Here is a 144,179-nt window from a genome sequence, read left to right on the forward strand (position 1 = left end):
TTTTTGTAAGCACTATTGGGGTTAAACAAGGATGTCCATTGTCACCAACTCTCTTTGGTCTATGCATCGATCAATTGGAACAAATGGTACTTGACTTTATGCAAGAAGAAGGCATTGAAGAGGTCACTATTTGCAATGCGGTAATCATACTTTTGTTGTATGCGGATGATGTAGTGCTTCTAGCACACACTTTAGAAGATGCACAAAAACTTATGGTTGTCCTTGAGAACTTTTGCTTGCATAGTGGGCTGATTGTAAATGAATCCAAAACAAAGGTTATGCTTGTGAAAACCAACCATAAGGAGAAGCCATGCATTGTGTACAACAACGAGACACTTGAAGTTGTTGAGAGCTTTAAGTACCTTGGCCTTGAGGTTCCATCCAATCACAAGTGGCATGAATGTGCTATGCGTCGTTTGGAAGCGGGAAAGAGAGCATATTATGCATTTGAGAACATGTGTAATGCGGGAAACATCAAGTGTTGGGTTCTCAAGAAGTATCTTTTTGATGCATTGGTGACACCGGTTCTTCTTTATGGAGTTGAAGTGTGGGGCGGGAGCATCTCAAAGTCTACTTGGAAAGAGTTTGAGAATGTCCAAAAGCGTTTTCTTACAAACTTTCTCCAAGTTAAGACACAAACACCATATATGCTCCTACTTCTTGAGTCGGGATCTCTTCCAATTGAGGTTATGCGCATGGAAAGGGTTGTGGAGTACATGATAAAGATGCGTCAAAACCCCTCACATCGACTTCTTACAATTGCATGGGAAGCAAGCAAAAAAGTTCAAAAGACGCATAAAAGCAAGATCTTGAGCACGGGATGGATGCAAGACATAAAGAAGTGGTTTGGGAGATGGGATGCATTACACTTGCTACATGATGCTTCAATTGACTCTCAAGTGAATGAAGCTTTTCTACAATGCCAATGTATTACGGCTTGGGAGAAATCCGGTGGGTCACGCTTCATACATTACACCACCTATATTGCCCCCAACTACAAAACCATGTTCTTCGCTGAGAGAGGAAACCGTACTCACACTTACATGCTTGAGCCTATTCCCTTGTCCGCGATACGCACTATCGCAGCAATTCGGCTTAGCTCCCATTTCCTTCGATGCGAGATAGGGCGTTGGGGCAATGGAGAAGAGTCAAATCGATTGTGCACATTATGCTCACTGCAAGTTCGAGAGTCTGAGTACCACACACTACTAGAGTGCTCAGCTTTTGATCACATCCGAACTTGCTTCTCTCACATTTTCAGCCATAACTTAGACCGACACACTTTCCTCTCCCAGCCAAAGTGTGGGCTCTCCATTGCGACTCTCATCACTACAATTTTGGAGCATCGAGAGTCACTCATCAGCCATACACATACTACATCACATGTAACTTTGGTCCCATAGGTCATATTTGACCTCCGAGGACGATAATAAAATCTATCTATCTCTCTCTCTCTCTCTCTCTCTCTCTCTCTCTCTCTCTCTCTCTCTCTAAAGAGCGTGTGAACTATTAGTTGATAGCAAACCAAGTCACTTATCTAGTGAAACATTGCAATAAAAATAAATGATCCTTCTTAAAAAAAACTTTAGTGTGCATAATAAAGACTCAAAGTTGGTCATTTTAATTCATAGGGAAGATATGATAAGGTATGTGATACGTTGCATGTTTTTCAAACATAATGTTTGGAATTTAATCAATGCATATAAGCCTTGAGAGTGGTTGTAGTTTGAGTTGATTGTTAAGTACATAATTCAAAAGAACAAAATCCTTTCCATCTAGTGAGCAATAAAAGGCATAAGAAATAACCATTTGTTGTATTCCATACATGTGGATGTCATTTATCTAGTGAAACATTGCAATAAAAATAAATTATCCTTTTTTTTTAAAACTTTAGTGTGCATAATAAAGACTCAAAGTTGGTGATTTTGCAAAAGTCATAAGGAAGATATGATAAGGTATGTGCCAGGTTGCGTGTTTTTCAAACATAATGTTTGGATTTTAATCAATGCATACAAGCCTTGAGAGTGGTTGTAGTTTGAGTTGATTGTTAAGTATATAATTCAAAAGAACAAAATCCTTTACATCGTGGGAGCAATAAAAGGCATAAGAAATAACCATTTGTTGTATTCCATACTTGTGTGCGTACATGCTAAAAGGAAGATATGTTCTCCTATGGGGGCCATGTATAAGTAAAACATCTTCACACAAGAGTCAATATTAGGATTTAAGGGCATAATAATTGTGAGTTTTGCAAACAAATATTGAAGGACATTACAAGGTGACAGATGTGTTTTATTCTTCCCTTTCTTTTGCTTGCTTTATGTCCCTCGCTCGCTTTTTGTTGCTCGTTAAATGATATCACCCATTCATGAGGAGCCAAGCATTTGGTAGAGTGTAGTGGGAAGGATTGACACCATCACCATCACGGGAAGGGGGGCTTGTGTGTTGGGTTTACCTGGGGAATTGCACCATGCGAAGGGAACCACATCCATCTCTCGACTCCAATGGTCGATGCACACATGTATACACGCTCTTGGTAGTAAGTATTCACAATCATTGAGTCGTCTTAGAGAACGCACCAAGTAGGTTGCACCACCTCCTCTCCCTATCTCTCTACCACCACAGCATGCCACTTTGTAAATGTTGCAGAAATAATTCACCCTCAGACCCCCGAGGGTTTTCATCATTTGCAAATTTCTCTCTCTCTCTCTCTCTCTCTCTCTCTCTCTCTCTCTCTCTCTCTCTCTCTCTCTCTCTCTCTCTCTCTCTCTCTGTGTGTGTGTGTGTGTGTGTGTGTGTGTGTGTGTGTGTGTGTGTGTGTGTGTGTGTAAGTTTTCGGTGTTCATATCATCATGGTTTGCGTCCTAGCCGCTCAAAGCTAGGTGGTGCCCCCTGTTCACTTTCCGTGGCAGGCTCGAGGCGCGCCATTTGGCCCACGTTGTTTTAGAGGCCATCGGGCTTCGGGGTCCGCTTTGCGTCCTTTAGTATATGCTACTTTCCAAGATTGGATGAACAGGGTATTTGGCCCCTACTTGGGCCTCTTTATCAGGGTCTTGAAGGATGATATAGGCTGTTATAGTTTAAGAGTGGAGCACCTATCAAAGATACAGTTATGCTTTCAAAGGCTTGATGAAGGAGGTCAACTGAACCCCAAGAAATGCAAGCTAGCACAGCCTCAAGTGCAGTTGTTGGGTCATGTGGTGTTGCAAAATGGTATAGAGGCTGATCCCAAGAAGGTGAAGGCGTTGGTGTTCATGGATCCACCATCAGATGCTCAAGGTTTGGCTTTCTTTGTTCATAAGCTAGAATATCTATCAGGATTTTTTTGGATGTTGTCTCAATATGTGCATCCTCCTCAAAAGAGGGCTCAGCAGGTGCACGGTTATGAGTGGGATGAGGGAGATCGGGAAGCTTTTCATAGGGTCAAGGAAATTTTGTGTCATTTTTGCCAGTGGTGTGTCCTCCCAATCAAGAGGACGACATCTATGTGTCTATGACAATGGGCATGATTGCTATTTGGAACAGTTTTACTGCAAAAGGTAGGGAAAAACTACAAGCCTATATACTTTGAGAGCAGGGCGATTAGCCCCGTAGAGACTACCTACACCGAAGCAGAGTGAAAGTTTAATGTACATTTAATCGTGCACAAATTTTTTTTATGATCAACATTGTCCCTTGACTTTCTGCCTTGAGCTCAATTTGGTTTGATGTTAAAGGTTTTGTGGCCATTTTTAATAACGCCAAGTATTTGATGACATTGGCTTGTGCTCTAGTGTCTACTAGTGCTCGTCCAATGGAGCCATCAAGAAGTTGATGGATAATTCGTACATCCATACCACCAAGACATGTAGGTTTCTTCTAAATTGATGCTATTGGAGGAGGATTGAGGCCTTTGCATTGCTTCCAATTTTCCTTATGGTTGGCTTGTTCTTTCCAATTTAATATTTTGATTATGGCTTCCTCTTTAGCCTGTGCTTGAGTAGCATGGGCTCGATTCTTCCGCTCTACTGTCGCATGAGTGGTTTGTAGCTCTTCTTGTGTCAATGGGAGAAGATACTTTTTTTAACCTGCACCCACTTATCCAATTAGCCATCTCCTCACCTATTAATGTTGCAAGTTTGATGGTGCCACTTTGCCATATGTCATGGATTACGAAAGGCCCCATCCCTCGTTTTTGAGTTTTTTGGAGTTTTGCTTGAGGGTATACACCAATACGTAGTCCCCTTTCTGGAACTCCTTGCTAATTATGTCTTGGTCATGGAAAGCCTTCATTTGTTGTTTTTGGGCATATATCCCTACGACCGCCTTTAATCTAGTTTCATCTAGTTGTTCCAAGATGTCTAGCCTTTTAGATAGTTCGTGTCCCATCCAACCTAGTTGTCTTGCGACTCGAAGTGTGGGAATCAAAAATTCCATGGGTAGAATAGCATTAATTCCAAACACAAGGTTAAATACAGAGGTTCCAATGGAAGTTTTAAATGCTACCATGTAAGCCCATAACGTTGAGTGTAGCTTTAGGTTTCAATTAGTCCTCAATTCACTCACTATTTTGGTTAGCACCGTGCATAAGATTTTATTGGTACTCTCTGCTTGCCCGTTAGCTTGGGGGTGGTTGGGGGCTGATTTTTGATGAACCACCATGAATTTGTCGAGTAAGCTTTCAATGATGGTGTTCACAAAGTGGGCTCCTTGATCGCTCACAATCTCAATGGGTAGGCCATATCTGGTAAAGATGTTTTTGAATAGGAATTGTGTCGTAGTCTGTGCATCATTTTTTTGTGTTTCCTTCGCTTCCATCCACTTGGTCAAATAATTGGTTTCTACTATAATATATTGAGCATGTGTGCGGTATGCAGGAGATATGATGGGGTCTACAAAATCTATACCCCACTTGGCAAAGGCTTGAACACCTATCGTTAGGCGTAATGGCATTTCATCTCTCCGCAGAGGTGCTTTAGTGTGTTGGCATCACATTGTTTTACATATGTCTCCGCGTCTGTGAACAGGGTTGGCTACCATATTCTGGCAAGAAGTATAAGCTTTGCATTTTTGTCATGAGAAAATGTCTACCTAGTTGGCTTGAGTGTGCTTGTTCTAGGATGGAGAAATATTCTCTTTTAGCAGCACACAATCTCAATTGATTGTCTTTCCCCCAGGGTACAGTTGGTTTGGAATCAGCACATAGTGGTTTGCTTCCTCCTCTATAGTTCTCATTCGTGCCTTACGCAATACCTCCGGTAAGGTCTTGGCATTTAAGTACTTGATAATGTAAGTACTCCATTTGGGTGCTCTAATTACTCTAAAGAGTGTGGCATGTTCCACTGGCGGTTTTTTTTTATAGGCTTCACATGATTTATGTAATCATGGATACTTTTTTTCATGTTTAGCGAGTAGACCCCAAGTCTCATTAGTCTTTTGTATGTTTGTGTTTTCCCTTTATGAAACCTCGTGTGTTGTATATGAGCAAGTCTTAGATAGGATTTGTTTTTGGCCGGCTGTACATATAGTCTCAAGATCTCGTCATTACCTTTCTTGTATGGCCATCTAGCTAAAAGCTAGAGATTTTTGGTTTGATGAATGATTGACGGTTGTCTTTCTACTTGTAATGATCCTATGGTGAGTAGAGGAATGATCTCCTCCCTCCACCTTGGAATCATTTCAACATTGAACATATAAGAATCTAAAAGGTCATCATCAATACCTTCGAGTGCTTCTCCATGGAACAATCTTAAAAGAGGATCAATTCTCTTGTGTGATGTTCCTTTCTTGACAACCATGGTGAAATCAAACTCAAGAAATATTATAAACCAGCAAACAATCCTTCGAGTGTTGCAAGGTTTGTTTACCAGATACAACAGTGATCTACGAAGAAAAGAAACGTGTTTGTGAGAAGGTAATGTCTAATTTTTTTGACAGCATATATCATTCCTAGGACCTCTCTCTTTGTAGTGGTATAATTTTCCTATGTGTTGTTTAGATGCCTACTAGAGTAACAAATGGGAAAATCCATTTTTTTTTGTCTCCAAGTTGAGCTAATATGCACCCTATGGCATAGGTATAATGCATCTACATGAACATGGAAGATCTTGTTCCAATCAGGGGCTTGCAAAATTTGAGCAAAAATTAATCCCTTCTTTAATTTGTGAAAAGCCTTCTCACATTCTTCCGTCCACTCAAATTTGGCAATGAGAGCATACAGAGACCTAGCTATTACAGCATACATGTATATGAAGCGCCTATAATACCCACAGTGACCCATAATTGGCAGTATTTCCTTTACTTTGGTTGGTCTTGGAAGTGCATCAATCACCTGTATCTTATCTTGATCAGTGGAGATCCCATTTTTGGACACAATGTTTCCCAAGATTTTACCTTGTCTAACATATTTTTCAGGATTTAAGCAAATACGATAAGATCTGCACTTTTCAAAGACTTTTTCCAAGTGTATTATGTGCTCACTCATCAACTTAGAATGCACTCATAAATCATCCATGTATATCTCCAAAAAATTCATGAGATACTTCTTGAATGCATGACTCATGAGTCTCTAAAAAGTGGCAGGTGCATTGGTCAAACCAAAAGGTATCACCCTGTATACAAATATGCCCCACTTTGTTGCAAAAGCTATCTTATGTTGATCTTCTAGTTTTATGGTTGATTCCTACCATTTACATTTGATGAAACATTAGGATCTTTTAGGGACTCTTTGATAAAAAATCATGTACGCAGAAACAGAGCTCTTCATTGATTTATCAAAAGCAGGAGGATTTACAAGTGGCATAGTACGACCAAACTCACTAGCATCTACATACATGTTCTTTTCCCTGTAGGTAAATTAGATTCTCCTTTCAAGGAACTTCATGTTGGTAGCCATGCGGTTGAACCATGGTGCCCCTAGGATAGCATCCTCATGTTGGAGAGGAGAGATGAAAAAGTCTTCTTTGTCAACATAGCTTTAGACATGAAGCCTCAACTTCCCAATCAAGGGAGTAACAGAGGCTTGTTGTTCCTTGAAAGTTGTATTGGCAATTACAGTATCTCCTATCTTGAAAGCTTGAATGCCCAACTTGGTGGCCAACTCCATTGATATGAAGTTGAGTAGAGTCAGGTTCAAACAAGATGAAGGCATCATGCTCCCTTACCTTTCCCCAACCATAGGAGAGAGATGATCCTTTGCAATGAGCATCCTCTTTTGGAGCTTCAATGGTGGAAGCCCTAGGAGTCTCATTGCGAGCATTTTTCTTGGGGCAAGAACGATAGCCATGTCCTTGCTCCCCACACTTAAAACAATTGTGGTCCTTGCAATAAGCTTCAAGCTCTTCATGAGAGAGTTTTTTTTACCTTTGTAAACTCCCTTCTCCTTGGACCTTTTGTTGTTGTAGTTGTTGGTGTAGGAAGTGCCTTGGGAAGAATTTTGGGCATTGGTTTTCCCCTTTGCATCATTTTTGTCTTTGTTTTCCATGAGCTTGACATTTCGTCTAGCCCCTTGTTGGAAAATTGATGCACGAAGCAACCATAGTGTGTTGGATTACTTTGGTGATAGAATCAGGCCATTGAGAGTTGACATACTCGGCCATCTCTTCTGGTAATCCCACACATTTTTGTTGCTTTTGCTTGGTGAATTCTATCTTTTGGAAGACATTAGCCTTGAGATGTAAATCCCAAAACTTGTCATATTTGTGGATAGACTCATGGGAGAGAAGCTTCGACCTCCACCATTTGGCAATCACTTTTTCCTTTGCATTGCTTGCAAGGAATTGCTTCATGATGGAAACTCGTAGAGTTTTCCATGTCTTTGGGGCTTCACCATTCCCACAAAGGCTAGCCCACCATTGACAAGCCAATTTATGGAAGTGCATAGCTGCATGGCGTAGCTTAGAGGACTCTGTTAAGCCCTCGTCTCCAAAGGTCGCATCAAGTTGCTGGACGAAGGTCAATACTTTGTTGGGGGCACCAAAGGTGCCATCATAGGTAAGAAAATAGATACTCTTTCCTCCCTCTTTGAACTTCTTGAGCTTTTGTGACTTTCACCATGCAAGGTAAGATTTGTGATATCCTCCCCTCTTGTATTCTCTAGGAGAATAGCCATAGCTTTCGTGGGAAGAGGAGGAAGGTGAAGAAGAAGGAGAAGAGGGTGACCTCTTTCTTTCCCTTTTCTTCCTTTGTTTCCTCTCTTCTCTTTTGTAGTGACGAGGAAAAGGACTGTGGGTTAACCGTTTCCTCTTGGGAGGAGTTGGCAACCGTCTAGACCATTGTCTTTGTGGAGCCACATCTTCAAAGGAACTTAGGGATTCATTACTTTCTTGTTCTTTGGATTCCTCCTCTTGTATGGGAGAGTCTCTTCTTTTGGGGGTCTCATCAAGAGGCCTCCTAAGCTCTCTCTCCTCTTGGAGAGGAAAGGAAATCCCATAAGCACGAAGTTGTTGAGGATTGGAAAGCAGGGTTGCTCATAGCTTGCTGCAACCTAGTAACAAGATAATTGACAAACATGGGGACATCATCATTAGTACCTTCCTGTGAAAAATCAAAGTTATCAATGTTCATTCTTCTCTCTTGGTTATTGTCAACCATGCTAATTATACTTATGTATGGAATCACTTTGTTCTTTGGTACCCTCAAAAACCTTATTCTCTACTCTTCTTTACCTCTGAAAATCATTTCTCAAGCAGCCACACCCATGGTTTAGAAATTGTTGATTGCAAACACTAGTGGAGAGGGTCTAACATTGCTCACTTAATTATGGTTTCTGTTGAGCTTGCTCGTAGCTCAATAATGGTAAAGCCAAAGGCAAGCCCCGAGAGGATCCATTATTAAGACTATAGTTTCCAAGAGTGTACCTCAAACTAAGTCCTTCTCAACCAAGATAATAGATCCTTGTCCCACTTACCCTATTGCAATAAACAGGCCCAATCTTTCATGGACAACTTAAGGACCTCTCTTCTTAAGCAAGAAAGGAGAAACCAATGGCTCTGATACCAATGTAATGGAAATGGCCTATGAACTTTGAGAATAGCAAAATTAGCAGAATTAAAGAGAGCATTTTTCTGAGACTACTTTGAGAACATAGAGGGTGAACTTAATTGATGGTAGCAACATAATCATAGTACTTAATTAACTTGGCATGAACAATACTTTTGCAAGAGAGAGAGTTTAGAGAACTTGACAACAATAGAGGACCCGATTTATGTGGAGCCGGTCCCCCCTTGAATAGGCTTTTGTATTATAGGTTCTCCCTTCAAGAGAGACTTGGTGCAATAACATATTTGTGTTCCTTGTGACCTAGGTGATGCAATGAAGATGGAAATCTTCATGCATCATGAGCATAACATAGACTTGTAGAAAGCATTAACTATCCCCAGCCTCGGTCCCAAGGCCTCAAACACCTTCAAAGTGGAGAGACCTAGTGGGGAATAAGGGTAGGGAAGAGGCAGAAGAAACATTCATAGGAGAAAGAAATAGTTCCTCAGTTATCATCACTCTTCTTGCTAGCATACATAATATCATAGTAATGAAGATGGAGAAGATGGCAAGCTTAAGCATTGAAGCATGGCTCTTGGTTGGCTTTGCATTCCATAGCCAAGAGTCTTGGTGTAGGCTCTCAACTTCTCTACTAGCTTGGAGAAGGAGATGAAGCTCTTGCACTTTGAACTTCACACAATGAGAGAGAGAGAGAGAGAGAGAGTGTGGGGCGGGGGGGGGGGGGGGAGGATTCGGGGGGGGAGAGTATACCCGCCAAGCAACCCCCCTGCTTTGGTCGACCCCCTCTTCTAGCATTATCTTGCATATGATTGGACCTCTCAAGCTTGGCCAACCACAATCTTAGTGCAAAAAAGGGCATTCTTATGACAAGTGTCCCCCTTTCCCCTTTGAGAGAGAGAACTTGATAAATGAAAAAACAAGTAATTAAATCAACTAAATTATCATTGGACCCCTTGGGAGGCTAACCAATAGGCTTTAGGCACACTATGAGGGAAACATGAGGAGGAGGTTGACAAGTGTCCCTGCTACTTTCTTTGTACCAAGGATGCCTTGTGTGAGGGTGTAGGTGTTCTCTCTCTAGCCCCTACAATGAGGGCTCGCCCCCTCATGAGTAGGGATTATGCATTGACTTTTTAAACCCTTACCCCTTCAAGCACCTTAGTCATGGAGCACCGTAGTCATTAAGCATCTCAAGCACCTTAGTTAGCAAGCACAACAAGCACCTTAATCAACAAGCACCTCAAGCACCTTAGTCAACAAGCACCTCTAGCTTGGGTTGGGTTCCCACCTCAAGCACAACCCTAGCTTACCTAAGGTCAAAGGACTTTTAACACTAACCATTGGAGGTCTTTAATGAAGCTTACCCTAAAATCTTTAAGCTCCATTGGCTAGCCTTGCTCTTTGACAAACCATTTCTCATTTGGACCCCTTTACCATTGGCCTCGTGTTCATGTCTATATTCTAACCCTTGTTCTCGTTTATTCTCCCACATTAAATGATCAATTTAATATGAGAAAATCATTTGGCTTGGTTAGATATTATATTTTATGACAAATTGCATTGCCAAAGTTGGTAGATCAATTCTCGACCCAGAAGGTTTGGAGCCAGGTTAATAAAGCTTTGCCCTCTAAGGTCATCCCAAATCCCTCAAACTGTGTATGGAAGTTGATTATGCACTTAGCTTTCAAAACCTGTTAAATCTCGTTAAATGGTTATATGGATCCTCTAATCTGCTGTATTCTTTGACCCATTTTTGAAAGTCTACTGGTCTGACTCTACGGTTATACTCAGCACCTGCTCTCTCCCTTCTAGCTAGTGTTTCTCCCATTAGACATTCAAACCAGCTTTTTGATAGATGTGACTCATGTGGACCTCTCCTTGTCCTGGTGTCACCCATTCTTTCCCTTCTATATTTGTTTTTACATTTATACCCTTGGTCCCCTCATTGAGGTGGCTGTCCCTGGCTAAGCTCCCTTTCTGATTGAACATGCTATCATAGGCTCTATCATTTGGGACTACATTATGTTCAATTTCATGTATTGTTCTAGTAATCACTTCTTGGATAGAGTGCCACTGGATAGGACATGCTATATAGGACATGCTTAAATACATGAACGATATGATGACCAACATGCAAAGGATACTTAGTCTGATCAATCTCCTTCAGAGTCATCATAACAAAATTATTGTTATAACAATCCCTAAAGAGATGGATCGGTAATTTTGCTAAGCCCTTTTCTTTGATCTTGAAATATACACTATCTTCAAGGGTTTTGATTGTCTTGGTTTGACATGGGTTATCCAGATTAGGTATGTGACATTGTTGGCTTCCCAACAATAGACTCCAAGCCTAGCGTTATCCGAGGGTATGTGTTTCAAAGGTTTGGTCTCTATCAAGTCATATCCTAATAATTTGAGTACAGGAGGTCCTTCTTTCATAGCCTTATTAGGAATTAAGATATCAACCTCCAATCCCAATTTGTCCACTAAATTAGGATCCTATATCTTGAGGTATTGCACTCTGTTTTAGTTCATATAGAATTTGTCATGTTTGTTGGCTCTAACCTCTTCTTTAAACTTGACAGAATGGTCATCAATCTTTAATACAAACTCCTTGTTAGGATTCAGATAAATACGGGCTTCATACTTGTTGGTTTTGAAGAAGGTCAACGTATGCTTGAACTTGAGAGAGGTTCCACCTCCTGATTGAGTTGAAAAGGAAGACATCTGAGAGCTTGAGTTAGAATAAGTGTCGAACACTTCTTCTGCAATGGTTTTGAATGATCTTCCTTGTTATACACTCTCTTCTGCGGATGCTCTACTCCTATTTTCCCCAAAGGTACCCAAGTTTCCTAAAACTCTACTAGATCTTAAGTTCATATATGGGCTCACTCAACTTAATTGAACAGATGCTTCAAACCTGGAAAGTTCTCTTTGGCTTTAGACACATTGCTTTACTCCTTGTCTTGCCTTTTTTGCAAATTTGTAATTCCCTGCACATCAGCACTTCAAACCATACGTGATTCCATAATTTTCAATCTAAAGTCACAAAACATCTTAAAAACCCTTTTCCCAAGCACTGGATACATCCAGTCTACCCCAGCTATGAAAATTGGCTTTGGCTATCTTAGGTGCACCTAAGATGGTTGCAGCTTTCTGTGAGGGTAATTTTATTGTGGGGGGGTAGTCCCACTAAGTGGACCTATCCCCTCACTAAGTCCTTTGAAGAGCTCAGTGATGTCAAATTGTTCTCGAAGAAAGTGATTACTCTGTAAAAATTTGGTGATGTGCCTTGTGACCACGTGGTTAGAAAATTCATTCTTTTCAAACATGCCAATCCAACACAGAAAATTCTGATATGCTAATGAGAGGTGAGAAGCATTATACACACTTGGGAGTGCTTATGATATGCAAACTTTGGCAGCCATTGTTTGGGTCTATTAGCTTAGGCATGTATAAATGAGATACTATTTATTGGTAGTCCATCTTTCTTCCAAAAAGTAAACAAAGTAAAGTTGTTGATATATGGTCTCTACATTTGAATTCTTGTGTTTAAATATTTGGAAAAAGGTGTATCAGATGTCTGCTTCATGTTGATGATGTCCAAAGGGTATATTGTAAAGGGATCCTCAAGGGACAAGGGTTCCTTATGGTTCAAACATTGGATTACAAACCTGTTTTTAATGAATTATAGTAGATCATCCATACACCTCCAAGAGTAAAGAAAGGTAGCCATCATTTCACATTCACCTAATTTAGCAAGATTCTTTATGAATTCTAGTTCAAACCAAGCTAAGTACAAGTTATACCAACCAGATGGGTGAGCAAGATAACCCATCGGTACACCTTTCCATTGTTTGTATATGCTTGACCCAAGCTGGGTGCAACAGTGATCTAATACAAACTAATTCAATTTCCTAAAATAGTCAAAAGACCAACGGGCATCCTTGTATTTCTTTGTAAGAATAAATTTTTTTAGACTGCTTGAAACCTATGTATATTGAAGACAAAATGGCTTTCGATATATCATCCATCACTAAAAGCAAACCATTGATTGCTTCATGAGGAATGGCTTCATAACATGCTTTGATGTCAAATGAATACAAAGAAAATATTTGAGCATGCAAATTTATAAGGGATTCAAACTAATTATTGATTAACCAATAACAGTTTGTATGTGTATGAGTAAAAGATTTATACTTAAGATGTAAGTTTTCAATAATTTCATTGAAGCATTGGTTATAGCAGTCAACATAGATGAAATTCTAGCTGTGATTTGTGAGAACAAGCAATTGTGTGCATTTGTAATCCAATAATACTCGTGTTTGTGGAGTTTATAGTTCCCCATTATTAGTAAGGTAACAAATAAAATTTTGGTGTCTGAAGGTCCATAATCTTGCAAAATACATTAACTTTTTCTACTAAGTCCGGTTTTGATAAAGAAGCCAAGACAAATTCATAAAAAAGAAGTCTAGCTTTTGCTTTTATTCTAGCTGATTTCTTAGAAATAAAGATCAGATTTTGTGCATATTTGTCAACACCACAAATATATATGAACTACATAATATAATATAGTTCGTTCATCAAAACCTGGTTCTTAAACCATGGTGTTTGATTATTTATATAGTTAGAAAAGGTCTCGCAAAAAAGATGTAGGATAGAGTGCTTCATAAATTCTTGTTGTTCAAGAGTACTAGACAAATGCATGATGGAGCATATTGTATCCCATGCAAGGCATACTTCTTTAATTATAAGACTACAATTGATCGGTACATGAGGTATATGATTTTAAGGGCAAATCTTCCAACCAAAACTAATTTTAAAATATGACACAGACTTTGGAATACAAAAAAGCATGAGAATCTTACTAAAAATGAGGCCAAATGGATAAAATCCATGAATTTATTGCAAAAAGGCAAGTGTACAAATCTATCATGCATTTTACATTTCTTCAACAATGATTGAAAACCATTATTGTTTAAGCACGTTATATGTACCTCTTTTTCTTAGACATTATATTATGGTGTTTTGGGAGTGTTTCACAAATCTTCAGAGCCTCAAAATTTCCATATCTTTTAGTAGATGAAGAGGATAAGCTGCCACAAGTATTGGTGATTATTTTCATTGGTTCTTTTCCTTTTGTAGGTTGTTTGAGGATGCTCTCAATGGTTTGGGCAATGGAGCTCGAGTGAATCTTTGGAAGAAGAGGAATTATAAGAGAGTAAAGAACTAACAATTTAGCAGCTTCAATTAGACGCTCATGAAAAGCATAATAGACAATGACTACATGGCAAAGCTCCAATGGAAAAGAAGCAACCCAAGCAATAAAGGCATAGATATGTGCCAATCCTAAAGAGAATTGGAAGAACTTAGGAAGATTTTTAAAAACATACCAGAGAACCTAGTCAAACCATATGATCAAATCAAGCAAGACGAGTTGGCACCCAAATTTTGGCATTGGCACTTGACAAAAGGCCGGCTAGTATCTCTTCAAAAATCTATTGTGGTCCATGGGTTTTTCAGTTAATTCCAATTCTTTGATCCTAGCAATGAGCTTAGATTTGGAGCACTTGTTGGAGTCCACATCAAAGAGCTTAACTTGAAGGAGATCAAAAGGTAAATCAGAAGAGAGGAGGTGCTTGGCTTGAAGAGCTAGAGTCTTACATGGCTCCACAATTTCAGGGGTAAATCTACACAAGAGAGCTAGAACTGAAATAGTAAACAGGACACTATGGTTAATTAGTTCAGAATCCCAAAGTTTATTATCAAGATGAATAGCGCCAAGTCCAACTTGTCTAGGGGGAGAAGAGGGATAGCATCAAAAAACACCTTAGAGATAATTTTTTTCTTCTCAAGATCAAGCAAGGGGTTAACAACCTTTTCATTATGCTTGATTGCAAGGGGAATAGCAGGAAGATTGTTAACGAGATAAGGAGTGCTTTTCAAAGTCTAGAGACTTCTTATGAAATTCAAGGCCTTTAGAACAAGACAGTATGTATTTGGTTCCCAAAGGTGGAATCGAAAGGCCTTTGATGTCATCATAGCCTTTGGTAAAGGATGAGATACATTCAACCTAATATGAAGGAACAAAAAGGTAAGTACATGTTGATCTTTTTGCACAATTCACTATACAAGGACAGTTTGACCAAGGACTATTTAAAACATAATGTGTGTGTTTGCTTTATTTTTCCATCAATACACACGCATTATAGTGAATTGTACCAAAGTTACTCAACTAGTAGAATTTAGCAAAAGATGACTCAAATGTAAAGACATAACATGAAAAATTGATCGAACTTCATAAATTAATGAATTGATTGATAAAATATAACTGGTATTTTAGGAGTTGTAGGTGAATCTCTTGGTAGGTGAAGGAGAGGTTGGTACTTTCCATCATCCAAACATCAAAGCTTACTAGAATAGGCTACAATGATTTGGATAGATAAGTACCAAGGGACCCCAGTTATCATTGTCACACCCTCCCAAAAAAAATCCTACTATCCTGTTTTATGATAAATTATAATGATGGGTTTCTCAAAAGCTTTAGTTTTTCTAGGTAGGAATTCTCTAGTCCTACAAGATTCTACTGGTGTTAATTTGTGTTCCAATGTGGCCATTTGTAGCTTGTTTTTAATTGTTTATCTTTGGATCAATTATCACACTAATCTGTATAGTCATCCTTACTTTGTTTGATTCCTGTATCATACAACTATGTATTTCATGAGAGTTGGCAATCATTATAATTTACAAAAAATTGGCCAGAGTTTTGTTTGTTTTTTCAAGAAAGTTTTAAAAGACCAATATGTAAAACTTATCGAGACCCTCAAATTATTTTAAGTATGATGATCTATCCTTTCTTTTCCTACCCAATAGTACCCTATTTTTGGTGATTAAAAATGAAATGCTATCATTAGTAGTTCTTAGCCATTATAATAGAGTAAGAGTTATCACTAGAACAAACCACTTTGTACAAATCCAAAGACTACATTTGAGACTAAAATGCTATCATTATGTTCTTAGCCATTGTAACAGACTAAGAGTTATCACCAAAACAAACCACTCTGTACAGAGCCAAAGACTACATATGAGACTAAAATAGAGCAAAAATTAATGTGTGCAGCTACTAAGAAAACTTATAAATGTGTGTGTGTGTGTGTGTGTGTTTATTTGTACAAGTCCTAGTCCGTGAACAGTATAGCCACTAAGTGCACAAGCACACTCACTTAAAAAAGTAAGCATTCAGGTGGTTCCACAACATCAACAAAGCATTAGATATCAAATATTCTAACACGTCCACATATTGTTTAGCTACTCCTCTATTAACAACCTTATTATACCGGTGAAGTTCAAGAAGAGGATAGAGTCTTTAGTCAATATAATCTATTAGTCCACCAGAAGTGATCCCCAAAAATACTCAATGTATCAAAAGGTAATCTTTCAATGTACAAGATTAGGAAACATGATCAGTTACGATCATATAGAAGATTTAGGAAGTTAGCCAATAAGCACTAGCCTCTATAGTTCCCAAAAAGCTCAGTAGCTTTAAATGTATATCCATTATAGGACTTCATAAATTGATCGTGTGTGAAGCTAAAAACCCATAGAATGCATCGCATGAACGTCATGTAATCACTGACACCAAACCAGTGTAAGGACAGACAAGAAATCATTAGGTCAATCAATGTTGTTAAGCCCGTCATGTGTATAAGGTGAGAGCTAGACAGATTATGTCAATGTGTGTGTCTGTGTGGGTGAGTGTGCTTTAATATCCAAACCAATCTCACGAATATGCCAAGTGATAATGTGTGTGTCTATGTGGGTGACTGTGCTTTAATATCCAAACTAGTCTCATATTGCAAGTGATAATGTGTGTGTGTGCATGCACGCACGTATGCATGCATGCGCGTGTGTGTGTGTGTGTGTGTGTGTGTGTGTGTGTGTGTGTGTGTGTGTGTGTGTGTGTGTGTGTGTGTGTGTGTGTGTGTGTGTGTGTGTGTGTGTGTGAGAGAGAGAGAGAGAGAGAGAGTTTGTAACCCATTTAGCCATAAAAATAATTTAAGCCTCCTCCTTGCTAAAAGTGGGCTTTTCACCTCCAAACTACGAGGCACACATGGCTGATAGGTTTTCTCTCTCCACATTAGCAAATGTATGGGGCATGTTTAAATGTGACACTCACTACCAAGTTGTGCAAAGTGGGTACACCTAATCTTGCACCCACCACATGTTGTTCCATGGTTGTATACTTGTGTCAATACTTGTTAGGTGCACCGTTCTATTTTTATGGGTTAATTTTATTTGCGAGTTAATCAATTCGTGTTTTTTTGCTACAGGTGATGCTTTTTCGAGTTTATAGTAGCATGGATTCCACTCATATGTATGCTCTCTAAGGTGGCGTTGTGGTATGTTAAATAAGTACCGAGGGAAGGAGAGAGAAGAAGGATTAGACGGAGAGAGAAAAACATACTTGTGAAATAGAGATAGGATCGGGGTGTGAGAGTACCGACAACGAGAGAGAGAGAGAGAGAGAGAGAGAGAGAGAGAGAGAGAGAGAGAGAGGAGAGAGAGAGAGAGAGAGAGAGAGAGAGAGAGCCTGAGAGTGGGAGATGAGGGGGAGAGAGGAAAGATAGGTTCAAAATGAAAAAAGTCCGGCTAAAGTTTGGGCAAGAAGGTTCTCAAGCCGGTTCAAATTATTTCATTTAGTAACTTGGTATAGAATTGTTTATGTGTTGGTTTAATGTATATATTTTATAAATATCCTACATTTTAATTGAGATGAAAGTGGAGTTTTGTTGTGAAGAAGGAGGTTGTGTGCACATTTTCTACTCACATGTGTGTGTGTGTGTGTGTGTGTGTGTGTGTGTGAGAGAGAGAGAGAGAGAGAGAGAGGGAGATGAGGGGGAGAGAGGAAAGATAGGTTCAAAATGAAAAAAGTCCGGCTCAAGTTTGGGCAAGAAGGTTCTCAAGCCGGTTCAAATTATTTCATTTAGTATCTTGGTATAGAATTGTTTATGTGTTGGTTTAATTTATATATTTTATAAATATCCCACATTTTAATTGAGATGAAAGTGGAGTTTTGTTGTGAAGAAGGAGGTTGTGTGCACGTTTTCTACTCACATGTGTGTGTGTGTGTGTGTGTGTGTGTATGTGAGAGAGAGAGAGAGAGAGAGAGTTTGCCTGTTCATATGCGTGTGAAAAGGTTCCAAAGCCGGGTCCACAAATAATGTTTTCCGAGCCCTTAGAGAGGCAGTTAGTGGTGGTTACTCATTGCACTATTATATGTCTATAGTATTCATAGAAGAATAATAATCATAGTGTTTCCCGAGCCCTTAGAGAGGCAGTTAGTGTTGTCTACTCATTGCACTTTTAGATGCTTATAAATCTTATAGGGGAATAATAATCGTAGTGACAAATCATGCATATTTTATTGCACACCCCACTTTAAAAGTAGTGGTGGAGTAGTAGACGATTATAATATTCATATTGACAAATCATGCATATATTATTGCACGCTCCAATTTAGCAGTTAGCATATGCTGCGTGGGATCCCTCATGTCACTAACACATGCCACTCTTCCATCACTATCAATGCTTTTTGAGAGCATGGTGCTTTAGCCTATATAAATGTTACAAGGCAAGCACCATATGCTGCACAAGTGAATCGGAGGTGCTAATCAAGAGAGATTTTTTCATTTTCCCTGTACTTATACAATGCCTATAGGATATGCAACTACTGGTAATGAGGTAGTTGCAAAAATCCATGAAGAGCTTCACAAACTCCCCCCCAACGCACCCCTTGAAGAAAAGAAGACGTTTACACAGAGAGAGCGTGACACAAACAAGGCGATCCGGATGTTCAACCACCTTAATCGCGCTCGCAACACCGGAGACCAGGAACTCAATGATGGCTTTGAGACAATGCGAGAAGCTATGGGCAAGTGGGAGACATGGGGGTACATAGATAGCTCTCAAAGGGCCGCTTTACAGGCGGAGATTGACCATTTGCTTGTCTGCAAACGCACAATCAACCTGGTCGACATCTCTGGCTCTAATGTGGTTGAAGATTGAGGCAAGATTTAAATAATTATGCACTAAATAATATAGTTAAATAAATATGCACTAGCACATGATAAATTGTACTAGTGTGATGCAAGTTGTACTGTGTGTGTGTGTGTGTGTGTGTGTGTGCAGGTTTGATTCCCTACCTAATCATATAAACAACTTATTTTAATTATATGATGCTTATTTTAACTATATGATGGTGTTCCACTCTTCAGTGCCTTGGCGAGAATAATTCATATGTCTCTGCCTGACTTATTATTATTGAAGTAGCTGTGATACTTTTAATCGGTCTGGTCTACTAACACATCTTCAAGATCTGTCATAATTTAGGGTATTGTTGATATCTTGTAGCTAAACTGAACCGTCAAATGTAACTACAAGCTGTTTGAAAGCCAAATGTAAAGAAAATCTATGTGAGTTTTTTATATAATGCAAGAAAAAGATGAGCATGTCTTTAGTATTTACCCTACTTTTAGTAGAATATACTTTCCTGTCCATGTAGGTGTTGTTGCAAACAAAGATGAATGCCTAATAAGCCAATTTGAAACTAGGAATCTAAAAAATATTGATGGTTGTACTTGTTTGGGCGAAGACCTCAAAGTAATGATACACGCATAGACTCTTGCATATAAAATAGTAATTAAGAACACTTTATTGAGTTGAAGAACTGCAAATACGTACATAAACACACACATATAAATAACTATATATATTGTATAAACAAGTACTTAAAAACACTTTACCGAGTTGAAGATCTCCTTACGTACATAAACGCACACATATAAATAAATAAATAAAAAGATATTATATATATATAATATAAATATTATATATAAAACTATATATATTCTTAGACCGACAGCGTAAAGAAATACTGACAAGCAAATGAAATTTTGACAGCATAACAACGTGAAAAATAAAAATAAAACCATTCCATACTTGCTTCTGTGAAAGCTTGCCTAACTTTTGTTAAGCTTTCCTATTCTATACTTACTTCCGTGAAGCTTGCCTAACTTTTGTGTATACATGAAACCATGATTATGTTTATAAACATGAACAAAAAGCATGATTATATTCACAAGCAATCAAAATTTCGACAGCATAACGGTGCGAAAATACAAACAAAAAAATTTCCCATTCCATACTTGCTTCCGTGAAGCTTGACTAACTTTTCTGTATACGTGAAATCATGATTATGTTTTCAAACATGAACAAAAAGCATGATTATATTGATAAGCAATCAAAATTTCGGCAGCATAACGGTATGAAAATTCAAACTAAAAAAATTCCCATTCCATACTTGCTTCCGTGCAGCAGCGAATGCTCATGGGAAGAAGAAATTACATAAGCAAAAAAGCATATGTTGGTATATTACTTTGGTAAATCCAAAGCTCTCAACAAACTTCTATCTAGTATAATAAATATGAAATCATGGCTGAATTGATAAGGACGATCAACACCAACAACATGTCTTCAGTAATACCAAAAAAGTGGCACCCAAACACCATGGTCACACGTCGTTCCATAAAAATCACAAACTAGAAAAAATGATAGATAATAGCAATGTTGATGTCAATCAAGGGCAATGTGATCCGGGCTCATATTGTTGCCAATCAATCTCCTCATCGCTATCTGCATCAACTGCTGAAATAGCACGTACACATGGAGCCTTGAAGCGTGAAAGATGTTGATGGAAGACCTAGGGATCACTATCTATGCAGAGATAGTGTCTAAACAACTCAACGCAAACATTGCCCAAGCCACCACATCCAAAAAACATATCAACAATGTAGGTGTGCTCCGCAGTAAATGTCCGCACAAGCCAGCTAAAAAAAGCAAAAAATATGCGTATTTTTACTTTATGTAACATAGTCCAATAACGCATAGTAGGAAGCATATATTCTTACCGAAAGAAGTCAAGACTACGCTCGACGGCACCTCTAAGAGCATGTCCTCCAATGTACTCTCCGTCGGCGCGCTCCACCAGTATTCCAGACTTTGCATCGAAAGAGTTGTTGTCCACGCTCTCTCCATCTCGTCGATCGTAGATAGGACGTTGACCCTTACGATAAAACAATCCTAGCAATAGTGTTTCCACCTACAAATTACAATTAGAATGTGATCTAATTGAAGAAAACTACAAGCATGCTTTTCAATCAACAAATAAATTTACTTACTCTCTCAATCTCAATGGTCTTTCGCACATAACCATCGGGGATCAAAATAAGGATGGTGTACATCATTTTGAATCCATCTCGATGGCATGGCTAGACACAATGCCAAAGTGATCAGTGGAGCTTAGGGTGATGTACCACCCATTGTCTGCCACATACTTTTAGGCTATTACGGCCACTTTCTTACTTAATTTTCGAGAGAATTGATTCCATGGAGGGACCTTCATAATACGCATTGTTAATTTAATTAAAGTTCCAAAACTATCATAGACTGTCCATTGTGGTTTTGAAGGATGCATACCTCGTTCTCTGAAAAAATTTCAACTTTAAAGTTTGTTGGAAAATCCGCAAACAAAAGAGAGGCCACTTCATTGCTCTTTTCCCCATCAACATGGGCTGAATGAAGAAAATCCAAGATCCTGCATACGATCAAATAAATGTATTTCAAACATTCACAACACACACCACACATAGTTAGTCTTTCTTTTCACATGTGTTTACCATTTCTCATCATCGAGAGAAATTTTGTAAACATCTAGCATGTTCCCAATAACGTTCACATCACAATCTATGGAAGGCACTGCATAATCAAAAAATAAAATATTTCATCAACAATTGTTGAGTAGAAAGAAAGTGACAGCTAGATATCTATACAAGCAAGTTTACCTGTGGAGCCTTGAGCACCTTTTTGGTTCTTTTTAGGAGACTTCTTGGGCTTCTTGGATCTAACAAAATCCAATCGTTTCTTTATAGAGGAGATTGTACTATTGTTTACTCTTTTCGAAGAGGTGGCTTTCTTGGAAGCTGAGCCAATCTCCTCAATACCATTTTCATTTCTTTCAAGAACGTGCTCTAAAGCAAACAAAAATATATTTCTCACAAACATAATCTAAATAGTATGAGCACTTTAACAATTTTGTAGTTTTTATAAATGCCAAAAATAACCTTTATATAAGTTCCCTTCATCACGTGGGTAGGTGCCTTGAGTGTAATCTAGCCACCAAGGGCAATACTCAATTTCCCAAGCAATCAAACCATAATCTCTCATCCATAGTGGATACATACACTCCTCACAAGAGAGGTCCCTCCAACTTTCAACAGCAATTGGCAACTTCTCCAACAAAGTTTGATCGTAAAGCTGAATTAGCCATCTACATAAAATGCAGTTAACTTTATTTGAGCTCCTTTCCTAAGTGACTTATTTATTATACAAACTCTAAGTAAAAAATAGAATAACAACCATAAAGATATCAATTGTATTACCTGAATAATACTCTCCTTGAAGATTCCATAAGCTCTGGAATTTTTTCATCCGACTCTTTTGTGTTGAGCTTACTCCAAAGCTCCACAAAAGCTTTATCAATGTGGTCCCTCAATTGGTGATGAAACCATGCTTCAAAGCCCTCCGGCATTTCTTCAATCATTTTTCCTTTGATCCTCAAGCATTGCTTCAAGATACTTCCCCAATACCACTCTTTACGCAAGTACATTCTAAATTTCATTGCACTAATATAACGCTCAGAAGTAACATCATCTACACGGCAATGCATCAAAGAGTGCAATATTTTCTTTTTCCTATAGAGAAAACAATAAACAAACCATAAATGCATTGATTCATTTGATGATTTCATGTGTATTTTTTATCCAAAAATTATTACCTCTCTGGTGATATTTTAGAAGTTGCCAAAGAGTGGACTTTGTCTCTCGTAAGGCCCACTTGATCCTTTTCTCTTATCCAATTGAAGTTAAATAATAAAGAGAAGAACCCTTGGCCATTGGCGGGGTTGGAAATGGCCAACATCTATGTTACATTAGCACGAGATCAAATCAAATCAATTTTTCAATCAAATATATCAAATTCAAATGACATGTCAACTTACAATTTTGTAGAAATTCAAACATAAACGGGGAGAAGAGAAAGTGTTTACCTTATAAGCTCTTTCTTTGAATATTTTTTCTACTCTTCCTCGAGCAACCATTTCCTTTTCTGACAGTGAAATCGGGGGATCATTGATCTCTTGCATCTCTTTGATAAGAGACAAGTCAAAGTCTTCCTTTTGTAGAGCAAATGAAAAAAAAAAAAGTAAGATTTTACAAAATAATGTCAAGCTTTAGAAATTACATAAAAAGTGTACTTTAAGGCAAAAAAATATACCTTCCATATGAGCATTGCTAATAAAAGAGCAGGAGCGTTGTACCAACTCCCTTTAGATTCCTTCTTCTCACAAACAAGCTCTACCTCTATCCATCGAATCCAATCTTGGGGAAAGTCTTTCATTAAAGAATCTTTGCTTGCCACAGCCAGTTTTTGGAACAAGAAGATCTCCTGCCCAAAATTTGTGCTCACAGTGGTTCTACCAATTCTAAACCACAATATCTTAAATTAAATGGCAGTAGAATGACATCGATAAATTAATAGCAATAACGTTCAAAACAACAAATGTGCTTACTCATTTTGAGAGCGCAAAGCTAGCATAAGCTCCCCCTCTGCACTTCTATCAACAAAGACAAATTGACATTTCATAGAACAATGTCTTCACTTTATCATTGAAAATTCTACAACAACAAAAAAGAAAATTAGAAAGCATAGAGTAATACAAGTCAACTTTACATTAAACAAAAAAGAAATCACTTACGTGTTTTTATTAAGCGCATCCAAGTTTTCAAACGGTGATTACCATCCCAAACGATAATTTTTTTCCCCTTAAGTCTTCCCACTCAAGGGGAAGGGAATTATCAAAATCATCGCTTATTTCTCGCCAAATAGGCCCCCATTCATCTTTGTCTAAGTTGGAAACATAATGTTGATCATGGCCTATTGATCATGGCCTGGCTTCTTAAATGACACAAGAAATGGCGCTCTGAGCACACTGTATCCAGACATCTCAAACCTTTTCACCAAGCCCTCAGTGCCTGGACCCACCGCTCTAATGGCTTCATTTTCCATCAATCTGCAAAGAGGAATTCGAGGAGGTTCCCCACCTCTCTTTACAATAAAACCCTCTACAATCTCCTCCAATATTCGACCATGAACATCCTTTCCAAATACTGTTGGATGATCGGGAGGTTTAGCAACAATTGTTGTTGCTTCAGACACGCTGTGAGCCACCAATTCACCTTGTGTAGCATGAATATCTATAAACACCTCTTCTTCATGCACATCACTCAATATATCCTCTTCTTCATGCACATCACCCAAAATATCCTCCTTTCAATGGACATTGGAAGAAGCAATGGAAGATCGTGCATTGGCCCTATGCCCTGTAGTGCCAGACCTTAATGTGTATCCTACTCCTACAAGCAAAAGACAATAAGAACACAAATAGTTTAGTGAGTATGATGAGACAAAAGAAAAGAAAACAAATATCTTAATGTATTTGAACTTACTTTGAGAGATACCTGTCCTGCCACGTTTAGATGGCGTACAAGCCATAATCTATTAACCACAAACAACAAAAATCTTCTTAGCAATGACAATACAAATATAAAATTCTAAATTTCGGCAGCATAACGGCGTAAAATGCAAATTAAAAAAAAAAACCATTCTCAACTTGCTCATGGCAAGGAAAACTACAAATCCACTTTGACATTTGTATACCTCTTCTCTTCAACGACCTGTTTTTACATCATTGTAATTGTTACTGTAAGTGTGTATGCAAGTGTGTTAAAGTGTGTGAATGCAAGTGTTTATATGTGTGTGTGTGTGGATGTATGCATGATTGTGTGTGTGAATGTAAGTGTAATATGTGTATGTCTTTATGCATGATTGTGTGTGTGTTTGTGCTATGTATGCAAGTGTGTTGATGTTGTGAATGCAAGTGTTTATATATGTATATGTATGCAAGTGTGTTGATGTTGTGAATGCACGTGTTTATATATGTGGGTGTATGTATGTATGTATGTATGTGTGTGTATGCAAGTGGATGTGTGCATGATTATGTGTGTGTGAATGTAAGTGTAATATGTGTGTGTATGCAAGTGTGTTGATGTTGTGAATAAAAGTGTTTATATATGTGTATGTGTGTATATGCTTGACAATACAAATATAAAATTCTAAATTTCGGCAGCATAACGGCGTAAAATGCAAATTAAAAAAAAAAACCATTCTCAACTTGCTCATGGCAAGAAAAAATACAAATCCACTCTGACATTTGTATACCTCTTCTCTACAACGACCTGTTCTTACATCATTGTAATTGTTACTCTAAGTGTGTTTGATATGTGTGTATGCAAGTGTGTTGATGTGTGTGAATGCAAGTGTTTATATGTGTGTGTGTGTATGTGTGTGTGTGGATGTATGCATGATTGTGTGTGTGTGTGTGTGAATGTAAGTGTAATATGTGTGTGTCTGTATGCATGATTGTGTGTGTGTTTGTGCTATGTATGCAAGCGTGTTGATGTTGTGAATGCAAGTGTTTATATGTGTATGTATGCAAGTGTGTTGATGTTGTGAATGCAAGTGTTTATATATGTGGGTGTATGTATGTATGTATGTGTGTGTATGCAAGTGTAATGTGTGTGTGTATACATGACTGTGTGTGTGTTTGTGCTATGTGTGCAAGTGTTTTGATGTGTGTGTATGCAAGTGTGTATCACTGTGTGTGTGTGATTGTGTGTGTGTGTGTGTGTGCTTACTTGCGCACGCTCACCCGATCCACCAGAGGAGGTCCAATGGAAGCTCCATTGGAGCTCCTCCATGCCTTGAAAGGCATGGTGAGAAAGCAGCGCGCGCGCTGCCCTCTCACCATGCCTTTCAAGGCATGGAGGAGCTCCCCCATGCCTTGAAAGGCATGGTGAGAGGGCAGCGCGCACACTGCCTTCTCACCATGCCTTTCAAGGCATGGGGGAGCTCCAATAGGAGCTCCATTGGACCTCCATTGGACCTCCTCCGGTGGATCGGGCGAGCGTGCGCAGGTAAGCACACACACACGTGAGTAGAAAATCTACACACACACACACACACACACACACACACACACACACACACACACACACACACAGAGAGTACCTTGTCTTCTCTTCCTCCTTCTTCTTCACAGCAAAACTCCACTTTCTCTTCACTCCACTTTCATCTCCTTCTTCACAGAAAAACTTCACTTTCACTTCACTCCACTTCAATCTGAATTAAAACTCCATTTAAACTTCACTCCACTTTCATCTCAACTACTATTTTTTCCACACACACCATATATTACAAAAATGATATTGTGGTATAAACACTCACACACACACATTCATTTATATATATATATATATATATGTATATACACACACAAAGATATACACAAAATGGATTCATATATATAGTTTTACTAAAAAAATACTATGTTTTTTACACACACACACACACAACCATATATTTAAAAAAATGATTGTATGTGTTTGTGTGTATAAAAAACGTAGCATTCTTAATGTTAAGTTATGCACACACACACACACACACACACACACACACACACAAAATGAAAAATTTATTTGCACAGTTAAATATCTTATGTGCACATACACTCAACTTAAATATCTTAACTTTAAAAAATGCACATACACTCAACTTAAAAATATCTTAACTTAAACTATGTGCACATACACTCAATTTTAAAAAATGCTACGTTAAATATCTTAACTTAAACTATGTGCACATACACTCAACTTAAATATCTTAACTTAAAAAAATGATATGTTGTTTACACACACCCACAAAATCATTTATACACACGCACAGTAATGTATATAACTTAACTAAAATAATTATATATACACACTACCAAAAACACACACATATATATAAAATGGCAAGATGGAATCATATATATAACTTAACTAAAAAAATTGCTACGTTTTTTATACAAAGTCAGTCATATAGAATGTTATGTTTTTTATACACACACTCACACAATCATATATATATATATATATATACACACACACACACAAAAGATGGAGACACTATTAGACTGCATTAAATGCAGTCCTTGAACCACCATTTAGAAATTAAATGGCCCCTCAAATTTGATGACATATTCCACTGCACATACATTCACAACCGTCATATATTAAATGCACTTCTTCAATTATGATTTTCATTATTCTTTGAGCCGTCACAAGATCTTATGCAACTGTCTTTTCGTCTATCTACTAATCTTTCACTTTCATTAACCTTCACATCTTTCATTAACTTTCACCAGTTTCATTAACCTTCACTTTATCTTTAACTTTCATTAACCTTCACCACCTTCACTTAATCCACCACAGTTTTCTCGCATCTCCACCCTGTAATCTGTTGCTTGAGAGAATATGTCTAACATGAAAGTAACAATAACTTGGAAGGTTGGTGGTCAGATAGTCAACCACGTCATTCAGTTGAAGGGAAACTCATTGTTGCTTAGTGCTTACTATTTGCAGAGTTTACTGCCTCCATCTTTCCATTTTCAGTCACTATCTGCTCTTATTGAAAGTGATTGTGGCCTAACAAAAGTCTTGCTGCAACCACAGTGGGATATAGAAGGTCATCAGCATTTCTTAATAGATGGTTCTTTCTCGAGCTTGTTTGAGATGCTTCATTCAGACACATTTATACAGGTATCTGACAATGAGAAAGGAAATGACAAAGAGATATCTGAAGATATTTTAAGCATTGTGCATCTTGAAAGTAGTGGTGACGATATAGGACAGCTCAAAACTCAGTCAATCGTCATTTGGATTCAACAAAATCCAGGGGCAAAAAAGTTAAATGATCTATTAACATTATGTGGAGCTCCTTTGCAAGTTGCTGAACTTCCACAACATTATGATGGAAATTTGTGTTTTGAGTTACCTGCGACTCAGGATAAAACAAAACGAATGACAGGGATGGAACAACGCTTTGATGGTCACTTGTGGACTCGCCCATATGTGACAACCATGGCAATAGCATGCACAATTCGTCTAAGCCACTGTTTGGGATTCATGCAGTGCAATTATTCAACGTGTCCTCATTATATTAAGGAACAAGAATTCAATAGTAGAGATTTTCATGGATATTTGAACAGACAGGTGAAAAAGGACTACCTTGCAATGGAAGAGAATACAACAATAACTTGTCATTATTGTCAGAAGGTTGTTACTTGTGTTGCTGCTTGTCCCTGCAAAATCTATTATGTTTTGCCTAGAGATGGTACAATGTCGCGACTGGCAATACATGTTGGTAAACATTGTCATAATGTTAAGGCAGGAACCTCTAGGGCTGCTATTTCAAGAGTGCGGAAACTGGTAGGTGCAGTACTAAAAATAGAAAAGGGTGGCCCAAGAAAAATTCAAATGTTGGTGGATCAACAACTTGTTCTTCACTCCTTGATTGGTGAGGAAGTTGAAGCTACATCCGATGTACAATTCAATGATTTTTTGGAAGAAATGATGCCACTGGTTCAAACCAAAGGGTAAGAAAACTCAATTTGGTTCCTTGAATTTGTTAATTTTTTAACTATTATAAATTTAGCCTTCTTGTGATGCATCGTGTAGGTTTTCTTCAATTGTTTCAAAGGAGAGGAAGAGTCAAGGTGCTGTTATTGGGGATGGATATGATAATATTTTATTGCTTCAAAAAAAGTGCATGTTTCCTTTTTTTCATGGGAGTAGATTTCCTGGACAGGGTGAAGAGGATGACAAGTGCTTCCTATTTAAAATGTCCACTAAAGGACCAGGTTCTGGGATTGATCTAGTAAATCGGATGAAAAGAACTGAAATTGGTGACTTGAGAAATGCGTGGGTACATTTTGATTTTACCCATAGAATAGATGGATGGGCAACAATGTCATGCTCGGTTTATGATCCAAGGTAATCTTTAAGTATTTAAATATCTCGTATTCTTTTATCATTAAATAAAAGAAGATGTGTGAAAATGTTTATGTTGAATATCTTGCAGCATACGATCACTACAAATAATTGCTATATGTGAAACTAAAGAGGAGGATGCAAAGACTCAAGTTATTTTTTGGGAGAGCCTTAATTCAACAATGGAAAAGTACGGACATGGTGCAGCTGACTTTGCAGGTTTTATGTCTGATGAAGCTGGTGCAAATTGGAATGCTATTCGAACAGTCTTCAATGGCGGGCCAGATAATATCATGGAGGGACGTGAACGATCATGCCTATTTCATTGGGAGCAGAGTCTCCACAAATATGCTAAAAAGTGGATACCTCAACATCTAACAAATCAACACATTGATATGTGTGAGGAATGGAGAGCTTGTAAGACCATTGTGCTTGCATCTCAAAAGGCACTTTCAATTCAAAAGTGGTGGAGACAACATCTATCTACAGAGAGCATCACAAGAGTGAGCAGATGGTTTAAATGGTGGGAGCAAAGAATTTCACACTGGGGAGGAATTGGAACAAATGTAAGTACCTTTATGACAATCTATATTTTTAGAAAAATTTCTTTTCATACATGAAATTTATAAATTTTAATTCATGTTTTTTTGCATTTCATAGGGTGGTCTAAGTCCGTGGGAGCGGGCACAAATTCCCAATGTTAATTTATCAGAAAGTGTACATGCCATTTGGTTAGCAGGTAAAGGTGGAAAGAGAAAAATATCCTTGTATGATGCATGTGTAACAGATGTTATAAACTCATATATTCAATGTGCAAAGCGTTTGGGATATACTACTGGGCGTTATATAGGAACGGGTCCCACAATGGAGACCTTGCTTTCTCGAGTTGAATCTCAGCAAACTCCAACTCCAACCAACGTGGCCCATCTATTACACGAGGTTGTTGCAGGGACTCCCATGTATGCGCAGCCAATTTTGCATGGAGACAAAGAAACAGTACAACGCAAAAAGAGGGGCAGAACACGAACAAGTAGCTCCCATCAGCCGGAATATGTCATGGAATCTAAGCAACGAAACCATCGCGGTCGACCAAAAAAAATCAAATTTGATACCCAAGGACCAGGTATTTCTAACATTCCACAACAAATTAGTGACAGTGATGATGATATTGGATCTCAAAAAGAAACAACCACACCTTTGTCATCTCAAAGAAACAATGTGTTTGAGAGTGATGTTCCACGCACTCAGTGGGCCCTCAGAAGAATGCCCATTCAAAGTCAGAGAAAATGTTTTGGAACAGTAGGGAGAAAAAATTGTGACAATATCTTGCATAGTCGCTCAATTGGTCTTGTTGCTCCATGTATATGGTCCGAAAGAATGTTCAAGGGTAAAACAATTGAGCAATGGTTATGGTTTTGTAATCATGATATTTTGCATACCCAATCAATCAAAAGACAAGTCAAAGATTTACCTCCTGCTCCAAATGTTTGGCCAGTAGCAAGAGGGACAGATATCTCCACAAAGGAACTTGCCGCGCTGCATCAGAGTGGATTTCAGACAGAGAATTCAATGGTAAATCCACAACCTCTTGCTGGCGACTGCAAAGAAGGTGGTGGCAGCTCGAGAAAGAAAAAGTGGAGGCATGGAATCTCTAAAGAGGCCATGAAGAAATTGGAAGCATGTAATAGTATGACAATTATATTTTTGGATGAAGTGAAAAGGTCTCAAGAGCATGTAATTTTCCGAGTTCTCACTGAAAATAGTTATGAGATTCATATAAAACAGAGTCCAACATGCACGTGTCCGGATTTTCAGAAGCGAGAGAATACCAACAATTCCTTTTTGGCATGCAAACATATGTACTATGTGTACACAAAAGTGCTCGGACTTGAACCTAAGGAGCACATGATTATTCATCAGCCAACCCTCTCACCAATGGACATTGCTTTTATTCTTGGACAACCAAGGAGGATTTCTCCCTCCATTTAATTACAACTGGTTTGGTATGCTTCTTTCACTCAACTAGAATATTGATCTATGATATGAAAGTGTTTTTCTGTATTTATTTTGATTTATTATACTTGTGATTATTTATCTTGAAAAAACATTGTTTATGCAGCAAAGGATTTCAAATTTCAAGCAAAAGATATGAAGCATCTTGCAAGCTATTTGGGAGCAAATTACTTTCCTTTTAGAGTGACCATTACATTTATGGTGACTATCCTTTTTTGTACTCTAATTTTGATCTTATCCTGTGGTAGTTTTGCGAATGTACTTACATCCTCAAACTTACGTTGTTTCAAAAAGCAATTGCTTGGGAAAAATAGTATTGTCTCTATATGGCATTATTTTTTACTTCATCACATTTATATATGCTGTGGATTATATTTAACTCTGAAATTAGTGTTGTCTCTATTTTGCATGATTTTTTACTTTATCGCATGTTTATATGCTGTGGATTATTTGACTCTGATCACATGCGTTGCGAGCATATTTGACTCTAATGGCATGAGATGTGAAATGGTGATTTTATTTGTTTACATTTTTTCCGTCGTTATGCCCTCTCTCTCTCTCTCTCTCTCTCTCTCTCTCTCTCTCTCTCTCTCTCTCTTTCTTTGCGTAGTGATATACAACTCTATGATTTTACTTTCTCTCTCTAGAAGAGAAGTCACTCTCTCTCTCTCTCTCTCTCTCTCTCTCTCAAGGATTTATGATCTCTTCTTCCAATGGTAACTCGCATAAATACTATCTCTCTAGAATTTATACTTTCTCTCTCCGTCAACCACACATATATGGAGTCTTATGACGATTGAAAATTACATTAAATAGATACTTTATGCTATGACACATATTTGGTTAAAAAAACTCTAAAGATTGCTAAAATTGTCAAAAAAACTTGAAATGGAAAACTCGCAAATGTTAAATCCCCTATTTTTATGTGTGATTGTTTCTACTACGATGGAATTTTGAAACAAAATAATGTTCATGGTTATAGACCATTCCAATGGTAGCCATATGTTGATGTTCTTGAATCTTAGAATAGCAAGATCCTTGCATTGTGTGTGTGGGCTTTTGGTGGGGGGGGGGGGGGGGGGGGGGGGGGGGGGGGGGGGGGGGGGGTGTTGTCTTCTATCCCTTAAAGAACTTCAAAACATGCGATTATAGGTAGTCAAAAGGAAAAATGATGTCCAAAATTGTGATTATCCTATCAAAACTTCCAAAAAAGTGATTTTAGACAACCCTAACTCCATCTCCTTTGGAACCCTTGTTCTAAAGCCTTAGCTTAGCTAGAGAAATATTTCTCCCCGAAATTTGTTGGGTTGCTCGTGCTCTCAATTTAGTTTTTGTGCCGTGCACTTAGACCCTATTGAATGTTGTTACAACCAACCTTAGTTTTCCCCATACACTTAACCTAATGGGTTAAGAGGATGTCTAAGAAGCCTATGGGTGCAAAACTAGTTTGACAGCCTCAAGAGAGCCAAGATCTTTATAGTGATTTGCAATAATATTGGTGACCTCAATAGCATTTAAGTTAAGCAAAGTAAATTCTCCTCCAAATAGACGTAAGTGAGTAGCTTTCCAAGCGAGTTTTTTGCAAATAAGAGTAGGGAAATTGGAGGATTTATCAAGACCAACAACAAACCAATTTTGTGCAAGTTTTTGAAATTCTAAACTAATGTCGTGTGTGATCCAAGTGCTATCAATAGACAGTCATTTGTGTGGTAAAAGAGTTACTTTTTGAAGAAAACAATGTTGAACTAATTTGGTTAAGTCCAATAAGATTGTCTTCTCCAGTCGAAGAGTACTGACTAGGTCAATTAAGCAGCTAAGTAAAGCTAATAGGGCCAAGTAGGGGTTTTTTTTTAGATTTGAAATGTGATTCATAGCCAAGATGTTTTGGACTGTGGGGCCATTAACTACATTGAGATCACAAGTGCAAACATGCCTGCCTAAATCACCAAAATCTTTACCAAAAGTGTTGAACTTTTCACAAGCACAATAAGGGATAGTATTGCAATGTAGAAAGTCATTGTTGTAGACTAAACTTTTAACAGGCTGATGATATGTCTAGCCAATTAAGACTTTATCCAACATTTGATGGTTACCAAAAAGTAGATTAAAACACTCACAGAAGATAGACTTGGGTGAAAACCAATCCAAAAGCTCATTTTGGAACAAGCAATGTATATAGATAAGATCTGTTGTAGAAGTCTTTTTTGAGGGATTCTTCCTTCCAAAAGGGCCAAAAAGCACCTGCAAGGTACAAAGGATTACAAGTCAAGGAGGTGACAAATGGGTGTATTTCTTCCTCTTCCTCTAGTAAAGCTATGAGACTTTCCTCTATTAAAGCTAGAAGAAGTACTTAACACCATATTAGAGAGTTTGAGACTATAGAGCCAATTTGGAAATCATCAAAGTCTTGAAAATTTGGCCATATGGACAAATCTCAAACTATTTTTTAAGGCCGAAGACTTCCACAAGGTAGAACTTGAAAAGCTCTTCCAAGTCATGCTCTCAAAAATTTGGCTAAGATTTGTCTATGTGGTCAAATTTTAAGCTTGTTTCAAAAGGGCGAATTGGAAAATTCTCAATTTCACTAACATGATGTTAAAAGAAATTTGAGCAACAACTGGTGGCTTGGCTTGCCCACCCAACCAAGAGCAAATAAGAGATAAATGAAAGTCCACAAGCTTCTCATGGACGAGTTGCTCTAAGTGATTGAAAATATATCAAATTACATGGTCAAACCACATAATACTAGAATCACAGGAGGCTTTAGGGTCCAAAAATTTGCAAGCACATTTAAGGTTAGGCCAAAACATTCCAAATAGACTTTGTATATAGAAGTATGGATTGCTCTTGGTGACTCCATATTGCATTTCGTACAAATATCTAGACCTGCATTAGTTAGAGTGATCAACAAAGTTGAGGCAAAGGGAGCCTTGATGAGTTCTCCTTTTTACAAGAACTATCCTCCTTTTAGAACTTTGAGTATGCAGTCCTCCATAGTGGAAGCTGGGAGGTTGGCTAGATATACCCATGTTTCACTAAGGATTGGTGTTAAAAAGGCTTTGTTGGGGAGGACACAAAGCTGATGATCAACTCCAAATGGTTCAATTGCTATTTTGTCTAACAGGTAGAAAAGAGAAGACTCTGGAAACTTTGGGCACCATCTCTAATAAGTTAGAGTCATTGAGGGAGCAAAGGTTATTCTGAAATTCTTTGACGGCCTTCAAAGTAGCACTGTCTCTACAGAAGATACCACCAATTTGTGGGATAGCAAGAGTAGTAGAGGTACTAATAAAAGTTGGATTGAGGCCACATAATTTTTTTAAGAAAGTTGGATAGCTAGGCCCGAGACGAACAAAACTGAGCTAATTCCTGGTTGTATTGTAAAGTATGTACAGGCAATTGGGTAATGTACTGGGAGATCATAGCAACACCATCCTTACTATTCTTGTCTAAAGTGGCGAAGATTTTGACCCAATCATTAAAAGAGAGCATGTATAAAATAGAAGACTTTTTGTAAGAAGCCAAGGCCAATTTATAAATAAGTTGTGATGCTTCCAAGCTACGTATACATCTCAAGACAAGGGAAGTTGCCACAGAAAGAGATTCATAAGCTAACTCTAGACCTTGGAAGAGTGATAAGGCCTGTAACAAACATTTTGAAGAGTTAGAAAGAGAATATTTAGGGTAAGAAATTACAATGCTTTTGGCTTTTCGGGCGAGAAAGGGCCTAGTGCTAGGGGCATGGGTTTTTTTGGGGGAATGGTCCTTTAGGTAAAGTCTAATTTGTTCTAAAATTCTTGCATGTTTCTATGGGTCTTGGATGATTCTCGTGCAAGCCAGTCATTTTATATTGAGTGTGATCCTGAAAAATTATATAAAATCAAGGTTAATAATGGTGGATAAACCTCCAACCCTAAAACAAGCAAAGTCAAAAGACTATGATTGTCGTGAGCAGGAATCCTGAATTACAGCCTAAGATGGACCACCTAACATCATCCAACCTAAACAAGAATTATAGACAATGGGTCCGACTTAGCACTATAATCCAAACTAATCTCTAAAGCCAGCGTCCTGGTTCTCATAGAAAACTAAGAGAGCCTTGTGTAGGACGTGTGTGTTGATGTTTTTTTTAAAATATACACAAAAGAACATAGAAGTTCAAAGAACAATTGGCTTTAGAAGAGTGACCAGGGGTAGCACAAAAGCAACTCAATCTTAGAATTATTTTTGTACATAGCTATAAGAATGAGGCCTCATTCTAGTGTTTATATACATAGGGTGATCACAGTATTGATTGTTCCATAAAGTGGCAAGAGTCTGGTACATCAGGGACGTGGCAACAGCTAAGCCAAAAAAATTTCCAAGAAATGATAGAGTCCTCACAAAAATCATGCAAACAAGACAACACATATGTAAACCTTGAATACATTTTACAGGTGTCAATGGACTATATCAGTCGTTATCCATGTCCAGCTTACAACCTTTTTAACTTAAACCATCATCCATAGTAATCATGAAATCCTCTTTAACCAAGTATAAGGTTTATTTTGGTTCTTTTTAAGTTCATTTTAAACTTGTAATCGTAAAGGTCATCACTCCTTTAAGATACAAGTGAATTTTAGTAGGTTTCATAGATAAAGTTATTATATACCCCAACTTTAAAACCTTAAATAGCTATTTTTATACATAAAATTTTGATCAAAAGGCCACCACCCCTTGTGATCCAAGTGTGTTAACTCCGAGTTTAGTCCCAACTCATTGTGTACCTACATATCAATCCATACTTTTGAAAACCATGGTCTTTAGATAATTCAATCATTACCATTGTCTTCCACAACCAAATTCTATCGGTCTTAAGAAATCATTAAGCATAAACAAGTGAACGAGGTATCATTCCCTCCCAATTCCCTTTTTCCGAAAAAAAAACAAAACCACAACCAATGCAGTAGCCTTTCCTTTGATGTAAAAAAGAAGAATAAAAAACTAAGGTGTTTATGCATTCTCTGTTATGAGAAGTCCTAAAATCGTATGTTCGGTATACGAAAATACACAAAGTATAGATCTGACAGCATGACAACCAATTCAAATATTGTGCTAAATACACCAAGCACGAGTTTGTAAAGGAGTCACCCCAGTAGGTGCAACGCTCTTCGAATGTCATCAGGGAAGCAAAACCAAACAACTAATGTGGTTTCAAATGGAGAGTTCAGTCAGCATGCGGACAAGCGAAACCAAAGTTTATCCTCAGAAGCTCATTAGACGAATATGTACAGCATGTGTTTTGAGCTTGGTGCCCAACTAAATAGCAGGTGTCCAAGTTAAGTATAGGATAGCAAGAATATAAATTTAGAAGAAAAACAATCCATTTTATAAAGTATGCGCAGACCATGGCAAAACATATTAAACTACGATAATGAAGCAATCCACCGCCCTATGTATCACCAACAGTATGCCAAGAAAGGTGCCAACTTTTTCTTGTATTGGGTTTATTATGCAGAGCAACATACTAAAAAAATGTTTTTAATATAACTTATGTGCCCAAATTTAGTGAGTAAACTCAACAAAGTACAGTATTCCATATGCAGACATTAAGTAAACTCAATAGAGTGCAATATTTCATCAACAAGCTCAAGTATATGCTACCGACCTATGAGGGTTGCTCAGTAAGCTCCATGACAACACATTAAGTGGCAACACACTCACTCTCTCTTTCACATACACACACAAAACATAACCAAGGCTGAGTGAGGGGCAAAAATCACCCTCGCCTCTTTATATAGCAGTACTACAAGGTTGAGGCATCATGATATGCTCCAGGCAATGACTCCCCCCACGATCAGTATGATCCGCCACTGCGCCTTTCCAGATAGGAAGCAAATGCGGTTGCCTCAATATGTATAGAGGAGGCTAAGGGCGTGATAGGGTAGGAATTTGCACAGGCGAATCGAGACGCCAGAGTGTTGGTAATGCAGCTAAGAGGGAGAGAGGGCTGCAAGAGGGTGAATGGTCCTCGTAAGGACGAGACAAATTTACGGGGCATTAAAATGCCACGTTCAGCTAACAGGTCTTAGGTTTCTTACCATGCTCCCTTTTAAGGGTAAACTCCCACGGAGATTAAAGCGGATGAAAATTATATAAGAGGCAACCAAGTATAAAGTCCCAAGCTAGAGTGAGCTAGCCACTTTTGGGGGGGGGGGGGGGGGTGTTTTAACCCTTTATTTATAAAAGTGGTAAGGGGGAGAATATAAAAATGGTGCAATGTTCTAACTGTATATGGCTTAAATTAAATATGTGGGTGAGTAAGTATTAGCATGCTCGTGGTGCAGGGGAACCTTAAGCTTATAAGAGGTAGGTTTTTTTTATTTTTATTTTCGGCGCCCCGAAGAGGGGGGGGGGGGGGATGGCAAGGTTTAACTAATCAAAGCTAGTAGCAAGAACTTCAAAACATGCGACTATGGGTAATCGAAAGGCAAAATGATGTCCAGAATCGTGACAAAACTTCCAAAAAAGTGATTTTACACAACCCTAACTCCATCGCGTTTGGGACCCTTGTTGTAAAGCCTTAGCTTAGCTAGAGAACTATTTATCCCTGAAATATTTCCCTATATAAACATATGAAGGCCAGAGGCCTGATTTTAGGGTTACGTACGCAGGGGTAGGCAATGTGGTGCGAGAGGGTGCGATGATTGGAACAATTCCTCGTTCCAGAAGGCAATAGCTCTAAGCGTTGCCATGGTGAGGACAATCTTTACATACACCCATAGAATATGAGCACTCTCCCGAGTCCCCCCCGCCCCAAACACACACACACAGAGAGAGAGAGAGAGAGAGAGAGAGAGAGAGAGAGAGAGAGAGGGGGGGGACCCGTGCTTTGCTCAGCATATGCTCCTGTGTATGGTTCGCGTGCGATGATCTTTTCGAAAGGCAAAATATTTGCTCTAGTGTTGATACTACATCATGTTCTGAGCACTAATAGTTTTGATTGAGAGAGAGAGAGAGAGAGAGAGAGAGAGGGGAGCTGTCTTTATTTGTGATTTCTGCGTCGGAAGAAAGCTTTTGAAGCTCCTGCGATCCAGTGTAGGCAAAATAGACTAAGCTAACCATAGTCCATTGTCTTGTAGCTTCCCATTCATCAATGTGATGGATTGAGAGAGCCGTGAGATCTTTGCCCTAGGACTCAATACGTCAAGGAAGAAATATCACTTGATGACATAGAGCTGAAGATTGAGAGATGAAGATTGATATCAAGGAACCATGAAGGGATTGTATGTTTGAGGGATATTTTTAAGAAAAAGAGGTGGTCGAAGCCATAGTTAACTCCATTAGGCAACAATACTATTTTTGAAATGTGTGGTTGCTCATGCTCTCAGTTTAGCTTTTGTGTTGTGCACTTAGAAGGTGAAGGTGTTGTTTGGAATCAAAAAAGAGCTAACATGGCTCTAGGTTTAAAAATAACATGTGCTCAAAAAATTTATAGAATGTTTTTTGTTTTCTTTGAAGTTGTTTTAGAGCAACCTAGGGTTTTGGGGTAAAAATTCATTAAAAAATGAAGGGTAAATTGAAAATGCCCTTGAAAGGTTGTACGAGACAAATCTATTTGTAGGAGTGTTTTTGGTCTTTTTTGCCTCTTCGAGTGAGGCAAGTAGACATCCATTTTTTAGGTTATTGAGCATTTCAAATGCATTGGAGGTGTCAAGTTTCAAGTTTACTATCTGCGTTTCAATTGTTGGTTACAATTCTTTTCCATGCTATTGTGGTGTGGGGTATACCACCTCTCATGGGAGCACATGCAAGGCTAGGCATGCCCATGTCTCCCAGTGTGTCCCAGCGATCGGGTATGCCTCCTCCTACAAGTCATCCTATGTATGGTGCTCCTCTGTCTTGGAATACCATCCCCAGCACCTCAACAACAGTAGCCTTGAGGCTTTCGACCATGCCACCTCCACATGCAGTGCTTCTCTACTGCTCAAGCCACAATTGACGAATTATCGAGAGAGAGAGAGAGAGAGGGAGAGAGAGAGGTCCTCTAGCTCGCAGCTGCATGGCAAGCGATGTATCAACAGACAAGTCGTCTTGTCATAAATATGCATGCAAGTAATGATGATCAAGCTTCTTGAGTGAGCCTTTCAAAGATCGCCATAGCCATCACGTAAAAGTTGAAGCGCCTCACAAAGCTACATGTCAACAGGAATCTTTGCAAATTTAGAGAGAGAGAGAGAGAGAGAGAGAGAGAGCAACCATTATGTCGAGTAAAGAGTACGTGACTCTCACCTCCATGCTTGTATGAAATATTGAGCGTCCAAAACAATGGATTGTTGCGTCTCAGCTGAGGTAGTCGGATTGTTGACTTACGGCTATGAACTGAGGTTTAACATGAGCTCTTGATGGTGGACTTGTGTGTTGTTGTTTTGTTGGGGAGGCTAGCTCAAGAGCCTCCGACATGGTCGACCAGAGAAATGTCTACATGCTTACCTTGCTAGCTCAAGAGCTTTCGCCATGCATGTATGCACCGTGTTCACACGTCCAAAGCTCTCTAGAACTTGGAATGAGCTAGTTGTGTCTCTGTCGGCAGCTGTTGAGGTTGCCACTTTGACGGCTGAGAGAGAGAGAGAGAGAGAGAGAGAGAGAGAGAGAGAGAGAGAGAAGAAGAAGAGAGTTTTAATGTCGTAGGAAACTATCCCATGAGATCTTAAAGATAGAGAGAGAGAGAGAGATAGAGTGTAGTTTGGAATCGCAAGATAATAATATAGACCAAAAAAAAAATCACAATATTGTTAGTGTAAGAGTTTTAACGTCGAAGGACACTATCCCAACAGACCTTATAGATCTAGTCGATGAGGAGTTAAACAAGAAAGAAAGAAAGAGAGAGAGAGAGAGAGAGAGAGAGAGAGAGAGAGAGAGAGTGCATCTGCAATTGCAAGATGCTACTATAGACAAAAATAAATAATTAGTGATATTGTTAGTCTAAGAGAGTTAACATCATAGGAAACTATCCCAAGAGACCTTCAAGTCCTAGTCGACGAGGAGTTGAACGAGAGAGAGAGAGAGAGAGAGAGAGAGAGAGAGAGAGAGAGACAAAGTGAAGTCTGCGAAAAATCGCAAGATGCTAATATAGACAAAAAAATAAAATTCACGATGATATTGTTAGTCTAAGAGACTTTTAACGTCGTAAGAAACTATCCCAAGAGACCTTAAATATCTAGCCGTTGAGAAGTTGTTGAAAGAGAGAGAGAGAGAGAGAGAGTGCAGTCTGCAATCGCAAGATGCCAATATAGACAAAAAGGAAAAATCACAATGATACTGTTAGTGTAGGGTTTTTCGATTATACTGTTGAGCAGTAGTCAATTACTTTTTTGAAGTATGATTCACGAAAATATTGTTAGTCGAAGGCTTTTCGATTTTCTAGCTACCTCCAAGAGAGAGAGAGAGAGAGAGAGAGGAAGTCTGCGTGCATCTTGCGTAATTCATGATCATATTGTTAATCTAAGGCTTTTCAATTATATTATTGCCAATTACTTTTTTGAAGTAATTCGTAATGATATTGTTAGTGGTCATGCTAGTCCTTTCTTAAAAAATATTGCGTGTGCTTGTTCCTTGAATCAAATGTAAGAAAGCAAAGCTAACAAACTATCGTCATTTAAAAAAAAATATATTTTACTAAAAAAACTAGCTCCTCTAACACTAGAGGAAAAGCATAAGCCCCCCTTCAACACTGGAGGGGATAAAAGTGGCGGGGGAAGGGCACATTCCTTACGGTATTATAAAAAATGTGGAGAATTGTGCCAACTTCACACCATACTTATGTATGGTTTGTTTTTCCACAACACACCAGCATTGTGTGTACGATGTTTGCACAAAAAACACTAGCATTTTGCACGTGCATATTGCTGAATTGTAAGGTTTATTGCAACAAATAATTTCATGTTGTCAATTAACGTAAAACTTCCGCATTGCCTTTTCAATTGAGAAATCATATTTCCTTTAGTGATGAAGGTTGCTCATCTATTATGTAGTACTATGATGTTGATGAAAATCTAGGGATCAATTGATTTCTAGTATATTGTTTACTATCATCAACTTATCGTTCCAAGTTTAGAGGTCGTTTTTTTGTGTACATATCAATTTAGGATATTAAGAAGAAAAGTGAACTTTTTTTTGGTGTATATCAATTTAGCGTCTTAAGAAGATAACCGAATTTTATTTCTGTTGTTGAGTAGATGTGAAGGGACTGTATGACTCTCCAAAAGCCTGATCACTTTGACATCAATCGTCCTCTCGATTGCAAATGTCGTACTCTCCCATTCACACACTATAAGCATCATCTCATTTCTGCACGCACCCGTCTTAAACTGTAAAATTGATTTTACTTCTATTGTGGCGTACATATAGAGACCTATATGACACTTCAAAAGCCTGATCCCATCGACATCAATTGTCTTATTGATTGCAAATGTCATTATCTCTCATTTGTGTAAGTCCACGTGCATGTTGATGTATTGTACGGTTTACTGCAACAAATAATTCCATGATGTCAACTAATGCAAAACTTCTGCATTGCCTTTTTTTTATTGAGAAAAAACCATATTTCCTTAACACTCTACCATTGGTTGGTGATTTAGTGATCAAGGTTGCTCATCTATTATGCAATACTATGATGTTGTTGAAAATCTTAGGATCAATTGATTATTAGTATATTTTTTAGTGTTATCAATTTATCGTTCCAAGTTCAGAGATCGTTTTTCTGTACATATCAATTTAGGGTATTAAGAAGAAAATTGAATTTTACTTCTGTTGTTGGGTAGATGTGAAGGACTGTATGACTCTCCAAAAGCCTGATCACTTCGACATTAATCGTCCTCTTGGTTGCAAATGTCGTGCTCTTCCATTCACACACTATAGTCACCATCTCATTTGTGCACCCTCCCGTCTTAAACTATAAAATTAAGCTTAGTTCTGCTGTGGCGTAAATATAGGGACCTATATGACACTCGAAAAGCCTGATCACTTCGACATCAACTGTCTTATCGATTGCAAATGTCGTCATCCCTCATTTGTGTACATCTCCGTCTTTAACTGTAAAATTTACCACACACCAAAAGCATGATTACTTCGACACCAATCGTCCTCTCGATTGCAAATGTCGTTGTCTCCCATCCAAACACATTGTGGTGATTGCGTCCTTTTTACACACCCCCCATTTTAAACTGTAAAGTTGCAATTAGTTATAGAATTCCATTGTTTAACTTGGCGACTACAAAGATCCGATCCCGTTCTACAACATTGGCTATCATTTTGACCCCCCCCATGTCGTTGCGCCTAACCGAGCCACTTTTTGTTAGTTCCCATTGTAGGAGCACAATTCCCATTAGTTGTTACCCTTAGCACGCCATCCAATGTGAAACAATTGCACTTCCTATTAGTTTGTATGTGGAGGGCCCGTCCTAGGTTACGAGCATCGATCTTGCCCAAACATATTGCACTGCTTTATCAACTATTTGATGTCATTTATAAAATTCATTTATACACACTAATTTATTCAATATAATACTTGTCATTGATGCAAGAAATTTAGCTCCCCTTTTGAGCTGTGAAGTGATAAATTCTCTCGCCAATACATCATAATGTCATTTGAGTGGTTGTAGGTAAAATGCTTCCCGATCAAACAGTGCAATTGAAAAAGAGATTACGCACACAATTAGTGCATGTAGTGGATGCCCTCACATTAAACGAGATAACAACCTTGCGAGATGAGCGGCGCTTGCAGGCCTTGCTCTCTGAAGTGGTCCACTCAACAGCCTTGAAGTTTAAGGGTGCAGATATTAGTGACGTGCAGCATCTTCTCTTTAGTATTGTTGGAGACATGCCAAAATGCGCTATTGACCTACGAGCTGACTTACCAGAGGACATACAAATGGAGAAATTACAACATTGGTATAACTGCTAGAAGATTGAAAAGGAAAAATCCACTCGCGCAAGGAATATTGACACACAAAACACCTTCATTAAGAAATTGCGGAAGGAGACCCTTCAAGATACTAGAGGATCAATGTCTAGTCTGCACATTCAGAAAACTGTACTGAACTCATTTTGCTCTGTCACCTTGGGCATTCCATTTGAGGCTATAAAACGAGGAAGGAAACTAGGATCTGGGTCATATGGAGACACTTATGAATGCAAGATCGAAGGGATTTCTTTCCTTCCGTCCAACAATGTGTATTGCTATAAGGAATTCAAAGGTCAAGCAAAACAACAATTCAAATCATTCGCAATCGAGAGCAGTGTTGACCTCAATCACCGAGGTATTGTGCGTGCTCTTGCACATAAAATTCAATCACCATGGATACTTATATTTCCTTATTTCAATGGATCTTCCCTTGGCGATTTGATGGAGTGTGTGCCTACACCTCTTGGAAGCATCAGTGAAATTGTACTTGAGATGGGTGATCAAAAACACAAAAAATCAACTGAACTGGAGTTGCAGCAATGCAGGCTTATCATCAATCATGCTTCATCTTTGATTCATGCACTAATAAAAGCTTTGGCATTTGCACATGAGAATGGAATTATTCACAATGACCTTCACTCTTGGAACATTATGCTAGACTTCACTAGAGAGGGAATACCAAGAGTAGGCATTATAGATTGGGGTCTTGCCCTTCGACCACCACATGAGGGAAGACCAACAAATATTCGTAAGCCAAAAGAGCATGCCAAAAGGCCTTGGCGAGCAGCTGAACTATTGAATACCAGATCTACATGCCCTTGGAGCAAATCAACCGATGTATATGCACTTGCATGGGTCATCAATCAGCTCGGTATTTTCTGCAACGAATTTTCTGTGTATTACAAACTTGACTTGATGCAAACAAGTACTACTATAGAGGTTGAATCCATACAAAATATAATCAACAATGCCTACCTTCTGGAGAATCTGTCTGAAAGAAAGACGCTCGCTGATTTAGATAAAGATCTAGAACATTTGCATATGCACCCCGAACAATGCTTGCGTCCCATCTCTGAAATGTGTATTTCTTTTTTCCATTGATCCTAGAAAATTTATCGCAACTACCAAGCTCTTTTTTTTTATTAAGCTAAAAGTTCCATTATGGTTTGCAATAGTTCTTTGAACATTAATTTGTTGCCTACTTCCATTATATTCATCCCTTCTACTTTTTTTTTGTCGTCCAATTTCATTGTATTAGTCCCTTCTAATTTGAATCGGACTAATTTGTAACTACTGTGTTCACAATTGCATTTAAGTGCAGGTCTTCTCAATGGCAATCGCTACTACGTTACGTGCTACCCGCAAAAGACGCCGAGAATACGCCACTTTTCAAACTATTAATAGACGAAAAGTCCTACTCTGTCCTATTGCTTCCTCATGGTTTAATGTGCAACATATTTATGAGGCCTGGCAAGAGGAATGCAACATCACAACTTACAACATTTCCATTTGCGGAAGGTGTGGCGTTTGCAATCTATCAAAAAAAGATACCCAGAACGATCGTCTTGATAACACACGCACGAAGCTAGAAAATGCAACCTTATTGCAAACAACTACAATACATAATCTCAAAGTGAATTGGACTTGCTGTTCTGCTTGCCTGAAAAGTTCAAGAGCAAGCAACGTTGTCATCTTGCAACCCGACTATATACAAGCCATCCTAAACACAAATCAACTAATTGTGCAACTCCTTAGCGTCATCGATGTTACAATCAGCGTCACAAAAACAGCAACTGCGGTTGCAAAAGGCTTGCTTGATAGAAGATCGCTACTCAACAATCCACTAATCTGTCGGTCGACAAAGCAAAACATGTCTCGGCCAACTTCGTTACTTGCAAACACGCCACTAGCAGCAGTGCTAGCATACAACATAAACAGTAATCCAATTCTCAAGAAGTACCGGTGCATCGCTGAGCAGCCAAACAAAAGAACATCTATTTGTATTCTATCAACATCATCTATACAGAATATCGTAAGGGACCACTCAAAGAACAATCCATTTGAACTTATGCAACAAGCAGAAGCACAATGTGAAATTAGCATATTGCAAAATTTGTTCAACACAACAAAGAGAACTGCATTTACTGCTAAAGACAAACACGAGTTTGGTTCCATGCAAATACGTGATACTGCTTATCTAAGCGAGCGGACAATCAGCTTTCAATACAATGGACTTCCGTCTCATGAATCTGAAGTGCAGGATATTACATTGGAATCAAGGATATTACCTTTCCTCTTTCCCACAGGAAAAGGAAACTACCAAGGAGAATTCGACTTTAGTGAATACATTAGAATGAGAATCGGAACTTCCTTCTCTGTATACACATTGTACAAGCCATATTTGCTCATGATGTACCAATTGAAACAAGCTATCATGATTGCAAACTCCACAAATAGTACATTTTTACAAAGGGATATTGATAACTACAAATGAGCACACACCGCGGCATCTACACATGATGCAGTAAAGCATATTATTTGATACAATCTCCCAGCCACAATGCCAGGTACTCCACCATGGCATCGATGAAACTTGAGAGACCTCATAACAATGGTGGACATATGGGGACTACCACATCTGTTCTTGACACTCACTGCTGATGAGGTTTCCCAAACAAGATGGCAAGAAGTCATCACAATTGAAAAACTTGCTCAAGGCTACAACCAAGACTTCAAGTGGAACGATTGCCCTGTAGAGTGTGCAACACTGTTTCACCTTCGCTTGCACACTTTCCTAAATAAGCACGCATACTTGGCCATGTAGAGCATCACATGGTGCGCTACGAAGTGCAAAATCGAGGCTCACTGCATGCACATGTCATACTGTGGATCTCTAACAAAGATTTGTGCCGAGTTACAAATGAGATTGCTGCATACATACCAGCAGAATCACAAGACACCTTCACCATCGAGCTGCGAACCCTCGTTACCACAAAAATAGATACACAGATGCAGAGACTCTTGCAGAGTCATGGGATCAGCTAGAGTGTGCAAATACGGATTCCCGTTTGAACCACAATACAACACGACTTCAACTATGGATGCTTATACTGCTAGATGGCTTTACTACCTCCCTGGGTATGACCATCGAAATGTTGTCCCGTACCATCCCACAATCTTGCTCCTATGGAAGGCACACATGAATATTCAAAGAGTCACAAATTCATCTATATCGCATTGCCTTCTCAAATATGCAATGAAACCAGAACCCCTTGGAAAACTGAACCTCTCCACAGACGATGCAGTTGGACTTCACGGCTTGGACAAAGTAAAGCTTCAACTAATTGCAACCTCTGTATTATCAAAGCCAATATCTGCGACAGAGGCAGAAATCAACTGTTTGAATGTTCCAATCATCACAAGGAGTGAACGGGTTGAATACATCGACTCCTCTCCACCATCACTACGGCAAAGGTTGCTATCTCGTAGCCAGACTATAGTCATGCATCCAATTGATTTATATTGTGCAAGGCCCCTTCATTTTGAAAAGATGACATTCTATGACTACCACAGAAGATACAAAATTCTAAAGCCACACGAACATACTCCTATACTGAGTTTCCGTGATGCGTACAACAACAGCATCATAGAGAAACAACGCCTCGTCAGATTTACAGAGTACAATCCTGTCCATCAAACAGAGGGATTCTTCTTCAATGTCTTGTTGCAAAAACTTCCCTTTAGGAACGAGATGGAACTTCTATCACCAACCAACACGCTCTCTTCTTACTTCCTGGAGTGCAAAATCCGTTGGATCATTCTTCATGATGAAGACTTGGAGATGTACATAAATGAGCACACCCAACGCAATATGCTCGTCTCTGAAAATACAGGACACACTTTAAACCTCATAAAACAAAAGTTCATCCTCAATCGTGAAGATCCACTCACTTGTACAGTGAATGACACAGTTGAACCAGGAGTATCTCAAAGTCGTGCTACAATGCTGAAGCTACTGCAAGAGTTCGCTGAGACCAACAATGCAGCTCTGACCTCTCAACAACAAGAAATCTTCGATCGTATATCAGGCCTGAGTAATGGCCTCCATGTCATCACAGGCATTCCAGGATGTGGAAAAACATTCCTCATAAAATTCTTCACCTCAAGCTTCATAAAAAATAATAAGACCGTTATCCTGACTGCATCAACTGGAGCAGCGGCCACTCGCCTTAGCAGCCTTGCAACTATAGTCCACTATCAATTCAGGATTCCTTATTCTAAGCAACATTTCCCACAAGCAATTCATCCCACAGATGAAAGATTTGTCACTATACATGGTGCCAACGTCATTATCATAGACGAGATATCAACGCTAACGAATACAATCTTCAATATGGTCTTTCTCTAGATAGTTAACATCACCAACGGAACACTTCTTGACCCATTCAGTCAGAAGCTCATATTAATTTTTGAGGATTTGGCGCAACTCTCTCTAGTCTGCCATCACCAGGAGCCATTATGCCATGTTTGCAGTATACAAAACTCAGCTTACATCGCTGCAGCCACTACCCACAACATGACCTTCTCAGTTCGCCATGCTGCAGACCCCACTTACGTCCAATTCTTGGATACGATCCATGTCAAGCAACCAACAGAACAACAAATAGCAGAAACACTGTCACAGTGTGTAATTAATGAAACTGAACTCCTACGAGTAATCGATGACGCTACTACACTAATATGTACTCATAGGGAAGACGTATATAAGTACAACAACTTGATTCTACAAAAGTCTTTCTCGGCATCTGATATTGTTGCCATTCCACTAAAGACCAATGCTCTTGATGAACCATTGCTGCAGGAATGGCTCCAAGACAAGGCATTCCATGAGATGGACAATACTGCAATTGGGGCTAGATGTATGATTACAGAAAACATTAACTTGGCTATGGGTGCCGCGAATGGATCCGCTTATCGTATACTTTCCTATTCATACGACTGTACCGGTCAAATTGCTGCTATAGAAGTAATGCTACTTTCCACTGATACCACCATGACAATACGAAGGACTAAACATGCTACAAGAGCAATCAATTGCAAATGGTTCCACAAAAGCACATTCCCTTTGTCACTCGCGTACGCAATCACTGGACACAAATCTCAAGGAGCTACGATATCAAAGAAAGCCATCCTCATTATAAAACAAGCTTTCGCCCCAGGATTGGCATACGTTGTGTTCTCTCGTGTGACAGAAAGACGCCATCTCAAAATATTGAACATCCCAACCCCAAGGATGTTCTGGCCAGCCAGTAGAACACTCCCCCAATGGTTAGACATTTCCTCGCTTTTTTTCACAAACAAGTCCTCTAGCTCTTTCGGTCTTTCATCTCGTAAGGTGCATGGACTACACAATCAATTATTTGACGACACTTTTCTTGACTGCAGATTTTCTTCATAGCAAGTAACAACCTCCAGCATCTCCTCATGGACACCGAGCAGGTAACCATTCCTCAAATTAATCTATTTTGTAGCTACATTTTATGCCATTCAATATGTACAAAACTCAACCATCATATTTCTCTTTCTCTATCATTCAGATATTCGATAAATTCATCAATATCGCAGCTACCTCAAAACCAAAAAACAATTATTTTGCATACCCATCTTCAAATCAAATGTGCCTAGCAAATATGGCTAGCGAGGCTCCGAGTGCATTCATCGAAGGGTTCCGCATGACTCAACTCCTCCACTCATACATCAATAAATGCAGCAATCGAAACAAAGAATATAGAAATAACGAGCTAAAGGTGGCAACAGGTACTTCGAGCTCTTCATATTCTTGTCTTGCACACACTAAAAGTTAACAAATTTGGTTGCTTCTACAACATCTATCCTTCTTTTTCTACAGGGTTACAAAAAGAGATACTGCTATCGTTGGGCATTGACTTCGATGAGTCAAACAAACTACTGCTAGACACAGATGCCCAAGAAATACTGAACACAAAGACTGCTGGTATCACCACCTATGCAATCGAGATGCTACACTACGGGTATAAAATTGCCCTCGACAAATTGGTCGTTCTCGACAAGAATACAGCAAGCCAGGCACTTTCCAACATGGTCAAAGAGTTTGGGAACGAATTCAAAGGGAACGAGAGAGCAATATTAACTGATGAGAAATTCACATGGCATTTTAATAGAGACCTTTTTCATGCCCGGTTTCGATCAGACAACTGATCCATTTCAAAAGCTTGAACCACTACATGGTAACCATATGCACCCCTTATAGAATATAATTATCTGATTACATACTAATTCAGCACATCACTTCAATACAGGACATCGACAACGAAACTAACAAGGAGATCCCCAACAACATAACAACTTCACAAGAGGAAGCAGCACGTTCCGACGCTGCTCCAACTCCCAAAAGACAATGACAGATGAAGAGAACTACATAGTTTACTCTATTAGGTGCAAAATCAATTACCGTGTTTACATAGGCATGACATCCGATTTTGAAGCTAGGAAAAGAGCACACATGACAAATCCACCAAAATGGATGAAACATGATGTGTCGTCCTTTCCCCCATTTTGTCAAAACTTTGAGTTTCATGTACTGCACAATACACACGATAGGAGCACTGCTATTGCACTGGAAGCACAAGAGATAATTACTCAAGATGCAACGTCCACCAAAGGATACAATAATTTGAAGGGACATCCTCCAAACTGCAAGAAATACTATTATTTAAAACACCATAGAAAAATATAGCGTGCAATAAACTTAATCTTTGTTCTAAGGTAGCAACTCCCATTCAGTTTTCTCTTCTGTATTCAATCACTTCTCAAGAGTCTTTTCCTCTAATATCTGTGATAATTTTTATGTTATGCTTCTCTATTATCTGTGAGACTTTCTTTATGTTGTGTTCTGTTTAGGTTATGTTCTGCAATTTTTTTCTTGATATCATATTATGTTTAGCTTATGTTCTTGCTTTCCTCTACATGAACATCATTCACCTTTCAAATTTTAGGATTCAACCGCTACATGTACTGCAGCTCAATGACTGATCAACATACTAGTCCGTCCACATTACCTAAATGTCTTGCAATAACATCAAGAGAAACAGACAATCCATTCCAACAACCCCATGTCTAATACTTCTACAAAAAATTATCAGCTAATAAGAGACAAATCATGTAGCAACAACTTATATATTTTACAAAAAAATTATAAATGTACAAATGCTGCACCTTGTCTTCAACATATTAAAATACACAAAACAACAACTGCATTAGGTTATAACGCTTGTTCTGGACATCCACCAAGGTTGAGAATATATTATTTTTTGAAAAAAAAACAAGAAAATATAGTTGCGAACTTATGCCATCTTTATTTAATTGCTTTGTTCAGTGTCTTTGTCATATAACGTTAATCATTGGCTACAACAATGTTCTTTTTTTTCCATTCAGACTATGACAGACTTGACTACTTATCAGCTTCTTTGATTTAAATGCTTTTTCTTTTCAGTTTACAATGGGTAGGCCGATTCCAGCTGATCTGATTGAGCGGCAGCCAGAATTTGAGACTGCAATGTATAAGTTGCAATACTGTCTTTACCCACATTTGCAAGAGCGGGTGCTCAGACACTACATGCATAAATGGACTAAGTTCATTCCATGGCCAATTCAACCACCTACCCCATGGCATCCACATTACATCACTTGGAACACACTCGGTCGAGAAATCACCGTCGACATCGCCATGCTGGCTAGTTGCTCCACAAAACACCATTGTATGTTGTTTGTGCAGATTGCAGACGTGCTCGACCTACTCGAGACTATAGAATTGAATTACTCTAACGTGGTCCCCAACCACCTTCAGTCAGCTAAACAATTCGTTTCGCGCTATTTTCGTCACACGCGCAACTTTGAAGATCATCTTACCGATATAGCCCTTACTTCTTGCATCAAAATCTCCCACTAATATGTGTTGTTACCTAGTCCTCCTCCTCTTCTCCACAGAAGTTCTCTCCGTTTCATTATGAAGAAGTCATTGCATGCTACATTCAAAGTCTTACCAACTCTCGTTTGCTTAGTTCCGTTCTTGATTCATCAACTTTTTACCATACTATATCCATCAAATCGTTCCAATGACTTACACTCACTTAGCACAACAAGATTTGAGCAAAACAAATAATAAGCTCTCCCTGTCTCTCTCTTTTTAAAAAAACAAAGGCATCTCTCTCTCTCTCTCTCTCTCAAAACAAAACAGTACATAAATTCCTGTATATATGAGTGACTTCTGCTAACTAACACTCACAAGATTTGTCGACATTAAAATAAGCGCACTCACACACTCCCTCCCTCTCTCTCTCTCAGCTTTCACTTCTATGTTCTTTTTACTAATGTATACTCTTCTTCAATGCTTCGATGCGAGCAAAATAGTATTTACAATGGTGCCCTTGCTCTCCATTCATTTCCATAAACATCTAGGTACCAAATCCATAAACATCCAAGCACCAACGGAAGCTCTCTCTAATCGCAATAGTATTCCTTGCTATTGCTTCTCAATAACTCATTCAAACACTCTCCAACTTCATGCCTTCTCCTCCAAAGCTTGGAAATCAAGGCATACTAGTTTTGATTTTTTTGTATTTCAATGATGATGAAAGCAATATTAAATGAGCAATGTCTACCTCATGAAAAAGAAATTTGCATTGAATGAAAATTTGACTTTTTTAAGATTGCAAGATTATTAAATAAATGAGTTATACCTTTTTCATATTTTGTTAATATCAAACTATTTTTTTATGTAACCTTGGTTTTTTTTCATTGGAGGAGTTCTTTTTTTTCTCTCTTCTAAAGGGTCCTTCAAATAACTTTCAAAATTTGAATGTTTTTAGGAAAGAAGAAGCTATGTGACACAAGAAAAAGTACAAGTTAATTCCAAATCTCACTCAAAACCTGCACTTAATTTGATCTTAAGCTTAAGGTAAGATTAATTGCTGAGGGTTTCGAGCAGTGGAAAGGTATATATTTTGATTAAATATTCTCACTTATAGTTAATATGACTACTTTGTGTATGGTGCTTGGATTAGTAGCTATTGAGGACTTGGAGTTATCTGAAGTTTTGTTAAGCTAAGCAAAGAAGAGTTTGTATGTAAACTCAAAAGAACATTTAGGCAAGGATCAAGGAAATGATATTGAAAATTCATTAAATTCATATAGTCTCATAGATATAATAGGAGTCAAGAGGATCACTATTTGTACATGAAGAAGCTCAACAATGCTTCACTCATTCTTCTTGTGTTATATGTCAATGACATGCTAATCATTGGGAGAAACTCTACGAAATTGTCAATTTGGAGCAAATATTAAGTCAAACTTTTGCTATGAAGGATTTACAAGAATCTGATCACTTTCTTTGTATGGGTGTCAAGTGTAGCATATCCAAGGGAATTCTTGAATTATTTCAGGAATGATATATTTGTAGATCTTGAAACATTCCAATATGTAAGGAGGGAAAGCATTGAATATTCCAATGCTAGCATATGTGAAACTTAGCAAGGATAATTCTCCTAAATTGGAAACTAAGAAGATCGAGATGGTTAAGATTTTGTATTCCTTAACTCTACATAGTCTCATGTAAGTGATTGTGTCTATGAGGCCAAACAATGTATTTGCAGTGATTGATGAGTCATTACATGGATGATCCTAGCAAGAAACATTAGGATGTAGTGGAGAATATCCTCAAGTACTTGAAAGGTACGCTTCAAAAATAGTGATGCATCTGTCATTGGATACATAGATACATCCGTCATTGCATACGTAAATGCAAGGAATGTAGAAATTAGGAGGTCTATATATGGCTATGTTTTCATAGGGATAATGTCTTCAAGATTGCACATCCTCTTACATTACATCGGATGAGTATGTTGCAGTGTCTGAGGCCAGCAAGAAAGCTTTATGGTCAGCACATTTAGTGGGAGATCTAAACAAGGGTCAATAGATTCTAGTGTTTCATATGATAGTCAGAGTACCATTGTTTTGGCAAAGAATCCCATGTTTCATTCCAAAATGAAACATATTGAGGTGAGGTATCACTTCATACGGGATGTGTTGGCAGATAAGTGGATAGAGCTTTTCAAAGTCCATATAGGTGACAACCCTACAGATTCTCTTACAAAGATCTTAGCTTCAAAGTGATTTACACATTGTATAGAGTCGATGGATGTGGGGTGAAGCCATTAGAATGCTTCACTATACATGTCTTGGGCCAATAGGGTAGCCAGACAACCATTAACCATTTACTAACTCTCTTCTTCCTTATCCTAATAGAATATGGAGTGTGGTATACTACTACAAGCTCCACCCAATGTTATTGTCTGCTCCTCCCTAGAACACTCCCATGTACACACTTTAGTATTGTTTTCCTCAACCTGATAGTAGTCTCCGACCTTGTTAACTAGAATAGATTTTACTATTTTCCTTGGACACTGTTTCTGTTTTATTTCATTGACATGCTCTTGTGTTGGACCCTCTTAATCTCATTTCTTTCAAAGTTGTGCAAATCACTCCATAGGTTGGGTTTAACTTTGAGCAGTTCTCGAAGTTGAAGACATTTTATCTATGTGGACATGAATGCAAGTTATTTGTGTCCAAAGTCTACATTAGGAAGAGAATGGGGTCTAAGAGGGCCTCTTTATTTGGTAGTTTAAGGAAGTCAAAATTTTAGTATTAAGAAAGTAATCAAAGGACAACTTTTGAATTCAAAACAAGCAAAATTATTTGAATCAAAGATCTCCTTAAAATAGAATTTAAAATCTAGTGGGTAAAACCATATCATGTAGCATATCTATGGAAAGAGCTCGACGCGTAGATTGCAGATCTATCATCTCCCCTCAAATCAGAGATCATATGTGGGAGTTATGGAAGGCCAAAAATCATAAAATTGTCCACTTTCTTTTTGGGGAGAAAGTGCATCCTTTGACCACTCTTACACATCTCTTACTCTCCCACCATTCTTGCACACATGGCGTACACCTATTTGTCAAAATGTGAATCACCTCCATAAGCTCATGGCAAATAAAGAGGCCCTCCTAAACTCCATCCTCTTCCTAATGCTTGGTCCACACCACTTTGGTTGTCTTGCAAACTAAGAATTCTTCTTCATGCTCATCTATGTATGATGGCAAGGTTTTAAATGCATTTAATTTGAATTACCAATTTCTTTTGAACCCCAATCCCGATATATTGATTGCATTTTCACTTCCACAAGTGGATGTTTTAATCATAAATCTTCAAATGGTGAAGACTCCAAATTTTGACTACCATTGTTTGGATTTCAAATTGCCTCCTATAGATGGTTAGACTAGTCTTCTACCGCAAGTGGAATTTTGTCTCGTCCATCCTTGGTATCAGGTACAATAAGAGTTGGTTCTCTTACAAGTTCATGTTGTTTTCCTTCCACATCTCCCATTTTTTTACTAGTTTTTTATTCTTTTTGTTTTCTTTTTAGTATTGATGGTCCTTTCTTCTACATTTTTAGAATTTCTTTGTAACTTGGACCAACCTTTAATAAGCTTCAAGTTCGGTTGATTTTTGCTTAGAACTTTGGTAGTGTTTCCATTTGTTTTTCATGGTCTGCTCAACTTGCAACCCTACTTTATAAGCTTCTAGTGCAACATTTAATGGCTCAATACTTTGTCAACTAAAGTTGAACCCCCTACTTGGTCAGTGGATTCCTCTCTTATTTTAAATAGTGGATTTGGTCCTTTTCTCAAACAAGTTTTTTTGTTTCTTGGCTATTGCATGTTGTTTCTTTTTCCTCCATGATGTTTTTTTTCCTATTCATCCTATTTTGAGATGATTGTTTTTCTTCATCTAATTTTTAGCCACTTTCTTTCCCAAAAATTTGGTTTGAGCTCTTGCCACAACTTTCAAGCGTATTATTGTCTCCCTGACGAGCTTGGTGGGACCACCATGTTGGTAGTAGCTTTACCCTTATTGTTAAAGTTATTAGGACATTCACTTGGAAAGTGTTTACCTTTTTGCAAAATCATAGCAATAGACCATTGATAGCACAAAAGTTTTTGTTGATATGAGGACACGTGTTCTTCTAGTGGTCATCAATTTCACAATTGTGAAAGTTGCATGTCCCATGCCTTGGTTTTAATTGAGCCTAGTGCCTTATCATTGGCCATCTTGCCCCTTGATTTTCAATGAAGTACACTGGAATAACTTCTGGCTGTGTATAATAGATTGGTTCCATTATTGGGGCTAGTTTTTGCACATACCATCCCTCTTCCATAGACAATGATGAACTACCCTCTTCATAGATTAAGATTGGCACTAAGGCTTTCTCATCAACGGGCTCTTCAGGCTACATAATCTTGCTAGAGATATCTTGGCAAAAATAACATTGTTTCATGGTAATGGGGGTTGTTGATGTAACACAAGTTGAGGTCTTCCTATCTCGATGACAAGTTTCTACGATTATGCCATTGGCATCAACCTATACATAGGTTACCCTTGTGGTCTCATTGGAACATACTACACGTTTTCCTCTTATTTAGGCTTGTAAAAGCACTCGTGGAACTCATTGTTAGTCTAGTTTTGTTCCACAGCACACTACTTTTGCTTGGGTTGGCACATTGGCTCACTAGCTAGTGTCCCTTGTCCTAGTACTCTCAATGGTAATTGTCTTTATAGACCAACGACCATTTGATCCAATTTCTTCATCAATTCCTCATATCCACATGTAGAAGATTGACGTGTAATTCCAAGCCCTATTTGTGTAAGTAAAGCATCTACATACCAATCACTTTAAATGTCATTGTTATCCTCTTCCTCACCTTAGATTTCACAATTATCCATCTTCCTCAATTCCTCATATCTAGGTGTAGGAGATTGAGGTGTAATTTGCAAGTCCTACTTGTGTAAGTAAAGCAGCTACAATCCTATCACTTTGAACATCACTATTATCCTCTTTCTCACCGTAGATTTTGTAATAATCCCCTAGATCGATTACATCTAATATGCAATGCTCTAAAGTTGTATGTTTCATGCAATACAAAGTAGCATCCAATGTTTAATTCCAAGCCCAAGAAACCATCCTTTCCTCATCATGATTTTCCTATTAATGATACCTAACAACATATTGCCTCATGCGGCTAGCATAGTCTCTAATCATCTCTCCTTGTTTCTACTTGAAGTTATAGATTCATCCGACATTATCATGCTTGATTCCTGTTTTGGAAAAGGAACCTACAAATCTTTTCGCAAGTGTTTATAGAACTGTTATGTTTTCATCTTTTAGAGTTTGAAACCATGTTCATGGTTTCCCTTCAAGGATCATTTCAAAGCCCTCATATTGAGAATAGAATCGCCCACTTTTTTGCTAGCACTGCCTATTTAAAGCTTGCTAGATGATACTTCCAGTATGTTTCTTGACCCATTTTTGAAAATTTGCATGCCTAACCTTTCTTGAGTCAAGTCTTGCTCACCCAGAAGCTACCTTACCTATCAATAGGTCCAGATCATGGAATAAAGCATCAATGTGTTGTGACACTCTTGGCTCCTTGGCCTCACTATCACCATTTTTTTCTACTTTAAAGGTGGATACACCCCCATCCATCCAATCTTATTAGGGTGAAACAATAGCATCATTCACGATCTACTGTTGTGGATGTAGATCCATGTTGTGCTTTGGTGCTCAGCAAAGAAGACGTGAAACTGAGGGATTTGCCTTCCTTTTGTTAGGCAACCATAGCCCAATCGAAAGATCTTGATATTTTGTTTTATCAATTTCATGATCCCTCATTAAATTGAACCTATTGTTATATTTATCTCTAAATGAGTATTTTGGAAGTAATATCCCAGCATCCAATTTTAAGACACAGATGATTTTATTATCCTCAAAAGGTTGAGGTTTAGCATTCCAAGCCATTAAGAATTTGGTGGAATTGCCATTGTCCTATTTATATTCCCAAGTTTCCATCATCTGTGTTTTGCGCTTTGGCCGTGCCTAAATTTTGATAGTAGATATCCAGCTAAATCAATGGAAGGTGGACCTTCCTTGATTTCTTCTATTGGTTAAGTCTCAGGTGTTGTAGGAATTATCAATTTTCCCAATCATTGACATTCTCATGATATTTTATCCTTAAAAATCTGATACCCTTGGGGTACATAGAATAATCTCCTTTTTTTTTAGTGAGCAAGTGATTCTCCAATTGGATTTCATGGTCATCGATTTCGACCACTTACTCGATCTATATAGATTTGAGCCCCATGTTTTTTGTTCATATAAAACTCAAGGCCAGTCAAATACCTAACCGTAGTCTCAAGTCCGGAGTTGTTTGATTGGGATTCCATATCGGAGTTGGTGTTAGAGCATAACTCTATGCTTCCTTCAAGGATCGTTGACAATTTATCTCCTTGGTTTACACTCTCTTTAATTGATGCCCGGACTCTCAAAATCTTTGACTGATCCTAAGTGTCTTAGTACCCGGCCTCATCTAAAGTTCATAAGGTTGCAATTAACCACTGAATTTTAAGGCTAGCTTAGTTTGTTTTTATTACAAAGTGCTCGTCAATCTATTTCCAGTTAATGGTCAAAAGTGCCCGTCATCCAAACTTGTCATTTTTATTCTCCTCTGCTATATGAGCCTAATAGTACCTCTTGTGTGAACATGCAATTTTGGTTAATTTGTTTTTTTTTCAGTTTTTCTCGGTTGGTATCAATTTCAATGTCTAAATTGATCAAAAATAATGTGCACCATGTATGCAATGTGTACAAGCATATGGCATAATATTTTTCTAGTTTTGGCCCTGTAGTCCTATATTGCAATAGCTGTCTACAACATTATTTTTCCAAGAAGTTGATTTCTGATGGTTTATGGGCTTCTGAGCAACAGTTTTGCAACTATAATTAACCCCAATTTTTCAAACAATTAAACACCACATTTCAAAACCAATCCTTCAACTAATTCTCTCAAATGCGCTTTGGGTGATTCTAAAAAATATTAGGGGTGGTTCACACCTCTATAGATGCTTACTTACCCTACTCCGAATTCAAAATTTCGAAGGGTGCAGAGATATCAAAAACATCAATTAGATTCTATTTATGCACTATTAACTCATTGAATGTCCCTTCTTCAACCAAGAGTCCAATAGGGTTTACGAGTCGACGCCCAAGTTGGGTATGGCAATTTCTCTCGAAAACCCGCCGGGGTGATCAAGGTTTTGGCGAGTGAGGGCAACCAAGTCTCGCAGTATCTGGATCCCTACGAGGCTCTTGGGCGCTGTCACGTCCCTAACGGGGTCCGCCAAGGATCCCTCGGATTAACTAACGAGGGTGCAAGTCCTAAAATATTGGGCGGGCTATCCATCCCCAAGGCGGTGTCTAAGGTCTCTAATTGGGATTGAAATCAGTGACAAAAGCTTCACCTTGCGAGAGTAGGCCGGGCATCGTGCCCGGCTCCCCAGCTCGCTAAAGTAAAAAAAAAATTCTACTCGAAGATAACAGAGCTGATTGGCAATGGATTCAAAAAATCTTGGTGAGGGCGACATCTCCATCGAATGGAGAAAGTCAATTCCATGAGGACCTTACAAATCAGGCCGATACAATTCCTGAAATTTGCCACGCACATAATGCACAAAATGAGCACATAATGGCACATATAACACACACAATACAACCTATTTACAAATATTGAAAAGTTCCACGTTCTCATCATTAAAATTTCTACTTGAATAGCATGTCCTTCAGCTCCAAATATACTTGGCCTTATGACCCCTTCAACAAGTCCTCAGCATTTGTAAGCATATTTGATACTTGAACTTCAGTAAACCACATGAAACAATGCCTCAAATTTTAGGCAGATTAGACCTGAGTCTCCCACTATAAGCAAACTTTTTAGAATATTTCCAAAGCAGCCCCTACATTATAGAACCCAAATTCCCTGTTATCTGAATTCTCTTTCACTTTCCCTAGTTTGGAAAACCCTAGTCTCTCTCTCCCTCTCTCAGGGTGGGCACATGCACCCCTGAGCCGAGGTTTTCAGTCCAAAAAGGGTATATCCCTACCCAAATAAAAAGCAGATTTTGGCAGGTAGCTGAGCGAGCGGTGAGTGACACACAAGATGCCTGATGAACAGGTAATTGTCTGAAACATCAAACAAAACAATCAACCCCATGAATTCCGTTATGCTGACGTACAAAGCACAAAAGGGGAAGACATCACCATTTTTAAAACAAGCCTCCAAAATCTGAACCAACAAATGTATTTATTCAAATTGAGACTTCCAACATGAAATTCTGCAAAGTTCACTACAGAGACAGAGGCTCAGTCAAAGGCCAAAAAAAACTGTTGAAGGTGTAAAGTGAGCTGAGAAAATTATTTCCAACTTTCCATGATCATAAAATGATGTGTACTTCCAACCTCATTCTTTCTTTCCAGTTCCATTGGACAGATTCCAGAGGCCACGTCCCTGCATGGAAAAGAATACAGCATCATCAACTTTGAAAGAAGAACCGGTGTACTTGAAGTGATGAATCGCATCAAAGACGGGAAATTCCCTCTCTTTAATGTGCATATAGCATTAAAAACATCAAGTAAACTTTGAAGAAGAGAAGCTTTGAGTACAAAAAGCTATCAAAAAAGTTTTGTAGCACTATTTATCTTAGATTACTATATTTTACCATCATGGCAGCCGCTGTAGTTCCAATTGCTAGTGGCACGATGAAGCTGACAATCTTATCAAAAGGGCCTTTCATATGAGTGTAATTGCCAATCTTACTCTGATAGTACAATTGTCTCTCGTACACATTTTTTGGTATTTTTATGGTGTATTTTCCACTGACTCCATCTGCCATATCTGCTAAACAGAAAAAGCAACCAAAAAAAAAAAGCAATGGTGATATTTAAATATCTCTGCAATTATTAATTTGCAAATATTACATGGCAAAAGGCTCAGTCCAAGGCACCTTATAAATTAGAAACCAGCACTCTAAAATGCCAAATTCATATTTGCCGCATAGCAAGCATGCTTATCCTTGATTTTATAAAACATTAAAAATAGTCATTATCTGACTCTTGCCAGTAAAGGAGCCTAATTGCCCCCAAATTCAAGATTCGTTAATACATGCAAGGTCCAATGTAGCAAGAAACAATTCGTGCATTTTGAGCACATGAACAAAATCGGCAAATAACTGAACTTGACTAGAGAGAGAGGACTCCGAAGGAGAGACGGGTCACGACACGGAAGGGTGGAGTTCCGTCCCCAAATGCACTGGCCCCAAAGAATGGTGCCCTTTTCGGAATTTCTTTATTATTGCTTTGCCAAGGTGCAACTCCCCGAGGTTCCAACTCTCCCCGAGACTCTACATCCGGATGCTCTCTAGAGAGTGGTCCTTTGGGCATTTATAAACATATAAGGAATGATGCCCAAAAGCAACAGTTCTAGAAGCTTCCAATCCAAAAGCATCTACTCCCTAAAGCCTTGCGTAAAAATTCCAAATTTCAGCAATGTCGCGGGAATCCGTACAGCTGGCCACGTGTCATGTCACCGGGTTTTACAAAAATCTGGGGCAGCCTTCAAGCTTTTGACTTTAGGGTTTAGGCCCCTCGGCCATGCTCCATAAGTTCTTCAAGCTGCAAGGGGTTAGGTTTTTAAAACCCTAGCCCCTTTCTTAGTCCCTCACCGAATCCATCCCGCACACTTGACATGACACAAGCCAAACTCACAACTAGACAAAGCGGACGTCAGGCTTACCTCCCAACCATAGAGCCAATACAGGCTCACCCCCGAGCCTGGGAGCAGCAATTCCGTACGCTTTGCCACGTCAGCACCTCCCTGAAAAGCGGATTTCCGTACCACTTTGCCACGTCAGCTAGCCAGTCAGCAGGTTTTGTGCCGGAATTTGCGGAGATCCGTACTGTGGCCACGTCAGCCTGCCACATGTCATCCTGGGGGTCTACTGCTATGCCACGTCACCCATTTGTGACATTCGAGGGTGCTAAGAAGGTTTCTCAATTTCTAAGCATCAAAGACAAAAAATTTAATTTTTTTTCAAGCAGATTTTTGACAAAGTCTAGCAAGCATGGAAGGCCATCTAGCAGTTCAGATGAGGAGAGCTTGTCCTCTTTTGACAGTGACCACATCAACAAGAAAACCAAGGAGTTCAAGGAAGGGAGTTCAAGGAAGGAGGATGATTTGGGTGCTCTTACGTTTGAGAAGGCACGCCTTGGGAAACGGAAGGGAAAGGAGCGGCTTTTCCAAAGCTAAAAATGTGGTACTATGGCCCTTTTCCAGATTCAAGAGAAGATAAGCGATGTATCCTTCAAATTGAAGTTGCCAGAAACTTAGAAGATTCACAATGCTTTTCATGGGAGTCTCTTGAGACCTTTCAAGGGTGAGGTGTCAGTCGACAAGGAGCCTGCGGAGCAACTTGAAGTGGAAGAGAGCGGTGGAAGAGAGCGAGGAGATACTCGTTCCAGAACAGATACTAGCTCAGAAGGAAAGGAAAGTGAAAGGTAAAGTGAACGGCGGTTCTTAGTCGATAACTATCTAGGATTGGATGTGAAGTGGATGAAGGAGGAGGACCTAGCAGATACTCCTCAGATTTGGAACTTTACCTTGAGATTTTTTCCGATCTAGCTTCGACTATTTCGAGAGATCCCGTGGATCAACACGGTTGAATCTAGTGCAGACGCGACTGCACAAGAGGGGAGTCACTCCGCTCCTTTGTCACACGTTACCCAGATAAAATAAAGTCACTGATTTTCCTTTGGATTTCAAAGATATTGATGGGGGCTGACAGTATTCTGCTAGATGACTTTATGAAAGAAGTACTTCGACATGGGAATTCCCGAACGAATCTGATTTTTGTGCTCTCTCGTGTGATTTTGTTTGAGGGCAGGACTGAAAGACGAAATGACTGCAACATTTCGGTCTTGAGAATCTATAGGCATGATCGCAATTAGAATTAGCTACTCCGACATCGGTGAGGCTCGGGATGGATCTAGATGCGATTGCTAAATACGTTGCCAAGAATCATGGTCTTAGATCTGGAATCAATTTTTATGTGATTGATATGATGTGAATGTGCACTGACTGAGTCGTCGTGCAAGTGCTAGATTTGTGTTTGTCTAGTGCGTCGGTACTTAAGAGTCAGTGTCTACTGAGCTAGTTTATGGCCTCTGTCTGTTTTGTAGGTGTAATCAAGGGCGATTACAACTCTTTCATGAGGGGGGGTATGTCACAAAATGATGACGTGACAGTAAGGCCCGGGACAGAGGAAAGGCTAACACGACGGCAGCTGTACGGACAAGCCCGGGATTTGTGCTGACAGGCTGACGTGGCAAATACTAAGGATTTCCGCGTCGTGTGTTGACAGTTGATGATGTGGCAAATTGTACGGAATTCCATAATTTGTGCTGGCTGCTTTTTATGACAGATTTTGGAACCAGATGCTTTTGGGACAATTTGCTTTTGACCTTATTACTTTTGGGGCTCTGCTTTTGGGGCATCCCTTGTAAGAATAAATAGATCTAGGCATCTGAACAAAGAGCCTGAGAGCAGAGGTCTCTCAGGAGTTGTACTTGGCAATGAGTAATGATAAAGAAATATCGAAAGGGGTGTCAAACTTTACTACGTCGAGCCGTGTCGACTCTCTCCCCCTCTCTCTCTATTAAAGTTCAGTAATTTTGAAGTTTCTGTTCGTGTGTTGCTATTGATTTCTCCCTTGGAGTGTCCAAGCCTGTTACATCACAGCCCTCAAGTGGCATAATATGAAATTCTTTCGCATCCACATAACTTTGAATGTGCAGACGAAGTTTCCCCAAAATGGGAGTAGCAGGCTCTGAATGACCTGGGCATGCCAAACCTGCTTCACCTATCATACCCATCTCCTCTGCACGAATGCCCAATTTTGATACCAATTCTAGTGATATGAACTTTGCACGGACTCCTGGATCAAAGAAAACCAACACTGTTTGGTCAACTTTGCCCCAAGCTCTGCACAACTCCGTGGCATCTATGTTTGGCTGGTCACCAACCAAATCTGGGACAAGTGCTGCATTGGGCTTTTGCATCTACCCTTTATGCTCTGACTAGTCATCCTTATCTTCTGCGGGCATTCATTCGCAAAATGTTACAAATGTAGCATTTCTTGGCCTCTCTTAGGGCTTTCCTTTCTTCAAAAGATTTGCCAAAAAAATGCCTTTTCTGTCCTTGTCCTCGCCCAGAAGAAGATTTAGATTGCTTCTTGGACGTGTCAGCTTCATCAGTGGAGGGTTTCTTTGTGAGAGGCACGAAAGTATATACAATAGTCTGAACTCACGAATTATAAGAGGGAATAAAGCACTTGTAAAACTATAAAAGCAAGGGACACAAGAAAAGAAAAGAAAAAAAAAAAAAACAAACAAACAAACTAAATCACTTAGTCTTTGCCACAGCAATGCCCTTGGTTGAACACTGTTTGCCCTGGGACCCTCTCTTGTTGGCTATTGAATCCATCGGAATCTCCCTTCAACAGATTGCTCGCCACTCTTGCATTCTCAATCAACTACGCCATATTCATGATAGTAGTCTTTGTGGAGTAGTCCCTGATTTTCTTGGGCAATCCGCAACAGTACTGTCACGTGCACATCTAACCCTATGTGTACGTGGACAAGCTACTTCATGACAAGGGTTCAGTTCAGTTCAGTCAGTCTAGAATAGGAAGTGTATTGGCACTTTTGTGAGTCTGTTCGCAGACCATGCATGTCTAGGCACTTAGAATAGATGCATATCCTCTGGTTGCACACAGCATGACCATTAGATTTCCATCAGAACCCATCAGGAGCATTTTTACAGTACATAGACCTATTTTTCCTATTTTTGACATTTTTCACTTATTATTTTTAAGTGACTTTTGTTGGAAACTAGGTAGGGCAATTTTGCTAAGCAGGAATATATAGAAACCTAGCGCTAGTGCTTTTGGGCAGAAGAGGCAGTAGGAACCCGGTGTTCATCAAGCAACTTCTCAACAAGACCTCCCAAGACCGAAGACCTAGCGTTTTTTCAGATGCAGAGCTAGCGTTTTTCAGTAAGACAGAAGCTCGAGCGTTTTTGCACAGCAAAACAGCCCCGACGACAACACGACACAACAGATCAGCCCTAGCGTTAGCAGAGTCCACAGCAAACAGCAGATTTCCCTAGCGTTAGCAGATTTCTTCGCAAGATCGGTTTTCAGCCCTAGCGTTTTTGCATCAGCCTGGTAGTCCAGCGTTTTGCAGATCTACCACGACGGAACCAACACAAGAACCAACGTTTTCAATTTTCAGCACTTAGATACAACACTTTCCGCAACAGATCCTCGCCGCACGGTCAGATCCCGGCCATCGACATCGTCATCGACATAGAGTCAGAATTCAGAAGATAAAGATTTGCAGATTTCAGCCATTAGCATTTTCAGATTTCAGCCCGTCTCGCCGTCGTCCTCATCGTCGGCAAGTCCAAGCATTGTAGAGATTTGTGCAATCAATAGTAGACCGTTCTCACCATAGAGAGTGGGGCCTTCGGAGAAGGGTTTTGACAACTTTCTGGTGTCGTATTCTTCTCTCTCTATCTCTCAGTCTCAGCACCTTCATTCACAGTGTTCAACACTTTGTTTGTGTCCATTGCACTCTCTCACTAAAGGAACGGAAGGCTCTCCCTTCTGTAAGTAAAAGGAACCCTTGAGCACAGTTCGGAGCACTCATCTTGAGCAAAGTTCAACGTTCACATCCGCTACACCTTACAAGTACTTCTCAATCTGTTCTGACAATGGCACAAACCTATAAGAAGTTACTCGCAACAGTGCGGCCCAGGACTGTTTATTGTACTCCTCAAGATTCGCATATTGTTTAGCATTCAACTCGTGTCATTCTACCATCACATCCACTTCAAAAGTGTTTGCCAGCCATGCAGGTACAAAAAGTTGATTGAACTGCTTGACCTTGACTCAACAATGCGGTCCACCATTGAAGTGCATTCCCTTTCAAGAAAGTGGCAACCTTGCATATCTTCAAAGACTCTGTGAAGTTTCCTCCAGCATAAACTGCATCAAATTGTTGTATGAAGGTCAAAGCCTTCAATTGATCCTCAGTTCCTTCGAAAGTTTCAAACTTCACTTCCTAACCATCTTCCTTGTAATCCTTAGGCTGACTCAAAGGAGTCTCGCATTACCTGTTTTGTCACGTGACACATCCAACCCTATGTGTCCGTGGACAAGCTACACCATAACAGGGTTTCCGTCAAGTCCAGTCAGTCTAGATTAGAAGTGATCTGGCACTTTTGTGAGTCTTTTCGTAGACCATGCATGCCCAATCACTTAGCATAGCATAGATGCATATCCTCTGGTTGCACACAACATGATCATCAGTATTTCCATCATAATCCATTAGAATCAGTTAGGGGATTTTTGCAGTGCATTTAGCCTATTTTCCCTATTTTTGACATTTTTCACTTATTAATTTAAGTGACTTTCCAACAAAAATAGGTACGGCAATTTGGGTAAGAAAATATATAAGCAAACCAAAGCTAGCACTCTTTGGCAGATGAGCAAGGAGCACAACACGCGCCAGGCAGCAGATACTCCCCTCTCTCAGCAAGACATCCCCAAGCTCCCCTTGGCGATCCCATCATCCTCTACAGCCTAGCGTTTTTGCTTATCGCCAGCATACCCTACACTCTTGGCGTTTTCAGCATACCTTCATCGCCAACATCCCCCTAGCCCTAGCGTTTTCACTACCGCCAGCAAGGCTGTAAGCACTTGTGTTTTCAACCCTCATTGAAGCAAATAGATCAGCGTTTTCAGCAGCCCCGAATCAGCCCCAAATTTTCAACCATAGCGTTTTTGTGGACAACAGTTAGAAGGTCGTAGATTTCAGCCCTTAAGTCGTCGTCATCGTTCCCGTCATCGTCGCCGACATAGTCCCAAGTTGCATCAGTTTCCATGCATCATCATTGTACCACTTTGTGCAATCAATGGTAGACCACTCTCGCCGAGAGTGGGGCCTTCGGAGGAGGGTTTTACAACGTCTCTGGTGTCATATCTCTCTTCTCTCTTTCTCTTAGTCTCATACACTTGCACGCACAATATCCACTCACTTTGTTCGTGATCACAGCACTCTCCATAAAGAACAGAAGGCTCTCCCTTTCATAAGAACTAAAAGGAACCTTGAGCAAATATGGACCACTCATCTTGAGAAAATACAACATTCATTCCGCTGCACGTTACATTGGTATCAGAGCTTTGGTAGTGTTTTGTATCACTCAAGGGAAGAACTACAAGAATCACAAGAAATTTTTTTTCACTTGTTGCAGTCGCACGAACCCAAGTTCGCTTGGGTGTGTCGATTCCTAATCGTGTTTTTAAAGAGTGACAGGAATCCCAGGAAAGAAGGGCTTGTCCAGCCTCCCCTTGTGTCACTTTTCACTCATTGCAAGCGGACCGTGCACTTAGCGGCCGGCCAATCGACGTGAGGTGGGAAAAAGCAACCTTGGTGTGAGCGCAAGGCCGCGAAGGGGTGCGCCCGCGGAAAGGAGTAGAACTCGGGTGAAGAGAAGATCCTTCTCAAACACGGTTTGCAAGCGAAAGAAAACCTCAAGAAACTCAAGACCCTCAAGAACCCAAGTTCCTCGTGGACTTAATGTAAGGATTAAACACATGCCTTCACTCCATCTCTTAGCCATGTGGGAACTAGTCCTAGAACACTCTAGAACATCTCATGAGAGCCTACATAAGAAGGCACCCTCCACAAGCTCTAGACATCACTTGTAGTTTACAAGCTTTGCTTATGCACTAGTTATTTTGTTCATTTCAATGGTGTAAGTTCTCCTCTTGCATAGGCATTTTATTTCTCTCTTATCTCTCCTCATTTTGTGTCTACAACATGAATGCTACATGTGTGTATCCACCCTAAAAACCCAACAACTGGTATCAGAGCATTAAAGACCCTCATGGACTCACTAGCACACACTAGCATTCAATTTTAAGTGGTTTTCTCACACTCTCTCTCTAAAACGTTTTTGGAAGAGCTAAAAGAGGAGAAAGTCGAGCCTCACAAGTGGGCATGCAAGTGGACAAGTGGCCTTGAAATGTGGAAAGTGCTCTTCACTTTATTCTTGCTCATTCAACCACCTACTTTCTCTCTCCTCTAGGAGCTTCTCCTTCTTCCCACCAAGCTTTCATGGAAAGCTTCAACTCTCCATCAAGCCCAAGCTTGATCTCAATGCTTCTTACTCTCACTTGCTTCATTCTTGCAAGACTAGGCTTCTACTAGCTCCTATCTTCGTCTATCTTATTCTCTACTTCACAAATAAGCTCTCGAAGCTTCCATGGCTGTGTTTTCTTCAAAAACAGTCCATTTACTTGCTCTAATCGGCCCCATTTCATGCTCCTTTGATGCCTAAAGCTCCGTACATTAATAGTACAAGACTAGCTAACTAGTCACTAGCTACTAGTCACATTTTCATGAGTTTTAAGCTTCATTAATTCTTTGTTTTCATATTAGAGAATTAAAAGTGGAAAACAGGCCCTTAAATCTAATTTTTATGCTCTATTAAGCACTCTTAAGGCTTGGGCAACACTCTATGACACTTGCCGACAAAGACTACATCAATCAGGAGCGTCTACATCACTAGTTCGAGGCCGATTCTACTTCAACAAAGGGGGACCTTTCAAATCAGCAAAAACAGCAAGCAATAGGCTGATTTCTCATCATTCCACACTCTTCAACAAAGGGAGAAAAGGACGCTTCAACTCTACTTTGAAGTGGCAATACATTGCTGCACTTGCTAACCCAAAACAAGCATTTTGTAACTCTATATGCTACATTTTACTTGCTTCATTTGTATGCTATTGTAACGGGCCAAGACACTGTTGCTAATTGGACTATTTTCTTATTTTTAATGATTAATCTCTTTTTTTTAGGATATTTTATTATGTGCACTAAGAACTGTTAAAAGATTGTAGCTACAGGAACTGCCATCAAGAACGGACAAACTCTGATGTGTCATTTGATGGGTGACGTTAAACATCGCGAAGGAGTTTCCGTAAGTTCGGTGGAAAGGGCCAGGTTACGAATGCGCTTGATGTGTCACATGATGGGTGACGGGTGCATCAGTAAGGGGGCATCCCGTAGGCTAAGGAGGAAATCCGAACTGAGTAAGAAAGTACGCGTAAGAACGCAAGCACAAGAATAAAGATGGGTTCAATGAAGCTTTTTACGAAAAGCAGGAACAGTCGCGGGAGGACAGATGTTTTCCCGCGAGGAGTCTGTGTCTGCATTGCATCTGTGTCGTGTCCTGCACCCAGGGACGCCTAAAATGTGTCCGTGTAGCATTGCTTTCACTAACTAAGTGAGTTTTTGAAGTTTGAACAGGTTCACACTTTATTTTATTAAGTGGCCGGTCACTTTTAAGTGACCAGGCCTTTATTAATAAAATAAAGCAAGCCACTCAAAAAAAGGCCAGCGTTAAAAAAAAGCTACGCAAGGGGGGGGCTGATTTTTGCGATCTCTCTCTCTCCTCTCTCTAGGAAGCGCCCAGCCCTGCTTTTTGTCGGCTATTCCCGCCGAGTGCCAGACCCTATAAAAGGGTAGCCAGCGTTTCAGTTTTCAGACGCCGGAAGCAGCAGAAAAACACCAGCGCTAGGAGTCTGGAGAATAGTCTGGCGACGGAAACTGCAAGTGTTCGCGTGACAACTGAGTACGGAGGTCGATTCTCCGAGCAAGAAGCGACACGTATAAGGTGTTGATACGCATTGAGAATTGTTGCTCTGTGAGGTTTGTTTTGCAGGAATCTCCCGTCTTACGAGAAGGTACGGCTTCACGCTTAAGTCCCTTATGGGAAAGTACAGCTTCACGCCTAAGTCCCTTACGGGAAAGTACGGCTTCGCGCCTAAGTCCCTTACGAGAAGGAACGGCCTTGTGCCCACCTTTACGGGAAAGCACGACCTTCGGGTCTAAGATTACAGAACGGAGGGGTTTCCTCGGGTTCTCGTGCTTGTATAAGAATTCTCCCTGAATAAAAGAATACTCTTAACGGGGGGGGGGACCAGCCCATCTTCTGGTCCCCAATACTGTGTCGATCTTCTCCCTTCTCTCATGTTTTCAAAGAATTATAATTTTCAGATTTTCTAAGTGCTCGTGTACGCTCCCGTTTTGTGACAGTGGTATCAGAGCTCGGACTCCTCTCTTTCTCTACAAAGAAGGACGATTCCGGGAAGAACCATGTCGAGCCAAGGGAGAAGAGTTGAAGAGGAGCTTCAACAAGTGCAAGCTCACCTTGCGGAGTTGCAACAAATCTTACTGTTGCCAGACGTCCAAAAGCTTTTGGGCGGAATGAAGAAAACGAATGGAACTGATGCAGCCAAGCATCCAGACAACACTGTTGGCGTGAGACCACAGGAGGCAAGAGAAGAAGAACGTGCCGAGGTGCACAAAGGATCTTCGGATCGGAATGAACGGCCTACTTCAAGGAAAGGCCAGGAAAAAGCGCTCTCTTTGCTAGACGAGAGCAAGGACATCTCTATCTCATCTCCATCTTACTCTCCTGATTATACTTCTACTTCTCGATCATCTCGTCAGAAGAAGGAAGCAGCTACTACTGCCACTACCCTACATCAACCTAAAGATAAGCCTCGATTCAAGAAGCAAGGTCGCAAGTCTCAACATCGCATGAAAGTCTTCAAATCAGGCGACAAGGACATCAAGTTCGAAACCTACAACGGACGAAGAGACATCTCCAAAGCACTGTCCTTCATCAGACAGTTTGAAGTCGCCTTTACCAATGGGCACTTCACAGAAAAATCCAAATTACGCCATGTGGGGATGCACCTCAAGGAAACGGCAAGTAATTGGTGGTTAGCCAAGATTCTGGAAGGTTCTCGGGCCAGAACTTGGGAGAGCTTCAAATCTGAATTTTATGAACAATTTCTTCCACCTGACTTCGAGCAGGACATACGGAAGGAATGGGACTGGCTTGCCCAGAAGGAACATGAAAGAGTAACGACCTATGTGGACAAGCATTGGTCAATTCTTCTGAAGGTCACTCCCTTCATGAAGATTGCCGACGAGGAAAAGAAAAGAAAGTTCGAAGCGGGTCTCCAACCGCAGCTTCGAAAGAGTATGAAGGTGTATCCGCATGATACTCTTCAAAGGATGATGGAGTCAACAATCATTGCTGAGGATTTGCACTCAACTGGGACGCCCAGAAAGATGGAGCATAGCACTTACCGTGCAAGACAAAGAGGGGTCTACGATGACCATGGGGGGCCAAGGAAGAAAACGTCCTCCATCTAGAGACGATGATCATTCTAAGAAGCCAGAGGGCACTGGCAAGCGAACTAAGTATCTTTCTCCTACTCAACTTCAAACTTTCAGAGAGGAAGGAAGATGCTTCTACTGTGGCGAGAAAGGACATATGAAACCGGACTGCCCGCTAAAGCAGCAACGGCAAGAGCAAGCCTCTATGAGGCAAGAGAAAGCAAGGAAGGAACCCGTACCACCAAGCTCGAACTCAATTCTAGATGTTCAAGGAAACACAGAAACGGAGAAAGGGAAGCGTCAACTTCTGAAGGGCTGGGGGTCTTTGAACAACCAGCGACTATTGATTCTCTATGATCTAGTATCCACGGATAACTTCATCTCCCTGGATACTGCAGAACGTTTGTGCCTTACACCAGCTCAGCTTAGCACACCGGTTACATCCGGATCGGCATTCGAGGGGTTGACAACCAATGCAACTCCCGTGCAAGGATAGCTCAATCTTCGGATTGGCGAGTACAAGGACCGCGAATCATTTTTAATGGCACCTATCGAGGGATGTGATATCATCTTGGGTATGCCATGGCACTTTCACATGACACCTATTCCAGATTATGTGGAAAAGACCCTCACTTTTGATCATGGGGGTAAGAAAATAAAGATTCAGGCTGATGCAGGAGATTGGCAGTTCCCAATTGTAAGCCATATCTACATTAAGAAAGAAATGAAGAAGTGTGTTTCTGCTTACTTGATTTTTGCAAAGGATAAAACTAGTAGGGACTCCTTCTCTAGTCTGGAAATTAAGCGTCTTCAATTTATTGAAAAGTACAAAGATTGTTTCACAGAAACACTTCCTGATGAACTCCCTCCGGTACGCCCGGAAGATCACCGCATAGATCTCATACCGGGTAGCTCGCCTCCCAATCAACCCCCTTATCGGGTAAGTCTTGCTCAGCAAGAGGAAATTTTGAAGTAAGTCAACGAGCTTCTAGAGAAAGGGTTAGTACGGCCAAGTGCTTCACCCTACTGCTCTCCAGTTCTGCTAGTGCAGAAGAAAGATGGCACGTTTCGAATGTGCATAGACTATCGGTCTTTAAACAAGATCACAATCAAGAATCACTTTCCGATCCCTCGGATTGATGATATACTTGATAAGTTGTAGGGCGCAAGTGTTTTTAGTCGCATAGACTTAAAGAGTGGGTATCATCAGATACGGATCGCCCCTGAGGATGTCCATAAGACTGCTTTCCGCACAACCTTTGGACTATATGAATTCTTGGTAATGCCTTTCGGCTTGACCAATGCTCCTGCGACGTTCAATCGCATGATGGACCGCATTTTCAGCCCGTATCGAGCTTTTACGGGAGTATTCTTTGACGACATACTCATCTTCTCTAAGTCAGAAGAGGAACATCGGAAGCACTTGGACTTAGTGTTTCAAGAATTGCGAAAGCATGAGTTGCATGTGAATGCAAAGAAGAGCGAATTCTTTCTCTCAGAGATACACTATCTCGGCCATATAGTCTCTCACAATAAAGTGAGTATGGATCCTGCCAAGATCCGAGTGGTAGAAGATTGGCCTATTCCCACTACAGTACATGATGTACGTAGCTTTCTGGGATTATGTTCATATTATCGAAGGTTTGTCCGAGGATTTGCTCATGTAGCAGGACCACTTCATGATTTGACAAAGAAGAAGATTCCTTTCAGATGGGGATCGAGACAACAAGGAGCTTTTGATCGGCTCAAGTACTTGCTAAGCCATGGACCTATTTTGATAGTGCCTAACTTAAGGAAACCATTTGAGGTTCACTGCGATGCTTCAGGTGATTGCATCGGAGCAGTGTTAAACCAAGAAGGCCATGCAGTGGCTTATGAAAGTAGACGGCTTAAGGATGCAGAGTTGCATGCATCAATCTACGAAAAGAAACTCACGGTTGTGATTCACGCCTTATCCAACTGAAAGCACTATCTTCTTGGAGCGGATTTTGTGATCAAGACTGATCACCAGAGTTTGCGGTATTTTCTTACGCAAAGGAAACTATCTGAGAAGCAGATGAGGTGGGCAAACTTTTTGTCTATGTTTCACTTCCAGATCCTTCACACGGCTGGGAGTAAGAATGTAGTCGCAGACGCACTGTCTAGGCGGCCAAGGGTGAACGCTATCACTTCGGTGTATCACCAAGAATTAGAAGCACTACCGGATTTATATCCGAATGATCCAGACTTCTCCACCATCTGGGGAAAGCTACATCGTGGAGAGAATGAGTTTCCCTATTCCATTCGGGACGGTTATCTCTACCACCATCAGGCCATATGTGTGACGGAACCATTAAGAAAGAAGATCATGGATGAAGCACACGCTTCGTCTTATGCGGGTCATCGGGGTATTCTCCCTACAACCTTAGCAATGGAAAGATATTTCTTTTGGCCTAGCCTTAAAGCAGACATTGATAAGTATGTCAGGGAATGTTTGGTTTGCCAAAAAGTGAAGATGATCGGCATAAGACGCCTGGGTTGCTACAACCTTTGCCTGTGCCTAATGAACCTTGGGAAAGTATTGCCATGGACTTCATCATGGACCTCCCTAGAACTCAGACTGGAAATGACGCGATCTGGACCATTGTGGACAGGTTTAGCAAGCAAGCACACTTTATACCATAATTACCAGGAACGGGAAACCGGAACGGGAACGTGGAACGGGAACGCGGAACAAAATGCCATTCCCTGTTACGAGTACTCACGTTTGAAACACGGAACGGGAACTTGGAATGGGAACGGGGAACGGAGACCTGAAAACGGCCATTCCCTGTTACTATGCTTTATATCAGTCAAGAAAACGATCAAAGCAGATCATATGGCTAGGGTTTTTCTAGCACAGATCTTTAAGCATCACGGAATGCCTAAGTCTATTGTGAGTGATCGAGATCCTCGCATGACAAGAAATTTTTGGCGTGCCTTGATGGATAATCTTGGTACGAAGCTGAATTTTTCATCTGCCTACCATCCTCAAACGGACGGGCAAAGTGAGATAGCCAATTCCACAGTATTGGACATGTTAAAAGCTTATGTGTCACACCGGCAATCTGACTAGGAGAAATATTTGCCTCCTGTCGAGTATGCGTATAACAATACCATACACTCATCGACGGGGAAAGCACCTTTTGAGATTCTCTATGGTAAGCCTTTGCTTCCACCCATCCTTTTAACTAAGGATAAGATCTTTGCAGCGGATGAATTTGTCCGGGACTTGGACACAGCCTACGGGCAAGTTAGGAGAGCTATTCTACGCTCTCAAGAAAAGCATAAGAAAGCTGCAAACAAGCACAGAAGGAATCTAGACTTAACAGTCGGACAGTTAGTCTTACTCAAGTTTGAGAAGGCAAGACTTAAGAAACAAGCGTCTCATAAGGGGAAAGTGGTAAAACTTTCTACCCGTTATTATGGGTCGTTTAAGATTACTGAGCGAGTGAATGATGTCGCTTTCCGATTAGAGCTACCGCCTAATTGGAAGATCCATAATGCTTTCCATGTCAGTTTACTCCGGCCGTATGTGGGACCGCCTCCAAGCCAGCCTAGTGCTGAGGAACCTCCTGAGGTTGAGGAAACACAAGAAATACTCCAACTGGAGCAGATAGTAAGTCATCAGGAGCGGTCTCTCAAATCCGGAAAGATAACACGGAAGTATTTGGTTAAGTTTAAGAACTATTCGAATTTAGATGCTCAGTGGATGACGCGGGAGGAATTAACAGCTTATCACGAGATACTGGAGGTATATGTCCAAGCACTACAATTGAGGTCAACTGTTTAGAAGCCAGAGGGATGTTGCTAATTGGACTATTTTCTTATTTTTAATGATTAATCTCTTTTTTTTAGGATATTTTATTATGTGCACTAAACTGTTAAAAGATTGTAGCTACCAGAATTGCCATCAAGAACGGACAAACTTTGATGTGTCATTTGATGGGTGACGTTAAACATCGCGAAGGAGTTTTCGTAAGTTCGGTGGAAAGGGCCGGGTTACGAATGCCCCTGATGCGTCACATGATGGGTGACGGGTGCATCAGTAAGGGGGCATCCCGTAGGCTAAGGAGGAAATCCGAACTGAGTAAGAAAGTACGCGTAAGAACGCAAGCACAAGAATAAAGATGGGTTCAATGAAGCTTTTTACGAAAAGCAAGAACAGTCGCGGGAGGACAGATGTTTTCCCGCAAGGAGTCTGTGTTTGCATTGCATCTGTGTCATGTCCTGCACCCAGGGACGCCTGGAATGTGTCCGTGTAGCATTGCTTTCACTAACTAAGTGAGTTTTTAAAGTTTGAACAGGTTCACACTTTATTTTATTAAGTGGCCGGTCACTTTTAAGTGACCAGGCCTTTATTAATAAAATAAAGCAAGCCACTCAAAAAAAGGCCAGCGTTAAAAAAAAGCTACGCAAGGGGGGGCTGATTTTTGCGATCTCTTTCTCCTCTCTCTAGGAAGCGCCCAGCCCTGTTTTTTGCCGGCTATTCCCGCCGGGTGCCAGACCCTATAAAAGGGTAGCCAGCGTTTCAGTTTTCAGACGCCGGAAGCAGCAGAAAAACACCAGCGCTAGGAGTCTGGAGCAGAGTCTGGCAACGGAAACTGCGAGGGTTCGCGTGACGATTGAGTACGGAGGTCGATTCTCCGAGCAAGAAGCGACATGTATAAGGTGTTGATACGCATTGAGAATTGTTGCTCTGTGTGGTTTGTTTTGCAGGAATCTCCCGTCTTACGGGAAGGCCCTTCACAGGAAGGTACAGCTTCACGCCTAAGTCCCTTACGGGAAAGTACGGCTTCACGCCTAAGTCCCTTACGAGAAAGTACAGCTTCGCGCCTAAGTCCCTTACAGGAAGGAACGGCCTTGTGCCCAAGCCCTTTACGGGAAAGCACGACCTTCGGGTCTAAGATTACAGAACGGAGGGGTTTCCTCGGGTTCTCGTGCTTGTATAAGAATTCTCCCTGAATAAAAGAATACTCTTAACGGGGGGGGACCAGCCCATCTTCTGGTCCCCAATACTGTGTCGATCTTCTCCCTTCTCTCATGTTTTCAAAGAATTATAATTTTCAGATTTTCTAAGTGCTCGTGTACGCTCCCGTTTTGTGACAGACACCATCAAGAGAGTCTCTTGATAGGACCGCTCTTGCCATTGCATATTCACCTACCATCATACACTATGGGTAATGATAATCTATCTATCTTTAATGGGGTAGGATTCCACACTTGGCAAGTTAAGGTAAAGGGATATCTAATGAAAAGGGTTATGGAGCATAATCACATCTAATATTGATGAAGAGAACCCACCTTCACGTGCACAATAACATGAACTTCAAATTAAGGATGAAAAAGCATTGGACATTCTTCTCACAAGTGTAGCGGATGAGATAGTTCACTATTTAAACCAATCCACTACCGCTAAGCATGCATGGGAGATACTTGAGAGGAATTTTGGGGCAAAATCAAAACACTCTAAGATTTCTCTTAAAATGCAACTCTATAGCTTAGTTATGCAAGAGGGTGAAAGCTTATCTAGCTTAGTCAATAGACTAAAAAGCATTTGCACGCAACTAAGTTACATAGAATGCAACATTGAAGAAGAAGACAAAATTGCCGTATTACTTAAGTCTCTTCCATTGCAATATGATAATATCGTGACGGTCTTAAAAGAGAAGGAGCCAATTCCTTCACTTGAGAGCATTGTCAACTCTTTACAAGAACAAGAGAAGAAACACACACACAAAGAAGAGAACACCTCACAAGCTTTGTATGTTTCATCTTCTTCTAAAAAGAACTTCAAAGCATGTAAGCATTGTGGAAAGACAAATCATATATCTTTCAATTGCTACAAAATCAAAAAGTGTGTGAAGTGTGGTAAAGTGGGGCATGCGCCTCAATTTTGTAACCACAATGGGCTCAACACCGACACTACCTCCAACATTCAACTAGGTAAAAGGTCTTCCAACAAGGTTCACTATATGCATAGTGATGATGATGATGACGGAGATGACGACAACGAGGATGCCGAGAGCATCAACTCCATCCATTCAGCCATCTCTTCTCCTTCCTCTAGTTTTTCTAATAAAAAGGATGTGGAGGGTAACCCCAAATCTGACTCAAAATCCAATCCAATTATGAGTATGATGATATTTACTAAATGTTCATTTTCAGCCCATTATGTTTAGTTACCCAGTCCTTAAGTTGTATCCTAAGGGTGATGATGCTTTGTATCTCTTTGAGCACTGTTTTATGTTGTATCAATGTAGGGCATAATGTTGTATCCATATGAGAACCATTATGTACCACATTAGACCCAAAAATGATGTATCCAAAATGTATGAACCTTCTACATACCTTTGTGCAACCTTAGGAGTTCCAAGCATGAGTTTAAAGGGGAGTTTGTAAGGATTAAACACATGCCTTCACTCCATCTCTTAGCCGTGTGGGAACTAGCCCTAGAACACTCTAGAACATCTCATGAGAGCCTACATAAGAAGGCACCCTCCACAAGCTCTAGACATCACTTGTAGTTTACAAGCTTTGCTTATGCACTAGTTATTTTGTTCATTTTAATGGTGTAAGTTCTCCTCTTGCATAGGCATTTTATTTCTCTCTCATCTCTCCTCATTTTGTGTCTACAACATGAATGCTACATGTGTGTATCCACCCTAAAAACCCAACACTTAAGAACCAAAGATCATAGTGCATGGTCGTCACCCGAAGCGGAATGGATACTTCGCATACAGGTGATGAGCATGAGAGAGGCGACAAAGAATTTTTCCCACCAGGAGATTTTTTCGACCCTCCCCTTTCGCCATCTACGCCACCAAGTGTACCTAACCCTATGGAGGCAATGGTCAAGCATATGATGGACATGATGGACAAACAAGAAGCAAATCGCCTTGCTTTAGAACGCGAGCGCGACGAACGCAAAGAAAGAAAACAACAAAGAAAGGCGGAAGCGGCAGCACGAAGCGCGGCCTTGGAGGCCGAGCGTGCCACTCAAAGCGCGGCTTTGGAGATCGAGCGTGAGGCTCAACGAGAACTACGCAGTCAAGAATTGATTCGACAAGTACTTGCCTCGAAGTCCGACCCACCTAAAGATCTGGGAGTTCATCAAGTGGCGCAAGCCACAATGCGGATTCCAACCATCCAGTCATAGAGAAGTTGACTTTCAGTAAGTATGATGGTAAGATGGATGCTACGGTTATTCATTCTTGGTTGCATCAATTTAATGCTTATTTTGCGACAACTAAGAAGACAGGAAATAGCAAAGTTTTGACGGCAACTATGTACCTTGCCGATGATGCCATCAATTGGTACCACGCATGGCAAGAGGCACAGCTAGCCGCGCACCTAGAGGAAGCTGACGAATTCACGTCCCTTTCCTTCAATTGGGCTGATTTCCAAAACAAGCTCAAGGCGCGGTTCATGCCACCTCAGTACCTCACACGATTGAAGGACGATTGGCGCGCTCTCAAGCAAAATGGTGTGCCGGTTATGTCTTTCTCTAATCGTATTTTGCAGCTCGGCACTCAATTACGAAAATCGGATTCGGAGCGCAAGGAGGCATTTCTTGTTAGGTGCAGCGGAATGAATGTTGTATTTCTCAAGATTAGTGATCTTTATTGCTCAAGGTTCCTTTTAGTTCTTAGGGAAAGAGAGAGCTTTCCGTCTTGTAGAGTGTTGTGGTCACGAACAAAGTGAGTGGATATTGTGCGTGCAAATGAATGAGACTGAGAGAAGGAGAGAGAAGAGATACGACACCCGAGAGGTTGTAAAACCCTCCTCCGAAGGCCCCACTCTCGTCGGCGAGAGTGGTCTATTCTTTGATTGCACAAAGGTGTACAATGCATATGCAATGGACTATGCAACTTGGTCTATGCCGACGATGACGATGACGATGACGACGACGACGATGGCTGAAATCTGAGATCTTCTAATCGCTGAATTTCGGGACTGTTTCGGTGGCTGCAAATGACTGTTTTGGCTGCGTTTTCATGGCTGAAAAATGAGGTTTCTTAGGGCTGAAAACTGATGGTCTTTACGGGCTGAATCTGCTACACTTTAGGTGAATGATGCCGGTCTTAATTTGCTGCTGAAATCCAAAAACGCGAGGGGCTGAAATTGGTCCTTCTGTCGCCGGGGTTCTGCAAATGCAAAAACGCTAGGCTGATCTGCTGTGAACAAATCGCCAAGGCTGATCTGATGCAAAAACGCTAGGTCTTCTGTGGAGAAAACGCCAGAGTAGTCGTGGGGGTTGGTCTTGCTGAGAAGTTGCCTGTTGAGCAAGGTGCTCCTGCTGCCTCTTTTGCCAGAAAGTGCTAACTTGGGTTTGCTTATATATTAACTTAGCAAAATTGCCCTACCTACTTTTGTAGGAAAGTCACTTAAAATAATAAGTGAAAATCCCAATAAATAGGAAAATAGGCTAAATGCCTTGGAAAATTCCCCTAACTGATGCTAATGGATTCTGATGGGAATTCCGATGATCATGCTGTGTGCAACCGGAGGATATGCATCTATGCTAAGTGACTGGGCATGCACGGTCTACGAATAGACTCACAAAAGTGCCAGATCACTGCAAATCTAAACTGACGGAAACCCTGCTATGGTGTAGCTTGTCCACGGACACATAGGGTTGGGATGTGTCACGTGACATCCCCTCCTTTTCAAAGTGAGGTACTGGTACCGAACTGTATGGCGTCGAGGGAGATCGCCAATAGCATCCGGAATCCTGGAAGAGATTCTTTGCCGGCCCACTCTGATGTGTGGGTCATGAGGTACTTGAACTTCATGAATGTCTGCAAAGCCTTCTTCTTTGGGCCGCGCCGAAAGCGACACAAAGTCTTCTGAGTTTCCTTTCTTGCTTCAACTGCGTCTAGAGTCCTGCTTCTTTCGTCTTCAAGAATCTCCATGGCTGAAAATTCCTGAAACCATCTCCAACACAAAACCATGAACATACCCATTCCATGTAAAGTGAAGGAAAAAATTCGTGTCTTCTCTAAAGACTATGTATGCAATGTAGATGAACATAGAGACGGAGTGATAACCCGTTCATCAAACACATCCAAACAATGCGATCTAATCTTTTCTGTTTGATCGAAATCAATCAACTGTGGCAAATCACAATGGAAATGCCCATGCTTGCTACTCATACTATCATGTGCTCTTTCGGAAACTGTGTCATGCCAAGGAAGCGACATGGAATGTGACTTCCTTACATATAAACTTTTCAACTTTTCATGAACAATCCGCATACATTCGTGCTCATCCATGATAGAAACGTGCTCAACATACAATATGTCATGCCTAGTGAAAGGGATCACATAACGATGCTGACTAAAATACAGCAAACCTTCACGAATGAAACACTCGAACAATGCGTGCGTATCAATCATGCGAACACACAATATTCCTGTGATGGTTCTTTGGACCAAGGCTCGAGAGCCAAGATCGATTCGTCCTAAATGATTGAATCGTCCTGTGGGGGTTCTGTGGACCTCGACTCGAAAGCCAAGATCGCTTTTGCGTGATTGATCGAATCTACCACGAGGTTAGTTTCGCTAGGAAAAGCATCAACTAACACATCATCAATCACATCATCTTCGTGCAATTCATCATGCTTGTCTTTTTCATCCAAATCATTATCATTCAAATCATCATGCTTCGCATAATCATGCAAATCCTGTGTGTCATGATGTGGAGAAGTAGAGACTGAGAGAGTCCCCTTTTCTCGAATTCTTTCAATCTTGTCCTACATATTAGCAATGAGAGATGGAGAAGGAGAAGTATCCACTCCATGAAAGACAGTAGGAGAATTGCTTTTGGCATTGAGAGTTAAAGTGCTAGCCTCCCAATCAACGAGAGGGTTGATTTCACGAAACCATTTCATGCCTAAAATCATATCATATCCTGAGAGAGGAGAAACAACAAATCTTCTAGTGAAGGCAGTCTGTTGAATTGCAAACAACACATCAAGGCACTCCTTCGTGTTTGATGAGAGCGTCCATACCAAGGCGAAAGCCAGAGACCTCGATAGGCGATCTCGGACTAACTTCAAGGCGAGCTCTCTCAACAAGAGGGGCTAATCACATCATGCATACTACCTGGGTCAAACGATATGACAAAACGGTGCCCCGACGTACGACCATAACATTTAATGAGAAAATCATCAATGGGAGGGTCTTGAGAAACTTTGGGCACAATCGTGTTATCATTCATTGCATTGACAGATGTAGTGGGTGTTGTGGGTTCTTTAGATTCATTCGATTCAAGCTTAGGACATGTGCTTTTTATGTGACCCTTAATGTGACAATGAAAACAACGACCTTCTTTAGAATACGTGCTTTGTTCTTCCGAAGTGATGTAACCTCCTACAATCCCTTGTGCTATCTTTTCATCTGGAGTAAGCTTAGGTTTAGCAATTGTGTTAGCCTTACCCTTAAATTCATTGGAAGAATTCTTTGTTGAGATACTGTTGGAAGATTGGTTAGAAGAGTTATCATTATTACCGTTCTTACCGTTCTGAGAAGTCTGCGAGGTACTTGTGGAAGTCTTGTTCTCCTTAGGCTTTCCATTGTTGTGCTTCATCTCCTGTGCGAGAGCAATCGCTACCGCCTTGTTGAGATCGATTGGATCGAATACCTCGACATCGTACTTGATATACTCGTCCAATCCAAAGAGAAAAGCCTCTTTGCGTTCATCATCCGACATGCGTAATTGGGTACCTAGCTGCAAAACACGATTAGAAAAAGACATAACCGGCATACCATTTTGCTTGAGAGCGCGCCAATGGTCTTTCAATCGTGCGAGGTACTGAGGTGGCATAAACCGCGCCTTGAGCTTGTCTTGGAAATCAGCCCAACTAAAAGAGAGGGGCGTGAAATTGTCGGCTGCCTCTAGGTGCGCAGCTAGCTGTGCCTCTTGCCATGCGTGGTACCAATTGATGGCATCACCGGCAAGGTACATAGCTGTCGTCAATACTTTGCTATTCCCTGTCTTCTTAGTTGTCGCAAAATAAGCATTAAATTGATGCAACCAAGAATGAATCACTGTAGCATCCATCTTACCGTCATACTTACTAAAAGTTAACTTTTCTGTGACTGGATGATTGGAATCCGCGTCGTGGCTTGTGCCACTTGACGAACTTCCCCGATCTTTGGGTGGATCGGTCTTCGAGGCTAGGACTTGGGCAAGAAATTCTTGATTGCGAAGCTCCCTTTGAGCTTCACGATCGGCCTCCATAGCCAATCTATGCACAGCACGATCGGCCTCCAATGCTGCGTTTCTTGCTGCGGCTTCTTCCTTCCTTAGTTCCTTTCTTTCTTTTCTTGCGTCGCGCTCGCGTTCCAAAGCAAGGCGCTTGTCGTCCTGTCGATCCATCACGGCAATCATTTGCTTCATCATTGCCTCCATAAGGTCTGGCGTAGATGGCGAAGGGGGAGGGTTGGAAAAACCTCCTGGTGGGGAGAATCCTTCGTCGCCTCTCTCATGCTCATCACCTGAAGGCAAAGTATCCATGCCGCTTCGGGTGACGACCATGCACTATGATCTTGGGGTCTTAAGCTCGCGAGGAACTTGGTTCTTGAGGATCTTGAGGTTCTTGAGGTCCTTGATTCATGGGAATCTAGGGTTCTTGAGGGTCTTGAGGTCCTTGATTCGTGAGAATCTTGGGTTCTTGAGGGTCTTGAGGTCCTTGATTCGTGAGAATCTTGGGTTCTTGAGGTTCTTGAGGGTTTCGTTTGCTTGCAAATCGCGTTGGAGAAGGATCTTCTCTTCACCCGAGTTCTACCCTTTTCTGCGGGCGCACCCCTTGGCGGCCTTGCGCTCACACCAAGGTTGCTTTTTCCCACCTCACGTCGATTGGCCGGCCGCTAAGTGCACGGTCCGCTTTCAATGAGTGAAAAGAGACACAAGGGGAGGCTGGACAAGCCCTTCTTTCTTGGGATTCCTGTCACTCTTCAACAAAACACGATTAGGAATAGCCACGCCCAAGTAAACTTGGGTTCGTGCGATCGCAACAAGCCAAAAAAAAAAAATCTTGTGGTTCTTGTGGTTCTTTCCTTGAGTAATGCAGAACACTTCCAAAGCTCTGATACCAATGTTAGGTGCAGCGGAATGAATGTTGTATTTCTCAAGATTAGTGATCTTTATTGCTCAAGGTTCCTTTTAGTTCTTAGGGAAAGAGAGAGCTTTCCGTCTTGTAGAGTGTTGTGGTCACGAACAAAGTGAGTGGATATTGTGCGTGCAAATGAATGAGACTGAGAGAAGGAGAGAGAAGAGATACGACACCCGAGAGGTTGTAAAACCCTCCTCCGAAGGCCCAACTCTCGTCGGCAAGAGTGGTCTATTCTTTGATTGCACAAAGGTGTACAATGCATATGCAATGGACTATGCAACTTGGTCTATGCCGATGACGACGACGGTGACGATGACGACAACGACGACGATGGCTGAAATCTGAGATCTTCTAATCGCTGAATTTCGGGACTGTTTCGGTGGCTGAAAATGACTGTTTTGGCTGTGTTTTCTTGGCTGAAAAATGAGGTTTCTTAGGGCTGAAAACTGATGGTCTTTACGGGCTGAATCTGCTACACTTTAGGTGAATGACGCCGGTCTTAATTTGCTGCTGAAATCCAAAAACGCTAGGGGCTGAAATTGGTCCTTCTGTCGCCGGGGTTCTGCAAATGCAAAAACGCTAGGCTGATCTGCTGTGTCGTGATGACGCCGGGGCTGATCTGCTGTGCACAAATCGCCAAGGCTGATCTGATGCAAAAACGCTAGGTCTTCTGTGGAGAAAACGCCAGAGTAGTCGCGGGGGTTGGTCTTGCTGAGAAGTTGCATGTTGACCAAGGTGCTCCTGCTGCCTCTTCTGCCAGAAAGTGCTAACTTGGGTTTGCTTATATATTAACTTAGCAAAATTGCCCTACCTACTTTTGTAGGAAAGTCACTTAAAAATAATAAGTGAAAATCCCAATAAATAGGAAAATAGGCTAAATGCATTGGAAAATTCCCCTAACTGATGCTAATGGATTCTGATGGGAATTCCGATGATCATGCTGTGTGCAACCGGAGGATATGCATCTATGCTAAGTGACTGGGCATGCACGGTCTACGAATAGACTCACAAAAGTGCCAGATCACTGCAAATCTAAACTGACGGGAACCCTGCTATGGTGTAGCTTGTCCACGGACACATAGGGTTGGGATGTGTCACGTGACATTTCTTTACGGATTGGACGAGTATATCAAGTATGATGTCGAGGTACTTGATCCAATCGATCTCAACAAAGCGGCAACAATTGCTCTTGCACACGAGATGAAGCACAACAAAGGAAAGCCTAAGGAAAACAAGACTTCTCAAGGAACCCCGCAGAATTCTCAGAACACACAGAATGGTAAGAACGGTAAGAATGGTTAGAATGGTAATTCTTCTAGCCCTTTTTCCTCTAATTCCTCGGAAAAGAACTCTAACAATGAATCTAAGGGTAAAGCTAAAGCACCTGCAAAACCTAAGCTAACCCTCGATGAAAAAGCTGCACAAGGAATTGTAGGAGGATACATCACGGCTGAAGAACAAGTGATTTATGCTAAAGAAGGTAGATGTTTTCAATGTCACGTCAAGGGTCACATTAAGAAGGCCTGTCCTAAGACAGTCCCACCTAAAGAACAAAAGGCACCCACAGCAACCACAAGGCACTATCACAAACCAACCCGCATCTTCTCCTGACTCTGATACACACATTGATGAGTCTCTCATGAAGTGTTATGGTCATGTAACAGGTCAGCGTTTTATCATATTGTTTGATCTAGGCAGTATGCATGATGTGATTAGTCCCCCTCTTGTTGAGAGAGCCCGCCTTGAGGTTAGTCAGAAATCTCCTCTCAAGGTTTCTGGCTTCGCTCCTGGCATAGACTCTCTCATCACGTAGGAGTGCCTTGATGTGATGTTTACCGTTCAACAAGCTTCTTTCCATAGGAAATTTCTTGTGTCTCCTCTCTCAGGATGTGATATGATTTTGGGCATAAGATGGTTTCGTGAACTCAACCCTCTCATTGATTGGGAGGCTAACACTCCCACTCTACATGCCAAAACCGATTCCCCCCTCATCATTCGTGTTGAGAAGGGTTTGCATTCTTTGCCTCTCATCTCTCATGTACAGGTAAAGCGTGAATTACGACGAGGAGCACAAGCGGCGTTCATCTATGCTGCTCTAGTTTCCCAGAGCATCCAGGCTCCAGCTAAGTATTCAGAGTTATTTATGAAGTTTATTCAGATCCCACGAAGGTGGAACAGGTTCGTAATTGGGATTTGCCCAAATCTGCATATGATGTGCGTTCTTTTCTTGGTTTATGTCAAGCATATAGTTCGCACAGAGAGAATTTTGCACGCATTGCTGCACCTATGACTCATGTTTTGAAAGGGGTAAAGACTCGCCGTCAGCGCGTAGACTTGCCCGAGGCAGCCATTGAGGCTTTCGCAGCTCTCAAGGTTGCGGTGACAGAAGCACCGTGTCTTATCCTTGCCTCTTGGGATGATTCCTTTGAGGTATGGACGGATGCGAGAAATGTCGCCATAGGCGCTGTGCTTCAGCAGCATGGTTGTCCTGTAGCTTTCCTTAGCCGGAAGCTCAATAGTGCGGAAAAGAATTATTCAGTTTATCATAAAGAACTTTTGTCTGTCATTCACTCTCTTAAGCATTGGAAGCATTTTCTGTATGGTAGAGAGTTTACAGTGCGCACAGATCATCAAGCCCCCAAGTGGCTCCAGTCTATGCCTAGTGCACATTGGAGTGATCGCCAAGCATGGTGGTCACAATTTTTTGAGCAATTTGGAGGTTTGATTGAGTATGTGTCTGAAAAAGCTAACCCTATTGCAGATGCGTTGAGTCGCAAAGGACAGATTTTGGCTCTTGAGCCAAGGACCACATTTTCTATTCAGGGTGAGTCTTTTGACAGCATGAAGAATCAGTATGCGGATTCTGAGTTTGGTAAGCATTGGTTGCAGGCTCTTGCTTCCCAAGGGCCAAGCAACTATCTCATTCGTGATGGATTGTTGTTTTTTCGTCAGCGTTTATGTGTGTTGCCCTCTCTCAAGCCAACCATATTGCATGATGCACATGATTCTCTCACGGGTGGGCACAGGGGAATGAACACAACATTGGAAAAAATTGAACGATTTTTTATTGGCCTAAAATGCGAAAAGATGTGTTTCGTTATGTCACACAGTGCACTACATGTCAAAAAGTAAAAGCTCCTCGGGATAAGCAGCAAGGCCTCTTGCTTCCACTGCCTATTCCCGATGAACCTTTTCAGGATATTTCTATGGATTTTGTGACTAACCTACCACCAAGTTTGCATTCAAGGAACACTCAATGTTTGACAATTGTCGATCGTTTTAGCAAATTTTGCATGTTGATTCCTTGTAAGGCTACAGTCACGGCACAAGATGTAGCACGGTTGTTCATTAAGCATTGGTACCCCTCTGTGGTTTGCCAAGGTCCATTGTTTCAGATAGGGATGTTAAGTTCACGTCTGATTTTTGGCGCGTACTCTTTGAAAATTTTGGCACGAAGTTGAATTTTTCATCAGCTTTTCATCCACAATCATATGGTCAAACAGAAATTTACAATCAATTGGCTTTTGATGTGTTAAAATCTTATGTTCATGATCAGCAGTCTCAGTGGGAGCTCTATCTCCCATTGGTTCAGGCTATTCTAAATGACTCCTTTTCTTCTGCTATTGGTCGAACTCCGTATAAGGCAGCTTTTGGCCGTCCTTTCCAGTCACTTTTGACTCGATCAGTCAGTCAAATGTCTGATGCCAATGTTGAAAGTCAGTCATTGGATGAGATTTTTGAGAGTGTGAAGCTTCGGCTAAGCAAGGCTCAAGAATATTATTCTCAACAGGCTAACAAGCATCGTCAGGAGGTCTCGATCAAGGAAGGAGATTGGGTATATCTAAGAATCATGAAACAACGCCTTAAGCAAGTTGGAAAGAAATGTCCTAAGTTGTCTTTTCGTATGTATGGTCCATTTCCAGTCATCAAAAAGATTAATGAGGTTTCAATGAAATTGCAGTTGCCTAACTCATAGTCAATGCACAACGTTTTCCATGTTTCTTGGTTAAAAGTGTTTCAGGGAACACCTCCAAAGGACGTTTCGGAAGAGGACGAACCAGAAATCATCGATGAAGCTGAAGTCATGGAGCCGGAGCAAGTGTTGTTGCATCGGTTTCGCCATGGTTCCAAGAAGCAAGTACGACAATACTTTTTGAAGTTCAAGGATCGAGGAACCCACGAAGCGGTGTGGGTAGACGAAGAGTTCTTCAAGAATTATCCAGAGTTGTTGGCAGACTACAAGGAAGCCATGCAGCTCGGTACCATTACCTCACTTTAAAAAGGAGGGGATGTCAAGTGACACATCCAACCCTATGTGTCCGTTGACAAGCTACACCATAAGAGGGTTTCCGTCAAGTCCAGCCAGTCTAGATTAGAAGTGATGTGGCACTTTTGTGAGTCTATTTGTAGACCGTGCATACCCAGTCACTTAGCATGGATGCATATCCTCTGGTTGCACACAACATGATCATCAGTATTTCCATCAAAATCCATTAGAATCAGTTAGGGGATTTTTCCAGTGCATTTAGCCTATTTTCCCTATTTTTGACATTTTTCACTTATTAATTTAAGTTACTTTCCAACAAAAATAGGTACGGCAATTTGGGTAAGAAAATATATAAGCAAACCAAAGCTAGCACTCTTTGGCAGATGAGCAAGGAGCACAACAGGCCCCAGGCAGCAGGTACTCCCATCTCTCAGCAAGACATCCCCAAGCTCCCCTTGGCGATCCCATCATCCTCTACAACCTAGCGTTTTTGCTTATCGCCAGCATACCCTACACCCTTGGCGTTTTCAGCATATCTTCATCGCCAACATCCCCCTAGCCCTAGCGTTTTCACTAACGCCAGCAAGGCTGCAAGCACTTGTGTTTTCAGCCCTCATTGAAGCAGATAAATCAGCATTTTCAGCAGCCCCGAATCAGCCCCAGATTTTCAGCCATAGCGTTTTTGTGGACAGCAGTTAGAAGGTCACAGATTTCAACCCTTAAGTCGTCGTCATGGTTCCCGTTGTCGTCACCGACATAGTCCCAAGTTGCATCAGTTTCCATGCATCATTGTACCACTTTGTGCAATCAATAGTAGACCACTCTCGCCGACGAGAGTGGGGCCTTCGGAGGAGGGTTTTACAACGTCTCTAGTGTCGTATCTCTCTTCTCTCTTTCTCTAAGTCTCATACACTTGCACGCACAATATCCACTCACTTTGTTCGTGATCACAGCACTCTCCATAAAGAACGGAAGGCTCTCCCTTCCATAAGAACTAAAAGGAACCTTGAGCAAATATGGATCACTCATCTTGAGAAAATACAACATTCATTCCGTTACACCTTACATGTTTTACCTGTCATATCTACATTTTGCGCATATGGCTGCAAAAAAACAGCCATACCAAATTGTGTTCCAGGCATTGAAAATTGGCCATACGTACCCTAAAAACTTGGTTGGGCACCCATGTTCCCATATATAGGGTTAACCATGCCTGTTTGCATTGTCCCGAACACATTCCCTGGCATATAATCTACAGAAGGTCCAGCCATAGCTTGTGTCACAAACTGCTGACGTGTCAAGTCAGTAAAGAGCAGAGCCAACCTTCAGATCACGGCCGAGGGGCCTAAACCCTAAGAAGAACAAGCAACAGAAAAAGAAGTCCTACGGCCGAGGGGCCTAAACCCTAAGAAGAACAAGCAACAGAAAAAGAAGTCCTACCAACTTATGGAACACCGTCCGATGGGACCCAAGTGACATAAAGGATTAAAATAAAGCAAGACCCACACAGACTGAAAGACTTGCGTAGCAGCTGATGCCATGACAATTGTACGGAAAAAAACAAAACCGGAAATTGCGTTGACATGATGACATGGCAGACTATACGGATTTCCGCGTTTTGCATTGATTGCTGACATGGCAAATGTACGGAATTCCATGATTTACATTGGCAGCTTTTTGCATTGCTTTTGGACCGGAAGCTTTTGAAGGCTTTTTATGTAAACTGCTTTTGGGACCTAGGGCCTTTAAATATGAGGCCATGGGCTCATTCTCTGGCATGCTTCTTGGAGAAGGTGCAGAGTCTAGATGGCTTGTACTGTGTTGATGCAATATAAAGAAATACCGAAAGGGACGCCAAGGTTTGGGGCCAATACTCTCTGGGGTGGAATTCCACCACTCCGTGTCGCATGTCGTCTCTCCAGTTCAGTTGTTATTGAAGTGCTAAAAGTCTATTCAGTCTGTTCTTTTCTATTGGCACGTGGTGCGCGTCTTGTGACAGCTTGAAACATTGAACCACCTTCAAAATATCCAAGATATGAAGTAGGTAACGGGAGGGTCTGACGCATAGCTTGTTTATTACTCCCTTGACAATTCACAGATGGTTCATGTCCAGCTAAAGCAAATTGCTTGGGATTAATGGACACACGAGTCCTCTGTGCATTAGAAATCTCCTTTTCCTGCAACGGCTCAGTCATGCCCTGTGTAGGAGCCTGAAAACCCTGTTCGGAGCCTGAAATTCTTGTGTAGGAGCCTATAAGAACACTGGCATCCTTGGGTTGTTAGCCAAAAGCTCAAACATTTCCATGCAGCTACGCAGTTGAGCTCTGAACAACATGTCCTCTTGTTGAAGAGTTAAAGGAACTTTCTTTGGGTCATGTGAGGGAGATCCCTCTTCAGGTACTTGGTCTCTCTTCTCTATCATAACAACAAGCTCTGTGTTGCTTTCACCCATAACAATCCACGCTGCACTTTTTGAAGAAAAAAGTGACTATCCCGTTGATGGAACCATATAACCGGCGTGTACATCGCAGAGGGCGATACTAATTCAATAACATGTTAACTTTACACAGGGCACTGAGAAGAAAAGAGAACACAAATGTGTCCAATGAATAGAGTGTCACTGCACACACGAAGACCGACACCCTGTAGGCCCCAAAGACTAGCGCCTCTTTCGGTATTTCTTTATTCAATTAAGAACAAACGATTCAAACACGTAGATCAAAGTCTCACAAAGCTGTCCAAACCTGGCGAGGGCTGAAATTGCAGGATTTTGACCCAATTTTAGCACCATAACAACGCCATTCCCTTGTAGGTCAACGTACCTGTCCAGGACAAATTCCCTTGCAATTTAGAAGCTTTCCGGTGAGCTGTAACAAAATTTCAGCATGCTGTAATTCTCTATTTTTCCACTGTCTGGTGCCCACAACCCTGAACACGTATCCCAAGGCATTTTGAGGCTCCCCTGGTGTTCCATTGGAGTTTAGGTGCAAAACCCTAAACCTGTAGAAAACACAGCAGGCTGTAATTCTCTGTTTTGGATCCTTTTGGACGGAGCAAACACGTCTACGCGTGTCCCAAGAGCTCCTGCACGCAATGGGACAGGTCCCTTGTAATTTGGAAGAGTTTTCACGCGAGAAAACTTTTCAGATTCGCAATCTTTTGCGATGGAACTGTGCATACCTATGGAGGATTAGCAATTAGCTAATCCGGTACCTGTTCAAAAGGCTCTTGCCTTGGCAAACGCGCATAAATCCCTCAGAACTATACATGATCATCTGAGAAGCCCAACTAGTGGGGCATTACCATATGTGCAAAGGGAAGAGAGAGATACATGAGCAGATCATCGCGCTCCATGAGACAAGGGAGAAGGCAAGCGTTCTATTAAAGTTGTGATCACCTGCACCCACTACTCACACAAACACTGTAGGTCACAATGAGTAAATCAGCCTCCTCTCATTTTTGGACGCCCTCTCTTGAAATGAGAGCTTGGAGAGTGTGTGTTGACCCTCTCCTACTGCCATGTGTCCAGTTTGCCCCTTTTGAGTTAATCCCTAGCTCCAACCAACTTATAAAGTTGTGATTTGACGAGTGGCCCAAATTCCATCAGGCGCATACACGTTTCCATACTCATCAGAATTCAGTGCTAACTGGCCCGACCAGTCCCAAACTAAGCGATCTAGACTCCCGATGTGAGAAACCTGTTCGGCCACAGCCGATTTACACTGGCCATGGAATGTTCACTTGCACCTTTTCAAGGGTTCCGAGAAAAACAAGTAAAAATAAAATTAAAAAAAATATGTAGTACATATTTAAAGAAGACATGAAAAATACACCTCCTGGGGACACCCACTGCGTACAACACAAAACACTAGCTCCACTTGCAACCATAAGTCTAGAGGGAGGTAGATACCTAATCATCCCTTTCTCTACCTACACCTAATTATCCCTCTCGATAGAGAGGTAGAGAGAGGTAAGTTGAGCACAATATGATAGAGGGAGAGAGAGAGTAAAAACTAGAAAGATAGGGTAGAGAGAGCAATAGAAGATTTATCTATTATTACTCTCTCTATCCTCTCTCTCTCTACTCTATCTTCTATCTAATTTTAAAGCCTACATATAACCCTAAATCTAAACCATGATCCTAACTTTAGAGTTAAACCATAATCCTAAAGCTAAGCTTAAATATAAAACTAAATCTTAAACCTACACCCTAATCTTAATTCTAATATTAGATTTAAACCTTAATCCAAAAGCTATACATATATATATATCAAGTTAATATCAATTGTGTGCCTATTTATTATTCAATCTACCATATTGTCATTTAGGTGATTGGTCTTAGGTTAAATATGTGCTTGCACCTAACTAGTTTGTATGTACCACATTGGAGGGCTGGCTTTTGTATTAGCCGTCACTACAGTTTCGCGCAGGCAGGGTACACAGACGGGCGGAAGGTGCAGACAGGAAGCGCGTAGGTTCGCCCCCCCCCCCCCCCCTCAAAAAAAAAGAAACACACACACACACACATTCGTCAGCCTGCTGGAACCAGAAACTGATCGTTTAAAGTAGACGTAGCTGACTTGCACGTTATGATTGGAAAGAGACTCGAGTACACACACACGCATGAGGAGAGAAAGAGAGCCAGGTATGCTTCCTCCCTCTCCTCTCTCTCATGCTCCCTTCCCTTCTTTTCTCTCTCCCTCTCACACACACACACACACACACCACACACAGAGAGAGAGGAATGAAATGTAATGTTATATTCAACGTCTTCAAAAGACCAAAATGACCAATGAGACCAAACTGATACAATCTTGGTGGATCTAATCCAATGTCTGGGTACACGAATTAAAAAAATTTGTAGTGAACTGAAAGATTAAAATCATCATCATGATCAATGTCCGAGTGGTCCGAGTGGTAGAGAATTAGGATTAGGATTAGGATTTATGAATATATATATATATCATAAATCCTAATCCTAATCCTAATTCTCTACCATATATATATATATCATAAATCCTAATCCTAATCCTAATTCTCTACCACCCGGTAAACGTACACCCTAATCTTAATTCTAATATTAGATTTAAACCTTAATCCAAAAGCTATATATCATAAATCCTAATCCTAATTCTCTACCACTCGATAAACCTACACCCTAATCTTCATTCTAATATTAGATTTAAACCTTAATCCAAAAGCTATATATATATGATAAATCCTAATCCTAATTCTCTACCACTCGGACCACTCGGACATTGATCATGATGATGATTTTAATCTGTCAGTTCACTACAAATTTTTTTAATTCGTGTACCCAGACATTGGATTAGATCCACCAAGATTGTATCAGTTTGGTCTCATTGGTCATTTTGGTCTTTTGAAGACGTTGAATATAACATTACATTTCATTCCTCTCTCTCTCTCTCTCTCTCTCTCTCTCTCTCTCTCTCTCTCTCTCTCTCTCTGTGTGTGTGTGTGTGTGTGTGTGAGGGAGAGAGAAAAGAAGGGAAGGGAGCCTGAGAGAGAGGAGAGGGAGGAAGCATACATGGCTCTCCTCCTCTCCTCATGCGTGTGTGTGTACTCGAGTCTCTTTCCAATCATAACGTGCAAGTCAGCTACGTCTACTTCAAACGATTAGTTTCTGGTTCCAACAGGCCGATGAATGTGTGTTTCTTTTTTTTTTTTAAGGGGGGGGGGGGGGTGCGGGGGGGGCGGAGAGCGAACCTGCGTGCTTCCTGTTTGCACCTTCCGCCCGTCTGTGTACCCTGCCTGCGCGAAACTGCAATGACGGCTAATACAAAAGCCAGCCCTCCAATGTGGTACATACAAACTAGTTAGGTGCAAGCACATATTTAACCTAAGACCAATCACGTAAATGACAATATGGTAGATTGAATAATAAATAAGCACACAATTGATAGTAACTTGAACAAGGTTGGCACTAACTTGCCAACGGTGGCACTGCCTGAGAGAGAGAGAGAGAGAGAGAGAGAGAGAGAGAGAGAGAGAGAGAGAGAGAGAGAGATGCTTACACTTAGTCATAGAAACAAAGGAAAATGGTCCCATTTGTTGCATTGGAGTGTACACACATACACACATACATACACGTAGGGGAGACATAGAGAGAGAGAGAGAGAGAGAGAGAGAGAGAGAGAGAGAGAGAGACATGTTTTTTGAGAAAGGCTTGGAGTTGCAAGAGGCATTTACACAATTTTTGACCGATTCAGAGTGAGAACGACATTGTACAGAGCAATTATCCTCTAAGCATACATGAAGAGTCACAACAGATTCCTCATCCTTCCAATCCTTTGCATGAGTCTCCAATCAGACAAATTGCGAGGAGCAGACCTTACCGATGAAGCAAGAGATGTCAAAGGTGTCACCAGGAGGTGTATTTTTCCTGTTGCCTTCCGTAAATAAGTATTAGATATATTTATTTTATTTTTACTTGTTTGTCCCAAAACCCTTGAAAAGGTGCAAGTGGACATTGCATGGCCAGTGTGAAACGGCTACAGCCAAATGGGTTTCTCACATCGGGGATCTAGGTCGGTCAAACAGGGACTGCCCGAGCCAGTTAGCACTGAATTCTGGTGAGTATGGAAGCTCGTGTGCGCCAAACTGGAATTTGGGCCACTCGTCAAGTCACTGTAACTTTATAAGTTAAAAGGGGCCAGTAAATTAACCCACATTGTAGATGTTGGTCAAATGGTAGTCTTCAATGATGGTCAGGAGACCGATAGGGACGCCATGGAAGCATCTCCTAAAATTTAGGGAACTGCTATTTTTGACCGGAAAATGTGTTCGCGTCATTAGCTCTGGAATGACAAGGGGAACATTTTATTGCTCTGCTGTCAAGTCAACTGACGTACTAGTTGAGATATTTTTAGCAGGGAAAGCCCAAACTCGGAAACTGGGCGACGTGTCAGCCTGTGAGTGATTCTGCCACTCTGGGAGGCAAAAACGAGCTGCATATCAACAAAGGGGACGCCATTTTCAGCCTCAGGTGGATTGTAGCAAGTACAGAAGCTATGGAATGCTTACCTTGCCCTCTATGCACAGTATGGTGACGGGAGTGATGCCCCGCACGCTACATACTGCTCTCTTTCTCCCCTACGTACAGTATGTTATGCCCCACTAGTGGGCTTCTTATTTGACCTATGTACAGTTCTGGGGGTTTATGCGCGTTTGCCAAGGCAAGAGCCTTCTAAACAGGAACCGGATTAGCTAATTGATAATCCCCCACAGGTACGCACAGTTCCATCACGAAAGATTGCGAGTTTGGAGAGTTTTCTCGCGTGAAAACTCGTCCAATTCACAGGGGAACTGTCCCATTGCGTGCGGGAGCCCTTGGGACATGCGTAGGCGTGTTCGCTCCGCTAACAACGATCCGAAACAGGGAATTACAGCCTGCTGTGTTTTTCTGCAGGTTTAGGGTTTCGCACCTAAACTGCAAGGGAACATCGGGGGAGCCTCGTGAGAGCCTTGAGATGCGTGTACAAGCTTTTGGGCTCCCGGCAGTGAAAAACAGAGAATTACAGCCCGCTGAATTTCTGTGACAGCTCACCAAAAAGCTTCCAGATATCGAGGGAATCCGTCATAGACAGGTGTTTTTGACCTACAGGGGTTTTTGCGCCGTTATGCTGTCGAAATCCGGTCGAAAACCTGCGTTTTCAGCCCTCACCAAGTTTGGAGAGCTTTGTGAAAGCTTGTGCTAAGTGATCGGATCGTCTACCTTAATTTGAATAAAGAAATACCGAAAGGGGCACCAATCTTTGGGGCCTATAGGGTGTCGGTCTCGTGTGCGCAGTGACATTCTAGTCGCTGGACGCAACTGTGTTCTCTTCCCTTCTCAGTGCTTTGTGTAAAGTTAACAGGTAATTGAAATAGTACCGCCCTCTACATTGTACGGGCCGGTTACATGGTTCCATCGACGGGATAGTCGCTTTTTCTTCAAAAAGTGCAGCGTGGATTGTTGTGGGTGAAAGCAACACAGAGCTTGTCGATATGGCAGAGAAGAGAGACCAAGTACCTGAAGAGGGATCACTTGACCGCAGTTTTCAATGAGCTACGCAAGAATAGGCTACTCATTAATGCAAAGAAGAGTGAATTCTTTTTGCAAGAGATTCACTTCCTTGGGCACATTGTTTCAAAGGATGGGGTACGCATGGATCCCGCTAAAGTGGAAGCAATTAGGTCATGGCCAGACTTGAAGTCCGTACATGACATTCGAAGCTTTCTAGGCTTATGTTCCTATTACAGGAGGTTCATCCGAAATTTTGCTGAGATTGCTTCTCCACTCCATGCACTGCAAGGACAAGGAGTTACTTTCAAGTGGACAGCCAAGGAAATTTTAGCGTTCAAACACTTGAAAGAGAAGCTGACTTCAGATCCGGTAATTATTTTGCCAGATCTTTCTAAACCTTTTGTGGTTCAATGTGATGCGTGTGGCCATAGTCTTGGTGCAGTTCTAATGCAGAATGGCCGAGTAGTCGCATATGAGAGCCTTTTGAAGACTGAAAGGAACTTGCAAGTCTATGAGAAAGAATTGCTGGCAGTAATTCATGCTCTCACTAGTTGGAAACACTATTTGCTAGGGGCTGATTTTGTTGTCCAAACGGATCATCAAACCTTGCGATATTTTCTTACACAGACGAAGTTGTCTGAGAAGCACATGCGATGGGCAAACATCTTGTCAATGTTCCATTTTCAGATTGTGCATGTGCAAGGGAAAAAGAACGTGGTGGCTGATGCGTTGTCACGAAAGCCCCAAATTTCAGCAGTGTCAATTCCGTACCATTGTGAACTAGACGAAATGAAGACACAATATGCTGAAGATTCAGATTTTGCAAGGATCTATGACCAGCTTGTTGATGGGCAACATCATGAGCACTATATGCTTAAGAATGACTTTCTCATGATGCATGGAAAGTTATGCGTTACTAAACAGTTACGGCCAAAGATTTTGATGGAAAATCATGCTCCACCTTATGCTGGGCATCGTGGAATTGATGCGACAGTGAAAGGGGTTGAGGCATTCTTCTATTGGCCAGCTTTGCGTCAAGATGTTGACACATTTGTAAGATCATGCTTAGTATGCCAAAAAGTCAAATTTGACAGACAAAAGCAACCGGGATTGTTGCACCCATTGCCGATCCCTGATAGGCCATGGGAAATATAGCAATGGACTTTATCTTTGATCTTCCAAGGACGCAAACAGGAAATGATGGGATTTGGACTATCATTTGTAGGTTCAGTAAGCAGGCCCATTTCATTCCTGTTAGGAAGAAGATAAAGCCAGAACACATGGTCAAGATATTCATGAGCAATATCTTTAAATATCATGGGATGCCTCAGTCAATTGTCAGTGACAGGGATCCACGTATGACGAGTCTTTTCTGGAAGGCATTGTTTGAGAACATGGGCACTACACTAAAGTTCTCTTCTTCGTTTCATCCGCAAACTGATGGACAGTTAGAAGAGGCAAATTCTACTGTCTTGGACCTGCTCAAATGTTATGTCTCAGAGCACAAGGCAACTTGGGAACACCATCTCCCATTGGTTGAATATGCTTACAATAACACTGTGCATACATCAACAGGTAAGGCACCATTTGAGATAGTGGAAGGAGGGAAGAAAGTCCCGCCCATTTTGCAGACTAAGCACAAGATTTTTGAGGCAGACAAGTATGTGCAAGATATGGATGAAACATACAGGAAGATAAAGATTGCTCTTGAGAAGACTCAGGCTAAGCAAAAGAAAGCTGCTGATCGTCACCGTCGTGAACTTGTATTTTCACTTGGTGATTGGGTACTTTTGCGCTTTGAAAAGGCCAGGTTAAGGAAAAGGAAAGGCAAGGAACGCTTGTTTCCTAAGCTCAGTATGCGATATTATGGTCCTTTTCAGATTTCAGAAAAGATCAGCGATGTAGCTTATAGGTTAAAGCTACCAGAAGGCTGGAAAATACATAATGCTTTTCATGTCAGCCTTCTAAGGCCCTTTGTTGGTGATGTGCCAGAGAATATGCTTGATGAGGAACAACCCGAAGTGGAAGAATTGGATGAAATCCTTGTTCCTGAACAGATATTGACACATAAAGAAAGAAAGGTTAGAGGAAAGGTTGCAAGGCGCTATTTGGTGAAGTTCAAGAACTATCCATCATTAGATGCCAAATGGATGGAAGAGTCTGAATTGCTTGATTCACCTCAGCTATTGCAATTGTATCTTGAAGCCTTTCAAATGGAACCCACAGTGACTTGATGCAGCCTTTTTGGAGCAAGGCAAGAGCATGGTTCATGATGCTCAAGAGAGTAGTTAAGCAATTGTATCTACTCTTTCCATACAGAATTTAGCTAGAGAAGTTTGTGCTCAAGAGTACACTAGAAGACTTCTATGCTTGATATATGTGTCGTAGCCAGGTTGGTGGGATTGTTTAATCGTCCAACGCTACATTTCCGGAAGCATGTATATCTTGGATTCCCATCATAGAATATATGTGATATCAGGAGATATCTGCATGTATTATTGGCATGCAAGCGAGGTCGCTTGCAATATTTCAAGGGTGGGGTGTGTCACTAGGAGGTGTATTTTTCCTGTTGCCTTCCGTAAATAAGTATTAGATATATTTATTTTATTTTTACTTGTTTGTCCCAAAACCCTTGAAAAGGTGCAAGTGGACATTGCATGGCCAGTGTGAAACGGCTACAGCCAAATGGGTTTCTCACATCGGGGATCTAGGTCGGTCAAACAGGGACTGCCCGGGCCAGTTAGCACTGAATTTTGATGAGTATGGAAGCTCGTGTGCGCCAAACTGGAATTTGGGCCACTCGTCAAGTCACTGTAACTTTATAAGTTGAAAGGGGCCATTAAATTAACCCACATTGTAGATGTTGGTCAAATGGTAGTCTTCAATGATGGTCAGAAGACCGATAGGGACGCCATGGAAGCATCTCCTAAAATTTAGGGAACTGCTATTTTTGACCGGAAAATGTGTTCGCGTCATTAGCTCTGGAATGACAAGGGGAACATTTTATTGCTCTGCTCTCAAGTCAACTAACGCACCAGTTGAGATATTTTTAGCAGGGAAAGCCCAAACTCGGAAACTGGGCGACGTGTCAGCCTGTGAGTGATTCTGCCACTCTGGGAGGCAAAAACGAGCTGCATATCAACAAAGGGGACGCCATTTTCAGCCTCAAGTGGATTGTAGCAGGTACAGAAGCTATGGAATGCTTACCTTGCCCTCTATGCACAGTATGGTGACGGGAGTGATGCCCCGCACGCTACATACTGCTCTCTTTCTCCCCTACGTACAGTATGTTATGCCCCACTAGTGGGCTTCTCATTTGACTTATGTACAGTTCTGGGGGTTTATGTGTGTTTGCCAAGGCAAGAGCCTTCTGAACAGGAACCGGATTAGCTAATTGCTAATACCCCACAGGTACGCACAGTTCCATCACGAAAGATTGCGAGTTTGGAGAGTTTTCTCGCGTGAAAACTCGTTCAATTCACAGGGGAACTGTCCCATTGCGTGCGGGAGCCCTTGGGACACGCGTAGGCGTGTTCGCTCCGCTAACAACGATCCGAAACAGGGAATTACAGCCTGCTGTGTTTTTCTGCAGGTTTAGGGTTTCGCACCTAAACTGCAAGGGAACATCGGGGGAGCCTCGTGAGAGCCTTGAGATGCGTGTACAGGCTTTTGGGCTCCCGGCAGTGAAAAACGGAGAATTACAGCCCACTGAATTTCTGTGACAGCTCACCAGAAAGCTTCCAGATATTGAGGGAATCCGTCCTAGACATGTGTTTTTGACCTACAGGGGTTTTTGCGCCGTTATGCTGTGGAAATCCGGTCGAAAACCTGCGTTTTCAGCCCTCGCCAGGTTTGGACAGCTTTGTGAAAGCTTGTGCTAAGTGGTCGGATCGTCTACCTTAATTTGAATAAAGAAATACCGAAAGGGACGCCAGTCTTTGGGGCCTACAGGGTGTCGGTCTCGTGTGCGCAGTGACATTCTAGTCGCTGGACGCAACTGTGTTCTCTTCCCTTCTCAGTGCTCTGTGTAAAGTTAACAGGTAATTGAAATAGTACCGCCCTCTACGTTGTACGGGCCGGTTATAAAAGGCCCGAGAATTGTACTTGTGCAGAGGATGAAGGTGCAGATCTCTAGGCTAATATCTTCCATCTGTACAGTATGCTATGTATCATGGGTTCTTATAGATGGAGTTGAGATGCATGAATGCAATTCTTGACAATCTATGTTGTTGACCTGAGATACAAGCTCATTGTCGTCAAATGCAAGCTCCATATCGGCCATTTCATTGGCGGTTGCGGATGCTTGCGCGCACACCTCGATTGGAAGTGTGTTATCATGATCTACATGGTAAGCTTACATGAGCATTTGCGTCAAGATCACATTGACAGAAAAGAGCCTTCTATGCCAAATTTCATAATGCATAGATTCCTTCCTGCTGGCCAAGAAATTGTAGTTATGGAGCAAGAAAGCTCATAGCTTTAATTGCAAGCAAAAATGGGGCAGCTGCTATGTCTCCATTGCCATCAAGGTCTCAAAGACCGTTCGTCACACCTCGAAAGGTTCCACAACTACATGCCTAATGCATGCAAAACAACAAGAAGATGCCATGTCCTTGAAATCTTGTGGATTCTTTTGCCTGGGACTGAAGAGTGCACTCTTCTAGGCCCATCGCTCTGCAATAACTGCAACAAGGAAGACAAGTTGGGAGGAGGAAAGCTCCATATCGGCCATTTCTTTGGCGGTTGCGGATGCTTGTACGCACACCTCGACTGGAAGTGTGTTATTATGCTCTGCATGGTAAGCTTACATGAGCATTTGCGTCAAGATCACATTGACAAAGAAGAGCCTTCTATGCCAAATTTCATAATGCATAGATTCCTTCCTACTGCCCAAGAAATTGCAGCTATGGAGCAAGAAATCTTCATAGCTTAATTTCAAGCAGATTTCAGGCAGCTACTATGTCTCCATCACCATCAAAGCCTCAAAGACTATCCATCACACGTCGCATCAAAACAAGAGCTCTCTCATCCTCGAAAGGTTTCACAACTACATGCCCAATGCATGCAAAAGCAGCAAGAAGATTCCATGTCCTTGAAATCTTGTATATTCTTTCACCTAGGACTCAAGAGTGCACTCTTCTAAGCCCATCACTCTGCAGTAACTGGGTGTCACATCTAGTTGGCCATGCCAAAATAAAGGTGGCATTGTCATTGCATGACATACAAGTAGAGATATAATATGCCCTGTTTTTGCCTAAACAACGTGGTCTTCTTTCTGGCAAGGAGCGACAAAGGCTATGGAAGTTGGGAGTCACTCTTACTCACCCTCTCGAGCAAGTGTTAAGTTTCACGAAACTCGTCGGAGACATAGCAGTTCGAATCCAAACCTCTCTACAACCAATTGGGGAAGTTGGATGCAGCAGGTAATTTAGACCAACAAATGGAATTAGTAGGCGATGCTAAGCTACATCTTGTTGGCATGGCGTCGAAAAGACAATTAGAAGACATTATGAAGGAAGATTCTTCTGAGTTATTTCCTGATGGAAATATAGCGCCATAAATCAAGAAGGAACTCTCAAAGTAGGCATGGGGGCCACACAACTTAACAAGTTCAGTTTCTAATGATCATGCTCAAAACCTTTACACACATGTTCTTGTGAATGCAGACATAACTGAAAGCCCTAACCGAGTCCACCGAGATGCAATGGAAGCAATAAGCTACCCTGAACAAGATCAGGCTTGGCAAGATGGGGATGTGGAACAAGACCAAGCTTGGCAAGAGAGCCATAGTAACAAGGATGGCGAATCTCCCTTTTTTGATTCTCTGCAAAATCATCTGCATCCATCTACACATTTGGGTCGCATGCAAGTGCGCGTGCACACACACACACGTAGTGATTTGCATACCTTGCACTTCTGCTCTGCAGAGATCTCCTCGCGCGCTCTCGTCTCGTCTCTGCAATCCTCGCGCTGGCAAAGCCCCAAGTGCTATTTCTTTTACAAAGCATTGCTATTTTTATTTGTGTAAAAAGCCTAAAAGAAAGCCTAAAAATTGTGTACAGCATTTGATAGGCACCACGCCTATATCAGTAGGGCACCCACATGCTGGAGTCTCGGCACTGCCTGCAGCCAACAATAAAATAGAACCTGCAAAGCAAAAGTAATACCAATAGTTTCCAAAATAGTAGGAGAAGTAAACCATTGCAAAGCCAAGCACTTCTCCAACCTCTCTTTCTCTCTTTTGAAAACAACACGCAAGCCGCTATACCAAGTCTATGTGAGGAAAGAGTAAAATCCCTCACCTTTTTTATAGAGGAAGAGGAAGAGGTAGAGGTAGGGGGTTCATTATTGCTTGACAGGTATGGCCACTCCTGGCGTGCAAACTTCGGTGAAAAATCCTATCGGAATAATATCGTACAATAGTCCATTCTCGGAAGGAAGCATGTTGGCAAGGAGAGGAGTATTGAAAGCTGGCATTGGGTAGGATACAATCAAAGTGACACATTTAAGCAAGCATGATTAAGGCTGGAAGGGAAAGCATGTTAAAGGACGGTCATCTCTTAGTTAAAACCTGGTAGATAAGAGGTGAGTCACCCGAGGTGGGGTCAGTTCAAGGTAACCGATTCCAAATAAAGGCTACGCCCAGTTAAAGGGAATCATTCCAAATTCTCTTAGAGTAAGGAGATGGGGTTTATAAAAAGGAACGATCTCACCAGGTATGCAACCTACTATAAGTAATACTGTTGTGGTTTTGGGTGCAATATTTTGTAATTTCTTACAGAGCTTTGGTTGGTCTCTCACAGAGTTTTCTAGACGTTTGCTTTTGTCTAGCGAGGTTTTGTTGCCTTATGTTCGACACTCTGTGTGTGTTTAAGCGTCGAAAAGCAATGGAACATGCCTCATAGACCGCTGCAAAGATCAAGGCTTGCTTGTATGAGCACTTTGAGGAGGCTCGACAAGCCTGGAATGGTCAGGAACTTGCTCTTGAAGTGCGCAGTCTCGTGTAGGACCTCATGGACCCAGTAGCACAGTATTCTATCGAAAGGGCGGTGCTAATGCGTGTGCTAGTCTCCACCCAACCGTGTTATCTTATAGCCTCCCCCTAGCGTACACACTGTCCGGCCGTGTCGATGGCTTGCTCGTAGGACCCATGTCCTTACATTACCCCCCCCCCCCCCCCCCCCTTTGAGAATCATTTCGGTCCTCAAAAACGAACGTAGGAAAACGTTTCTTAAGTGCGGAGACATTCTTCCATTTAGAACCTTCTTCAGGTCTATCTAGCCATTTTACCAACACCTATCGTCTGACATGATGTCTGGTGCGAAGCTCATGAGAATCCAAAATCTTTTCGGGCTCATGAGGGATGCTTGGCGGTTCGATAAGGTCAACTAACACGCCTGTGTCAATGACATTATCATTCTGTCTTAGCTGTTTTCGTAAACGGCTAACATGAAAAACAGGATGAACTCGTGAGTGCTCTGGAAGAGCTAACTTATAGGCCACTTGACCTATACATTTGAGAATGGTAAACGGTCCACAATAGCGTAGTGAAAGTTTAGCAATTTTTCCCGTCTTCATACTTTCTGAATGCTCTGGAACTTTGAGAAAAACCTTGTCTCCTTCTTCGAAAGTAGCAAGACGACGATGCTCATCTGCGTACTTCTTATATCGATCTTGAGCTTGCTTAACATTTTGTCGAGCAACTCGAAGCATGTCAAAATGGTCTTGGAGAAAATCCTTTGCTTGTTGTATCTTCTCCTTAACCAACCCCACCGTAACGGGTGATCTAGGTTGAAATCCATATAAAAGCATAAATGGACTAAACCCTGTAGTCACATGCTTTGAACTATTATAAGAAAATTCCAATATAGGTAAGTAGTCTTCCCAATTGGTTTGCTTCTTGCTAACGTACGCCTGTAGCATATCCTCTAGCACTTGATTAACTCTTTCAGTTTGACCATCCGTTTCTTGATGCTCATGAAAGCAGTCTTGAATGAATACGCAAGAAGGGGTTGCAAAGCCCGATGCCACACAGAGGAGTGAGCACTTGATCGGATGACAGAGGGGGCTCTTTGCCCGCCCATGCAGTCGACAAAGTGTAATGCCATCTCACTTGCCTCTAGCGCCTACATGATGCATGTGGAGATGACGATGATGCTACAGAAATTCCCGTGTAAGAGAAGATTCTATTGTTGTGGACATGCAAGACTCCAGGAAAAGCTACCTGTTACCTTGCTGCGGCTTATCTAAAATGCCTGCTATGGCCTCCCAGTTTCATTACAAGAGGATCCGCCTCTCTTCCTCATTGAAGTAGCACAATTAGCTTTGCACGCAGCAGCATGGCGATACTTATAATGGACCTTTCCCTCTCTCAATCAGTCGACACATCATCCATAACAAGCGAGTGTGCCCACCTAAACCAAAGTCAAAATCTTTCTCCCCACCTTGTAAGTTGAAGCCGCCAATCAGCTCACTACCATCAACATCGCATCCCACTCTTTCTCTCTTTCTGTCTTACCTTGTACGACTGCTTACAGTGGTGGGCAGTGAGGATGATGCTAATGGTTTACTCCGACAATTGTAGACTTTTAGTCTTTCACTTTACTTAATTTTATTTTGTACCCAAGCATTGTATTAGAACCATAAGGATTGTATCAGTTTGGTCCCATACGCCTTTGGAAGACGAGTAATATAGAATTTTATGTTGCCCTCTCTCTTTCCTCTCCCAATATGACTACTTACAGTGGTAGACATTGATGAAGCTCTTCCATGACTAATGCAATACTTTTTGCAATGACGCCCAATGCCGGGCATTTACGGGACTTGACGACGACGACAACAATGATTTTAATCTATTTTCTTACCTAGACATCGTATTAGATCCACAAGGATTCTCTCACTTTATTGTCGTAGGTAATTTTTGCATTTAAAAGACATTTCATCTCTCTCTCTCTCTCTCTCTCTCTCTCTCTCTCTCTCTCTCTCTCTCTCTCTCTCTCTCTCTCTCTCTCTTTCTCCCCCTATCCCCCTTTCCTTTGGTCGATGGTCGATGGCATGGAAGCAGCAGACATCGACAAAGTTCTTCGGCGATCAATGCAATACTTTCTCAAACAATGCTTGCTTTTAGGCATCCACGTGCACTGACGATGATCATGATGTATTTAAACTGATGATTTCAATCTTTCACTATACTTCATTTTAATACCCAGACACTAGATTAGATCCATAAGGATTGTATTAGTTTGATCTTATAGGTAATTGGTATAAGCTGCAGACTCTCATATTACATACCTAGTACAAGTTTATAAAAAAAAAAGGGGAATCTTACGTTTTTGGTCTTGCCAGGCATTTTCTTGATGCATATTCTTTTACATAGTTTGACGTCTGACTAGTAATGTCTGAAAGAGCAGCTAAGGTCAAATCAATCTTGCATTGTTTTCTTTATTTGTTGGACCAATCTATTGTTTATAGTATGGCCTTTACACGCTGTATCATGACTAGACACTATAATGCTCGTGATATCATAACTACCCACTAGTCAATGCCCTTTAAACAAATGTCTGATATTAAAAAAATTTACAATATTAAGCACTTTAGAGACAACAGTTTGCGATATCAAGGAGACTACTCCATTTATTCAAACAAAAACAATCTACAATACATTGATTCCATCTCACATTCCGATTAATCCGAGGCTCATCATTGTAAATGACTTTTGCTAATTACAGCTCTCTCCTACTTGTCTCTCTTTCCCCACGCACAGATTGGTATATATTTCAGATGCAGTACATCATCTAGAGTTCAATGATTTACAGAGAGCAAACAGGTAAGTTCTCTCCGCATTTTCATTTTGGGGTTTTGACAGATCTTCTACAAACACAAGTAATTATACACTGATAGCACTCTCTCAAATTCTATGATACCCATTGTCCTACACATAACTACTAATACCATTCCACAGAGAACAACAACGTTACATCAATTCAACACATTTGGCTTACTTATCAGCTTGATTACAATTTATTTTTTGAAAGAAGGCATGGCTCTTTTAATTACCTTCATTCTCTAACATTTTGCCAATACTTGTATTAAACAAAATTGCTATTGCGATCATTTCACATTGAGATATGCAGCTACTCACGTGAGTCGAGGTGCTTTCCAATACCAATTGGTCAGTACTTTGTTACTCAACCTTACTCCAATGTGGTGTGAAACAAGTAGTACATTTTTTAATGTTTTTATGCCCTGTCTAGTCCAATGGTCACATACACACGGATCCACCAATTTAGGCATTGTGTAAATGCTCATCTTGGTGTAGATTCGCCGATTTAGGCAACACCAATTATCTGTGCAGATCCGCCGATTTAGGCAGCACATTGATAAATTACAGATCTATTCACAGTGGTAAATGTAGATCCGCCGATATAGGCAGCATAAGTGCAGATTCGCCGATTTAGGCAGCATGTAGGGTGTAGATTCGCTGATTTAGGCAACACCGATCACAAAATCATGCTTCAGTGGACTGGCCACCACTGCAACTGGTATGATTTTGTTACCCGGGTACATAATGAAAGTGATTTGGATTTGGACTTATATTGTGGAATTGGAATTGGATTGGGATTTGGTATCTAGTGATTATTATGGCAGTGTTTATGTGATGAGACTTGACATTATGAGATTAATGATGAGTGTGACCAATGATATCCTGATTCATCAGGGTATGCCATATACTGCTTATTCTAGTGGTATGGGACACTAGAATAGGTAGTATGTGGATGACAACAGGCATAAGCTAATGTTGTTTAGTTTTCATAAATTTTTCTTTTATTATGTGATGTTTTTGACACAACATACTAATCACTGTTTTTGACAAGTATTGTTTGCAGATTTTTATCTTCGCAACTGAGGACAGTTGCTTTCCAACGGAGAGGTATGTTATAGAATTAATATTTTATTATCTATTGCAGCCGACAGGTGGCAAGAGCATCAATAGATAATGGATTATGCAGAAGGATGTTACATTTTATGTATATTTGATTATTCAAGTGCTCTTTGTGAGCTTTGGCCAATTATGTCCGGCCGACCAGTTTGTACTCACTTTGACCATTCAAGAATCTATATATTAAATACGTGCAAGAGGGAAATGGCCACTCTTGCACGGGGGGAGATTACACCCAGTGTCTGCGTTGCTCTTCTCATCTCTCCTCTCTTCTCTCGCCATGTCGGCGTAGCACTCCGCTCTAGGAGGTGCGCCTGCACGTGCTCTCTCAATCGCTCTCGCTCTCTGTCTCTCTCTATTCGTGTATCTTGCGATCATGCGACCACGTGATAGTGCTAGGTATGCCAATTAGTCTGTTTTATGCTGTTTGTTGTGTTATTTCGGGTATTTCATAGGGCAGCCACGCACCTGTCTATAGCATTTTCGGCCATGTGATTTGCTACGAGATTTTTCTCTCTGATTTTTCTTGCCCTTTTCTTGTGATCGACCACGAACAACGAGAGCATTGCTAGTACCACGAGAAGCATCAAGATTCTTCTTGCTAACCTCTTCAATAAGCAAACTGCCCTCAACATTAGCACATGTTAAAACATCAGGAGGTGTTGAGTTACTTATGGCTATGCGAAAAGTATCCCAACTTTCTGGCAACGTAACTAGAAAGAACATTGCTTTGACCGAATCGTCGAAATTGACTCCTTGCGCAGAAAGCTGACTGAAAATGGTGTTGAACTCATTGAGATGGTTGCACATGGGAGTGCCCTCATCCATCTTCAAATCAACTGACTTTTTCAGTCAATAAACCTGTGAAGCTGCACTTTGCTTCTCATGCAGGTCACATAACTTCTTCCATAGCTCATAGCTAGTCTTTTCCATGTTCACATTGAAGTGCACATTCTTTGACAAAGTCAGGATGATGGTGGACCTGGCAAGCTCATCCAACTTTTGCCAATCATACTAATCTATATCCTCAGGCTTTATCCCCTTCATCTTTATCGGCCGGATCTGCTTCTTCTGTACTAAGACATTGTAAATTTGTTCCTTCCAAAATGGGAAGTTAGTGCAATCTAACTTCTCAATGTTGAACAAAGAGTTCTCCGATGATGATGAAGCCATCACTCGACAAAGAACAAAAGTGATAGATGCGATGCACTAAAGAAGATGATAGAAAACCTGAAATTTTTTGGCAGAGTCTCCCTGCAAAACTGACTTCTGAACCCAAAACAAATGTGTACAATGACTAAAATGCTGATCAAAGTGGCTAAAATAGTAATACAGAACCTCAAAGAATTGTCACTGTCAGTGTCTCCAACTCTAGAAGAGTGTCTCTGACCAACTAAACACTATCAAACGCATACGCATAAAGATGACACCAATGCCAACAATGGCGGGTCAGCAGATGCACACCAATATTGCACTAACCGCATAAACATACATCCTATGTCAATGCCGAAACTATGGGGATTTCGGGGGACTCGCTTCAAAACCTGTATCACCAAAAGGATCTCCACATTTGAGAATCCCCCATCTCAATAAAAACTTACCACGACCCTCAACAATAGGCTTTGCATATTTCCATCACAATACATAAACCACATAAGATCTTACATAAACCACAAAAACCCTTTTCTGTAAGAGTGTTAATTTTTGAAAGCTTTTCATTTGGAGCTTTCTCACATAGTTTAGGTCTTCCTAAGTTGCATGCTCAAACTAGAGTGTTCACTTAGATGTTTCTAAGTTTTATCTATCTTTGCAAGTTTGATACATGTACAATCCCTTCACAACAACAACATTAGTGTATAAAAGAAAAGTACAACCCAACAAGAATTTCTATGTATGCCATTCTTGTAGAGAAACCTACAAGGCTGCAACCAAAAAAGTACTATTTTTGTACATGTCAAAGTTAAATACTCAAAACAATTTTGCACATGCTACAAGTACTACCATCATTTCAAATAAAGATTTGTCAAAAGCATTAATCTTTAGGGTCCCAAATAGAACAAGGCAAAAAGCATGCCATTGAGGAGATTGTTTTACTGGGAAATGCCAAAATGGAGCCTCACAAAATGTACAGATCACCCACCAAAATGTCGATCAAAACAAATTGTTCAAACTACTAAGCATTTCTATTTTCTCTACTTCTTTGAAGGCGTAAACCTCGGGGTTGATTCAAGATGAAAGTGAGATCTCTTTCATGTAGTGTTGGTTGATGTATAATCATAAGTTGCTTACCATCCAACCCAAGAATATGTGTGTAGACAAAGTATAAAATGCTTACAAGCTATGTAAGATTTTGTTGCTTTCTCCCGTCCTTGAAAATCAGGGCATGTACAGTAGGGCTCCATAGCCACATGCACATCATATACATCTTGTGTTAATATTTTGAACACGGCATGACGATCAGGCACCAAAATTATCTCTTGTACACAACAAGCTTCCATACATGCTCCTATTTCCATGCGCTTACTTGCCTCCTTAGAAACATTGGACCTCCATTTTTTATTGTGCTTGCTAGAGGTTCCCACTATCTCCCCTTTCTTGACAACCTTTGGAGAAGGAGCTCTAATAAAAAAACCTGCCCCTAGAAAACTAGCATACTCCTCCTCTGATACACTTATTCCACTCTCTACTAGCCAAGTTGTTGGCCTTTTTGGTTGTCATAATAATCAATATCTAATTCTCCTAAATGATTTTCTCATGTTAAATTGATCATTTTAATATGGGGAAGTGCCAGGGGAGAAAAAGTTAGAATATTGGTTAAGCTAGCAGACCGGCCACAGTGGGGATCCAAAGGAGGGAAAATAGGGATCCAAAAAGGGGGGGCATCTGCAAAAGAGCAATGTGCACCAATGGGCTTAAAAGACCCTAAGGGTCAGCCCATTAAGACTTCCAAAATGCTAAGGTTCCAAAATTTAAAGGTTGTGTCCAAAGGTCAAAAGCCTAGGGAAATTGGATGCTTTGTGTGTGTTCCAAAAGTCTTCAACCATCCCTACATAGGAGGGGACGAGCCCTAGAAGTAGGAGATGAGAGAGAAACTCTCTCTCTCTCTCTCTCTCTCTCTCACACACACACAAGCTCCCTTTACACAAAGGGAATGAGGGACACATGTCAGCTCCCTAGCCCAGATGCCCACAAGGTGTACTCAATTCCTATTGGATGGCCTTGGAGGTGGACCAATCAGAATTAAGCTAGAGTAAATCTAGTTTAATTAATTGAAAAACACTTAATAGAAAAGCCAATAAGAATTAAGCTCTCTAGAAGACTATTGGATAGTCTCCCAAGGGGTCCAATGAGCATTCAACAGCCCAATGGCTTGCCTGATTCCTATTGGCTAGGAGGGCAAAGGGGTCCAAGGAGAGTTTAGTTGAATTAAGTAATTACCTAAAGCTCTCGCAAAAGGGGAAAGGGGGACACATGTCAGAAGACTATCACTTATGCTGCTTAATTTTCATTGGCTAGGCCTGGGGAGGTCCAATGAGGTGTGAGGATGAGCAAATAGCAAGAGGGGCCGACCAAGAGAGAGAGGGGGATGATTTTTGCAAGGCATTATCACACACACACTCACACAATCTCATGTGTGAAGCAAAGAAGACTCTCTCTCCTTCTCAAGCTTTAATGGAAAGCTTGCCACCTACTCCAAGCTTGTAAGAAGGGAGGCCTACACCAACAACTCTTGGCTTTGTGATGTAAATCCAACTAAGAGCCAAGCTTCAATGCATGCTCATCTCCTCTACCATGCTAAAGCTAAGCTATGCTAATATGAGTGATTATGTGAGGAGATGTACATCTTTCTCGTAAGAATACTCCTTCTTCCTCTGAATCTACTCTCATACCCCGCTAGCTCTCACCATCTTCGAAGGTGTGTGAGGTCTTGGGTCGGAGACCGTGAGGGAATTGATGTTGTGTTTGATAAGTGTTTTTCTTAGTGCATGAACTTTCCATCTTCATTGCACTAGCTAGTATTGAAGGAACACAAAGATTTGTATTATAAAATGTCTTTCTTGATGGGAGAAACCATAATACAAATCCTTTTGGAGGGGGACCGGCTCCATGCAAATCCGGTCCTCAACTATTGTCAATTGTTTCATTTCTCTTTCTTTTGAAGTATTGTTCATGCTATCTAACTAGGTGTTATACTTTTTGTCGATCTCTCCACCCAAGCACTCTTGTTATTCTCATTAGGAAGCTATTCTAATGAAATGCTCACTATGTTCATGCTATTCTCTGCTACACACAAGTTTCTAGACCATTAAATGTTACATTGGTATCAGAGCACAAGGTTTCTCTTTTCTTGCTCAAGAAGGGAGGTCCTCAAGCTAGCTATAAATGGTACTATTAGTTGCATGTGAGTAAGTAGAATAGGGATTTTTCAGCCTTGCAGTGTGCCTGCCTTTGTGCAGTTAACGGAGCATCACCGTCGAGAGCTATAGTCTTAATAGTGGAGTCCTACGGGGCTTGCCTACGGCTTAACCACTATTGAGCTATTAGAAGCTTGACAGGAGCCGGTGTTGTTTTGGTGTTAAACGACCCTTTCTTCTATTCCTTGCAATTATTGGTATTCGAGCCACGGGTACAGTAGCTTGAGTGCTTTTTTCAAAGGGGTAAAGAGGAGTAGCAACTAGGGCTTGAAGTGCCAAAGTACACCTAAAAGTTGTTAGAATGGCTGACAATAGTAAAGAAAGTGAAATTATTGTTGATAACTTTGATTTTGCTAATGAGCAAGCTACCAATGATGTCCCGATGCTTGTTAACTATCTTGTTTCTAGGCTTCAACAAGCCATGGGCAATCCATCCCTCCAAAGTGAAGTGCAATGGCAGCTTGATGCTCATGGGATTCTCCAAGCTCCCCACCATGACGAGAGAGCACCTAGGAAGCCTCCTTGCGAGACTTCCAAAAGAGACCTCTCTTTGATTCGGGAAGAAGAAGAGGATCCATATGAAGGGCTCAAAAATTTGCTCCTTGATGACGCATCTCCTTCTCAAAGGATAATTCAAGAGCCTCCACCGAAGGAACGAGAAAGAAGTGAGTCTCGTGCCACCTCGACGGAGATGGCTCCACGAAGATGGCGGGCTAAACGCTCTCAATCACCTCCAAAACGGAGAAGACCATCACATACTTCTCCACACCATACTTCAAAGAACGATGACAAAAAGCAAGAGAAGAAAAAGGCAAGAAAGAGGACACCCTCTTCTTCATCCTCTTCCTCTTATGAAAGTGATGCTGAAGACAAAGAAGATCAAGGAAAGAAAAAGGCAAGAAAGAGGTCACCCTCTTCTCCATCTTCCTCAAATTCTTTATCTTTTGAAGAAAGTGATGGTGCAACCTTTGAACCATCAAAAAGAGGAGGCCATAGGAAATCCTATGCCGCGTGGAAGAGGTCTTCCACGCTCAATAAATTCAAATAGGGAGGGAAGAGCATCTCTTTCCTTACCTATGATGGCACTTTTGGTGCTACTGACAAAGTCTTGGCCTTTATCTAACAATTTGATGCGGCGTTTGGAGATGAGGGCTTCAGGGAGTCCTCTAAGCTACCCATGTAGCTATGCACTTTCAGAAGTCCACCAGGCAATGGTGGTCTAGCCTATGGGCCAACGGTGAAGCTCCACGAACATGGAAAGCTTTAAGAGCTTCCATTATGAAGCAGTTTTTGGCCACCGATTTCCAAAGACAAAGTACTCACCGAATGGTGAAGCTTGAAGCTCTCTCCCTACGAATCCATTCACAAATATGTAGACAAGTTTTGGGATTTACAACTCAAAGCCACTGTCTTCAAGGAGTTGGATTTTGGAGAGCAAAAGCAACAATTTTGTGCGGGCTTAACTGAAGAAATGGCGGAGTATGTCAACTCCCAAAGGCCATGCACCATATCGGCGGTTATACACCATACTATGGTGGCCTCTCGAATCAATTTCCAAACGGGGGCTAAAAGAAATTCTAAGCCCACGAAAAACAAGGGTTCCAATGAGCCTAAGGGGAAGGACAATGTCTAAAAGTCTCCTAAGGGCAACTCCAACAAAGCTAAAGAGAAGGGAGTTTATAAAGGCAAAAATAAACTCTCTCCTGAAGAGCTTGAGCGTTATCACAAGGATAATCGATGTTTCAAGTGCGGCGCAAGGGCATGTGTACCACGCTTGTCTCCAAAAGAACACCCGCCATGAACCTCCTAGAGCTACCTTGGTCGAAATCCAGGAGGAGGAAATTCACCACAAAGGATCTCCTCTATGCCATGCTTGGGGAAAGGTAAGAGAACATGATGCTTTTATTCTCTTTGACCCTGGTTCTACTCACAATTTTATATCTATAGAGTTGGCCACCAAGCTACCTATGAGATGGGAGATGTCCTACCCGCAAACGGTGCTTTCAAGGGGCAAGGAGCTTCAGTCACTCCCTTAATCGAGAAATTGAGGCTCCATGTCCAAAGCTATGTGGACAAAGAGGACTTCTTTATCTCTCCTCTCAAGCATGAGGATGTAATCCTAGGGGCACCATGGTTTGATCGCATGCCTGCCAATGTTAGATTCCCTGAAAGGAGAATCTCATTTAAGTTCAGGAAAAAAGATATGTATATAGATGCTAAGGAAATGGGTAACACTATACCCATTGTACATACACAAGCTTTCAACAAGTCAATAAGGAGCTCTATTTCCGTGTACATGATTTTTGTTAAAGATTCTCAAAATGAACCTAATGTTTTAGCAAAGAAAATATACATAATCAAAAGGAATTAGAGTTATCCAATTTTCTAAAGGGGTTTCAAGATGTCTTTATTGATGACATCCCTTGTGAGCTACCTCCTAAATGAGGTAATGATGACCATGCAATTGAACTTCTTTCAGAAAGTTCACAGCCTAACAAACCTCCTTATAGATTTTCTCAAGCTCAACAAGAGGAGATAATGCGGCAAGTGCATGAGTTAGTCGAGAAGGGCATGGTTAGGCCTAGCTCATCTCCATTTTGTTCTCCTGTGCTACTAGTGCAAAAGAAAGATGGCACATATTGTATGTGTGTCGACTATAGAGCACTAAATAGGATCACTATCAAGAATAGGTTTCATGTTCCATGGGTAGAAGACCTATTTGATAAGCTACAAGGGTCCACCCACTTCAGTAGGATTGACCTAAAAAGTGGCTATCATCAAATTAGGATAGTTGATCAAGACATTGTAAAGACCGCATTTTGCACCACGTTTGGTCTTTACAAATACATTGTCATGCCTTTTGGCTTGACCAATGCACCAGCCACATTCAACCGCTTGATGGAGAAGCTATTCAGGCCTCACCGAACCTTTACTGGAGTGTTCTTTGATGATATCATCATCTACTCTAATTCATTAGACGAACACAAGCAATACCTCCAAGTAATATTTCAAGTTTTAAGGGAAATTAACTTTATGTTAATCGAAAGAAAAGTGAAATTTTCTTACAAGAAATTCAATATTTAGGTCACATTATCTCTTAAGATGGCATCCAAATGGATCCATTAAAGTTAGGGGTAATAAAAGGATGGCCTAAACGAAGGAATCTTCATGAGTTAAGAAGCTTTACAGGTATGTGTGCATACTATAGACGCTTCATAGAAAAGTTCTCACTAATAGCAGGACCATTACATGACCTAACAAAGAAAAACGTTAGGTACACATGGTCTACCAAAGAGAACAATGCTTTCGAAAAGCTTATCCCTCAACTTGTGCTTACACTACCGTATCTCTCAAAGCCATTTGAGGTCCAATGTGATGCTTGTGGTGATTGCCTTGGAGCTGTTTTTCTTTAAGAAGGGCACACCATAGGCTATGAGAGTCAAAGGCTCGACCCTGTTGAGCAAGCCCTAGGCATATATGAAAAGGAACTCCTCGCAGTTCTACATGCCTTAGACTCATGGAAACACTATTTATTGGGGACTCCTTTCATTCTGCAAACGGATCACCAAAGTCTTAAGTACTTCATGATGCACACCAATGAGTTAGGAAAATTTCCTTTCACAATTTCATTTTCATATTGCTCACATTGCTGGCAAGCATAATCAAGTAGCCAATGCACTCTCAAGATGGCCGAGAGTGAATGTGGTTTCCATAGCAACTCACAATGATCTATCTTCTATGATAGATGAGTATGCTATTGATCCCGATTTTAGAGATGTGATTTCAGCCCTTGCATTATGGAAGAAAGAGGAACCATTTACCTTACAAGATGGTTATCTTCTCTATGGCAATAGAGTATGTGTTACTAGCTCACTACGTGAGAAAGTAATGTATGAATCTCATTCTCCTTCTTATGCGGGGCATAGAGGGATTCGGTCCTACCTTAAAGGGGATTGAAACATATTTCTATTGGCCTACCATGAAAGCAAACATACAAGAGTATGTTTCTAAATGTGTGGTATGCCAAAAGACAAAGTTTGATAGAGGGAAGCAACCTGGATTGCTTCAACCTTTGCCAATCCCAAATTCACCATGGGAGAGCATATCCATGGATTTTATCTTTGGATTGCCTAAGTCTATCCATTGGAATACGGGAATATGGACAATAGTAGACAGGTTCAGTAAACAAGCTCATTTTATACCTATCAAAAAGACTATCAAAACCCATCAAATGGAAACCATCTTCATTTCACAAATCTTCAAGTACCATGGCTTGCCAGTGTCCATAGTGTTGGATAGAGATCCTAGAATGACCAGTAATTTTTGGAAGGGTCTCTTTGAGAATTTAGGGACAAGGCTAAATTTCTCTTCGGCCTATCACCCGCAAATGGATGGCCAAAGTGAAATAGCTAACCTAACAATTCTCGATCTAATAAAAGCCTATGTAACGGAAGTAGATCAAAGATCCCAATGGGAGAAGTACTTACCCTTAGTGGAGTATGCCTACAGTAACACTGTACATACTTCCTCGGGAAAAGCACCTTTTGAGGTAATTGAGGGAAGATAAAAAAGTCCCCTGCTACTTAAGGTACACGGGAAGATCTTTGCTGCAAATGAGTATAGCTGAGACCTACAAGAATCTTTCCAAAAGATTAAGGATGCTATCTCTATCTCACAGCAAAGGCAAAAGGCTGCTGCTGTCAAGCACAGAAGAGCCCAAGCCTTTAAAGAAAATGATTGGGTCTTATTAAAATTTCCCAAGACTCGATTAAGGCACACGACAGGCAAGAATCCTACGGGACACCAAAAGTACTATGCTAAGTTAGCAAAAAGGTACTATGGTCCCTTCCAGATTCTTAGGCCAATCAATGAGATGGCCTATCAACTCAAGTTGCCCAGTCATTGGCTCATACACAATGCTTTTCATGTGAGCCTATTAAATCCTTACAAAGGAGAGCCACCTCAAGAACCTACTATTGAAGATCCACCGGAAGATTGATAGGACTAATGTGCAGACATGCTTGCGGCAGCTTAGGCTCTCAAGCACCAAATGGACTAGTCATTCATTCTGGAATGATGTCGTAGGGTAACATAGGGATCCTCTACCCGCTAGGAAAAAGGACTAATGAATATGATTTATCTTCTCTACCCCATAGTCGAGGACGACTATGATTTCAAGAGAGAGGTAATGTCATAATGATCAATATCTAATTCTCCTAAATGATTTTCTCATGTTAAACTGATCATTTAATATGGGGAAGTTCCAAGGGAGAAAAAGCTAGAATATTGGTTAAGCTAGCAGACCGGCCACAATAGGGATCCAAAGGAGGGAAAATCGAAATCCAAAAAGGGGGGCCATCTGCAAAAGAGAAATGTGCACCAATGGGCTTAAAAGACCCTAAGGTTAAACCCATTAAGACTTCCAAAATGCTAAGGTTGTGTCCAAAGGTGAAAAGCCTAGGGAAATTGGATGCTTTGTGTGTGTCCCAAAAGTCTTCAACCATCCAGACATAGGAGGGGGCGAGCCCTAGAAGTAGGAGATAAGAGAGAAACTCACTCACACACACACAAGCTCCCTTTACAAAAAGGGAATGAGGGACACATGTCAGCTCCCTAGCCCAGATTCCCACAAGGTGTACTCAATTTCTATTGGATGGCCTTGGAGGTGGACCAATGAGAATTAAGCTAGAGTAAATCTAGTTTAATTAATTTAAAAACACTTAATAAAAAAACCAATAAGAATTAAGCTCTTTAGAAGACTATTGGACAGTTTCCCAAGGGGTCCAATGAGCATTCACCAGCCCAATGGCTTGCCTGATTCCTATTGGCCAGGAGGGCAAAGGGGTCCAATGCGAGTTTAGTTGAATTAAGTAATTACCTAAAGCTCTCACAAAAGGGGAATGGGGGACACACGTCAGAAGACTATCACTTATGTTGCTTAATTTCCATTGGCTAGGCCTGGGGAGGTCCAATGAGGTGTGAGGATGAGCAAATAGCAAGAGGGGTCGACCAAGAGAGAGAGGGGGCTGATTTTTGCAAAGTATTATCACACACACACACTCACACATCTCATGTGTGAATCAAAGAAGACTCTCTCTCCTTCTCAAGCTTTAATGGAAAGCTTACCACCTACTCCAAGCTTGTGAGAAGGGAGGCCTACACCAACAACTCTTGGCTTTGTGATGCAAATCCAACCAAGAGCCAAGCTTCAATGCATGCTCATCTCCTCTACCATGCTAATTACTAAGCTAAGCTATGCTAATATGAGTGATTATGTGAGGAGATGTACATCTTTCTTGTAAGAATACTCCTTCTTCCTCTCAATCTACTCTCGTATCCTGCTAGCTCTCACCATCTTCAAAGGTGTGCGAGGTCTTGGGTCTGAGACCGCGAGGGAATTGATGTTGTGTTTGATAAGTGTTTTGCTTAGTGCATGAAGTTTCCATCTTCATTGCACTAGCTAGTATTGAAGGAACACAAAGAACTGTATTGTAAAATGTCTCTCTTGATGGGAGAAACCATAATACAAAGCCTTTTGGAGGGGGGACCGGCTCCATGCAAATCCGGTCCTCAACTATTGTCAATTGTTTAATTTCTCTTTCTTTTGAAGTATTGTTCATGCTATCTAGCTAGGTGTTATAAGTTTTGTTGCTCTCTCCACCCAAGCACTCTTGTTATTCTCATTAGGAAGCTATTATAATCAAATGCTCACTATTTTCATGCTATTTTGCACTACACACAAGTTTCTAGACCATTAAATGTTACACCGGTGGTGATAATACTTGTTTGGCCACAAATTTAGTGTGCTGCACATCATGGGCACAAAACCACATCCATTGGTGCTGCCTCTAGTCTTTGTAAGTTCTCTCTCCTTAAAAGCATGGGACCACAAGTCCTGGAGACCTACTTTGCATGACATTATCACACCTTCTCCCTTCAAGCACACCAAAGCACTTACAAGAGACATTTTGAGGCATTCATCTGATTGCCCAATGACCCCTTGGCACAACAATCTCAAAATCACCAATAAAATATTCACTAATAGAGGGTGCGGTGTCATCTCTTATGTCATTATTTGCATGAATCTCGTCATCTGTGGAATTTGCATTCACATCAAATTTTTGTCCCTTTTGCTTCATGTCCATATCAAACAAAATCTTCTGTGGTCGTCCGTGCTCTTTTCATTGTCTAGACTCCATCACATAACCAGGCCTATGAGAAGCTGTTTTTGCAAACCCTCTAGACTTCTTTCTTTGCACGGTTTCCCTGTCTCCATGCAATAAAGGTTGCCCATAAAATGGTGTGCTTGCAACTGCTCCTTGGAGAGCACGTTCCAACACAAGTGGGCTAAGAGTTTTCTCTTTATTTCTTGATCTCTCTAGATATGTTTGCATATCCGGACCAAGCCCTATGTATCTACCAGTTAGATAGCCATGTTGCTTTGTGCATTGAATGTAAGCATTGATGACATCAGTGACGCATGCATCATACAAGGAAATTTTTTTGCTAGCCCCTTCACCAGCAAGCCAAGATGCATGAATGGTATCTGACAAATTGGTACTAGGATTTGGGCTTTTTCCTAAGGACTCATAGATATCTGCATTCCACCAACAAAAAAATTTCAATCAATGAAACAAAAAATAGAGAAGGTCAAAGTGAGGCTCATGATTGTATCATACTTCATTGTGTAGGCTACCCCAGTGAGATATCCTTGTCTCCCACCACTTGAACCATTTCTCCAGTGACTTGATATTCTCACTCCTCCTCTTTGGTGTCACAAACCGCAATAACCATCAATCCCTTCAAACTAAAAAACATAACAAATCTTAGCCACAACAAGTCTGCAAATGATGCAATGACAAAATGCTACAACACATAAAAAAACTACCTTGCATGATAGACAGAGCATGACATAGTTTCCCATCCATCTATCTTGTGTGTGTGATCAAAATGTCCCCAAGCAGCTTTTAAATCTCCATTTCCTCCTCGGCCATGCAATTGACAAGGTCTATACTAGACCCTAGACCTTTTGTTGACATCTTAAAGATGTAGCACTTATCATTTGGCCCACCTTGTCCATGGAAATGACTCCCATGAAAGTAAGGAAAGTGATATTTTTTCTTCAAAAAGCATGATGTGGTCAAACTCATCCCCAACAATCGAGTCTTGTTGTCTTTTCTCAGTGGCTACCATTACCTTAAATCTATAAAAAAACAAGTCAAAAATTGAAATAACCTTATTGCATTGAAAAATCTAAATAAATGTTTTACCTTTGATTCTGAACTAGTGGAATCTTTTTTTCCAATATATTTGAGAGCTCTGACTCCCCCATTTTTAGTTCATTTGAACCAACAATAGCGTCAACCAATAATTGTCTGGCTACAATCATCTGCACTCTTCTTGATCCACTGCTTCTATCCACCTTCAAGACACTTGCAACCATCTTCCGTATTCTCTCTATTGTGGCTCTTGATGTACTTGCTGAATTTCATGCAAGTGATGACCTATGTGAATCATCATTCTTGTAAGCTTTGGATCTGAGGCAAAATGTAGTACACTTTGCAAGAACAAGGACTCTCATAGAAAACAACATTTTTGCAATAATGACAAGTGATACGTAGGTTTTTGTCTTCACATAGAAGCCCTTTGCTTACTTGCTTATCCAGGAAACCATGAAAGAAGGATACATTGAACTTGGTGTTGTTCAAATAATACGGGCAAAGAACTCTATGATAAGCAATAACTAAGCCTAACAATACAATTTATGGACATGTTAGTTTTATGCGGCCTAGTCCAAAGATGACCATCAAATTTTTGCTCCATCCCTTCCATCCTCTTACAACCTTCTTCAACGGGGGGTAGCTAAAAGGAAATGTCACCATCATAAGCTTGTGGAAGCTCAGTCACCTGTTTGATTTTCTTACTATTGTTTATCAGGTGTTGTAGCCTGAAACATGTTTTGCTACCTAAAATCCAAGGGATGATGGAGTCTTTTGTCAAATCATGCACGTCATCATCACTGGAGTCCAATCTTTGTTTTTTATCAACATGCTTTGTTTCCTCTTGCATCGATGGATTGTTTATCTCAAAACAATCTTCTTTTGCACATGGACTGTTGGTGATGCTTGTTATGACTGGCTTAGCACCAAAATCACTCTCGCCACTATCTGTAATATAGAGCATACCACCAGAATGTTCAATGAAATACTGTGAAGAGAGAGTAGAGTCCAGTAAAAAGTGCTCATTTTTGCCAATATCCCACTTTGAAGGGGTTTCAATATACATTTTTTCCAACCCGATGTAAACTATTGCTTTCAAACAGGTAAATTTGTAGGTTGGAGGAAGAAGACACTGAAGATAATATCTATTGAGCAAGAGTTTGTTGTGTCAAAGCTCTACGTCCCTAGTGTGAGTTTCTTTTCCAAGTGTCTAATCTGTCCATCTCCATAGCAAGACGTAGGAAGAAGCTACTTGTCTAGCTAGACCTAATACAAATTTCTTATAAAAATATAAAACATAATGTTAAAAGAGAATGCATATATTTTTACTAATGTAAGTTGTTTTGCAGTAAGAGAGCACAAATCTTCTTCATAGAATCAGTGTGACTGCCACATCATAAATGACTACGGCTAAAATCATAATTTAATATCCTCTCATAGTTGTTATTATTTTCTCATAGTTGTTTTATAAATAATACCGACGACTACAATCACAATTTAATATCCTCTCTCAAATCATAACGTTAGGTAAAAACGATATATTTACGAGGTAAAAGAGACTCGCAATCATTACACATGCAGATAAGTCCATGAAATACACCTATTTTTAAGAATATGAACACAAAACCAAGAGTTTTTTTTTTGCATAAGTTTGTAGGTATTACGAAAAAAATCCACTAAATTTTACAAAACCTAGGTTTTTTCAACCACCTAAAGTTTGATATAAACTTAATAAGATCTTCAAGTTTTAAAACCCTAAAGTTTATTAATAAACTTTTAACTTTGCTGATAAAGGAAGAAAGCTTCTCAACTGTGAAATGATGGCACGAGTAGACCAGGTAGATTTTATTCTAAAAAACCATTCCTCTCCTCCTCCATCTCTCCCTCCACGCCTTCACCCCACTCACTGAGCACGCTATCCGTCTGCGCACACGGATAGCGTGCTCAGTGAGTGGGGTGAAGGCGTGGAGGGAGAGATGGAGGAGGAGAGGAATGGTTTTTTAGAATAAAATCTACCTGGTTTGCTCGGCGCAGACGGATAGCGTGCTCAGTGAGTGGGGTGAAGGGAGAGATGGAGGAGAGGTCTTTTGGCTTAACTAACGCCTGAAGGCGTACTTAGCGGCATTGGGAGCGTCACGTGCAGAATCCATGACAACAGAATTCGTGCATAGCACATGCTAGCGACAGCCCCACATAAAATATACATGCTCAGTTGTCCGAGGGGTGGCGTGATGAGCATGTCTTCTACCTCTCCGGTGCGAGCACGCTGTTCGTCTACGCGCGCGGACAGATAGTGTGCTGGTACTCGAGATTGACTCAGAGAAGAATGATGACGTGATGCATGGTCCATATGTAGCCAGAGAGTCGTCGTCAATCTGCCAGAGAGTCGATCTGCTACAGAGAGTCGTCGATCTGCTCTACAGACCTGCTACATAGTCTTTCTGAACCTTGAATACAGAGTCTTTCTGAACTTGCTACAGAGTCTTTCAGAGTCTATTTCTGAGTCAAAGCAATGCAGTCTGAGTCAGTATTTAAATTGGATGGTAGGAGCTGTGACAAGGCTTCACTCTTGAAAACTATAACTAGAAATATAGATGCTACCTTTGCTTTCAATTGTTTGAAATGCTCGCTTAGCTTTGCTCTGCCACTAGTAGCTCTACTGTCACCATCGGAAAATGCTTCATGTTTCGCTAGGATTCTCACCAATTTGTATATAAAGCTCGTGCACTAGCTGAGGGTGGAACACACGGTTGAGTAGTGTGGTTTGTAAGAAATCCCAAACATGTGCAGAACGATCTAAGCCAACTCGTGATGGAGGAAGTTCATTGTAAACTCTGGGTATGGTTTACAATACAACCTTGTTTCAGCTTCCTCGAGTATGTATGTGCATCCCAGGAACCCGCAATCCAGCGAGTCGGTAAATCGTATTGGGCAAGGCCCTGTGGTTGCCTGCATCATGCATGATCAACAATTACAAATCCTTGTTAGGCAGCGCGTTAGATTATAGATATATGCTTGCAATACAAACGTATTAAAGAGGGCGCTTAAGTATATATATTTCATTTTTCAGATCATTCCACAATGTGCAGTTGTTGGTTTGCTATGTGCAGTTGTTGGTAGTAGTGGATTTCCCTTGATGTGTTTTTGGGTTGCATTCAATGGGGCAGGTCTCTGGTTCAAAGATTTTTGATTTGTTTGAATGGTGGTAACTTTTTCATGTTTTGAAAGAGTCCATAGGGAAAAAATACCCGTCTGTGAGTAGGCCAACATAGCGTGTTGGTCGAGAACGCCCTTTGTCAATAGCTCAAGCCCCGCCCAAGCTTGGGCACGCTTTCGTCCACTTCCCATTGCGCACAACCAATGATTTTTGACCTGCTGGTTTCCACATCTACGTGCCCAAATGTGGGCACCCGATGTGTAAGGTACCTAAGAAAATCGAGGATCATAGCCCAATGGGATTTGTTTAGCTACAAGTTATTGCAGGCCAAAACAAATGCCTGTGTGTATTATGGGTAGAGCATTGCAATTGCATATACAATCGAGTGAGTGTCTTTTGATGTTTCTCAAGGTATGTATGTGAGTATGCGGTACCTCTAGTCCACTTCGAAGTTTTAATGGAGAATTGTTCCAGTGAGAAAATCTTGGTGCTAGTTATTTGTTTTGACATGTTACTGGTTTTGACAGGTTTTGACATGCAGTCTTTATGCCAAAATCTAAGGTGTTTACTCTATGGCCTTGAAACCACCTTGATTTATGCAAAAATCTAAGGTATTTATCTTATGTTCATTTTTTAGCAGAAGGTCAAGTGTTTCTTCTTCTTCTTTGTTCTTTGGTATTTATACATTTGTTATGGTTTTTTTGCACTTATAGTATTTTAAGAGAGAGTTAGTAGTTGTAGACAAAGTCTTGATTATGTTATTGAAATTTTTTTATAGAGGTTTAAGATATTTACCATGGCCCCCAAACGCTCCATGAAAAAATGAGAAGCAAATTGTTTAGGGGGTATGACTCTACGGTCTGGGGCTGTTCAAGGAAGGAAAGTTACACTTGAGGATGGATTCTACGAATGAGTCCGCCAAAGAAGTCTGTGAAAAGAAGAAATCAATGTGTGTATGTTGATGATGAAGCGTGGTCCTTGGACAGATCTATAGATGGAGCTTCTAATAGCACTGCTATCACTCCAAATACTATTGGTCCATCTTTTGCTCCCACCCCACAGACTACTCACATAGAGACCAATAACCAAGATGAAGAAGACGACTTTTCAAAGCATGACAGGGTTTTTGGAGAGAATGTGTCTCTAGGGTTGATGAATGAAGTCATAAGTCAATTTCATATCAAAAGAAAGTCAGAGCCCCCTTTTGTTCCCATATGTAGATTAATAGCTACAGATCCTGTTTGATGTGCAATTTCGGATGCACCTTGGTTGACATCCACGTTTAATAGGGTTGGCTATGTCTCTTCAATGGGTTCTTTTATTGTTTCACTTAAAGGACGACATGGAGAAACAAAACATTTGACAGAAGATACGATTGAGAAGTGGGATCCAATATGGCAAAGACTCAATGCAGATTTTGAAAAGAATCTTGAGGGTGATTGAGTAGACCTTTGAGGCAAACTGTTTTTTGTTTGGGATGGTAACCACAGGTTGAAAACTTGGATGCAATGAATTGAAGAAGGCAAGTGCTTCTTTTCTCTTGTGTTTGAGTTTAAATATACATTGTTGCACTTGAAAATTTAATTTGGATGATATTTCTTTTGTAGAGCACTATGAGGATGAAAAATATCATATGCAAGCTCATTGTGAATTTATTGAGATAGATAAAAAGAGGAAGCAGAGTTGATTTTGAGTCTTGATACAAAAAACGAGTAAGAATTATATGGATTATTGTCGTTCAATTCTCTAGTTGTAATGTGATTTTTCATTTGCTTATCCGTCAACTCTTGCTTTTAGAATCTCACGGGCTACAGCTCCACCCAACTTGGCACATGAAGTATTTATGTTTCACAAGTTTGGTATAGCGAACAAGTCGAGAATAATGGATTTTTTCACTCCTGAGCAGAGATCTTGGATGGAGGTTAAGCTTAAATTGGAGGCTAGACATAACCAAGGGATTGTGCCATGGTACTCAATGCCACGCATTTTGATTGCTCAACTTGTTTGGAAGGTATGTCATGCTCAGCTTGTTTGGGATAATAGGTACATTTCTTTAAAAAATTTAAATTGCAACTACTTTGAGAATGAGTATGTCTTCAACTACTTTGAGGCTCTCTCTCTCCCTCTCTCTCTCTCTCTCTCTCTCTCTCTCTTATTCTCTCTAATTGCTTATAGCATGAACAAGATAAAGACTCATTACTAGAGTAGACTTCAATTTTCCTCATACCAAAAATTCAAATGTTTCACTTTGTTCTCTCTCTCTCTCTCTCTTTCTCATATTCTCTCTAATTGCTTGTAGAGAAAAAAAGATAAAGACTTGTTGCCAGGGTTATCCCATGCAAGAAATTTAAATATTTCACTTTGCTCTCTCTCTCTCTCTCTCTCTCTCTCTCTCTCTCTCTCTCATATTCTCTCTAATTGGTTTATAATGCGAACAAGATAAAGACTCGTTGCTAGAGTAGACTTCAACTTACCTCATACCAAAAATTCAAATATTTTACTTCGTACTAAAATTCTTGTGGATCACAAACATAGACTTTGTGATGATCTTTCTTATAAATACTACATATATGACATTGCAGTATCAATATATTGATGTTGATATGGTTAGTTTCTTTTTATCAAATCTATGTTTTATTACTATGGCCCTTAATTGTGTCACAAACATGTAGAGCACAATTTTTTTACTATGCACTTTATCCTAGTTCAAAAGCTATATACCTTAGTATGTGCAAAAGGTTACATCTAATTTTGCTACCCACAAAAACTCTAACTTTGTAGAGAAAGCTCTAAATGAAAAGCTTCTATATTTAATATCCCCTTTCTGTAACCGCTACGACGATTTGTTTGTTTTAACAGACCCTCAAGATTTTACATCAAATATGCATGTGACAGAGATTGCAAAAAGAGTCTGCAATGAAAACCTGTACGCAGAAGAACCGACAGATGTAGACCACCCTGCTGTCTGAACTGAATATCTCTCAAACCATGTAAAATTTGCAGAAACTTCCTTTCGCAAAGTTGCAGGCCGTGCAAAAACAGTTGGGAATCGTGGGAATGGACAAGAAATAATATGAGTTTACATGTCAAAATAGATCTATAAAAATGTGTAGTGTGTACTTCATGACCTACAGGCAGTCTGAGTGACGTATCTCACAATTGGTGAAGTTTTTCTTCCTCAAAGTTGAAGAGGACAAAAAATCGATCAAACATCTGGGGAATTGGCTTGAATAAAGACGTTTTGATAGGTCAAAACAAATCTTCAAAAACGTGCTGCAGTTTTTGTTGCTTCTTTGCCTGCTTCCCCGCTGAGCTCCAATGGTGCTCCCAATCCTTGAGCTCTGATACCAATTGAAGTGCGCGTGCGAGAGCGCGCGCGTGTGTGTAACAATGGATAAGAGAGAAGAAGAGAGGAGACACAGGTTTATGTGGACTCTAAACACATTAGTATTAGGGTTATGAGTCCTTGTTGTTTTATGTAGAAAGAATGGTCAGTGTTAGTTCTCAGTTAGTCTCCGGCCACCCAACACTCAGGCGTGGCACATTGGGCTTTACGACCCCAACACCTTCGTCGTCGTCACTTACCCAAGAACATCAAAACCAGATCTAGATCTGAGTTTTGGTGTTCTCGGGTAATTTTTATCCATGCTATTGGCATCGCTATGAGCGTCGCTATAGACGTCGCTATGAGCGATGCTTATAGCGACATCTATCGCAAGGCTTGTAGCGACATTTCTAGTTTTGAGTGTCACACAATGAACATCGCTAAGCATAAGCACCTCTTGTAGTGACAATTGTTCGTTATCCAAGAGGGGAGTACCATTATTTGTATCACCGTCATGATGGGGTGATCAAAAAGGTCAATTTGACCACCCAACATTACTTAGCTACACTACCCATAGTAGACTTTAAGTTAAATCGTCTCTCCTTGGAAGTGAATGTGAAATAGAACATGAGGCGGGCATACATTTTGGATCATTTAAGCAAAAGAAATGGAGCGGATTACTCATTGCATTAAGAGAACAAATAGAGACACACTCAAATAATGTAATTATGTTTTTTAAAAATTTCCATGTGATGATGACAGATACCCCTCCCCGGAGTTTATGCACAAAATATACAATTTACACATTTATACAATTTTCAATATACATCAAAGTTGTGAAAGCATTTGCATAGGGGAGGAACTCTCAACACCTGACCAAGCATGGAGTTTAGGCCATGAGCCGAACTGCATCTAGAGGCACCTAACGGCTAGTGCTACCTCTGAATGGGTGTTATGAATGAAACCATACTCAAGAAAAATATAACATTGTGGAGGGTGAATATATGTGTACACCACATTACAGGGGGGGAGAGAGAGAGAGAGAGAGAGAGAGAGAGAGAGAGAGAGAGAGAGAGAGAGAGAGAGAGAGAGAGAGAGAGAATATAGTGGAGGGTGAAATAGAGTGCACAGAGACGTGATAGAATGACAACAGAGAATCTTGAAATGCCCCATCTAAATGAAACAGGCAACCATGTATCAATGTAATGACAAAATCTGGGTATACCATAACATTAAGAAAAAGTTTATGACAAAATAACTAGCAGAGCACCGGACCCTGTGTAGGGATTGCCCGGTCCACCCATCCGCATCCGCTCTACTACGGAGAGAGAGAATCATGAGCCACACTGGCTTCCACCATAAAATCACAACCATAATCCATGAGGGAATCTCAGCCCTTAACCACAAATCATAATCACACTGAACCAACTCCAACACTTGGAGTTTAGCATATCCCCTGCAATCAATCGGAGTCCACACACATATGACTCTTAAGACATGATTCTTTCATGCATGAAAAGAGTCTAACCATCAACTAATCATGATATAAAATTCCAAACATCAAACCATGCAAGGTTGATACATCACATCTGCACTTCACCTCCCTAACACATAGAGCTAGTTTTAACCTAGAAAGGTGGAAAGCAATCATAACCATGCATATGAGGCATCCACATCAATCCATAAGTTTCCATACATCATATGATAACATTCCATCACCATAAACATGATGCAAAACAGCTCCGACCTTTAGGTTACCATAAACCATAACTTCACATATATGCAAAAAACAACTTTTTGACATTTTCAGGAGCATCATAACATGCAAATGAAAGTATTTGACTTCAAACCAATGCATCAAGCTCAGATCCATGATATAGGCTAGCACTCTATCACATCACTTTACCCATATGGTACTTACACAACAAACGGTAACCCAAAACGAAAGCCACTTTAATCATATCTGCCTATGCGGTTCGGGATGTCTAACCATATACCCTCACATAAATTTATGGGCATCTAATAACTAAAATCAACTCACCAAAACAAACCATAAATCATACATAAACAGCTCGATAAACTCACGACGTCATATGGTACTCCCCCTTGGTAGCGCCCCTACACACGTAGGTAAAACTGGTTATGGAACGATTGATAACTTGCATATCCGAGGTGATAACAGAGTTCTAAATACATTTATCATCAAGTTTCATCAAGCCTTTTGATTGTTTAAGTGGGTTTGCCCATCCGGTGAATCTATATAATGGTTCTCCAAGGAGCCTGGTTCGAAAAATTTGACTTAAGTGCAGTGGGCAGTAAGCTGTTTTTTGACCTTAGCTCATGCGTGATTTTCACATGACACCTAAGAGAGAAAATGTTCTAAATGATGTGTTTTATCTCTAGAATAGAGGTTTTGGGCTGGTTCATAGCGGTTTGTGATTTATAGCCAAAATAGTGTTCCTATCGCTTCTATGACGTGAAACGAAAAGTGCTTTTTATGCATGCACGTGATTAATCAACGTGTTAAACATGATGAAATAATCATGGGACAACTTCATACGTACTCTGTTAATCCATACATGCACTTGTATACGAAAAAACAATCACGAGAGGGCGACTACTCAAAAAAACGACATAGAGAGAGAGATGATGATGGGTATGGAGTTTAGAGCTTCTCATCGTGCTTTAGAATCGATTAGGGACTGTCGAAAGGCTTTTTTCTTTGCCACAAGAGAGTGGTGATGAGAGCTTCGTAGAGGTTTTCACCACGAGAGCTTCTGGAGAGCGCCTAGACTGTGAAACGAGAGAGGAGATGGTAAGCAAGCAGAGAGAGAATATCCTTCTTCTTCTTCTTCTTCTTCACATATATGAGAGAGAAGAGCTCATGGAGATGGTGATGAAGAACTTGCAGCACTCCGTGTAATAGATACATATAGCCTTGCAATAGTAGACGCAATAGACGACACTGAAAACTGAGGTGTCTATGCCAATTTATAGTTTTTCCAACTGCCCGAAGTGTGTCCCAAGCTACAAGTAGCGCTAGTCTCACAGCTAGGAATAGCTTCCTGCTTTTGGAAACTTTCCTAAAAATATGCCTTTGCTTTTGGTGGTCAACTCTTCCACTTATCATCTAATTTTTACAGTAAATTTGGCCAATTGAACAGTATCCAGTCAACTAATGGAACCTTAGCTAGACTATGTTGCACCATGATGTCCCGACATGATTATGAATCTTATGTACTGCCCCGGCGTATTTACAGTACCGCTTTTTATAAGAATAATTCTCGTAAAAATCTCGTTTGGTCCCGTTTTTGCTCCGGGTGATCATTTTTAAATTCGACGGTAATTAAAATTAATATTTTTATGTTTAGGTTATCATAAAAAGCACATTGCTTTTCAAAAACGCCGAAAAGCACAAAAAACTAAAAATAGCGTAAAAAGAAAAAAAAAAGCAAAATTTTCTAAAATTGAACCACGGGTACCCCTCGTCCACTAGAATAAGAAAGCGGACTTGCTTTTCACTAAAAAGCACTAAAAATCATGAAAAGCTAAAAATAGCGTGAAAAGCACTCAAAAAGCAGACTTTTTCAAAATTGAACCATAGCTTCTCCGAAACACGTAGATCAAGGTTCCGACCGTGCTTTTTGCAAAAAAGCACCTAAAAGCATAAAAAGCTAAAAATAGCAAATTTTTCCAAAACTGTACCAAACGTCCATTTAACCTACTGGAACATGAAAACGGGTTTGCCTTTTACTTTAGAACCTTCCAATACTGTCAAATTAAGCATCTTAAATTAAAATTTGACAAAATAGATATTGAAAGCTATTTTTCTTATTTTTAAAAGAGACCCAAAAATTGGGGATCTTACAGATGAGTTAGCAAATGAACAATGGATACACATTCTAGCAGCTGTCGATAGATGTGATCCTCCCTTACAACACCAGTTTTGTGATGAAGAGGGTAACACATGGTTCCTACTAGAATGGTCTCAACATTTTATGTCACCAAAAAGAAAGAAATTGAGAATAAGCTCATAGGCTTGAAAAGACCAAATCTTAGAATCTAAGCTCAACTTATACACCTAAATAGATTGAGTGAATCATAATAGGAGGCCAATAATGACATGGAGATGACAAAAGTCTAGTAGCTCTTGGCACTAGATGAGCAAATAAAAATCTAGATAGAGAAAAAAAAGGAATAAACATAAACCAACTTGAGTAGGTTGAAGGTCCAAAAAACACATCTTCCACTGCAACTGTATTTTATCAACTTATGGTAGTGCTCTATGCATTACATTTTTCCCTTGCTAGGAGTTTTCCCCCCTAGGTTGTATATATGCCCATCATTCTAGGGCAAGCCCCATCTTTGTATGAGCACACTTAGTAATAGGACTTCCTACTTTGTGTGTCCTAAAGTTTCTTCTTCATATCCATCTTTGCATGCAATCTTGCAACTAGTGGGTTTTCGACAATGCAATGTTTTGCAAAATAAGCTGCTTCTAGTCTTGTGTGGGTTGTACTATATAACACACCTTATAATTTTTCCCTACATATGCAGCTTTTGCATTAGATGGAGCTATGGGTATACATTTCTACAAACGGATGCGTGGAAACCTCTGCAAAATACGTAAATAACACGCTGCAAGCTATAAACGAGCAGATCTACATACCTAACGACTCGCACAAATCCATAGTCGAGCTAAATGTGAACATAGAGAGATAGAGAGCGAGAGGAAGTGAGAACGTGTAGGCGCACCTCCTAGAGCGGAGTGCTACGCCAGCACGATGAGAGAGAAGAGAGAAGAGGAGAAGAATAGACACAGGTGTTGGGTGCAATCTCCCCCCGTGCAAGAGTGACCATTTTCCTCTTGCACGTTTTTACTTTATAGATTTCTTGAATGGTCAAAGTGAATACAAACTGGCCGGCTGATCATAAATGGCCAAAGATCATAAAGAGAACTTGAATAATAAAATGTACATTGAATGTATATCTGTTCACATAGGCCTTTGCTTGGTTAAGCCTTTCCACCTGTCAGCTGCACTAGATAATAAAATATCAATTCCAGTAAATACCTCTTCATTAGAAAGCAACTTTCCTCAGTTGCGAAGAAAAAATTTGCAAACCATACTTGTCAAAAACAATGATTAGTATTTCGTGTCAAAAATAGCACGTAGTAAAATACGAAATTTATGAAACGAAACAACGTTGCTTATGCTTGCCGTCATCCACATACTACCTATTCTAGTGTCCCATACCACTAGAATAAGCAATATATGTCATACCGTGATGTATCAGGATATCATTGGTCACACTCATTATTCAATAAGCCAATTCTCATCAATGTCAATGTCAATTCCATAAAGATTGTTGCGATAGAAAATCATCACATACCCATTCCAATTTTAAATCCAAATCCAAATATCTGCCAATATATATACCCGGGTAACAAAATCATACCAGTTATAGTGGTGGTCAACCACACTGCAACATGATTTTGTGATCAGTGTTGCCTAAATCGGCGAATGTACACCAATAAGACGTGCTGCCTAAATCGGTGAATATGCACTAATGTTGCCTAAATCGGCGAATCCGCAGAATAATGAATCTACATTTTGTCAGTGTGCTACTGCCTAAATCGACGGATCTACATGGACAATTGGTGTTGCCTAAATCGGTGAATCTACACCAGGATGAGCATGTCCAACACCCATCTTTCTTTGGAATGACCACTACAAGGCTCACCCCTTCAACATTATCAACTGGCACAATAGAGTATATCAAAGGACTCACAAACTGTTGTTGATTAATGCAAAGTACCTTAGCTTGTGTGAGTATCTACATAGCTTAATAGCAAATGCACTCAATAAAACTCCATTTAGTTCAAAGCTCAAGACATAATATGAGAGGTGACTGGATTTGTAGCTCAAAAGATAACATGAAAAAAAAGAAAAACAGGAGGTATTAGATGTACATACCTGGACGATGTACTGCTTTTGAAAATATATATACCAGTGTGTGCGTGGGGAGAGAGGTACAAGTAGAAGAGAGCTGCAACTATCAATTTTGATCCAAAGTATAGTTAACATTTCCAGGTATATAATTCAGCATGAAATAAAAGGAGGTGCCATCTTGTTTAAGGTAATTCAATACATGTCAATTAAAATACGTAAAAAGAATAGTAGTGTGACTTAACATATAGAAGTGCTCGATGGCATTGTTGCTTGTTGCAAAGGTGCTCGGGTATAGAGTTGTGAAAACATCTTGAGGTTCTACGATAAGATAGCATTGTAGTTGGTTTTATCTGCAAAAGTATTTCTCAAAGACAAAGCATAAAAACGTTTTTTTGTTAGATTTAAGAATAATTTAATCATACACTAGATGCATTAATATTTTAAAAGTTGTGAACGATAAAATTGATGTAAAGTTCAGGTTGAAAATAGACAAGGTTAACCCTACCAAAACGGGACAAGCTATTCATATTGGTATAGTCATTCCGACAGTTGGACTTTCTATCTCTGTATGGGTAGGTCCTAGGGTGAAACCTACCTTATCAAGAATGTTGTAAATGTAAGAGCAAAACATTTTTTTTATCAAAGCTACAATATTAGTTGTTGTCAAAATAACTTCAGGCTTGTGTTTGTGAGATTTAAATGCTACATAAACGGTAGGACCCTTGGCGATTACAGTATACTCAATGGTTAAAGGAAGTGCAGAGGAGTAGGAAATCTAGCCAGTGCTGTGGAAGTAACTAGAGTCTTGATGGGAGTTAAAGAGATAATTTAGCAAGTTTGACAATGCTTGATGTGGAAGAGGACAAGCGTTAGGGAAGTTCAATCACTTGTTCAATCACTTGTAGTGAAGTTCAATCATTCCTAACAATGAGTGATGTACATCGGTTGTTGCTAGCTACGGAATTTTAGTTCAAGTTTAACATTGTGTTAACAACAAGCTAACACGGACATCATTTTTCGGAGTTTCTTTGTAAAACATTTATTATTTTGATAAATCGGGAATATCACTACAAGAGGCTATTCATATTAGCGACGCTCACACACAGCGACGCTCAAAAAAAATAATTCCCGGCGTCGCTATGAGCGTCGCAAATTTACAAAGAAATTTGCGACGCTCATAGCGACACCGGCTGGGCTAAAAAAATAACCGAGCGCGCCCAAAAACTCAGATCTCAGATCTGAGTTTTTCGGCGCCCTCAAGCAAGGAGCAGGTAACGCTCTCCCTCTCTCTCTCTCTCTCCCTCTTTTTCTTCTCCACACACACACACACACACACACACACACACACACACACACACACACGAGGAGAGGAAGGAGAGCCAGGTATGCTCCTTCCCTCTCCTCATTCTCATGTTCCCTTCCCCTCTTTCTCTCTCCCTCTCTCTCTCTCTCTCACACACACATACACACACATAGTGTTTTTGAGTTTGAGAGAGAGAGAGAGAGAGAGAGAGAGAGAGAGAGAGAGAGTACAAACAAAAACAAAAACGCACACACACATACATAAACAAAGAATGCACACACACATTGAGAGAGGAAAAGAGAGAGAGAGCATGCATAAACAAAAACCGCACGCATTGAGAGAGGAAAAGAGAGAGAGAACATGCATAAACAAAAAACGCACACATTGAGAGAGGAAAAGAGAGAGAAAACATGCATACGATCCAAAAAAACGCACACACATTGAGAGAGAAAGAGAGAGAAACTAATTTAACATCGTAGGAAACTAATTAAAATTAAAAGACCTAAAGATCTAGCCGACGAGGAGTTGAACTCAAGACCTATTATTCAAGAGGGAAATGGCATAATCAATCTATCATACTTGGCATGGGTGATAGAAAGGTTATACCATTTATCTCTTTTTATTGGCACACACATCCACACACGCGCACACACACAAGAAGAAGAGAGTTATAACGTCGTAGGGAACTATCTTAAAAGACGTTAAAGATTAGGTTATATGTAGACTTACATTAAATTAGATTTAGGTTTATTTTTAACTAGATTTACGTTTATTTATGCTAGATTTAGATTTACGTTATATTAGATTAGATTTAGGTCTCCATAGACTGCGATGCCTGCATGAAGCGGGTGAAGAAAGCCCTCAATGGAATATAGGGTATTGCTGCCTTCACTCATGGTGGGCTCCGTTGATCCAAAAGTACTGGTGAAATGTCTTCAGAAGATAGGGAAGAAGGTGGATCTTCAGGGCGGCAAGAGTCACTACATCCCCGACACAATGACCATCTAGACAACCTCTAGTCATTCAACAGCAACTTCAAAGTTAGTAACAAGAGCAAGAACGGTCTAAAGGGCCAATTGCTGTCGTCAGATGTGGATAGAGATGAGGCAGCGTCACCGCCGGAAGTTAACTCTCACATCTTTAGTGATGAGAATGCCAACTCTTGCCGAGTTATGTGAAAAATTATGTGTTAAATCAGTTTTAAGGTTCTTATAATCCCTGTTAGTTTAGTTCTTTGTTTTTAATATAACATAATTTACGTTAGATTTAGATTTATGTTATATTAGATTAGACTTAGGTTTATTTAGGTTTACCCACACACACACACACACACACACACACACAAGAAGAAGAGAGTTTTAACGTCGTAGGAAACTATCCCAAAAGACGTTAAAGATTAGGTTAGATGTAGACTTACGTTAAATTAGATTTAGGTTTATTTTTAGTTAGATTTACGTTTATTTAGATTTACGCTTATTTACGTTAGATCGAGTCCACGCAAGAATTACTTACGGTTTAGGGTTTAGAGTTAGACGAACAGTGAAAAGATCTACTGTGAAAAGATGTTAAGATGCTGTGAAGTGCTACAGCTAGAGAAGAGGCAAAGGGGTTTTGTCCACTACATGCAGTATCATGTAGACGTGGGTGTGTAGATTTCTTGTACCCACAAATATAGGTATTGACCAATAAAGACGAGATTATAACCCGGTGGTTCTGATCTCCGTGCACCTCTAGACCGAGGTGTGCGGGGATTGGACATGACTAGAGAATGTGAGGTAAAGAGAAGAGAGAGAGAGAGAGAGAGAGAGAGAGAGAGAGAGAGAGAGAGAGAGAGAGAGAGAGAGAGAGAGAGAGAGAGAGAGAGAGATAAGACGAAGAATGCCAATAGAATATTAAATTTGTTGTCCAGGTTATAAGTTTTTTATCCTCATTATGAGTAGTGACGAGGATGTGGGACCGTCCAACCGAAACACCTATCTCTCAACGAGGGTCTTATGTCCTTGTAATCAATGCAAGCATGCTGTGCGACGGACAAGACGTGTTTCTTTGCAGCACGTTCGCGAATTTGGCGAGTTCTATCCATCTATTATAGATCGAGTTGTTGCCAATTATAACTCGTCGGACTCTGACGCTGGCCAACAAGCAGCAATCTTGCAACCCAATAGACATGTTCGCAGGCGCTTTGGTCAAGCAGCATATGTGAGGCCACAAGATGTAGCCTCTGGCAGCTCGGGGGATGATCATGCAGAGCACATTCCCAACGAGGCAATGTTTGAGCCCGAGATTGATGAAATGATCGAGACGATCATGGATTCAGAAAGGCTTATCTATGATGATATGAAAAGTGAAGCCGATACGCCATTGTATAATGGAGCACGTATGTCTAGATTGAAAGCACTCCTGGTTCTTCTCAACATGCAGGCAAAGTTTGGATGGAGTGACACTAGCGTCACAACGCTTTTCAGGTGATCTATTACAATTAGTTTACTTTAATAAAACTCTAAATGTATAATGATCTGATAGATTTTTACATGACTGTATCATATTTTTATGTTGTGTAGATTGCTGAAAGAGCACATACTACCAGCTGACAATGTGATGCCAGATTCCCGAGATGAAGCAAGAAAGATTTTGCGAAACTTGGGGATGGATTACAATTCTATCCACGCTTGTCCTAATGACTGCATTCTTTTCAGAGGGGAATACATAGACATGGAGAAGTGTCCGAAATGTGATTCCGAAAGATATCGAGTAGATCTCCACGGGACAAAAATTCCACAAAAGGTTTTGCGACATTTCCCTCTGCTTCCTCGCATCAAGCATTTCTTCGAATGTAAGTCCATGGCCACCTTAGCATCATGGCATGAGGAGAATAAATCTTCGGATGGTGTGCTACGAATTCCTGCAGATTGCATAGCCTGGAAACATATAGATGGAACATGGTCGGATTTTGCCAGGGAAGCTCGAAATTTGTGCTTAGGCCTGGCTACGGATGACCACCGATGCACTATCCAGCGGTTCTGGAGAGCCTACCAACCAATTGAAAAGCGCACAACAATGCGGTGACGAAGTGACTGAGGAAGAGTGGGAGTACTCTCGGGGTTGCGCGACCAAGGTAAGTTTGCAATGTACGACTAGCAAGTGACTTTATTTATAAACGTTTGAACGGCCACTCATAATCTTTGTTCGTTGTAGTATAAGTCATACACAGCAGCATGGTGTAAAGGTCGACATTTTAGGGTGGAACGAATCGACAAAAAGCGTTTTACTCAAGATTGTGGAATCATGGCAAAATTTGAACAGTCTAGTCGACGACGTTCCTCTGATGCAGATCCTGTGGTGGCAGAACTCACTTACTTTGGCACGCTGCAAGAGATTTTGAGGATCGATTACAGAGGATTTTTTGTCGACTTGTTCGACGTGCAATGGTTCAAGATAATCATGGAGGGTCGCAACGCTACTGTGCGTAGAGGAGAGTCTGGTTTTCTTGAGGTGGATTCTACTAAGAAATGGACTGACCTAAGAGACACTTTCGTACTACCCGAGCATTGTGAACAAGTAAGTATGTAAATAGTTAACATCCCCCTTTTACAAGTTATGTGCTTGAAAGCTCTCATGTAAGTTATGTGGCTCTGGCAGGTAATATTTCATCCTACAAAGTCTACATCAAACTGGTGGTACGTCATAGAGGTAGCCCCTCGTAGTGCAAGGACGTATGAAGGCTACCATGTGCCAATCACAACGGCATCAATGGAGGAGATCAGAGAAGATGCTCAATGAGAAGCCGCTGCGGTGGTGCCAGACGAGCATCAAGATGCTACTACTCTATATGGGGTGCATGCAGAGGAGCTACAAAATGAAACAGAGGATATGTGTTTAAACGGAGAGCTCTATAAAGATATAGGAAGTTATGCTGAGTTATGCGAGGATGAGAGAGAGATCTCTTAAAGCCACAAATATTGTATTTGAACAATTTTGCTCCGTGTTGTAAAAGCTCTGGCTCTCTAAGTACCTTCCATGGTGTATAACGCTCTTTTCTACTCGCGCTCACATCTTTTGATTGAAAATTCTGAGTTTTCGACTTGCCTCTTCTATCACTCAATTCATTGCGTCATTGTATTTATATGCGTCATTACGTCATTGTATTTATATGCGTCATTACGTCATTGTATTTAATGGTCTTTGCGTCATTGTCTACTCTATTCATTCAATATTAAGTTTAAATATTCGTGTGTTTAATGCAGGTATGGATGATGAGGAGTTTCTTTCTTCTTTGTCACTGCAGCAGAGACAGTGGTACGTGGAGCGTCATCGATCTGGCGCATCATCGCGCGCTCCTACTCCATCCGCATCTCCCTCTCTTTCGGAGCATTCGGCGCGCTCCGAAGCTTCGGCGTCGACGAGACGAGCTTCACACTCGTCTAGACACCTGCGCTCTAGTGGTGGCGGTGGCGGTTGTTGTGGGGATTCCGCCACCGATGCCTCCACACCGCCTCGTGTTCGACGAGGCTCTTTACCCTCCCCTTGTTTGCCCGCCCCCACACCAGCCACAGCATCGCCATCTACGCCAGGTTTTGCATGGCTGACTGTTCCTAGAAGCTACACACCTCTACCTACTCCGCCAGGAGCCACCCCGCTCGACACTCCTCGCTTCGGGGCCCAGACGCCGGTGGAGACACCTGACGTCCGTACCCCCATCGACACGCCGCTAGAGACCCCTGCCGGGACACCCAGGTTCACGTGTCACCGGCCAGAGGGCTTGTCTTACTCCATCGACTTCAACGGCGGCATCATCATGGATGATGACGGCAAGAAGGTGATCTCGCGCATGCGTGGTCTTTGCTCTCAGCTATTTAGACACTACATACTAAACAAATGGAGTGAAGTACCAAGTGATTTAAAAAACAGAGTCATCAGCATACTTCATGATGAGTTTCCCGTTCCAACACGGGATCAACGCTTCAATGAAGACCTGATGAAGATTCGAATGCGCGAATACTGCAAACACAAGCGTTCCGAAGTGCAAAAAGCAATCAAGAATGGGTGGAACAGGTCAGATTGGCTGGCCAAAGAAGATTGGAAGAATGCGAAGAAAGCAGCGCGCGAGAATCCCGACAAGTGGAAGCAACAAAAGGATGCAGCCAGAGCGCGAGTAGAGGCAGGGAGCTCGCACCACTTGGGGAGCGGTGGATGGGCATCATTTGAGGCCGATTTTGTAAGTGTTTTCACATTGCTCTTTATGTTCGATAGTTTAGGGTTTATGAGTTTTTTAATTCTAACATAATGAAATCTTTGTATGTTTTGATAGTGGTCGATGACAGGACGTGATCCCACACCGTACGAGCGCGAGTACGCGGGCAGGAAGGGCTTAAACGCCCTGATGGACATTCTCAGTTCTCGCGGCGGCATGGTTAGTATTAGGGTTTACTCTTTTTTATTTTTTGTATTGTTTTATAAATGTCGTTATATGTTTATACTTACTGAAAGCTGTCTTATTGTCTTTTTTTGCAGAATTCGACAGATACGCCGCTTGGACGCGATGAGACGTCTGACTAGACGACGTCAGTTTAACCGTAGCTAGATAGCATTAGTTTAGGGTTTCTCATAGCTTATGTATCATGAGATGGATTTTATACGTCTTTTTGAACCATGTATATTATTACATTTGTCACCGCAGTTCCTTTTGCCAATCAATTCTTTATGCCTATGATGTTGTACAATTGTCATTATTACATTTGCCAATCAATTCATTTTGCCTATGATGTGTACAATTGTCAATTTTGCAAACAATGCGTCTTGTGGGTGACTATTTTGGGTCTATTATCTACCCTTGCACTTTTTTTAAAAAGTGAATCAAGTACAATAACCAAAAAAAAATTCTCTCGGGCGTCGCTATAACCGTCGCTATTTATGGCTCTGTAGCGTCGCTATGAGCGTCGCTATAGTCTGCAGTGTAAATGTCGCTATGAGCGTCGCTATGAGCGTCGCTCTCGTAGCGACGCTCGTAACGACGGTTTTAGCGACGCCGGGGGTTATAAAAACCCAGTGTATTTCCATCGCTCACAGCGTCACAAGAGCACACAACCTCTTGTAGTGTATTGTAACTCCTATTTTCTCGGATAAACTCTGTAATTAATAAGCCGGGGCTATAAGCTTCCAGTTTTTGTATCAACTAGTCATTACCCAGCTTTGGTAGAACTCCAGATAATTAGTTTTGACCACCCAAAAACCTTGGCTAAGGTATAAAAGCCAATTTTTGTAAGTTTTTTGGATAAAAAATACACAGCGTGAGCTAACGGCGCTCACTTCTCTCCTTCTCACGCTTCCTACTCCCTCTTCCGTTGTCACATTGCGATTGTGTTTGTTGGATTGCAACCGTAGGTAAGAGCTCTACGCATTGACGTAAGCCATTCATAGTATTTCGTAGCTTTTGGCGTCGCCAACCCGCGGCTTACCCGCGGCCTAATTTCATCATAACTAGGAATTTACACTTTTAAATCCAAAACTAAGCATAGGAAGGGTATTGGGGCATCATTGCTAAGCATTCAGATGCATTCTGGGTCGAAAACGACTAGGTCAAAAATCCACTGCTGTTAATAATCGCGATTTTGGAACTTAACCTAAAGTGGGGTTTGCGACCATAAGCATGTGTGCTTAGGTCTTATAAACTTGTCCTAGAAGTTCTGTTACGTTTGGATGTCATTTGATGCTGTAACAAATGTGATTTGCTTGCCGATGAGCGATTGGCTTTTGGTGATTTCAGTCACTTGAGTGTAGCTTGAGTTAGATGCGAGTTGTTAGTTGTTTTCCGAGAGATTGACAACCTCTTGTAGCCTCATGCACTAGTTGAGTTAGCTTCGTCCCATGGTTTGTCAAACCAAACGTGATTCTCGCTAATACTGCAATAAGATAGGATGGTGAGATAAGACATGCGTCCCACATTTGGCGCCGTTGCCGGGGATCGAAGAGACCTAAACGGGAAAAACACGAGCGTTTTGTGTAGTTTTCCTTGAACTTCCTCTAGGTTCGCCTAGAGTTCAAAATTTTCTTTTAGAAACCGCATAGCTTAAGATTGTCGTCTTTTGCTGTGTAGAGGTAGCTTGGAAGTAATCATACTTGCTAAGTACCTTTAGGATTGTAGGATTATAGATTTAGATTAGGATTTGGAAAATGAATGGTAGACGAGACAAGTCTTAAGATCAGTGCTCTAAAAAACATAAAACACAAGAAAATATATATGTGTTTGTGGACACTTTCCACAACCCATGAGAATCTCGGAGTAGGGTAAGTAGGATCCGAGGTGGATTTCAGAAAATTACTCTCTCTGAAAGAATCAAGTGTGAGTTGTTATTGTTGTTATTGGAAATTGCAAAATTTTTCAGGTCTACGGTTAGAAATAGCTTGAAAAGACTCGAATCTACTCAATCCGACTGGAAAGTAAGCCTAAGAGTTGTCTGAACCAGTTGGTAAGCTCAAAGACACTTCGAGGTAAAAATTTCAAGAGTTGGCCAGAACTCAGATTATTTAATTTTTCTTGACATTTTAGGCCAAATTAAGTTTTGACTTGATTCATAGGCTTATAATAGCTCATGTAAAGACTGTCTTTGAAAAAAATGCAAAAAAGTGTTCATTTTCAAGCCTAAAATTAATAATCATGATTATTAACTTTTTGCTCTAAATTGATCAAGGTTCATACCATTGACTCATTGCATGTGTACAAACAACTTTTGTAAAGGCCCAAGAGATTTGGATCACTAAACTGGCAAAAAACTGGGTAAAAACTAAAGTTTGTACTGACTTTTTGAATCTTGAGTATAAATTGGAATTTTTTAAAGATAAAATTGTTGAAATTTGATTTATAGGCTTATATTGATGTGATAAACATGTGTACATTCTCAGTCGACCAAAAAATTGTCAGAAGTAAATAATCGTGATTATTTACATCTGCCCACTTTTTTAATTTTTTTGACCAAGTCAGCATACTACTAGTGTCACCATGTTGTAGTAAGCCCACAAACCAAATTTGGTAAGATTTGGATCATTGGTTTGAAAATTGTGACTAAAATTACAAAGTTAGTCTGCAGACATATAATTGATGACCATTTGACCAAAAATTGTCCAAACTTGATGAAAATTGGCTAGTAACCTTAACTAAAGGTGCTTAATAGATCTGTCTCAAAGTTGGCGACAAAAACTTGCAAAAATATAACTAGAGTAAATAATCGTGATTATTTACTTCTGCTTCAAAACTTGATGATTTTGCAAATTTGAACCACAAGGTCAAGCACATCAAGTAGACCTCACAAATCAATTTTGGTGAAATTTGGATCCCAAAAGTGAGACTTAAGCCAGATTCTCGAAATCAGAGTCTGCGGACACCAAACAATTGATACACTTGATCAGATTTTGTCCAAACTTGTTGAAACTTGTCCAAAGACTTTAACAAGTTGTATACTTGCCAAACCAATAAAAAAAGTGCAAAAACTTGACAAAAGTAAATAGTCGCGATTATTTACTTCTGCTATCTAGAGACATCATTTTTGACTTTTGAACTTATACAGTGATAGACCAACATAATATAAGGCCATAGGGCAATTTTGGGTTCAATTGGATCAAAATTGATAGATGTACACTTAGTTTTCAGGTTGCAGACCAAACCTTTGATTTTTTGCTAAAGCCGAATTTGAAAGTCAAACTTTGACTTTCATAACTCAATTTGAAGTGATACACAGAGACCAATTACGAGAGTTAGCAAAAGCTCTACTGTCTTTATAGAAGAATAGCTAACTTGATCAAATTTGTATAGGAATCAGGTTGCTGATGAGGAATCAGTAGCTTGACAAAAAGTTGCACTTGAATAAAGTGAAAATTGACGACAAGTCAATCCAAAGGTGAGTACTCTATCCAGGGCTTCATATGTCTATATGAACCTTAGATCTGGTCGTGTACTAGGAAATCAGGGCATACTCGAAGAAACCTCCATTAGAGTATCTACCGAAGAAAGCGAATTACCTTGCACACAATTCCTGAAGAATTCTCAGACACTTTTTCAAATTCAACATCCGAAATGTCTTCTTACTTGACTCACTCGAAAACTGGAACAACACTGCGCTATAAGCATATACTATCTTTTTACAAAACTAATCGTCATGGAGTCCAGGTTTACTTGGATCCTAACGAGGAGTATGTTATTCGCATTGATGACCATGGTATTGAGTTCGAAGAAGAGGTTAGGGCAAACAAATAAGGAAAAATGTACATGGATCGAAACAAAACTCAGTATTTACAAGTCAAAAACCCTAACGTGATAGACAAATGGGGGTTAGAAGTAAACACCATAATCCCAGATATGTCAGCAAAAAAAGGATCACCAACTTTAGAATTCGAAGAATATGATCAAGTAGACTTGAAACCTTTGAAACGGCTTAGTACGGATGATCCTAGGATCGGAGTCTATTGTTGGAAAGATAGAAACATAAAAGATCTTCTGTGGAATTATCATGCCAAACCAGGACAATTAACAGCCATGAAGATCATCTATATCTTCAAGATCAAAGATAAGGGATCAATAGACCTACCAACCTATCTGTTTAGGGATTGTTATAACAACAACTTTGTTATGATGACTCCTGAGGAGGTAGATAAACCAAATACCAAGGGTATTCCATACGGGATTGGATATTGGGGCAAGGACCAGAAACAATTCCAAGGGATGAACACCATGAGAGATCATTTGAGACTAATGTGAAGAAACCAAAAACCACCTCATGACGTAGAAAACCAGGTGACACTAAGGCCAGTCCAGAGCTATATGAGTCACTATTTCGAACAGACTGGTTTGAAGGACTCGGAACGGGGCCAACTCCCAGAAGACCGGGAGTTGAACCAAACAGACGCGTCAGACCAGCTGCTTTTCAGAAATGGGTCAGAAAATTCAGTGGATCAGGGGATCCATACGATCACTTAGCAAGTTTTAAGCAAGTGTTAAGAGCAGAGTGTATATTTGATTTCTATACTCAATTCGAGGCGTTTGGAATGACATTAGAAGGAAAAGCATTGACATGGTTCCAAAACATTCCACCAAGGTCAATCATGGACTTGAACACATTAGCTCAAGGATTTGTAGCTGCTTGTTCCAAAACGGGGATCAAACATAATACTATAGCTCAAATCTACAACTTTAAACAGAAACATGGTGAGTCTGTTAGGGATTGTGCAACTCGAATAAAACAATACATTGCCAGATGCCCAGAGATGGAGATACCTGCAGAAGAACGACTTGTATCTTTGTTTCTAGAGGGACTGCTAAACAAAGGACTTCATGCTATACTCTATAGTAAAAAGCATACAACCATAGAAGCGTGTGTGTCTGATGTTATTGACCTAGGAGACAATTGCGATATTTTCAACGAAGAAGATGTCCCTAAGGATAACCAAAGCGAGAAGACGGTATCCACTAAACCAGCACAAGTGGGAACAGCTGCTGCGGCACCACTCTCAGCCATAGAGGATATGCCAAAAAAGATGAACGACATGATGAACAACATGCAAAAAGCACCTATGAGGGGACCATGACAAGGGATACCTCCATAGGGACAACCAATTAGGCCACAAAATGGTCTGCAATCGAGGGTAAATGGACCAACCATGAGACCCACGAGTGCTAATTCAGACCAAAGTATGATGGATTTGTTCAGTACGTGCCCATGAGACCACAAGGATAACCCATGTACAGATATCAGCCTAATATGGCCCAAGCTCAAAGACCACCAATGGGTATGGAAAGACCTCAACCTGTGTGGGGACAACAACCTCCATGTCCAAGACATAATGCAGTGCTTGTAAAGTACATGCACTCGGAAGGAGTCATAGATGAACAAGCATTAGTGCCTGTTACACCCTATGCAGAGCCTAGTCCATCTATAGTAATGGTAGAAGGAGATTGGTATAATCCACATCCACCACCAATGGAAGAAACAGTGACTTATGCTCCACTAGAGCTTGCACCAATGTATTATGTAGCTAATCAAGGTGTCAGACCTCCCATGGGAAGACCCATGATGAAGCCAAGAACAGGAAACTGTCATAAGTGTGGTGCTGATGATCATTGGAAAAATGAATGTCGAGAGCCTGACAAAAACCTGAAACCAATAGAAGCCTATTGCATACAATGTTGCAAAAAGGGAGGACACTTTTCGGAAGATTGTCTTAAAAATCCTTTGAACAAGGATAAAACCGTAGTAAACGTAGTCCAAGTGATGCCTAGTAGCTCATCAGAGAGTGAACCGATTGTTTCAATCAAGGTAATCACTAGAGCCCAGGCAAAGAAAAAGAAACACAACTCCTTTGATGATTCAGAAAATACGAAAGTTTCTTCTCAAAGAATCAAAAGTTGCAGAACCAAAAGATATGAGATGAGAAAACAAAAACAAAGGGTTGAAATCGAGGAGAAGCAAAGAAGCTACTCCAGGAGGAGTTGAAAGAAACTAGCAGTGAATTCAAGGAAACAACCGTGAAATCTGGAGGATCCATTCTGGTTGATAAAATCTTTGAGTCTATTAATGCCACCTTGGAAGCCTACCAAGCAGGACTTAAGGCAGGCCAAAACATGGAAAACAAATGAAAAAATTATCCATCTCCAGACATGGAAGCAGCTAAGCTGGAAGCTTATTAAAATTTGGTAAGAATTACGCAAGAAATGGTGGAAAAACAAAAACCCAAGCTTTAAAGTATTGCAAAACCTGAAGAGCTTGTAGTAAAAGAAACGAAAGCAAAATCCGATGTGGTGGCAGAACCCCACCTTGAAACAAACGAACCAGAGCTTGTAGTGCCTGACAGCAAAGATGCCTTAGACGGAATTCTATTTGTAGAGGAAGATTGACTAGAACACTTATGGGATTTTGTAAGAGAGATCAATGATGGGAGCCCAACTCTAAAGTCAGCTCCTATAGAGGAAGTTTGGTTGGATAACCTACCTTCTGATATGAATATGGATGCACAATCTTTGTATGGGGATTGCGGATTGGAAGCTTCAGGAATGTCGAAACCATTGACATTAAAAGCATTACCTTCTTACTTGGGAGATAAGGAAGATGAATCCATCGTATGCAGGACCACTCAAGTAAAAAGAGCTGAACAAACCCTAGAAGTAGACAACATTCATTC

General features: G+C 40.7%; 1 protein-coding gene, 1 non-coding gene and 3 pseudogenes across 2 annotated transcripts; 3 read left to right on the top strand and 2 right to left on the bottom strand.

Annotated features, from left to right (window-relative positions):
• Positions 1-37,707: 37,707 nt before the first annotated feature.
• On the top strand, positions 37,708-37,810 carry LOC147439214 (small nucleolar RNA snoR8a). The gene has a single exon (XR_015184698.1). It is a non-coding gene; the product is annotated as a small nucleolar RNA snoR8a (small nucleolar RNA).
• A 9,561-nt stretch (positions 37,811-47,371) lies between these two features.
• LOC147439215 (uncharacterized) lies at positions 47,372-49,439 on the top strand (annotated as a pseudogene).
• Positions 49,440-59,250: 9,811 nt separating this feature from the next.
• On the bottom strand, positions 59,251-101,182 carry LOC147439216 (cytochrome-c oxidase/ electron carrier). The gene is made up of 5 exons (XM_086483988.1): positions 101,063-101,182; positions 100,766-100,943; positions 100,613-100,675; positions 59,683-59,858; positions 59,251-59,471 (listed from the first exon to the last, which is right to left on the bottom strand). Exons 1-5 carry the CDS (start codon positions 101,180-101,182, stop codon positions 59,424-59,426), a joined length of 585 nt encoding a protein of 194 aa, XP_086340114.1. The 3' UTR covers positions 59,251-59,423.
• LOC147439217 (uncharacterized) lies at positions 98,910-100,600 on the top strand (annotated as a pseudogene).
• Positions 101,183-107,929: 6,747 nt separating the features above from the next.
• On the bottom strand, positions 107,930-117,258 carry LOC147439218 (uncharacterized; annotated as a pseudogene).
• Positions 117,259-144,179: the final 26,921 nt, after the last annotated feature.

Source organism: Adiantum capillus-veneris, chromosome 16 (assembly GCF_014529385.1).
Source record: "Adiantum capillus-veneris isolate H3 chromosome 16, ASM1452938v2, whole genome shotgun sequence".
Lineage (NCBI taxonomy): Eukaryota > Viridiplantae > Streptophyta > Polypodiopsida > Polypodiales > Pteridaceae > Adiantum > Adiantum capillus-veneris.

What these genes read in the sequence shown, in the direction of transcription:
- LOC147439216 (XM_086483988.1), bottom strand. Translation starts at nt 101,182, where the DNA reads ATGCCAGCTTTCAATACTCCTCTCCTTGCCAACATGCTTCCTTCCGAG. An exon ending in CGCCAGGAGTGGCCATACCT is followed by an intron (nt 100,944 to 101,062) that starts GTCAAGCAATAA and finishes TGTTTTCAAAAG; the next exon opens with AGAGAAAGAGAGGTTGGAGA. An exon ending in CGTGGTGCCTATCAAATGCT is followed by an intron (nt 100,676 to 100,765) that starts GTACACAATTTT and finishes GGGCTTTGCCAG; the next exon opens with CGCGAGGATTGCAGAGACGA.